Genomic DNA, 144,179 nt, shown 5'->3' with positions numbered 1-144,179 from the left:
ATTTTTTTAAGAAAGTGTCTCATATGCATTCATGGTAGGCCTGGAATTTCCTATGTATACCATGTTATCCCCAAATTCACAGATATGTCTGCTTCTCTCTCCAGAGTTCTGGGATTAAAGATTGTGCATGAATACACATCACTAACTAAATGTTCTAAACTTATATGCATTTTGTATATGTTATATGCATTATAATGTACATCAATATTAACCAAAATGAAATGTGCATGAGAAAGCTATATAGGCATATATGATCTTCCAAACCACCAAGGCATGCTCTATTAGAAGGTATCGAACACGGGTGAACTGAAAGGAGATGGGGATATATTTGGAGTTAAAAGTTTAAGTGAGGATAGGAAGATTTGGGGAAAGAGGAGATAGTTTGTAGATTAGCAAAACTAAGGATATATGAAAAAGCCTTGGGGACATCCAGTAGCTTGTAAACTAATTAAAAATAATATATATTATACTGTATTTTGTTTTGTTTTAGAGTGAATCTGAATAGAAGTACTCTTCATGGGTGGGCAATGCTGACCCCAGATGACATGAGTTATTAAATAAAAATCTCAATGCGAGTCACAGGATACCACTCTATGAGTTATCAGTCATGGAGGTTTCAGAGGCACACCCAAACAACACAAGCTTTTGTCATTGCTCTTGGTTGCTACCTTTAATTAGATGGCAAAGCCCTATTGCTGAAGGCAACAGTCACTTTGGATGAAGGACAAAGAGAAATCAACCTCAAACTCGCCAGGAAACTCTCCATCCTAGCAATCTTATATAGTTCCAGAAGGTACTATATAGGCTGATGCTCCTGCATGCTGTCGGCAAGATGTGCTCATGGGTACAATAGTGGAATGCTGATTTTGTGTAACCAACAACTTTGTGATTCTATGTGAGAACTCAGGAGAATGCCATGACTGGTGGTATAAATTTGGGAAAAGCCCAGAACTCAGGATATCATAAGCCCTAGGGGAGAGGACCTATTGTTTCTGTTTTGTTAAAAGCTGCCATACTGCATACTTAATATTCATGTTTATACTCATAGATTCATGCTACATTCAACTTTGGTCAGAGAAGATTTTTTTTTTGCAGTGAGTAGTGGTTATGCAGGCAACCATAACTAGTAAAATGACAGCTATAAGTAACTCTGGGTGGTCATCTGTGGATGTCTTGTCTGCACTAAAATTTCACCATCCAAATTTCAGGGACCTTCACAGAATAGGAAACATGGATAAGATCAATCAAGTAAAAATTGCAGCATGGAAATGGGCATGGTGGTTAACGAATTTAATCCCAGCATTCAGGAGGCAGACACAGATAGATCTCGCTATGAGTTTGAGGACAGCATGGTCTACATAATGAATTCCAGGCATTCCAAGCTAAGTAGAAAGACACTATTCTTTCTTACTTAGTTGCAAATTCTTCATGTTTCAGGGAAATAACATTACCTGATTTTGTGAAGCAAAAGTACTATATAAATACATTGTAATAAAAAATATTTGAATAGACAAAATAAGAGGTTGAAGCTCAAACCAAGATTACAGCTTGCCATCTCTTCCCATCTCAAGTATGCATTACCAAACTGAACAATTACAGACCAACTACAAATTGGTTTAGTTTGTCTCATAAATTTCTGCCTCCAACAAGCCATTAAATAAATGCTGTTTTCCTCAGGAGCAGTTTTGGATGTATTACTTTTGAAGGAATTCAATGAGCAATTTTTTTACATATGTTTATTCATGTATTTTTCTATCTTGCATTGGCTTACATTAGAACATTTTAGCTAAAATTTAACATTAATAAAGTAAATTAAAACAGCTACAGAGACTTATGTCATTAAAGATGGAAGAATGATAATAATCCATTAAAGATGGAAGAATGATAATAATCCAAATATCTAATTATCTTGTCATAGCTGTCATATGTCAGTAGTATAAAAACAAGATTTGTGAAATTCTTAAACATAATTGAACTCTTATCTTTATAAAGAATAAATCCATATTTAATTGTTTTATTAATCATCCATTAAGAAAACAAGTGAAATCAGGGAGAAAAATTACAGATGTAATTCTAAACAGTTTTATTAAATAAGAAACACAGAGCCAAATGCAGAGTTAGAAGCTCAGAGATCAGAGAGCAGTAGCCAAAAGCTAAGACCATTTTCTTACCACCCACTGCCGCTGCCGTCCTGCCCTGAGAAAAAGACTTATTTCCTGTGTGTCTGTGTTTTTATTGACTTTCTGTTCTGTCTTCTCATTAGTCGTAAACCAAACCACATGACCTCCTCAACATTGCCTGTCTATGGAGACCTCTGGGTCTCTATGGTTGGTATTGAGATTAAAGGCATGTGTCTCCAAACTGGCTATGTCCTTGAACACACAGACTCTGCCTGCCAAGTGATCAGATTAAGGGTGTATGTTACCACAGCCAGACTTCTGCTATGGCTTGCTATTAGCTCTGACCCCCAGGCAACTTTATTTATTAACATACAAATAAAATCACATTTCAGCACAAATAAAATATCACCATATTTCCTTTTTCAATTCTAATAAAAAGAAAAAGGAAAAAAGTTATAACTAATATAAGAAAAACTATATACAAAAAGTACAATAACTATATACAACATATACAAGCAATAAATACCTAAACAATGTCTAGTCCATTTGCATTTGACAAACTCAGACAAAATAACTCCATTATCTACCCTATTATGGTAAGTCTAAAATGTACCTGATTTACTTTCTATCCTAACTTATATTATTAACAGAACTATCTTATAATGTCTTTCAAATTTATACTCTTATACCTTTTTTTTTTCTTTTTGGTTTTTCGAGATAAGGTTTCTCTGTGTAGCTTTGGAGCCTGTTTAGTGAGTTTCTTTTCTAAAATTCTTAACAAGGAAAATTATAACTATCTAACTATAACTCTCTAATCTTCAACTCCCTTCAAGACCCAAGAAGGAAATATTATTACCAATAAAATAAAAACAGGAAGTGCACGCAAGCGTCTTCCAAAAAAATGTGAGTTGACAGAAACAGCCAGCTGCCTGGACAGTCACCCGAGGTTTCTCCGCAGTGTTGGGGCATCATCTTCAGCCTATAGGCTTAGAGTATCTGACATACTTATTTGTGAAGTAGGATGTACACAAGGCCTATAGTTTGACCTCACATTTGGTGAGAGTAGTTCATGTACCAGAAACACCTGAATTCCACAAGTGTCCTGCTATGATTCTGGAAATTGTTGATTTTTGTGAATTCAACTGTCTATTCTTCTTGGCTTGTGTGTGTGCTTCATCTCAGCATCCTGTTTTTCTCCACATCCCTCTATTAAATGCCAGTCTACCATTGAGAGGTTAAACTGTCAGCTTAGTTACTCTTTCAAGAATAACTGTTTCAGCTGCTGTTCCACTGAATATCAGAAGCCATTGGTCCACTGCCAGTTCAGCTGCCTTCCAAGAAAAGGGCACTGTACATTTTCTGGATTGTAAATGCCGCTTCAGGGATGGTGCCATATTGTCCTGGTCTCAGAAGATGCCTTTTGATAAAGCCACAACCACACCTGTTTTGGCAAGAATCAGTAGTCCTTTGTTTCGTGTCCTGTCTCTCCTGTTTGTCCTATTTGTCAGCAGTTGATTTGAGGATACTTTGTTGTCCAGTGGCTAACTTATGCCACAATGAAAATTAATTCCATATGCAGTTTCTTCAATGCCCATATTTTCTCTGAAGTAGATTGGTACTGCCAGGAGCCCACATGTCTCATAGTCATAAAAAAGGAAAAGATTTCTAAGTTATTAAAGCATTTTAAATGCCATATTCTATAGATCTCTGAAGGGTTTGAAGATGACCTGTCTATCTAAAATATATCTGCTTGATCTTGAAAATATACCTAATATGACTGCCAGTTCAATTGTAATGTCTAACTACTAACTTTCATTTCTTTATATCCTAATTGAAGGGTTCACAACACGCCCCCCCCCCACGGTCGCATTTACCAGGTGGACACTTCCGCCTAGCAAGTTCCGGCCAAGGCATCCTGCGTGACCAGAATCCGTGACGTTACATGGCCGCATAAGCGCGCAACGTGACCATGTGATCTACGCATACACGTGGAGTAGTGACGTGACCTGGCCATGCCCCCAGCCGGTTTTTAAAGTGGAACGCCATATTCCCGTTTCTCTCTCTCTTCTCTTCTCTCTCCTCTTCTCCACGCACGTGTCTCTCCCATAGGCCTGAGCACTCTCTGTCCCTTTATCTCTAATAAAACTCTTATAAGCGGATTCTGTTGTGTTTCGTGACACTTCCTTGCAGGGAAAGAACACAATGCAGCTAAATAACTAACACTAATAGTTCGTAATAATAACATTCAAGGATCAGCAAATTGCACTGCATTGTTAAATGAACAGCATAAGTATAATATCTTGAACAAGATTAGAAATATATGTATGGCATTTTCTAACAATATCAATCTCAATATATATAATTTGTATGCAATATAAAAAAATCCAGTCCAATGTAAAGTATTTAAAACTAGTAATTGTCTTTTAAAAGTAGATTTGATGATCTATCTTTTTATCTATACTGTATCTATATCTTTTCTTTATTTTTCAACTTGCTGAGAATTAGACTGATATGTCATTGGTAACTAGATATCAAAAATCTTAACAAGTGAGTTTTATTGTATCAAAATAACAAGTTAAACAATATGAGAGTCAAAGTATCTTAAATTTAAGTTTAGGCATGGCAGTACATGCCTTTAAAAAAGTAAATTAAATTAAATTGAACTGCACTAACATTTATGGGTGAGTTGTTTTTATTTGTTCATTTTTCATGGTTAATAGTTAAATTTTTTTATCAGTCAGTTCAGTCTGAGAATCAACAACTTCTTTTTTTTTTTTTTTTCGAGACAGGGTTTCTCTGTGTGGCTTTGTGCCTTTCCTGGATCTCACTCTGTAGACCAGGCTGGCCTCGAACTCACAGATATCCACCTGCTTCTGCCTCCCGAGTGCTGAGATTAAAGGCGTGCACCACCACCGCCCTGCAAATCAACTACTTCTAATAGATGTGATAAGACACTTGTGATACCATCCAGTGTGTTCAAACAGAATATTACATCTACTATAATTGCATTGTGGACTGAGTTCAGTAACAACAACTGAAATCTTCCTTACTGTATTCTCTATGGTTCACACATTATTTATTTATTTATTTATTTATTTATTTATTTATTTATTTATTGGTTTTTTGAGACAGGTTTCTCTGTGCAGCTTTGTGCCTTTCCTGGAGCTCACTTGGTAGCCCAGGCTGGCCTCAAACTCACAGAGATCCGCCTAGCTTTGCCTCCCGAGTGCTGGGATTAAAGGCGTGTGCCACCAATGCCCGGCCTCCACTCCAGGTCTTAATGACTTTCTATTCATTCTCTTCTTGTTACAGTCCTCACAATTTTTGTGTCATTGTAACTACAGTGGAACCATGAATTAGAATTTTATCTCATTTTGAAAACCTTCAATATCATGTTTGGATTGTGGTTTGAATGAGATGCCCCCCATATTCTTGGGTTACTGAATACTTGATCCCCAAGTTGGTAGCACTGTTTGGATAGGCTTAGGAGGTGTGACCTTGCTAGAGAAAATATATTACTGAGGGAAGGCTTTGAGGTTTAGAAAAGACTCCATCTAAAGAGCATACTCTCTGCTTCCTGGTTGTGGTTTTATATTTGACTATGAGCTGTGGCTCTTGCAACCTATTTGTTAACTGAGCTCTACAATCATGGAATATTATCCCTCTAAACATGCAAGCCAAACAAATCCTTTCTTTTATAAGTTGTCTCAGTTATAGTGTTTTATCACAGCAATAGAAAAGTAACTAATACATGGATAAAGTCAAAAATAAAATGAGAAAATAGAAAGTGTTGCAATTTAAGGATTTTGACTGTAAGAAATAGGCTGTTTGACATATTTTTCCCAAAAAACATTAAACATCTAAAACTAAGATATTGACACTAGACTCTCATCCTGGTCAAGTTAAATATCTTTTCTTATAATTTTCTTAACTTTTTTCTAAGAATCATAATAGTATTGCAATCATTATATATAAATTCTATATTCTCACTATGTAAAACTGTGGTCAAAGGCAGAAAATATATGGTATAAATCTGAATTCCTTTTCCCATTCTTATTTTGAAGCTGTGATGGGGGTGATCATTTGTCTGACTGCTACTTGCTTTAAAGGGGAATACTCAAATTTACTAGACAAAAATGTATCACATGCAAAACTGTAATATAAGAACAGGACACCTTTCCCTAAGATCTAGGTATTTTCACTTAATATATCTGAGAAGCAAGTAAGAGGATATTTGTTGGATAGACATCAAGCATCATCTTGCATGGAAGGACAGACGTTCAATGCCAATTCCTCAAAAGGTATTGTGTCTACTTAATTTATTATCTCCTTTCTATTCTTAAAAATTCTAAGCCTATTGGTTAATATGTGTGCTAAAAACAGGGAATTTAAGGAATTTAAGGAATTATATTAGGCAAGTCTGAAATAAGGTTGTGAATTTATCTACTTTGGGTTTCTTTCTAAAAGCTAATCATATGTTTTAAACATCTTCTCCAAACTTGATTTATTACTCAAGATTTAAATGTCATTGTGATAGCAAAGACATTCACTGATTCTTTTGATATCTACATGAATTTAGTCTTGAAAAAATTACTATGAATATAGATAAAGATAGAATGTGATGGCTTTATACAGATGCTGGAAATGAAAGTGTTGAGACAGGGTAATTTTGATGTTATATACAAAATCATCCTACTGGCATCAACATTTTGTTTTGTTATATTGTGTTTAGATAAATACTCAGATTTTTTCCCCATGTTGAAAAAGAAAAGTCTTACTGAGAGCTTACTGAGTCTTACTGAAGGGTTTGATTTGCACCACTTCTACAAGAGGACTAATTACTTACCAGTGCCATTAAAATAAAAATATGTGAGAATTTAAATGGTTGTATGTAAAAAGACTGATGCACATTATGAATACAGTTTAATAATTGGTTACTTCCTATAAAAAATGCATCCATAGTATCCTGCAGAAAGGCTTCAAATTTTGCATTTTTTGTACTGAACTGACTTTCTTCATGATTAGTATTTCCCTTTAGATACATTATGCCAGACACATCAATTGTGTTTCATCAATCATATTTGATTGCAATTCTTGATTCAACTAAAACTGTCACCCAGTCTGTCACTTGGGAAATTCATGAGGATTTTCTGTTATTGTTGGTATATATTTATTTCTTGCTCATACTATTTTTCATTCTTCACTTCTTGGAAGTTTTTCACAACAGTATTCTAGAAAATTTGAAGGAACTGTTACTGACTTTAATTCTGAATAGTGAATACTTAATTGTCATTGAATGGTTCATTAAGTTGTAGCATAGAATATTAAGTGATGCTGGAATAGTTTAATATTTTGGTATATTCCATGCATTTCTGTAAGGCAATTATCTTTGCTCATTATTAAAATGATAAATGGAAAAGCACTTTGCTGATAAGAACATATTCTTTTTTATCCCTGATTATGTGAATGCAGTTTGTATTTCTGAATCCAGTGATGTGGCAATAGACTTGTTCTTTCCAATAATGCACTGACATGAGCTATGGGATTTCAGGAGAATTTTTGACCTCCTGCTAAAACTGATTATACTAATAATTTTTATTGTGAACTTTTAAAGATTTTACAAGAACAATTAAATGTTTCTAAATAAAAATTTTAAAAAGTTATGTTGTTATTTTAAACTAAAAAAATACAATGGAAATAATGTAATCACTACAAATTCAGCTCAATCATAGATGTCCCATTATTCTTCAAATTAAGAATTTAAAAGCCATTTTTTTTAAATTTGTCATTGATATTAATCTGAGATGATAGTTAGGTCTTAAGGAATTACTTACAACTGCACTTATTGAATAAACACTGCATGACAATTCTTGACTTCTCAATAAACCAGTCTGTACTTTCCTGTCATTCAAGAGTAGTGGCTTATAACTCCTAAATGATGACTGATGTGAATATTGAATGTTACAATCCAAAATAATTGTATATTTTGTGATTCATATAGTAGAAATATGGTAAGCTTTTGGGTTTACCCTGGAGATTTCAGCATTGTGACAGTTTCAGTTAACTGAATAAGTCCCCAAATCTTAACAGTTGTAAGAATTGCCTCTTGTGCCCTGAGACAAACTTGTGAAAAGATGTCAAGGGAGATGTAAGTATTTTATATAGACTTCCAGGGAGATTAACCAACTGAAATTGTGTTTCAAAAATTTTAAATACTTTGCCATGTTAAATCATTTGAAAAACATAAAAATATACATACAATGAATCGGCTGAAATTGAATAATTACAAACACAGTTAATATGAATGTTTTACCTACAACTTGAATGTGGAATTTGAAATAAAATTAAAAGAGTGAAAAAATGTACTTCAATTTAGAAGAACATTATAAAGATTTATTGAAACTCTTAAAAACAAAAATATGATAAGTTATGTAGTCATGAAGATACCTATATTAAATATATTTATACTGTGGTTATCAGTTTTGCAAAACAATATGAAGCAGAAGGTTTATAATTTCCTGTGGGCTCATTGTACTTTTCTCATGAAGAATAGTCTTGTAATTAATCAATATAGGTTCATAACAATATAGATATCAGATAACTTAGTTTTCTCAATTACAATTTATCATTAATTTTATTAGTTTGCTACTAATGATAAGACCTGTGCTATGTTAGAGGACCTTTCTTTTCTAATTGACTAGATTGTAAACATAAACACTCAAAGAACATTAAAACAGGGAGACAACATGTGTAAAATAGGAAAAATAAAACTAAAAAGGTTTCAGAGTAGAAATGAGGTCATGTTGAAGTTAAACTATGCCTCAATTGTTTTAATAAGAAATCATTCAATATTAGTATTGATATCTTAGCTAGAAACTGGTATTGGTCTCAAAAACCTTCATTTGAAAATCTGTAATCGTAGAAGTAGTAACAGAAGTAAAAATCACCAGTTATGAATGAATAGGAACAAAAAATCCTTGTTTTGAATGACAAAAATAATTTTAAAATGAACACACTATTATATAGTAGATCCCATGATCAATATCCATGTTTTACAAATAAAGCTGAGATTTCTACTGTACCCAGAGAAGGGGCCACACCTTCTTCACTAAAGTCCCGGCAAGGGACCATAGCCACACTCTGCATACCTGCCAAGTTTTCTTTCCTCCATTTTAGTACTTCCTTTATTTATTAAACACTGAATTTCAGTTCAGTAGACCAGCCATCACTGTTTCATCTCTTTCTCCCTTTCTTTGGTTTTTCTTTTTCCTCATGGGCTTTCTCAAAGAACATAGATTATTGTGGAATGATGTGTCACCATGTCTCAGACTACCAATTGTTAGCAAGTTTGAAGTCCTAGCTGGAAAACAAGAGAGAGAAATAAAATGATTCAAGTAAAAGAAGAGCCCCATTATTGCCATTTGTTGATTATATGTATAATCACGTTCATAGGAGATCATGAAGATTTCACCATAAACTATTAGAACTGAAAAACTTTTTTTACATAGCAACAGGACACAAAATCAGCACACAAAGATCAGTAGCTTTCCACATACCAATAATTAAAAAACTGAGAAGAAAACAGGAAAATAATTCTTTTCATGATAGTTTCAAAATTATTTAGAACTAAACCCAATCAAGAAAGTGAAAGACATTTAACAACAAAACATACCTTTAAAACACTGATAACAGAAATTGAACAAGACGTTAGAAATTGGATCAACAAAATTAACATGCTGTGGGATGTCATTCTGTATGTTGTGAATATGTGTTGCTCTGATTGGTTGATAAATAAAAAGCTGATTGTCCAGTAGCCAGGCAGGAATGTGGTGGTATTCTAATTGTACTGAAATGGATTGTGGGACTGCAGGGCTTGGTGGAACCTGGAGAGAAGCTCTCCAGCAACACAGGAAGTATAGGCAGGGTAAGCAGATGAGGAGAATTCTGGGAAAGGAAGGGCTGAATCAGCGTCACCAGCCAGACACAGAGGAAGCAAGAAGACAAGGCAGAACTTAGAAAAAGTACCAAGCCACATGGCTAAACACAGATAAGAATTATGGATTAATTTAAGTATAAAAGCTAGTCAGTAATAAGCCTGAGCTATGGCCAAGCAGTTATAATTAATATAAGCCTATGTGTATTTACTTGGGGGATGTGAGGGTGAGATATTTATCCCAACCGCAGGCCAGGTAGGACACAGAAAAACTTCCAGATACATTAACATTTTGGAAATGGGCATATTTTTTTTCAGTGATCTACAGGACCAATGTAGTTCCAATTAAATTTTGAGCACATTATTCACAGAAATAGGAACAATAACAAAAAAATCCTAAAACACATATTGAAACCTAAACACCTTGGAAAATGAAAGGAATCCCATGTAAAAAGAAGCAATACTAAAATGTCATCATACATGATTTCTAGCTGTACTATAGAGCTCTTAATGTATTAATTACAAAAAGAATGAATGAAAGAAAAAATGAATGGACAAAAGAGAGAACAGACAAAAGGAGGAAGAATGCAGAGAGAGAGAGAGAGAGAGAGAGAGAGAGAGAGAGAGAGAGAGAGAGAGAGAGTCCAAGCAGGCAAGCAAAAATTGGAAGTGATGATATATGCCTATAATTTGGGCACTCAATGGAAAGGGCAAGTGAAGTGTTAGAAGTTCAAGGCCATCCTCTACTACATAGCAAGCCTGAGGCTATCCTGGGCTACATGATACCCTACCTCAAAAAATAAAATAATGCGGGGCAGTAGTGTCACATGCCTTTAATCCCAGCACTCGGGAGGCAGGGGCAGGTGAGTTTGAGATCAGCCTGGTCTGCAGAGCTAGTTCCAAGAAAGCCAAGGCTTCATGAAGAATCTCTGTCTTGAAAAAACAAAATAGATGGGGTGGATAGGGAGAGGAAGAGAGAGAGAGAGAGAGAGAGAGAGAGAGAGAGAGAGAGAGAGAGAGAGAAGGAGAGAAATCTAAGTGGTAGGATGATGGCTCAGTAGGGAAACTGCTTGCTAAGCCAACATAAGGGCCTAAATTTGAATTTCCCAGGTCTCAAATAAAAGTCAGGCATGACAATATATTCCTATCATCCAAAAGGTAGAAGATGAACACAGGAATATCTTGAAAGTTTACTGGTCAGATATTCTAGTCAAATTGGAGAGCTATTGTTTCTGGAGGAGGTGGTGGAGAGATACATCATATAATCTTAACACACACACACACACACACACACACACACACACACTTATGCACACACACATGCATATACACACAATGAAAAGTAGGGAGAAAAAAATATTAGTATGTAACTGGAACACAGATTGCTAAATGGTCTTATTAATAAAAAAGAAAAAAACCTGGAGCCAGATATTGGGGTGAAAACTGAGAGATCATAGAAATAGAACAAGCCACAGTCAATCTCACTTTGCCAACTCCTCAGCCGATCCTGTTTCCACAAATCATAAGACTGAAAGTCTCCTCACCCAGAAGGGATTTTAGCTAAACTGCTTCTGAAAACCTAAATGCTTAGAAGCCTCTATTTCCTGGTCCTCATGCCTTATATACCTTTCTGCTTCCTGCTATCACTTCCTGGGATTAAAGGCAAGCGTCTTTCCCAAGCAAGACATGAGATCTCAAGTCCTGGGATTAAAGGTGTGTGCCACCACTGTCTGGCCTCTATGTCTAATCTAGTGGCTGTTCTGTTCTCTGACCCCAGATAAGTTTTCTTAGTGTACACAATATATTGGGGGGGCACGTTATATCACCATATGTAACCACTTTAAGAGAAGTATTAAGTTTTAGAATCAATGTTCAATTTCTATTCCCCATGTAGAGAAATATGTTGCCATTACACTGTAATTAATGAGCTATGCTTTCCTTAAGTAATTAAATGCTAGTTTTCAGACTCATCCACTCATTAATTTATTTCATTTACTTGTTCTAACTCATTCATTTATTAATTTACTTAGCAAATCATTACTGAGTGGCAAATATTTTTTGCCTGGTACTAAATCTGTCTCAGTAAGATCCTGGATTTAGTATGCCAACTTGGTGAGCTAGGAAAACAGACTTATCCAGTTGCCTCCTGTAGGGAGCCGCTATTCAAAGATGGTGCTGGCTTCCTGGTAGCCTAGCTGTAAACAACTCCATATTTGGCTATGATGCACGAGTATGGTAATTGGCCTTATGTCCTCAGCCTATCCCGTGGCTCCCGGTGCTTGCATTCTGGCGGGACCCAATCACAGTACAGCAAGTTTGCCTGATTCCCTATATAAGCAGCGGGAGTTTAGTCCTCGGGGCCCCTCACCTCCCGCTCTCCCTTAACCAAGAGGCGCTCCAATAAAGTGTGATCTGAGAAGAATCCTCGAGTGGTGGTCGTTCTTCCTCACTGGCCAAGGAGCTCGCCGCAACTGGTGCCGAAACCCGGGAAGGACACTTCGGACACCAGGTGAGGGGTTGAAGAGGATTCAGAACTCAACACACGGAGCGGTGACGTCGGTAAGTTCACCAGGAACGGTGACGTCGGTAAGTTCTCCAGGAATGGCGACGACATCGGTAAGTTCTCCAGGTATGCTGATTGCTGGGATTAATCCGTTTGTGTTTGCTCTTGTGTTCATTCTTATGACAATTGTTGTTCTTCTTTGCTGTTTTTTACATGCATGTCTTAAGGAAGGACGCAATGTGGAAATCATTAGAGAGGGACGCAAAGCATTAATTAAACACCAGGATAGTCTATCAGAATCAGACTTTAAAGGGGAGAACTTGAGTAGGCCTGAAAAGAAGAAAGAAAAGGAAAATAAGCCAGAAAAGGAAGAAAATTCAGAGAAGAAAGGGAACCCTTTGTATCTAGTATTAGAGGAATTTGCAAAACTTGATTTATCTGATAATGAATTAGATTCAGATGAGGAGGAAAATTTAGAGAAAGCTGCAGCTGAATATGAGGAAGAGAGATATGGGCGGCGGCGACCCCCTCCTTATAATGTTTCCGCTGGGGTGAATGTGGAACCAACGGCGCCTTCGGGACCACATCCACCCTGGCAACACCTTCGTATCCACAAACAGGTGGAGGTTGTCATTTTATCAGGAGAGACACCTGGGCGCGGCTAGCGTCTGCGTTTCCAGTCTTTGAATATCCACAAACAAACAACAGATATCATGAACCTGTGCCTTATAAACAATTAAAAGACCTGGTAGAGGCTGCTCGAGCCTACGGAGTAACAGCCAGTTATACCTTAACATTATTGACTAGGCTCACTACTCAGGCTATGACACCAACAGATTGGTTCGAAATAGCCAGAGCATGTTTAACTACAGGACAGTATCTGGATTTCAAATCTATAGTTACAGATAGAGCCCAGGTACAAGCTAGAATTAATCTTCAGAATAATCGACCACAGTGGACGGCTAACATGCTACTGGGTCAAGGACAATGGACCGTAAATCAGACGGCATATCCTATTGAAGTTTATCAACAAATAAATGACATTTATTCTAAAGCTTGGAAATCATTACCAAATAAAGGAGAAGTATCAGGGAATTTAACTAAGATCATTCAGGGCCCGAACGAACCTTTTTCAGATTTCGTAGCTAGAATGATGTAGGCAGCAGGAAAGATATTTGATGATGTAGAAACAGCTATGCCTCTGGTTCAACAATTAGTATATGAGCAAAGCAGAAAAGAATGTCATAGTACCATTATCCCATGGAAAGGAAAGGGATTAGAAGCTTGGCTAAAAGCCTGTCGGGAAATTGGGGGACCGCTAAGTAATGCTGGCCTAGCAGCAGCAGTTCTCATAACCACAAGAGCTGCACAAATGGATGCTAGCTGCTCTGACGTAGCTCGTTTAATTATGCTCCAAGGAGGGAATTATGGCGTTCACACATTTACTTGTTATTCTAATTATTCTCAGAGAGGTTATGGGGAATCCTTGTGCTGGCTGGGGGCCAGGTGCTAGGCATCACCTTTGCAGTGGAGGTTCAAACTGCTACAGCCGGTCCCTGTCTCCAGAGATGCAGGCTTGGCCATTTCAGCCTCTTCAGGTGGAAGGAGTTAATGGCTCCAAACCATCCTTCATACCTCTACTTCTCTGAATGCACAGTTGAAAGGCGGCATTATGGTGCTTAACCAGCGCATTGACTTGGTACAAGAACAAGTTGACATCCTTTGGCAACTGGCCCAATTGGGCTGTGAGTGGAGGATGCCTGGTTTGTGTGTCACTAGTGTACAGTTCCAGAATGGTTCCCGAGCAGCGAATTTGTCTAAACAATTGTCCAGTTATCTTATAGGAAATTGGTCCAGAGAATTGGAAGAGACGCTGGAAAAACTGAGAGTGGCAGTGGTGACCATCAACTCCACACGAGTGGATAGCAGCCCGGCAGAGGGACTGTCCTCCTGGATTGCTTCTACCTTTTCTCTTTTTAAAGAATGGGTGTGGGTGGATATATTTTTGGCATGCTGCCTTGGAGGATGTGTGTTTTGTCTGTGGTTGGTCTGCCTTTTTTGAGCACGTACAAAAAAGGACAAGGTCATTATCACTCAAGCATTAGCGGCTTTGGAGTGTGGCTCCTCCCCCCAGATCTGGCTTTCTGCCTTAAAGAGCACATAATCATCCACATAGCCTTTGCACCCCTGGGACTGGCAGTCCATTGCACTCGGGAAGGTATGTGGACAGCTTTCACATATTACTTGTATTGAGCACAGGATGCCAGGCTCATGCACTGCACTTGAAGTGTAGGACATTTTCCTTCCTTCAAGGAGAGCAAGTCTGACTGCATATGGGTTCACATAGCCTTTGCACCCTTAGGACTGGTTAGTCCATTGCACTTGGGAAGGTATGTGGACAATTGTCACAGTTACTCACCTTCGATCGGTCAACACATCATGAGGTGGGGACCTGATTGGGTGAAATGGCTGTGTTATTCATCTTTGATCAGTCGACACATCATGAGGTAGGGACCTGATTGGATGAAATACTTGTGTTGCAGAAATCAGACCTATACTCTCTCCTGCTGCTTAATTAATAAAGAGGGGGGAGATGTAGGGAGCCGCTATTCAAAGATGGCGCTGGCTTCCTGGTAGCCTAGCTGTAAACAACTCCATATTTGGCTATGATGCACGAGTATGGTAATTGGCCTTATGTCCTCAGCCTATCCTGTGGCTCCCCATGCTTGCATTCTGGCGGGACCCAATCACAGTACAGCACGTTTGCCTGATTCCCTATATAAGCAGCTGCAGTTTAGTCCTCGGGGCCCCTCACCTCCCGTTCTCCCTTACCAAGAGGCGCTCCAATAAAGTGTGATCTGAGAAGAATCCTCGAGTGGTGGTCGTTCTTCCTCGCTGGCCGAGGAGCTCGCCACAGTCTCCATAGATGGAAATTTCTTTCTATAATTTTGGCAATTATGGAAGACTTCTACTTATAAACCAAACTCTGTTTTCTTCTTTATGATCCAGTTGTATGTATTTTTTTTGCTTTCCTTAAATTTGGATATGGTTGTATAACTGATCTTACTCTAGCAAAATGTCAGCAGATATCATTTATACTACAAGGCCCACTCCATTAAATTTCTCCTGTGCTAGGTTCTTTTAATTTCCTCTCTAGTAGATGCTATACTATATCCAGCATAGTCAGAATGACTTGTGGTACATTTGAAAAAGCTTCCTGCATGAAGGTCCCCTAAGTTGCTATCCAAAATAGCTTTCAAGACTGCTAACTGAAGAAAAATAAACTTCAAGTGTTCCATGTAGAAAAGCCATGAAGTTGAGTCCTCAAATCCTAGATTCATGATTATTTATTGATGGAACAATGTTATTAACCATGGAAAATGTGCTTTGTCAATTTGGAGGTGTCAAGCTGGCCCTGGATCATTGCTAAATGCACAGTTAATCCCATAATAAATATTTCACTGATGAATTTGTGCCACTATCAAACTCTACTTATTATCAATTCCACTCAACTTTATTTCTTCTTTCTGATCTTGTAGGATTTCTAAACAGGTGAAAAAGTATCCTCAAACTCATTTTTCCTTCTCTTAAGGTGGACTGATTTTTTGTTCTGGTTAAAATAATCCATGTTCTAGTCATATTATTATAGTAACAATGAATATTTATTACCAGAGGTTGCACTGAATGTGTCACATATATCATAACATTTCATCTTTGATGTAATTACTGTTGCAATAGCTGATATTACCAGTTACTGAGTGGAAGCTTAGATATATTCAACAACTTTGAAATGACCTTACTCCAAATATTGGAGTGATGAAATATAAATAAGAACTTGGCTTTTGTTGAATCTATATTAGAGGAGAAAAATCCTTATAGATTGAAGAAGACCTTGGTGAAATATTTTAATAGTTTTTTATAATGCCAGGAATGATCTTAGCAAATTTTCATTACTCTTATTATTAGTACTATTACTGAGATATAATTCTCATGTCATAAATTCAACACTACAATGCAAAAATTATTTGATATGAGTTACTTTCAAAAAGATTGTATAAGCAATACTAGTTTTAAATCTAAAATTTTGTCACCTATTTCAAAGAAAACCAATTCTTTTTTTAACTTTTTATTGATTCTTTGTGGATTTCACATCATATATCCAGATCCAACTCATCTTCCCAACCCCTCTCTTCTGCCCTCTGTCCTTGCAACCTCCTTCCTGCCAAAACAAAATTTAAAAGTAAAACAAAAAACAAATAAACAAAAAACAAGCATAAAACAACAAAACAACACAAATAGAAAAGACAGATTTAAAAAAAAATCTTGGTTGCCAGGCAGTAGTGGCACAAACCTTTAATCCCAGCACTTGGGAGGCAGAGGCAGGTGAACCTCTGTGAGTTCTAGGCCAGCCTAGGCTACAGAGTGAGTTCCAGGAAAGGTGCAAAGCTACACAGAAAAACCCTGTCTCAAAAAAAGAAAAATTAAAAAAATCTTGGCATGGAAGCTGTAGTGTGGCCCATTGAGTCACACAGTATACTCTTTAGTCCATACATCTTTACTTGCAAGTGTTCATTTCAATGCATCATTGGTCTGGTTTGAGACCCCTGGCTTCTGTTGTACCCTATATATTGGTTCTTCACTGGGACTCTTGGGCATCCTATTGTTGCCTTGAATCATGGAGATTGTGTAGCTTTGAATCTGCAGGTCTGGTCCCTTCAGGCACTCTAGCAGTTCATAGATGAGATGACTGATGGGATGTGCTGTGGGATGTCTTTCTGTATGCTGTGAATATGTGTTGCTCTGATTGGTTGATAAATAAAGCTGCACTGGCCTATGGCAGGGCAGGATGAAGCCAGTTGGAAAAATCCAGGAGAGATAGTGAGAGGAGAAATTAGAGTAAGGAGAGATGCTAGCCACTGCCCAAAGAGCAGCAAGATGCCAGCAGACTGATAATGCCACAGCCACATGGCAACTTATAGATTAATAGAAATGGGCTGTTATAAGAGATACTAGCAAGAAACTTGAGCCATAGGCCATCCAGTTCATAATTAATATAAAGCTCTGTGGGTTTACTTGGGTCTGACCAGATGAGGGACTGGGCAGGATACAGAAAAACTTCTGACAATGGGGATGAGTTACTTCACAGTCCTGTTTCAGGGCTTGGGTGGTAGCTGGGTTGGTCAGCCTGCCAGCTTTCCTTCATCAGTACCACCCAGACAAGCTGTCTGGTACTGTCTGGGCTAGCTTACCCAATACAGCAGATAGCAAGGAACTAGGCCAGTTCTTCTGCTCTTACACACTAGGGTCCAGCTCACTAACACTCAGAGCACCAGGGCCAGTCCTACTGTTTTGCCCAGGTGAGGTGCAGGGCCCACTTTCTGGATTGCAGCACTTGGTAAGGGGCAGGGTCACCTCTTCAGTTCTTATGTCCCCAAGGCTAGCTTTCCCACATCTTACAGGTGGCAAGGGTTGGGAGCATATTTCCCTTATACTTGCCACCCCATGGAATACTAGGGAGGGGGCAGAAACTGCTCACTTGATCTCATGCCCACAGGCCTGGCTCACCTGTGCCCATGACAACATGGTCAGCTCTAGTGTGGTGCCCAGGTAAGGTGCCATGCCCACTCTCCCATGTGCTGTAACTGGTGAAGGGCAGTGGCAGTTCTACTCTCAAGGCCCTAGGGCCATCTCTCTCACCTGCTTTGGGAGGCAAGAGGTGAGGGGAGGAGGGCATTTTTTCCTCTCCCATGCCACCACATGGCAGATGAGGGGGCTTAGTCCTCTTGCTTTCATGCCATCTGGGCCAGCTCACCTGTGCCCCATCAACAGTATCAGCTCTATTGTGCCACCCTGCTGGGGTGCAAGACGTCTCTCCCTAGTGCTGCTGTTGTTGGGGGCAATGTGAATTCTCTCATTCTCATGACATCAGGGCCAGTTCTACCACCTGCCACAGGCAGCAAATGGCAGGGGTAGAGGGAAGTCATCTCTCCTTCTCCTATTCTACCATATAGCAGGTGAAGTGAAGAGTGGGGTCAGTTCAGGCATGTGCTTTCTAGCACTAGATCACCTGTGCCCTTGTCAGTAGGGTCAACTATACTGTGCTATCTGGAATAGGTACACGTTCTACTCTCCCAAATGTTGCAGTCAGGCAATGAAGGACAGGATCAGCTTTCCCATTCTCATGACCCCTGGATCAGCTTTATCTGCCTGCAGTAGGTGGCTAGGGGTGCCACCAAGCAATAGACCATAGGGCTAGCTCTCATAGTCTTGAGTCTTCAGGACAGGCTCACTAGCACCCCAGCCAGCAGGGACAGTTCTACTGTGCTGCCCTGGGGTGGTACAGGGTTCACTCTCCCCAGTGTTGTAGTTGGTGAGGGGCAGACCCAGTTCTCCCTAGTGCTAAAGCCAGTGATGGGCGGGGCCACCTCTGGGTGGCCCTATCCTCACTGCTTTCTGTGGTTATAGGAAGAAGCATGGACATCAACACAGACCACTGCTGCAGCAGGGCTATAGATCCAGACCTGGCCCCTGTCAGCAGCCCAGGCATGAATGACACCAGGGCCCCAGGTGGCACAGGCTACTCAAATCTGCCTGGACCTAGCAGAGGCTCAAACCTTGGACACTAACCTAGCCCTATGTGGAGGGCCAGGCACCTGGCATCTACGTGGCCCTTAGTCTTACTACAGGCCATGGACATCAATACAGATCCCAGCTGTAGTTGGACCACAGACTCAGACATGGTCTTTGGCAGTAGCCTGGGCTTAGATGTCACCATGAACCCAGTTGGTAGTACAGATCACTTATATCACCATGGAGCCAATGGTGCTGTGGTCCTTGAATTCCCACATGGCCCCTTCTGTGGGCCCAGATTCTAGGCATCCACATGGCCTTCAATGGCAAACAGGAACCTCAGATATCCGTGTAAGCCCTGGCTGGGGCAGAGCCATGGACTCAAACATGTCCCTGGCTGTAGCTTAGTCCCATACAACACTCTGGCCCTGGGTGTCAGTACATGTCACTCAGATCTGTATGGGCCCTACAGCTGCACAGCCCTCCAGCATGAAAAAGGCCACAGGTGGAGGTCCAGTGTAGATGGATTTTGGGGGGAGGGTCTGACACCTCACAAAAAATGACATGGAGACATACTATTAATTGTGAAAGTCCTGTCTATAGCTTAGGCTTGTCCCACTAGCTGTTATAACTCAAATTAACCCATTTATGTTAATCTACATTTTGCCTCATTGTTTTTTACCTCCCTTCCATCTAGAACCTCCTGTTTCCTCTTCCTGTCCTCTGGCATCTCTCCTGTACCTAGATTCATCTCTCCTTCTTTCTGTGCCAGGAAATCCTGCCTATCCTCTTCCTGCTTAGTTATTGGCCATTCTGCTCTTTACTAAACCAATCAGAAGGCACTTTGGCAAAACACATTTCTCACAGTGTACAAAAGGATTATTACATAAGAGCCCAGATCCTAGGCATCAGTGTGGACTTTGGTGGCAATAAGGGTCACAGACATCAACACAGACTCAGGCAGTGGTAGAACCACGAACCCAGACATGGTCCTTGACAATATCCTGGGCCTAGACGTCATTGTGGCCTTAGGAAAATAAGAGTAACAGGTTCTATTCTAGGGTCTACAACCTCCCAAGCTAGAAGTTTTGACCTAGATTACAGTAACATGAATGTGATTCCCTCCTGGAATGCAGGCCTTAGATAAAATCAGAAATCAATTAGTTAGACCACATGGACTACTGTTACTGTTATTTCAGTGGGTACATCTTGTGTGACAAATCAATATTATAATTTGTAGGATTCAGTGCCAGGAGATACCATTGATATATCACATTTCTTCTCCAGAAGTTTTCATAGCCCCTTCTGGCACTATAAAAGGTAGCCAACAGGGGGGAAATTTCTCTTTTTGGTTGAGATTGATGTTTCTATGTACCACAGTGTGATGTTTTCAGCAATATGGTCTTACCATATAGCTATATTGGATAACCAAGGGCAATGGCAATTGTTTGTGTTATTTTGGAGCCTGGGTCTGAAGCTTGTGCTGCAAGTTGTGAAATTCACACCCACTATGTGCTGTACCCTGACAGCAGATCTGGTCTCCAACTTGGATTCACATTTTCTTCATCTCCTCTGTAGGTTGTGAAACTTCTCATGTGCCTGTAGGACTTATGTGGGTCAAATCCAATCCATGTCCCCATCTGTCATTTTATAATTTCTTATTAGATTCACATTCTTTTTAATTCTTTAGAATTTTCTGTAAACTATCATGTTATCTGAGAACAAGAATTTTATTTACTCTTTATCAAGATACATATGCATTTTCTTTCTTTTTACTGTGTTTTAAAATAATTGAATGTGCAAAGGCACCTGTGCAGAAGTCAGAAGACTGTTTTGGGGAGTCAGCTGATCAGTTGTTTCTCTTCTTCTACCTTTATATGTAGTCTAGAAATCAAACTCAAGTCACTAGGCTTTTGTCACAAACATGACTATTCATTGATCCATTTCATCTGCCTTACTTTTAGCATCTCATTGCATTAGTTAGGACTTCTTTTTTTCCCTTTTATTTCATTTTACAATACCATTCAGTTCTACATATCAGCCATGGATTCCCTTGTTCCCCCCTCCTGCCCCCTCCCCTTCTCCCCCAGCCCACCCCCATTCCCACCTCCTCCAGATCAAGGCCACCCCTGAGGACTGAGATCGACCTGGTAGACTCAGTCCAGGCAGGTCCAGTCTACTACTTCCAGACTGAGCCAAGCATCCCTGCATAAGCCCCAGGTTTCAAACAGCCAACTCATGCAATTAGTTAGGACTTCTAAATAATGTTTACTAAGAGTAGCAACTGGAAATATATGTTTGTCTCTTCATCTTACTGTATAGTTTTTTACCCTGCTCTTTAAAATGTGGAGTTTCCATCCTTTCCTAGTTTGCTATGAGTTATTGTTTGTTTGTTTTGTTCTGGTTTCTTTTGGAACATGGTCACTCTATGTAGCTCTGGCTGTCCTGGAATTCACTATGTAGACCAAGCTAGACTCAGACTCATAGAGATCTGCCAGCCTCTGTTTCCCAAAATGCTGAGATTAAAGGAGTGTGCCACCATGGACTGCATGCTGAGAATTTTTATTATGATTAATTTTGTATTTTCTCAAATGCATTTTGCTTGTCTATTAGTGTGGTCATATAGCTTTTCTTTATTATTCTTTTGCCATATATTACATCCTGATAACAGTTTCCCTTCCCTCCCCTTCACCCAGCTTCCCTCCAACCTTCTCTCTACTCCAGATCCATGCCCCTTCCATCTCCCCTCAGAAAAGAGCAGGCCTTTCAGGTACATCAACCAAACATGAGATAATATGCTACAATATGACCAGGCACATACCTTCATATCAAGGCTGGATTAGGCAACCCAGTAGGAGGAAGAGTCCCATAAATGGGCAAAAGAGTCTGTGACTGCTCCCACTTGCTCTGTTAGTTATCCCACAAGAACACCAAGCTACTCAGCCATAACATATATACAAAGGAGCTAGGTCAGACCCCACAGGCTTCCTGATTAATTCGAGTCCCCATGAGTCCCATTCAGTTAATTCTAGGGCCTTGTTCTTGTGATATCCCTGACCCCTGTGGATCCTCCAGCCCTCCCTCCCCTTCTTCCACAGTACTTTCCAAACTCTGCCCAATGTTTGGCTCTGGAGCACTGCATCTGCTCCCATTGGCTGCTAGATGAATTCTCTCTGGTCTCTTTGATGAGGATTCTACTAGGCTCCAGTCCCAGAATACTCTGCAGGCAGGACAAACTGTAGGTAGATGGTTTTGTGGCTGGGTTGGTACCTCAATCCTTACACTTGAGGTCTTGCCTGGTTATAGAAGAAAGCCAGTTCAGGCTTCAAGTCCCCCACTACTAGGACTCTTTGCTAGGGTTACTCACATAGATTCCATGGAGTTTCCATTATACTAGGTTTCCACTCCCCCACCCCAAGACCCACAGTTACATAACTTTTGTTTTTAACATATTAACAGAATGTTGAGTAACTGTGCCCATCTTTTTCCAGGGCTATTACAATTTCTATCATTCCAGCTCTAGTACTTATGATACCAAACAGACCAAAATTTGATTGTGTTTCACAAGCTTTCTTATTTTATTGATATTTTCTCTTTGGTGAGATACCATTATATCAATTCCTTTAGGTTTATTAGGCATGATTTCCTTTAACTATATGAGCTTGATTTCCAAAGCTAATTTAATAACTTGTCCAACTAGTCCAGTGTCTGAGATTCCTTAGGAAAATCTGTTGTTGTTTCCTTAGATGCAGGCCACACTTTATTTATTTTAATGACATATATTTTTTTTTTATTTAGTAAATGTTCAGAGCAAGAAGATAGTAGGCTAAATGCAGTAATTGTAGAAATCAAATTTTTCCCTCTGCCTAGGGTTTGTTCTTTCTGCTGCTTTTGGAGTTTACTAGTGACTTTCTGAAATCTTTTTGTAAGGTAGTACCACTTTGCTCTTCCTTGGCACTAGCATCTCAATTCAGTTGAACTAGTGCTCAGCTATTAATTCAATAGATTGCTATGAAACTAATAAATATTTAAATCTGTAATAGGGGATCTGTGTATATGGTGCCACAGCTTGTGTTGAGAGAATATATGCTGCCATAGAGTTTAGTAGCTGATTGTCTTCTTCTTCAAATTTTGAAGGTTGTCCAGAGGTGACATTTAGATCCTTTTCAGATCTCTTCTGATCAGGAGCATATCCTGACAGGTTCATTGCCTTTGAGATTCACAGAAATATTTGGAACATTAAAAATCTTCAGGACAGTTTATTCTTCAGAATCTCTTAAGTATTTTTTTAAATATATTTATTGTGTTTTTTATTTTTTTCATTTATTTTATTGAAAATTTGTACAATATATTCTATTTATTTATTTATTTATTTATTTATTTATTTATTTATTTTAGTTTTTGAGACAGATGTTCTCTATGTAGCTTTGGATCTTTTCCTGGAACTCAATCTGTAGCTCACGCTGGCCTCAAACTCACAGAGATCAGCCTGCCTCTGCCTTCCGAGTGCTGGGATTAAAGGCATGCACCACCACTGTCAGGCTTTGTACAATATATTCTAAGCATGGTTTCCTCTTCCCCAGATCCTCCTTGATATGCCCTGTCTCCCTACCCACCATACACTACAACTTATTTCCCTCTCTCTTTAGAAAACAGACAAAGCACAATACATTTTTACATATGAAAAGCATAAGATAGACACATACATACACACATACCATAAAAACACGTAACTGGAAACCATTATATACAACCAAAAGACAAGTAAGATTAAAAAAAAAAAAGTCCAGAAAAATCAATGAGACAAAATATATCTACCAGAACACCACTGATTTTTTTTTTATGTTGGCCATCAACATCTGGATATGGGAAGTAAATACCAAGTAAGTGGTTTAAAGACCAAGTAAGACTACATCAGAGAAAATTGATTTTTCATTTGTAACTTGTGGTGATATATTCTGTCCCCCAAAATATTGGGCACCCTAATAAAGCTTATTTGAGGATCAGAGGTAAAAGCCAGCCACTATATTAAATTAGAAATCAGGAGATTTTAGAACACACCTTTAATCCTAGCATTCAGGAGGCAGAGATCCATCTGTGTCTCTGTGAGTTAAAGGCCACACTGGGGAACAGAGCCAGGCATAGTGACACTCACCTTTAATCCCAGAACTAACCATAGAGAGCTGAAGTCTGTACATACAGACAGGAAGCGATGTAGCTGGCCAGAGAGAGGAAGTGAGATGCAGAACAGAAGGCATATAGGCATGGGTATACAGGAAGTAGTTCTCTTTGGCTGAGGATTTCCAAACAGTAAAAACGTGCCTAGCTTTTTCCTCTGATCATCAGATAAATTAATTAGGGTGCACAATATTTTGTGAGAAACAATATATCACCACAGTGATGTGGATATCGCTCTGTATAAATAAACACTGATTGGCCAGTGGCCAGGCAGGAAGTATAGGCGGGACTAACAGAGAGGAGAAAAGAGGAAACAGGAAGGCAGAGGAGACACTGCCTGGAGCCCCGGCCAGGACAATGAAGATGTAAAGTACCAGTAAACCACGAGCCACGTGGCAAAGTAAAGATTAATAGAAATGGGCTAAATATAAGAGTAAGAGCTAGACAATGATAGGCCTGAGCTAATGGCCAAGCAGTTTAAATAATGTAAGAATCTGTGTTTATTTATAAGTGTGCTCCAGGACTGCTAGGCCTTGGCGGGAGCTGGAGAGAAATTCCCCAGCTACACCACAGTAACTAGTTGTAAATTGGAGATAGTCTCTTTGTAACTAATGGGAGAATATGTTCACTTTACCATTTCAGCATGGAGAAACATACACAAACTTAGGGGACAAAATGATGACAGTTCTAAAAGGCAAGTTCATAACACTAAGTGCCTACATTTAAAAATATATATATATGTAAATCTCATATTAGGAACTCCATAGCACATCTGAAAGTTCTAGACCAAAAAGAAGAAATATATGTAAAAGGAGGAGACAGAAAGAAGTAATTAAACTTGGGTCTGAAATCAATAAAAGGAAACTATACAAGAAAAAACAGAAAGAAAAATTACTACAAAGGATCAATGAAATGAGGAGTTGTTTCTTTGAGAAAAGCAACAAAACTGAGAATCCCTTATCTAAATCAACCAAAGAAAAGAGAGAGAGAAGAACCAAATTAACAAAATTAGAGACAAAAAGAAGGACATCACGATAGACACATAGTAAATCCAGAAAATAAGGACAGACATATTTTAAAAATCTGGACCCCACTAATCCTAATACCTATTAGAAATGGATAAATTTCTTGATAAATATGACCTATCAAAGTCAAATCAAGATCATATAAGCAATTATATAAACAGACTCATAAGCTTTAGTGAAACAGAAGCAAAAATTAAAAGTTTCCCAAACAAAAAGTTCAGGGCCAGATAGATTAAGCACAGAATTTCAGTAGATCTTCAAAGAAGAGTTAATGCCAGTTCTCCTCAAATTATTCCACAAAATAGAAACTAAAAAGTATATTGCCCAATTTTTTTATGTGCTCAAAATTTCTCTGATACCTAAATCCCACAAACACACAAAAAGAAAGAAAATTATACATCAGTATCCTTTATCAACATAGATGCCAAAGTTCTTAATGAAATACAAGCAAATTTAATTCAAGAAAACATCAAATACATTATATACCATGATCAAGTAGACTTCATCCCAGAAATGCAGGATGTTTCATCATATATAAATTAATAAAAATAATCAACCATGCCAGGCAGTAGTGGCACACATCTTTAATCCCAGCACTCAGGAGGCAGAGTCAGGCAGATCTTTATGAGTTTGAGGCCAGTCTGGTCTACAGAGTGAGATCCAGGACAGGTACCAAAACTACACAGAGAAGCCCTGTCTCGAAAAACCAAATAATAATAATAATAATAATAATAATAATAATAATAATAATAATAAATTAATAAAATAGTCAATTACATAACCAGACTGAAAGACAAAGTGTACGTGGTCATTCCACTAGATGCAGAAAAAGGCCTTTGACAAAACCCAACATTCCTTCATGATAAAAATCCTGGAAATACTAGGGAGTCAAGAGACATATATCAATGTAAGAAAAGTTATTTACAGAAAGCCCACAACCAACATCAACTTAAACAGAAAGAAACTCAATGCATTCCCACTAAAATCAGGAAGAAGATAGGAATGTCCCCTCCATACCCATTTTATATAATTTCTTGGTTTCTTTTGCCCTGAGTGGATCTTAGTATAGTAGTGACTTTTTTCCCTGGTAGAGAGTACTCCTACATGTCAGTACGTAGCAGAGGAATAGATAGGAGCTATTAGAAAATAGAAAACACTGAGGAAGGTTTAGGGAAAGAGGTAAGGGTATTCTATTCACACCAAAAGGTAGGTTCCACAGGGATTTGGAGGTGTGACAAGAGGAGGGTCTCCTGCAAATAGATTGCAGGAAGACAAAGAATAAACTGGAGAGACAGGGACAAAGGGGCTAAGGTGACCCTGAGCCTCTTCCAAAAGTTATACTCCAGTGAATAGAATTAAGTTGGGAAGATTAGCACCTGCAACCCGACTCCTATAGGGCTGAGGTGAGACTGGAGCATAATGAAAACAAACCTGGAGCAAGGTATTGGGGTCAATGCTGGAAGAACAGAGAAGCAGAACAAGCCACAGCCACCTCAACTTGCCAATTTCTCAGCTGATCCTCTTTCCTCAGACTGGAAGTCTCTGTATCCTCATCCGAATGGATCTTAGCTGAACTGCTACTCAAAAGCCTAAAAGCTTAACCAGGCTGTAGTTCCTCATCCTCACACCTTAAATACCTTTCTGCTTCCTGCCATCACTTCCTGGGATTAAAGGCGTGTGTCAATATGCCTGGCTGTCTCCAGTGTGGCTTTGAACTCACATAGATCCAGACAGATCTCTGTCTTTTGAATGCTAGGATTAAAGGTGTGTGTGCCACCATCTCCTGGCCTCTATGTCTGTCTAGTGGCTGTTCTGTTCTCTGACCCCAGATAAATTTATTAAGGTGCACAATATATTGCGGAACACTATCACCACACTGGAGAGTTTCTAATGGAGGACAGGAAAGAGAATGAAAATCACCTACCCAAGTTTCAGCCACACAGGGCTTAGGTGGAGAATGTTTCTAGTTATTGGCTGCTGCTACAAAGGATTGTATGGCCTAAAAGGGAGTTCAAACCTAGTTTTGTTATTGTTCCTAAGAGAATAGAAATAGAGTGGAAGAAGAAGTCCCTGCAAGAAGACTACTATATGGCTATGGTGAGACTAGAGATGTCTTTTTTTCTTCTCTCATACAACCTCTCCCTGCCACCCCCTATCTTCCTCCCCTCAGACATAAGCCGGCCTCACAGGAACAAGAATCAAACAGAACATAAAAATCTACAATAAGGCTAGGCACATACCATCACATCAAGGCTGGATGGGACAACCCAATTTGAGGAAAAAGGTCCCACAAGCAGGCAAGAGAATCAGAGAAAGCCTCTGATCCCACTATTTGGAATCCCACAAGAAGACCAAGATACTCAGCTATAACATATATGCAGAAGAGCTAGGTCAAAAGCAATCTGCAGATTCAATGCAATTCCAATTAAAATTCCAAAACAATTCTTTTTTTTTGAGAAAGGTAGCTTTGGTGCCTTTCCTAGAACTCACTCTGTAGCCCAGGCTGGCCTCCAACTCATAGAGATCTGCCTGCCACTGCCTCCTGAGTGCTGGGATTAAAGGCATGCACCACCACCACCCGACTTCCAACACAATTTTTTACAGAACTTGAAAGAACAATACTCAACTTCATGTGGAAAAACAAAAAAATGCAGGATAGCTAAGACAATCCTTTACAGTGAAAGAATTTCAAGAGGTATCACCATCCCTGATTTCAAGCTGTACTACAGAGTTGTAGTAATAAAATCCACATGAAATTGTCATAAAAAACAGACATGTTGATCAATGGAATCAAGTCAATGATCCAGACATAGATCCATACCTATGGACACCTGATTTTAGATAAAGAAACCAGAAATATACAATGGCAAAAAAAGCATTTTTAATATAATGATGCTGATCTAACTGGTTGTCAGTACGCAGAAGAATGCAAATAGATCTGTATCTATGACCCTGCACAAAACTCAAGTCCAAATGGATCAAAGACCTCAACATAAAACAAGATATACTGAACCTGATAGAAGAGAAAGGGGGACTATCTTCAAACACATTGGTATAGAGACAACTTCCTGAACAGAACACCAATAACATAGGCACTAAGATTAATAATTAATAAATGGGACCTCATGAAACTGAAAAGCTTCTGTAAGGCAAAGGGCACCATCAATAGGACAAGGTAGCCTATAGAATGGGAAAAGATTTTCACCACCTTCTCATCTAAAAGAAGGTTAATATCGAAAATATATAAAGATGTTAAGAAACTAGATATTAAAAACTGAATAATCCAGTTAAAATGGGGAACATATCTAAACAGAGAATTCTCAACAGATGAATCTCAAATGGCTGAAAGACATTTAAGGAATAGCTCAACATCCTTAGCTATCAGGGAAATGCAAATCAAAACAACTCTGAGATACCATCTCACACCTGTCAGAATGGATAAGATCAAAAACACTGATGACAGCTCATGTTGGAGAAGATATGGAGCAAGGGGAACACTCCTGTTGGTGGAAGTACAAACTTGTACAGTCACGTTGGAAATCACTATGGCAGATTCTCAGAAAATTGGGAATCAATCTTCATCAAGTGGAGAGATCTTAATGGAGGATAGAAAGAGAGTAAAAAAAATATCATCTACCTCTATATGTTAGTTCTTAGTCACTGCTTAAGTAAGGTATACAGTTAAAACTCTTCTTTCTATTTTGCTTAACAGACACATCTCAAGGTCAATGTCTGCAAAGTAAGAAAGGTACTCGTTATATAAAAGGAAGATGTGCTTTTTGTGGAAGATTTACCAAGGTAGTTTGTGTATGTAGACGTGTGTGTGTGCAGTTGTGTGTCAAAATGTCATTCATGAGAATGAAGCTTATAAAAAAAATCTAGTGCTATTCTCACATTTATAATATGAATTATCCTATGTTTGGGATTGAATATACTGTGACTGTCACAAGACAAAATGTGTAAAGATAAAGACTTCTTGCTAACAAGACACTGTTTTTCAATACTTTCTGGGATGTCATAAGTTTTTGATTAATATTCAGAGCTCTAAAAAGTTGATTTTAATATTAATTTATTAAACATTTTCATCCACTGCTATCAATGGAGAAGCAAAGTTTTAAGGTCTTTATTTCACCATTTTGCATGACTATGATGGCATCAGTTTGAAGAATGTACAGTTCTCCCTGAGCTAACAAAATTCACATAACAATGTGTCTTACATAACCAGCAGATCAATGGCAATAATACAGAAAATATTTATAGAAAAAACTATTTTCTGAAATCCCCATTACTAGAAGTCAATTTTCAATAAATTGCACATTTCATTTTCAATGTTTGAAATTTTCAAAGTAAATGTGGTCTTTGCACATTGCAACACTTTCCTTCACAGACTGAGTTTTAAATGAAAAGTTGATCTCAAGTTAAAAACAAAAACGTAGGGAAAATATTACTGGAAATTATTTGGAAATCTCCTCCCTGAGAATGAACTCTCATGGTACACAAAGGTGCTATTTTGGCTTCCAAGGGTAAAAAGCAATTAATAATCCTACCGAACTGTAAAGCTAAAGAAGCACAACAATGACTGCCCTGGCAAGATATTCCCCATGGTGCAATAGTGACACTTTTATTTTGGGACTAAGCATCTATCTAATTGGAGTTAAGGGCTGCTGAATAGGAGGGTATTCATGTTTTGCACTGTAAACCTAGCCAACTTCCCATAGCTGGTGAGGTTATAGCACCTAAAGAAGAAGTTACTCTTACCACTTCACTAAACCAGTATAATTTCTAACTGCCTTCTAAAACCTTATGCTTATATCAACACCTAAGTGTAGCTATCACTACTCATCAATGTACTTGAAACAAACACAATTTATTACAGAGATCCACACTGTTCAAAATGCAGGAACCAAGTGATCATGGGGTATTCACCTCCAACTGATATACAATACCCCTGATACAACCTAGGCTCAGAACATTGCAGAAGACGTATGGAAAAGCCAGGGGATCATGATGCCTGCTGCTACTTAGTGTCTTTTAGATATGACATCAATAATGTGCACATGAAATCTCAAAACTATGATTGACAAAAAACATTACCTGAATAATGACAGCACCAGTATACATTCCATCATTGATGAGGGAAATTTCGCAAGGCTCCATTAGTAGAGCTACAGATAATAAATGGCTCTGAGAGTAAAAGAATAAGTTCTCTGAAGGAGCAAACTTCCTGAGAAGTTCTGCAATCCCAAGTGGTCAACTCCAAACACCTGACATCCTAGAAACAATAAATAGACTCAGTAGGTTGTATAACAGTCATAATTCAAAAAGAGGTCATGAATTTGAGAGAGGGGGGATATTGGAGGTGTTGAAGGGAGATATGGAGGGGTTTAACTGATTCAAACAAAAATTTCACTTAAAAAAGAAAGATTTAAAGCACAAAAATGTTTCTAGAATTTTATAATTTTAAGTGTTTTTATTATTCTATTTCTATGTAGCATTCATTAGCACAGAGAGCCCATTACTTGTGACAAGAGGAAAAAACAACAATCTTAACTGAAGAGAAATATGACCTGTTCATAACAAAAGTTCTAATAAGCCTTCTTAGCATGCCTATACTTTGTCAATGGATAGCATACAGTCATTAATATGTTTTCCTAATACATATGTTTACTGTATTATATGAGTAAAATCACAAAAACAAAAAGTTCACTTAAAGTTACAAAATATGGCATAAATGGTGGATACATCTTAGAAGACACTGATCAGCTTGAAACAACATATTTAATAGAAAGTAGAGTGGAAGGACCATATCAAATTAAGTGGAAAATTAGGAAAATAAAATAAAGTGATTAGATTATATTAATCATTTAGTCCTTCAACGAGTCTTTGAAAATGCTTTGATACAAAAAAATAAAGCTTATTGAAGGCAAATTAACTTGTATCTTGTTAGGAAATACTATCTCTATAGCGCAGGGTAGAACTAGAGATAATCGATTGTCATAAATATAACAAAATGGAGATGGACTAAACAGATAAGATGACAATTTTAAACTTGATGTGGTATATTTGTATGTCTGCTGAAATTGTGGAATTCTTTTGTCCCAGTAAAATGTACACAGGCACTATTTTCTTTGTCATGTTAGTGGATTCGTATTGCTATTAAATCTGACTAATAAATCTTAGGTCGACTGCTTCAAAAGAACCAATTCTAGAGGCCATATGTCAAATGACATGGTAAAGCCATAGTGCTAGACAATTTGAACACTGAAACTAAAGTTAATTTTGGTCCAAATATACTTACATTGACATTGTTTTTGTTGCTCTTTTTTTATTATTTTGTCATAAAAGACTAAGATATGTACTTAAAAATTCTGTTAAGTTCACGGCTAAAGCAGTGCTTTCATGTCCAGAAAGCACAATTTTACTGCATTCATCCACTATCTTTGTCTTTTATTTTCAATATTTTTGCCCACTTCTTACAAAATCATCTCTGAGTGCATGTGTGTCTAGGTGTGGTCATATGGTAGATCTGTTTTTACCAGGAGGAACCTCCACACTAATTTCCATTAATGGCTATACCAATTTCCTTTGCCACCAACAATGAATGAACGTTCCTCATTCTACATTATCACCAGTACTTATTGTCATTTTGTTTTGTTTTGTTTTTAATTGTAGCTATTCTGGCTGGGGTAAGATGAAATCTTAAAGGAATTTTAATTTGTATCTCTGCTGGGGGATATCTTTCTGTATGCTGTGAATATATGTTGTTCCCATTAGTTAATAAATAAGCTGCTTTGGCCTATTGCAAGGTAACTTAGAGGCAGGCAGGAAATCCAAGGAGAGAGACAGGAAAGAGAAAGGTGGAGTCTAGAGAGAGACTCCAGCCTGCTGCTCAAGGAACAACATGCTAGCAGACCAGTAAGCTATGGAAAACATGGTAAAACATAGATTCATAGAAATGGGTTAATTTAAGATATAAGAGCTATCTAGCAAGAGGCCTGCCATAATCCATACAGTTTGTAAATAATGTTAAGTTTCTGAGTGATTATTTTATAAGCAGCTGTGGGTAAGAGAGATTTGTTCTGACCACAAACTGGGCGAGACACAGGAAAACTTACCACTACACATCTCCTTGACAGCTGAGGATATTGAATATTTAAAAAAATATACATTTTAATTTTTTCTTTTGAGAACTCTTTAATTAGTTCTGTCACTCAATTTTTAAAAATAATATTTTAATTATTTTTTGAAAATTTCATACAAAATATTTTGGTCACATTTACTTCCCTTCCCCAAATCTTTCCTATCCATCCTCTCAACCACCATTAACCTAATTCCAAACTTTAAAGTTCTTATTATTTTTAAAAATTCAACCTAATTTTTAAATGGTTGGTTAGTTTTCTTGGTGTTTAGTATTTTGAGTTCATTGTAGACAAAGATGTATGCCTCCTAAATATTTATTTACCACTTACCATTCTGAAGGTTGTCTCTTCAGTCAAATGATGACATCCTTTCCTTTACAGAAGCTGTGGTGTTTTGAAAGAAAATGGTCCCCCTAGTCTCACAGAGAATGACACTATTGGGAAGTGTGGCCTTGTTGGCGTAGGTGTGGCCTTGGAGGAAGTTCGTTACTAGAGGTGTGTTTGCAGTCTCAGGTGCTCAAGCCTGGTCAGTGTCTCCTGCTGCCTGATGTAGAACTCTCAGCTCCTTCTTTAGTACTATGGTTGCCTGCATGTTGCTGTACTTCCTGCCATAATGACAATGGACTAAACCTCTGGAACTGTAAGCCTGCCCCAATTAAATGCTTTTCTTCATAAGTTGCCATGGTCATGGTGTCTCTTCACACAAATAAAACCCTAAATATGACAGAAGCTTTTTAGTTTCATGAGGTTCCATTTGTCAGTTTTCTTAATGCCTATGCTACTTGGATCCTATTCAGAAAGTCTTTCCCTGTGCCTTTAAGTTTAATTGATTGCATTCCTTCTTTTCTTCACTACCAGGTTCCCAGTATCAGATCTAGTCCAGATGTCCTTGATCCATTTGGAATTGAGTTTTGTAAAAAGAAAGATAAGTATCTAGTTTCGTTCCATTGTATATAGCTGTCCAGTTTGACCAGTACTATTTGCTGAAGAAACTATTTTTCATACAGTGTGTATTTCTGGCCTCTTTAGTAGCACAAACATGGTTGATTCTGACAGTTTTACCACTTTTACTTTTAATAAAATCAGAGAAGTACCTTGCAATTAGCAACATGTCTGTTTTTCTCTGATGTCACTGTTCATATTGATCTCCTTCTAAAGAGATACAAAATGTGTTCAATATAGGGAAGGAACTTTTTTTTACAAATAGTTTCAGAAGAAATTAATATTCATGAAAAGAAAATATCTGTGGTTCTAAACCCCTGACATATTAAAAAAACAATTTGTGATATAAACCTAACAGTAAATGCAAAATCCTGTTTTTGTATCAAAACATGTGAGAATATATCATGTGTGGACAGAGACTCACCATAGAAAAAAATAAATATATGAAATAAATAAGCTTAATTACAATGATTTTGTTTTAAAAAACTCTTTTGCTTATTTAAGATGCTTGTGCATTCAGTAATTTGTATCCATCACATAAAAAGAATTCTTAATACTAAATTATAACCAAAAGAAAAATACAATGATGATGAAAAAAATCTCTGTAAATATTTCAAAAGGAAATATAAAATTTGTCATTATAAACATGAAAATATGGCCTTAGAAAATAGCTGAATCCAAATTAAAATAAATGTGATACCATTTGATATTTCCCCAAATATATAAAATTTTATAAAGCTGACAAATACTGAATATTTATAAAGTTGTAGAATAAATGACATCATTATTATTACTGTAGTTTTTTTTTTAAACAAAAGCCTAAGGCCCAGCAGCTACATTTTTTTTTTAAAGGTTTTTTTTTTTTTTTGGTTTTTCGAGACAGGGTTTCTCTTTGTAGCTTTGCGCCTTTCCTGGAACTCACTTGGTAGCCCAGGCTGGCCTCGAACTCACAGAGATTCGCCTGCCTCTGCCTCCCAAGTGCTGGGATTAAAGGCGTGCGCCACCAACGCCCGGCAGCAGCTACATTGAGCTAGACTTTGTCTGTTCTTTTTTTTTTTTTTTTTAAGACAGGGTTTCTCTGTGTAGTTTTGGAGCCTGTACTGGAGCTTGCTCTGTAGACCAGGCTGGCCTCAAACTCACAGAGATCTGCCTACTTCTGCCTCCTGAGTGCGAGTGCTGGGATTAAAGCAAGTGCTGGGATTAAAGGTTCTACCACCACCCAGCTTACTTTGCCTATTCTTGATATGCCTAATAGAGAGACTGATTATAAACAGAAAAAAAGATTCCATTAGTCAGAATTCTTTAGAGAGAACAGAATTTATAGAATGAATCTCTCTCTCTCTCCCCAAACACACACACACACACACACACACACACACACACACACACACACACATACATATAAATATGTATATGGGACTTTTAAAAAGATTGACTTACAAGACATTGCTCAACTAATCCAACAACTACTGGCTATGTACAGAAAGTCCAAGAGTCCAGAAATTGCCCAGTCCATGAGGCTTGATGTCTCAGTTTATCTTCAGTAGACTCTGAAATCACAAAGAAGTAGGTTCTATGCCAGTGAAGGAATGCACTTAGTATCAAGGCAAGAGCAAACTGGCAAATAGGAAAGTCTTCCATCTTCCATGTTCTTACATAGGCTTCCAGCAGAAGATGTGGCCCAAATTAAATACGTGTATCTGCCTGCCTCAAAATTCGAATTAGAAGTGGATCTTCCTACTTAAATTAAGCAAAAATCCCCCACAACTGTGCCCTCCAGTTTTGGATATAGCTAATTACAGATGCAGTCAAGTTGACAACCAAGAATAGCCATCACACCATTCTTTAAGCCAGGAGCAAAATTATATACATTTCTGATTTCACTTCTAAAGATTTCAGGACAGGCAAACTTTAATTTTTAGTAAAAATAAGAATAGAGTTTGAGGGCTAGAGAAATTGGTCAGAAGTTAAGAGAATGTGCTGCTGCTCTTGTCAAGGACAAAATTCAGTTCCATGCACCCATATATAGTGGGTCACAAGCTCCTATAACTCCAGCCATAGTGAATTCAGTGCCCAGTGTACTGTCATTTTACACTCATGACCCACATATAATCAAACATGTATAACAATAAAATTAAAATTCATGTATATACATACATAAGAACAATAACAATAAAATTCTTTTAAAAATGCATCTGTACTGTGGTGCCAGGATTGAGTAGAAGCAGACTTATAGAAACATTGTGGTATAATTAAAATAAAATGTTGATATATTAATTAGAATTATGTCTATATAAGTATATCCTTTTAAAAGTAGTAATATGCATTCTCTGTGTTTATATTTTACCTAAGGAAAAAATAAATACATTGATTTTAAACAAATAAAAATTTATTTATTCACCATTTCAATGAGCTTTTTTTGAATTTACTTCTATAAAATGTCATTCTTCTCACTACTCTTAGGTTTATCACCTACTATTTTGCAGATAATTTGAAGTATTATGTATCCAAAGACTCTAAATCCCAAGGAAAACATATATATACTAAAAGAATCTCTACAGTAAATTAGAAAATTCCTACTGAATGGCTTGTAGGCTTCTGTATAAAGCGCCCCTTTTTATAGGCAATTGAAGTTTTAAAAACTTAATAAAAATTAAAACTTTTTACTTTGTCTGTCATGTGAATTCGGAGTAAATTTCCAAGAGATTTTTTTTTCCCTGGGTCACATTCAAGGCTAATTGACTAGGACACTGTTATTGAGACATCCTTGAGAAATCATGTCTAAGCTAGTGTCCCCTATGACTCAATATGTACACCCTTTCCTCTTGACAAAAACACTCAATCCATAAGAAAAGACTGGGTGATAATATTAGAGGGAAAAAAACATCATTGACATTTAGAGGTTTTATGTTTTACAGAAAGCATGTCTTCTTTAAAGTGGGATAGTTAGCAATAGCTTCAAATTGGTTTCGACAGTGGATAAAATCTTCTTTAGAAATTGCAGTCAGGTAACAAACAAGTTCATTGTGGCTAGAGTCATTCATTTTTGAAGAAGAAGGAAACTTTTGCTTCAGTGTTCCTTTCATACATTCTTTAGAGAATCTATTTTATTCAGTCACATTGAAGAAATCCTCTGGCTATTGATAAATTTTTGAGCATCTTCTAGCTATAAGAAGGCTCTTGTGACCTGATGCAATATAATATTCAGGAAGACTAGTAGCTTTCCACATGGATTAGAGTTTCTTTCTTTATCATCAGTTCACTTGTTAAATCAAATACAATAGCTATGTTAGAGCCATTGCATTCTATTGTAACCTGTCTTACCTTTTCAACACTGACATAGCCTGTAAAGATCTTAACACTTTATGTTATTGTTATGTCTACCCATCTTGGTTTTGGTGGATTTATGAAATTGTATTATAAAGAACTTAAAGATTCTCATATGAAAATCAACATATAATGTAAAATTCAGAGAGAGGGAGAGAGAAGGGTTTTAATGAGAATGAAAAAATATAGTTTTAATACTCTTGGGCTTAGATAATTTCCTTTTTCAAAAACCAGTAGTCCAAAATAAGCTTATTTATAATATTTTGAAACAATTTTTAGTTTTAAAATTTGACAGATTGCAATATTCCTATTTTTCTAACATATTCATATTTCATCTCATCTCTAGTTTCTATGTATTTGTATTTATTTCTTTGAATTGTCACATGCATCTCAGAAAATGAAGCTCTGTTCATTCATAAGAATTTCCTTGATTTTCATTTTTCGCAAATCTAATAGTCTCAAGAGTACTACCAAAGATATGAACATATGTATGTATACACACATACATATGATACTTCTGCTAAGTAATGGGAAACCTTCAGTTTAGTTCAATATAAAAGAATGGTACAATTTATTATGGATGTTATTTGCATTCTTGATAATTTGCTTTCATTAATTTCCAATTTTGTCACATCTTTTCTATAGGATCCATTTTAAACAAAATAACAACCAAAAAAAAAAAAAACAGACTCACTTCCTTATTACTTTGCTCCACATTTATTGTTTAGTATTGAATGCATAACAAATTTCTACTTATTTACTTGAAATCTTTAACTTCTACATAAACATTCAAAGATACACAGTACATAAACTTTTAAAAATATACATAAATGTATGCAGTAACAATTCATGTAAAAAGCGGCAATGAGTTTGAATGATTGTGTAACACTCTATTGTTTTGTCTGTGACAATGCCAGACATTAGTCCTCTAGTTTCTCATATTTAACCACATCAAGTTTACTTTTCCCCATCTACTAATGAGGACATAATGTCCAATAATGTGGCTTAACCAAATTTTAATCCGGTTTCATTCTTAACCTTAGCCTCCTGGCCATGATGCCTGGTTGAACCAGTATCTGAATAGAGAAGAGCACACATCTTTGACAAGATTAAGCTGACTACAAGGAAATCATCTCAGGTTTTTAACTCTCCAAACATACACTGTTTGCCCCTCTGTACCATTCTCAGGTGTTCCTTAGTCTTGTTTATCCCTTGCTATGATGAGCATTACATTCTAGTTTACCTTGCAAATCTCAGGCATGCACCTTTCACCCTGTTGCAAAAGCCAACCTCTTCTGGTAATATTCTTTTTAAATAATGCTCTACTATGTTCCATTGATTTTGATGTGGGCTCTTACTATATAGCCCAGACTGACAGCCTCCTTAGTACCAGTACCAGGATTATAGATATGACCCATGACACCTAGTCCAAAGTTGATTGTAATTTGACATAATTAAAATCACAAAAAATTGAATTTCAAAAGAAGTTAGAAATTTATGCATAAACTGTTCAATAAAAACTGCAATTTTTATAATGTTCAAATCTAATAATAATTTTATTAAGAATTTTGACTCATGGCAATTAAGAATACACATTCACCCTTACACACAGTTTAAAGAAAGCTCCAGCTTCAAAACTAATTATACCTTTGTATGTATATATCTGATTTTTAAAATGAAAATAAATTAGAAATGATAAAGCCATAAAAATTAATGAGAACAGACTAGCCAATAGGCTGGTGCTATATAAGACTTATTCAGCATAGAAACAGTCAAATCTTGTAGCTTTCCACAAAAAAAGGCTGATAATGTTCTGATTGTTTTCTCCTGTGATTGATGCTTTAATGAATATTGACTAAGGAAAATGTACTCTCTACATGCTGTGTGTGTGGTTGTTCATATGGAGTAGTACATTAGAAACAATAATAAAATATTTTGTATGGGGTGATAAGTAAGGGTAATGCCAAGATGAGATCTGATCCTAGAAAGTTTGTAGGAATTTTCCTTTGAAGAAATAAGTGAATATCTGAAATTATAGCTCACTGGTACAGTGCTTGCCTAGTGTGTATAATGTGCTAAATTTAATCTCTGGTTATGAAAAAATAATAATAATAAGTAACAAAGAATGAAAGGGGAAAATAGAAGTAAAATGAGATCAGAAGTGAAAAAATGAACAAAAAGGAATAATATTTGTCATTTTGCTACAGAAAGGTAATATGTGTTTTAAATATGAAAATTCATGAGTCATTCTTATCCCTGACTGACCTAAGCTGCATGACATTCATGCAACCAAAGCTCCACCATTTGTCAGCACTGAAGGATTCACAGTAGCCAAGGTGCTTTCTCTATATTTGACTTGATACTTGCGCTAATATGTGATAGATACTATCCTGAAACCCTTTCCTCAGATGAACACATTGAAACACAGAGGGGTTGAGTGACTTCCTAAAGCTATGCAATCAGACAAATGAAGTGCTAGAATTTTAAGCCAGGCTGTCTTACTCTGTAGTTCAAACATACAAATTATACTACACAAGCAATAAGATACTCACCACATTTTGTGCATGTATTTGTATGACTCTACTGGACTTACTACACTCCACAGAAATAGAAGCAATCTTCTTTGAAATTAAATTTAAATAAGTAACAGAGTTGAAGAGAATTCCCAAAATCAAAGATTTGAGAATAATATGAATCACAATTTGAAGAACAGTTGTCTTTAGCGGGAGGTAGTATTCGTGTTTAATTTCCTCTTGATGAATTTTTAATTTTTTCTATAATGAAAGTGGATTGCTTTCAGAAGAGGAAAATATTTTCAAATTATTGCTTATGGAAAAGAAGGCTTTATTTTCAATATGCTGTTTGCCAAAAGACTAAAACAGTTCTCTTGTGCACATCCCATAGGGCTTCTGTCTCTGATCATACAGGTTTCCTCTCACTACCAAAGTGCCTTGGAATATTTAGTATGATTAATATTTTTTTTATAAAAGCAGATTCAAGACCACTCCCAAAGAGCCTCGTGTTTAAAAAAAAACAAAAAAACAAAAAACTCTGTGTTTTGCTTTACAAAGGTGGTTCCAGTGACTATCATGCTTCTGGTCAATGAATACAGTAAACATAAGATTTAATCTCCAAGTCTAAACTATAGTACTTTACAGAGGGAAAAGGAATGTCAAAACAAATATAATTGTCTATTTAAAACCATGTATGTATTATCTTCAAAATTACTTTAACTACATTGATAGAATAGTAAATTAGTTTGCATTTGGGTAGGAGGGAATGGAGTAACAGCAGAATGAATTTAGGGAATATCATAAGCTTGGTTATTGTTCTAACCCTGGCACTAGATTATAAACTGGTTAGTTTATTTTATTGATTTACTTACTATATTTTTAGAATTTTTATTTTGATAAAAATATAATTACATCATTTTCCCTGTCCTTCCCTCCCTCCAGCCCCTCCCATGTTCCCCTCCTCACTCTCTCTCAATTTTATGCCTCTTTCTCATTATTGTTACAAACACCAATAAACAAATGCATAAATATGTTTTAAAGAATTATTTAGTAAATCTTTTCAATGTATTCTCAATGTCAATTATTGCAGATTTTGAACCAGTGTAAATGGCATATTCATGCTCTGACATATTGCAGGCGACCTACTAGTGCATGAAAGATGTGGAGTTACCATTAGCCTTTATGTATCTTAAATTTTCTGTTTGTGGGCTTTTTTCTTGCTAACAGAAGTGGATACTGGGGTACTTTTTACTTTCCTATGAATCTTCATAATCATTTTAGCTGAAAATAACATCGAATGACATATAGAATAATCAAAATTAACACTCCATAATACTTACATAGAGACCACTGAAAATTACCATATGCTCCAAAGATTGTAGGGATGGGTTCATAAGGATATTTGTTGTTTTAGTTTTCAACTCCATTCTGGGAGAGAGAACTAAATGGTTCTTTTTCACTCTTTCTCTTGGTGTTTTGAATGTGATCAATTCCATCATTTTTCTAAGATTTGATGTGACACAGGCCTCCTACTCTTAGATCAATATTTTATTTACTGAAATATTCTTCAAAGTTACATTTTATATTTCATAAGTTTGAAATGATATATACCCTATATTTATTCATTTAGTCTCTTCAGTCTCTAAATCCTGAGGCACCTAGAAAACTAAAGAAAATTCTGTTCAATACACTATATTCTCAATTCTATTGATTACAATAAAAGGTGGGCATATGTTTAGATGCATTGTTTTCAACCTTTGTTCAGAGCATGTTCCATCAATACATGTGTTTTATACTACAAAATAACTGATGTTATCTCATTGTGAAATACCTGAATATTTATGCACGGAAAAATCAAAGACTTTTAATTTTTTCCATCCTATTATGAAAATGATAATTCAACTGAATTAAAACTAAATTTAGAACACTTGTTCTTTGAAAAGCTCACAAGTCAAGGTATTCAAAAATGAAGTATAAGATTATAAGTTTCCAGTTTCTAACACAATTTAAGCTATGATCATTTTATTCTCATCTCCTTTTCCTGTTCTGCTTCATTTTATTTTAGTACTGTGTACTGAACTCATGGACTTTTGTATGCAAGGAAAGTTTCCTAGTATTGAGCTATACATGTATGCTTCCATTTTCAATGGAGACAAGGTCATGTATATTCTCCAGGTTCATCATGAGTTTATTCTCTGGCCTCATTTTCCTGAGTAGCCATGGCTTGCCCTTTGCTGGTATAATACCAAATTTTATTTTCAATGCTAGGAATCACTAAAAGTCAAGAAAAGTGAGGAAAAATATTTCATTCTTAGCGAATTAAAGAGTAGCTGATTCTGAAAAAATTCAACAAAAAATAAAGTACTCATTTGCTAAAAATACTTTATTACAGTTGTATAATAGGTTAATTAAAGTAGTTATAAAGGGGGCTTTGTTTTTGGAATGACAGCTTTGGAAATATATCTGAATTCTAACTGGGGATTGGCAGCAAATATGAAAGGAGGTATTTATATTTAGAAGACTCTCTAAAATATTATTACTCAATAGAAACTTCACAACAATTAAGAGTTCTATTAATTACTTTTTGTCAACAAAAATGCTCTTTGTATACATTTAGTAGATTTTTTATACTAAATGACAGAATATTACGGTATTTTGGGATGATGTAGTTAGAAAATATTTCTGCTATCAACAATCCCAAAAGCATTTTGCAAAAAATTATATTACAAAGAAAACATTATCATTCATTATTCCACCAATATTTGTGTTCATACTGTTACTGTAAACTAATTTTTCTATAGATTAAATGTTTCAACTGAATTGTCTTAATTTGATATTGTAAGAGCATGGGCTACAAAATACAGTTTATAAAATCAACCAAGATATATCCCATTTCTTATATAATAAGTTTAAATTAGGATTCATATGCTATTAGGTCGTTTATTTACTTATTTTCATTTTACTGACAGAAAAAAAGTCTTTGATCAATCTTGAAGTTTTTCAGTTCTCTAGTGTCAATTTTGTTTGGTCTCCAAAAATCAAATGGCATCAACACAGTTATGAAGCAACCAGTTACAGGGCTATAATGACATTGTTTTTTTTTTTTTTTCATTTTTGATGTGGGTTTGTATCTGAGGACATCCAACTTTTAGTCCTTATAGAAGTATTGCTTAGATCTACTTCACAGAACACATCATTTCATATTTTTAAGCTTTTTCCAACTTCTCTCAGAATATGAGATATGTCTGTCACAAGGTTAACATTTATCTTATTTTTTAAAAACAAGCAATGACAGCTTATTGGTGTTGGTGATAATTACATGCATTTTCACATTTGGAAGCATCAATATTAACACTGGGAAATCACAGTGTTTAAAATTCTGAGTCTGAAGTATTTTAAACACTATCACAACAATGTCTCTTCCAAAAGAAGACTTTGGCATTGGATCAAGTAAGGGATTTGCTCCAATTCTTTATATGTGATACATTTAAATTCCATTTTAGCCCACACAGTCTATTGTTCTGTTATTTGTTCTTGCCATTTTACTGATATATGCGCACACTATGTATTATCAAAAGTGCTTTGGTTCAGATTTCAGATTCTTCCATGGGTGCCTGTCCTTCTCTAGGATTTATAAGCCATGCTTGCTTCCCTTTATCTTAGTTACCTTTTCTGTATCTCACTTGAGGGGACACACTTAAACTTAACTATGTCTTTATCAGGACTCTCCTAGAAAATGACTATGTAGTAAGAATAAAGTGGGCAGAATTCACAAAAAGGCCAAAAGGACATCTGGTAGAATAGAATTTTCTCCAAAGAGACACTTGGTCCTGCTATAGACAGTCAGGCACTGGAAAACTCTCAGAATGGTGCCCTGAGAAAGACACACAGTAAACGGGACCTTAATGACCTCCCCTGGAACCCTATCAGGGGCAAGAGTTTGTAGGCATTCCTCAAGGAGAGACTTTGAAAGAAAATTGCAGAAAAGATAAAAAGAGCTGGAATAGTGAAATTTTCTAGAAGCTGATAAAACTGCCTGTCCAAAATAGCTCTTCATCTATCCTAGAAGGTGATGACAGTAATTGGGGCACTGTTTGTATTGGGATCACTTAAGATGCTCTAAGTGGAGCTCTCACTTCTAAGTTACAGTATCTCACAAGTTCAGAGTGAGAAGTCAATGACCATAAGTAACCCAGAGTTAGTCCTTGTGGATTTAATGATTTTACTAATTGCATTGAATTCTAAAAATACTGTTCCTTTGTTACCTTAAATTTATTTCTTTAAAATACATCTGTTTGCTAATTCACAATTTGTTTTTCAACAGTGGATTTTTTAAAGTAGAAAAATAACAATTTATTTGTTTTGTATTATATCAATCCTCTTTTCAACCTTAGTGACTACTCATTATTTATCATCATTGTGGGGATTCCTTTTCTTTGATTAGGCCACATTTTATACGTGTGTGTGTGTGTACATATATATATGTACATATATATAATGTACATATATATATGTACATATATATAATGTGTATGTATACGCATACATTATATGTGTGTGTGTGCAGCATAATTTTAGGTAAATACACAACATATAATAAATATATAATTCACTCAGTCTTTATAAATAGCCTTATTATTTGTCCCTCATCTCTTCATCTCCTTCTGCATTAACCTCTTTACACTCCGCCTGCTTGGAAACCCCTCCTGTTTTTCCTTTCCCTTTTAATATCACCTCTACCCAATATTTTCCTCTCAAGCCACCACTCAGTTGTCCCCTCATACTCTCTTAGTTTCTGAAGTTTCTCCATGTTGTATACTCACATCTGAAATTTGGAGCTAGAAACTGCAAAGGAGAAAATACATGAGGCAGTTGTCTTTCTGGGTCTGGGTTACCTTACTCAATATGAATGAATAGTGCTCCATAGTTTATATGTATCCTATTTTCATTATCCATTCATCTATTGAGAGAAATTGAGGTTCCTTTTGTTTCCTAGTTATTGTAGATAGAGGCCCTCTGCTTTGACATGTAGACTCCAACAACTATTTGAGAAGATTTTGAGTGGGCTATAATTTATTCTCATAGATCAGCTTTCCCTGGTTTTGACATTATGGTCATTCTGAATGGATAGATCTTTGTTACATGGAGTTATATTCAATTTAACATATTTAGTCACAATTTAACATACTTATTTGCAATTCTGATCTCTATTTAAAAAATGATTTGTGAGTCTATCAGTTGTGCAATATCTGCAAATATTGCCAAATATTACTTGGATGAAGAAAATTGATTCCTGTTGAGAAATCTTATTGTAGGCTGTGAAGATAGAGAAAGAGAGCCCTGATTCATGATTATGGCTAAAATCTGTTTTCCCCTAAATAGGAGAGCCCAAGAAACCACAATTACCTGTACAAATGAAGATATACCTAGCCTCTTTAATATGTGTTCAATTTGTTCACAAGTCCCATATAGGGCTCTCCAGAGAAACAGAACCAGCAGCGAGTTATTTTAAGACACTGGCAAACGTGTTGTGGGAGCTAGCAAGTGTGAATTTTGTAGGGCAGACTGGCAGGGTGGGAACTCTAAAGGAAGAATTATTGCCATTTTGAAGCAGATTTTCTTTTTTCTATGGAGAAATTTCAATTTTTCTCCTAAGGCTTTTAATCTGGTTGAATGAAGCACACCAATACAATCAAGGTAATCCTAAAATTGAATTCTATTGATTTTAAGATTAGTCATATTTACAAACTGTGTCCAAAATAATATAGGCTTTCATATTTGATTAACTGGCCACTGTGGTCTAGTCAAGTGACATACAAAGTTACCATACTATCTACAATTTTTAATTTCCTAAGCAATTATCTTTGAACATACATGTTGTCATATTGGTTGTGAATTACAGTAATTTTGAAAATCAAAATTTATAACTATTGCTGCTTAAAATTATAAAAACCTATATAGTTTGCCCCTAACATCACACACATGAGCTCAGAAAGGAGTGATCACAGCAGCAGAAGCATGTATTCTGGAGTGAGGCAAGCCTGAGCCTGATTCTAAACCAGACCCTCTTCACCACTTCCTATGTTATATGTAGGGTTACTGAAAATTTAAACTTTATCCTATTTCCTACTATCTTTTATACCAGAGGAGAGCTATGCTCCTTCATTAATATATTTTCTATACCTGTTTTTATGTAAATAAACTGAAAGGAAAAGCTACTACTGAGACTTTATAGTTGTAAAAGACCCCAAATACTGGCTATATGATTTTTACAGAAAAAATTTGCCATCCTGATCTCTACACTGCTATAAACTTGGCCTACAATCCATTCTCTATCTCTCTCTTCTACGTGTGTGTGTGTGTGTGTGTGTGTATGTGTGTCTGTCTGTCTGTCTGTCTTACTTAAGATTGTAGCATTATATGAGTCTAGAGAGATGTAAATTTGTGAAAGAGTGAAATTCATATGGAGAACCTGCCACCTAGTTGATGCTGATAACAGTATTCATGTGATGATGGAAATGAAGAGAAAAATGGTTATATACCACCATCTACTGAAAAAATCTGAGATTACAGAAGATGGGACTAAAATAAATTTCATTCAGTTTCAATTTTTGTATCCATCAGCATCGTCTGGTTTCTTAGTATGAAATAGCAATTTCTGGATCATATTCTTCATTGACTTTAATAAAACATTCAAGGGAAACAAAATCCATACCTGTTTACATTTCCAATTATTTTATTTCTTTTGCGAACACAGGAACATATCACTTTCTAGAGCAAGTCATGAATTTGGGTTCCAAAAAAGTCAGTAAATTTCCAAGGCAGAGTCCTAGGCATATTGAGTTGTAGTGGCAGAGATCATTCTGAGACAGATGTCTTCAGAAAATCAGATCATTTTAGTTAGCTGTGCTAAGTTAGAAACTATTGGACTTAGCAGGTTATTCTGGATGAAATTTCAGGGTTGCTTTGGTGTGAAAAAGAACGAAATCTGATGAACTTCTCAAACAGGGAACCTATTACTAATTTTGTCAGATATTATTCTATAAAGAGTACAGAACTGTGCTCTGAATGCATCAAAAAGATATAAAATTTCTGATAGCAATCACTAGGTATAACACTTTCATCTTCAGCATCTTATACACTGTACAGGCTATAAAGCTTCATTGGTGTATATATGTATCCACATTCTTCCACAGCAACTCTGAGGCAAAATTATAAAATATTATCCTTTTTAGTCTAGATTTATTCATCTTATTCAGAGTCATACCAGGAGATACAATTATGTGTTAGTCAAAGTTCCTAGAAAAATAAAATTGATAGAATGAAAATATATGAATACATATGAATATTTATTTATATGTGGCATTTTATAGTGGTTTATGAGTTATGGTCAGATGATTCCAGCAATGACTCTCTCTGTAGGAGGGTCCCTGCAGGCTCTATAGCAAGAAAAAAAACCAATAAGGGTAATGTAAGAATGAAAGTCAGATCAGCACAGTGTTGGTAACTGGTGATGGCCAGAACTTCTAGAGTCTGACTCAGATCATTTTACTTTAACCATATTCAGCAAAGTACAGTTTGGGGGGGAAAAGTTTTCTGATAACAATTAACTCACTCCTGAGTACACAACAATTTTAAGACATGTTACATTGAGATTCTTTACAAAGTACATCTGGCTTCTTTCACAAAAATGGGTACTATTGGCTTAGAGATAACTGAGGTAAACATAATGCCTGTGGGTGCCAGGACTGCCCTGGCCCTAAGATAATATAGAAGTCACTTAGCCTATGATAAAGTACAAGTGATAGCTCTCATATGGATGAATTTTATGGCTGAAATGCAATTCTAAGAATTAGAAGAAAGGGTCTAGGGTATGTAAAACATAAATTCTGGAAGATATGGGTGGGGCTAGCTCAATATGTGCCAAAGGATTACCCAGCTACAAACTACAGCTAAGCACCTCATACCATTGAAGAGATAAGCTGTGCATTTAACTTCCCTGGATTCTTCAGTGCTTAATTGTGTACACAAGGACTTTCCTGCCCTCTACATGTCTCCCAATGGAAAGTCCAAGAATACAGTAGTTGTTGAGTCTCACAAGGCTGGTTGTCTCTGCTGGTTTTCAGTATACATAAGAATCTGGAAGGTTCTAATGCCAGTGAAAAAGTAAATGAGCCAGCAAGGACGAGGGCAAGAAGTCAAACAGCACAATCTTTCTTCCTTGTCCTTTACAAAGGCAACTGTAGTAGGACAGGCCCATAGGGTCGAGGAAATTAGCTCAAACCAATTGCCAAGGTGTGCACATAATGTACTCCCTCATGAGCCAACCTGAAATCTGCCTGAGGGCCTAGCAACAGGTGCTGTCAGAGTTCTTAGTCACTGACAAGAGTTTCTGATCATGTGGAGTCTGCCTGAGGTCCTAGTAACAGGCACTTTCAGAATTCCTGGTCACTGTCAGAGTTCCTGATCATGCCCAGCCAATGAGGGATAAACATTCAATGCCACCAGATTCTGACACAGCTTGGGTGCTGGGAGGAGGATATATTAGGCCTTCCCCTTATTGAATAAAGGAGTCTATGTTTGCCTTCAACTGACTCCCGAGGTCTGTGTCCTTGATGCTGCACCTTCTCACACCATCCCTTGAGGGAGCCATTAGGATCCAGCAATGGGCAGTTACCAGAAGATGTGGTCCAGATGATCCAGATTTAAGGTTGGTCTTCTGACCTCAAGTGTTCCAATTAGCTAAAAATCACTTGCTTGTGGGTCCATAGGCTTGGGTTTTAATTAATTCCACATGTAGTCAAACAAGAATAGCCATTACAAGTCCATCCCTTGTCAACTTGATACAAAATCATATGTCTTTATATCATGCTTAATTTCTAAGTAAAAACAATAATCATATCATAATTACTTCTAATATGATATAACTATCCCACATACAACTGCAACACATTATATATTTTAGAATTGGTGGCAATGTCCCTTGAAGGATTTTTTTTAGTGTCTCAAAGCTTAAATATGGAAATCACTAAGATTATCTCAATTGATTTTATATGAAATTATACAAAATTTGGGGAAAGAAATTTCAAATATTGGTACAAACAGATTATTAACAAAATATAACAGAAGCAATCATATGTCATATGGTCTTAGCTGGTCTTTATAACTATCTTCCTCTACTATTTATTCTGTATTTCCTCCACCCTCAAAAGCACCTCAGGAGACCATTATTCTTTCCCTGGAGGACTTAACCATACCTTTATTCCTAAAGGGTCTGTGCCCTCTATCATCCTGCCCAGATTGAGTTTTTGTAGTTTCCCATTGACTTTAACTACAGGACACAGTAACACCAGGAGAAACCCTAAAATAAGCCCTGTAGTCCAGACATAATCTTACTCCCCTCTACTGTGAAGAAGCAATCCCATTTCCCTTCAGTAATCTGGAACAATTATCACTCCTAATACTGTTAATCCTTTGTTAGCCTGTCAGCTTAAGGGCATCAGAAGACCAAAGTGGCCAGGAAGTAGTCTGAGACTCTAGTTCAGTGGAATATTTGTTGTGTCTCCTAGCAGGAGTCTTCTCCTCTCTGGAACCAAAATTCTAGGCCAGTAGAACTTAAGGTTGTTGGAACAGAAAGAAATTCTTTTGTCCTAGTGGTCACTAGGGATGAGACAGTGAGTGGAACCATTCCCTTTTCCACTTCTTGATTCCTGGACTTATAGATCCTGGCTATGGGAAAGATCATATCATATGGTATGATTCAAAGTTTATACCATCCTCTGGAGAACCCTGATGCAACCATCTAGGACACTGCAATATAAATGATGCTTTAACTGTGTCTACAAAAGGCCATTGCAAGATTCTATAAGGCAAATTGCTTCTGTATGGTGGGGAATACAGTAAGATGAGTGGATTTCATGACTGTGTTCCCATTGATGCAGTTCTCTGGCTGTGAAATGAGTTCCTTCATCAGAAACAATATGGTATAGAATATAATGACAGTTGAATATGGATGGTAGTCTTGGGAGAAGCATTATGTACAAGAAATACAAATACATAACCAGCATAAATATGTACTAAAGTAAATACAAAGCATTGTCATTTTCATGAAGGATGTAATCCATTGTATTAAACCTACCACCAGGTCACTAGCTGTTTACCTCATAGAATGGTGACATATCAGAGTCTCAGTGTTGCTCTCTTATTGGCAGATCTGTCACTCAGCAGCAACTGTAGCCTGGTCAGCCTTGGTGAGTGGACATTCATGTTGTAGAGCCTACATACATCCCCCATCCTGCCACCTTTGCCGCTTTGTTCAATGGCCCACTGAGTGATGACAAGGATGACAGAAGAAAGAGGCTGACTATCCACAGAATGGGGCATCCTATCTACATGACTGCTGAGCTCCTTCTCCATTAAAGTCACCTTTTGATGAGGATTTTGATGGGATACAAGTATCTTCACACCCTCCCCCCATTTTAAGAAATACATTCACATAATTCTTCCCCTGATGTCTTTCTTACCAAATTTCCAATCATGTTCTTTCTACTTCCCTCATCATCCAGCCAATCTATTGGCTAGAGCCCACGAAGTAGTGAACAATACCTCATCTTGTCATTTCTCCTTCCAAACAAAATGTATGACCACATGTACTGCCTAAATTTCTGCCCCCTGTGTAAATTTCCCTTTGCCTGTGTTGTTTCGAGTTGCCTAAGAAAGGGATTGTAAGGCAACAGCTGTGTGCTTCTGGGGGTTGCTTTCATAATGTGAAGAACCATCAGTAAACCAGGCCCTATTCTTTTCTTCCTTAGTCAACTAATAATAGAGGACACACCATGAGACCATAGGTGCATATTGAAAACAGTCAACATTGTAACAGCAGTAGAAGTCATAGGAAGTTGGGCAAATTCTTCATGTAACTTGCTTGTGCCTTCAGGACCTGATTGGACCCACTCAGTTTATACACACACACACACACACACACACACACACACACACACACACACACACACACATATATATATATATATATATGCATATGTATATATGTATATATCTTCCATTAGCTAATGTATTGCTGCTATGTACGATCTATTTTATGACTCTGTAGGTCAGACAATACCCAGAACATGATAAGAAGCTTAGCTCACATGGTAACTTGGCGGCTCATTGTCAAGCATTCAGTTTCCAATAATGTCCAATAGTAGGGCAAGAGTTGTCCCTTAAAGAGAGAATAGTTGTTTGCAGACTACAAACAGTAGAGCCTTGCTCAAAAATGTCAAAGGTCGCCTCCTCTGGTTTACCTCTAGGAGGCTGCCAAAGGCTCCAAACAGCATCCCTATCTGCCACTGACACTTCAAGTACCGTCAGGTCTGCTGGATCATATGGTCCAAATGGCAGAGCAGCTTACACAGCAGCCTTGACCTGTTGAAGATCCTTCTGTTCCAGGCCCCACTCAAAGCTAGCACCTTTCGAGTCACTTGGTATATAGGCTATAGTAACACACCCAAGTGAAGAATATGTTGTCTCTAGAATCCAAAATGGACCACTGACCATTGTGTTTATTTTTGGGTGATGGGAGAGGCCAGGTGTTATAGACGATCCTTCACTTTAGAAGGAATATCTCTGCATACCCCCACACCAATGTACTCCTAAAATTTCATTGTTGTAGAGGTTCTTTGAATTTCGTTTGGCTTCATTTTCCATCCTCTGACATGGATAAGTCTTACCAAGTACAAAGTGTTTGCAACCTCCTGCTCACTTGGTCCAATTAAGATAAAGTCATCAATATAGTGGACCAATTTTGTATTTTGTAGAAGATATAATCAGAATCTCTTCAAAATAAATTATGACATAGGACTGGAGAATTAATATGTCCTTGAGGTAACTGTAAAGATATATTGCTGACCTTTCTACTGAAAGCAAATTGCTTCAGGTGGTCCTTTTCTAAACACCTAGACAAAGGCATGTGCTAGATCAATAAGTGCATACCATCTACAATAGATGTGTTAATAAGCTCAAGAAAGGACACCACATCTGGTACAGTAGCTGCAATCAAACTCAATATTTGATTAAGCTTTTAATAGTTAACTGACATTTTCAATAATACATCTGTCTTCTGTATAGGCCAGATAGAAGAGTGAAAGGGAAATGTGGTGGGAATCAATACCTACATCTTTCAAGTCCTTGATGGTGACACAAATTTCTACAATTCCTTCTGAGATGCCACATTGTGTTTGCTTTGGTATTTTGCCTTACAGAATCAACTTCAATGGTTTCTATTTGACCTTTCCAACCATAATGGCCCTCACCACACATGTCAGGGAACCAATGTGAGAATTATACTAATATATATATATATTTCTGGAACTGGAACAGGTTGAGTTCTCGGACCCACTAGACCTACTATGTGTTGGACTTTAGACAAAAATCCAGTGATAATCTGGCCACCAAAAGCCCTTGCTTTAACAAGAGGGCCACAATGCTTCTTGTGGTTTCCTGGAATCAGTATCAAAATTACAAAAGTACAATGTGAAGAAAAATGAGCTCTGAAGGCATAAGAAAGTTAAGATGAAATTTCTGGTAACAATCACCAGGTCAACTCCTTTATCTTCAGCTGCTAGTATAGGCTATAAAGCTTCAAAGGTTTATAAATGCATCTGCATTCTTCCACAGTAATTCTCAGGCAGAATTATTAAACATTCTTTTTCACCCAGACTCATCCATTTCATTCCAAGTCTAATCAAGAGCTACAGCTAGCAGTAAATGTCCATAAATATGTACATCTAATGAAAATTTAATGAATGATAACAAATATAAATGATTTCTGGTTTTTGTTGTTGTTTTGTTTTGTTTTATTTTGTTTGTATTTAGAAGCCTATTTCTTTACTTCACAGAAACCATTAAGTCAATGTCCCTCTTCTTCATGGTCTATCAGATCCTAGAATGGATTTCAGATCAAACCTTAAGGTAATTTCAATCCAAGATTACAGTTTGACTATAGCATAAAGACTCTGAACTACAACCAACCACTTAAGTTTCTGCTGTATATGTTATTCTCAAAAAGTGGTATGTAGTTAATATTTGTTGTAATAAAATTTTCAGATACTTTATTATACAACAGTGACACAGAATGTATATGATTATTCAATAATATTTTTGGTTTTGTTGAGAATCCATGTATGATTTTCCAATAATATTTTGCTTATTTTTGAGAATGTATTTTGATCACACAAACCACCACAACTTCAATTTTCCCCAAACATGTTTTCTTCCCAACTTCATGTTTTATTAATTTTTTGTATTGATTTTTATATCTCCCTGAATCCACAAAGTGTTCTACACAATATGGACATAGCAAATGATTATGGGGTCATGGACTGGAACATAAGCAACACACAAGGACATCTGTATGAGCTATACTCTTATAAAGAAGAAAATGGCTCATCATCTACTTGTAGCCACTAAATAACAGTAGCTCTTCATCAAGGGCTATGACTTCTGTACCCTTCCCCATACATGTTGGAAATTTGCCTGATTAAACTTTAATAATCTTGTGCAGGTAGCAAAAGTTGCTGTGAACTCATGAGTGAAAAAACCCTGTCATGTACAGAATACAATGTATTTCACAGCCCTCTTCCCCATTTTCTGGAACTTATTTTAATGTCCTTTTCCAAGGTAATGTTTCCTGAGCCCCCAAGAAAGGGAGTTGAAAATACATACACACATTTACAAACACACACACACACACACACACACACACACACACACACACACACACACACATCAACATTACTTATTTTGGCTGTTCAAACTATGTGATGGGGTTAAAGTTGAGTTATCTCTAATTTTGCATGTATTTGATTAAAATAATGTTGTTTTAAAACATATACCCCTCGTTCCGGGCGATGTCGGACGCCTTTAATCCCAGCACTCGGGAGGCAGAAGCAGGCGGATCTCTGTGAGTTCGAGGCCAGCCTGGGCTACCAAGTGAGTTCCAGGAAAGGCACAAAGCTACACAGAGAAACCCTGTCTCAAAAAAACAAACAAACAAAAAAGACATATACCCTTCATATACACTACTGTAAACAGCACTAATGGAACTCATTTGGTTGCAAAAGCAACACAAAACACACGAAAGTAGGAACAGCTAGATTAGAAGAGGGAGGATATTAGTAGGAGTGAGGGAGAAAAAAAGAAGGTTAAAAAAGGGTGAGTATTATCAACATATATGGTGTACATGTAGGAAATGTTACAATGCAACTCATTATTATGGATAATTAATATATGATAATTAAAACTCAAGTAAGGTCTTCTATGTCTTATGTGTGTATAATAGCCTCTCTACATCTCTCTATCTCACTTCAAGATGTGGAAACATCTACAGTTCTCTCTGTTGAGTATTTTAGACAAAATAAGAAAAAATTATAGACAAAAACCCAAATAGAATATTAGCATTCAAATATTTTAGCTATTGAGGCACTACAGTCTCAGAACGATCATTCAACATGCACTCAGTATATTCTAAAAGCACAGTCTTTAGAACCAGAGGGTAAAGATTTTACTTAAATTCAAGTTTTTCAAAGTACAAATACCTTTGTGCCATTTATACTGTGCATTAAAAAATAGTAGATAGTAGGAGGAGGAAGAATACATTTTATAAGCATATCTTTGGATTTTTTAATTGCAAAAAAGAGCAGTAATTTGGATGAGAAAAAAATTTTTAAAATGATCAGAGCATTAAATTTTTCTAGCATTCTGAAATATAGTGTGTAACTGTTGTGTATAGTCAATATAATTCTAAACGGCACACCAGAACTTCATACATTCTATTTGCTGTGGGATTCTTAATTTTAAGTGAGGGGTCTTTTTGCTCATAAGACACAAAGGAGTTGAGAATGTGACAAGATCTTCCTGTGACTAGCACACAGACACAGACACAGACACACAGACATGCAGACAGACAGACAGACAGACAGACACACACACACACACACACACACACACACACACACACACACACTTAGACTATTTTGTTTTATCAGCAATCTTCTTCTCATGATGTTTTCTTTCTAAGTCCATGGTATCTTTACCAACTTAACTGGGGGCCTAGGAAAACCTACTTGTAATTTAACATGTCGTCTTATTGAATCTCTTTTTCTTATATATACATCTACCAATATTTTAATGTGAATTATATTATTCTGATAATTTCAGACTGGGAGTATAATTTAGATTGTTACATAAGAAAAGCCAGAAATAGTGCCTTGAACAAGATTGGTGAGTGTTTGGCACTGATATCTCTGTAACCACTCAGCTAAATGAGAGATGTCAGCAACTTGTGTTTCAGCCTGATTCTCTCAAACAATAAGAAACAGAACATCATAATACTATTTTAATGATTTTATAATGTTTTATTTAGAATTAAATGTACAGACTAAGACAATAATCATTTAAATGACAGAACTTGTGTTTGTAAAATGTTATTTGTAGTTACCTTACCACAACCAAAATGGAACTGTAGATCTGTGTAATTTTGCAAAAAAAAAAAAATTCAAACACATTCTTTTATATCCTGTATTTTAGCCAGTCTTTACCTCCAGCCCAATTTATCATTGATTTTTCACTTATAAACACTTAATATAAATGGAATTACATGATGTAGGTCCCTACCACAAAATCTGTAAAGACAGAACTACAGGTTTCAGAAGGTGAGAAATCTAATACAATATGTCTGAAGGATGTAACTACTACTCTCAATAGTTATGGAAGGTTATCAATCTCTTGCACTCTGTGTCTTTTGTGAAACCTCTAGACTTATGGCCTAGAGGTGAAAGCATCTCAATGAAAATGTTTGTAGATGGCACTAAAGTTATAATGTTTTGATTGATATCTGTTTTTTATTGATTGATGGTATAAAACTAACATGCATAAAGTGGAATCCATACTTTAAGTTTTAGGCTATTGTCTGTTTCCAGCCTATATAAACATATTAGGCATATATATTTCTAATATCTGAAAGGCAGGATAGCAGCAGAGAACTGCAACTTCCAGGCAGCTACATGATCACAAATATAAGTAGTTGATATTCTATTATTCATTGTGTTAATGTTTTGATATTTAGTAGGTTATGGGCATTAAATGTATTTGTACCTTGGATGTTTTCAATTTATGATGAATTAGTAAGAAATAATACTGTCATAAATTGTGAAATATTTGTACTCTGAACTTCAAGATCCAATGTAGTTTTTTGTTTGTTTGTTTGTTTTGTTTTTCAAGACAGGGTTTCTCTGTGTAGCTTTGGTGCCTGTCCTGGGTCTCAGTTTGTTGCCAAAACTGGCCTCAAATGCACTGAGATCTGCCTGGCTCTGCCTCCTGAGTACTGGGATTAAAGGCGTGTGCCATCGCCACCTGGCTTGTTTTGTTTTTTTTATAATTGGTACTTGGAATCTGTCACTTCTCTCATTTTTGCTACTTCTATTTGAGAAGGGATTGTCTCTCATATACCTGTCCATCATATATATATATATATATGTATATATATGTATATATATAATATAAACATATGTGTATATTTGAAAATGAATAAATAAATATAAAAATTTTTCAAACATTGTATTCTGAATCCCTTCCCCCTCCTCTAAGTCTTCCCAGAATCCCCACCATCACTATCCATCTCCAGGCCTTTTCTTTCTTTCTCGTTTAGAAAACCAACAGATAGATAAACAAAACAAAATAAAAATAACAAAAACACCAAGAAAAAGCACAGGAAAGTATGTGTATGTAGACACACACACACACACACACACACACACACACACAATTCATTAAAAGCACAAAACTGGAAACTATAATATATAAGCAAATGGCCAGTAAGACAAAATTTGTCCCAGCACTGCTGTATGAGACAAAAAGTCTGCAAAAAAATGCCACTGAGTTCTGTAAATATCTGTCCATTTGAATTATGATGTTACTTAAGTCCAGCATTTCTCTGCTTAGTTTTTGACTGATGTCCTATTTATTGAAGAGAGTAAAGTATTGAAGTCTCCCACAATTAATGTGTGAGGATCAATATGTGATTTAAGCTACAGTAGTGTGGCTTTTACAAATTTGCATGTCATTGTGCTTGGTGCATAAATATTTAAAATTGCAATATCTTCTTGGTGGATTTTTCCTGTGTTGATTATGTAGTGTCCTTCTCTATCTCTTCTGATTAATTTTGAAATCTATTTCATCTGATATTAAAATGGCTCCACTAGCTTGTTTCTTGTATCTGTTTGCTTGGAATATTTTTGCCAATATTTTACCCTGAGGTGATGTCTATCGTTTTTCTGTTAAGGTGTGTTTCTTGGAAGCAGTCTAATCCAGTCTGTTCTTCTGTGTCTTTTTTTTTTTTTTTTTTTTTTTTTTTTGGTTTTTCGAGACAGGGTTTCTCTGTGTAGCTTTGCGCCTTTCCTGGAGCTCACTTGGTAGCCCAGGCTGGCCTCGAACTCACAGAGATCCGCCTGGCTCTGCCTCCCGAGTGCTGGGATTAAAGGCGTGCGCCACCACCGCCCGGCCTCTTCTGTGTCTTTTTAGCGGGAAAGTGAGACTGTTAATATTTAAAGTTGTCCGTGAGCACTGTTCATTGATTCCTGTTATCTTGTTCTTATGGTCTGAGTTTTCCTTCCTCTTTGGATTAACCAGTCTGTAATCCTATATTTCTTGTATTTTTATGTGTGTGGTTAACCTCTTTGCACTGAAGTTTTCCTTCTAGCACTTTTGGTAAAGCTCAAATTGCAGATACAAATGTGATTTTTATTGTGGAATGATTTTCTTTCTCCTTATTTTGTGATTTATAGTTTTGCTGGGTATAGTAGTATAGACTGTAGTCTTAAAGAGTTTGAAGAATGTCTGTTCAGGCCCTTCTGGCTTTTAGAGTCTCAGTTGAGAAGTCAGATGTCATTCTAATTATCCTGCTTTTAGATGTTACTTGATCTTTCCACTTTGCTTAGTCTAATAATTTTTACTTTGTTCTGTATTTATTTATTTATTCATTTATTTATTTAACATCCCTGCCACAGTTTTCCCTTAATTCTCTCCTCCTTTGCCTTCCCCTCCCCACCCCTTCTGTGCCCATTCCCCAATCCACTCCTCCTCTGTTTCTCTTCAGGAAACTACAGGTCTCCCATGGATATCAACAAAATGTGGCATATCAAGTTGCAGTAAGACTTGGTACCTCCCCTTATATTAAGTCTTGGCAAGGCAATGCAGTGTGAAGAATAGTGTCCCAAATGCCAGTAATAGAGTCAGAGAGAGCCCCTGCTCCCACTGTTAGGACTCCCACAAGGGAACCAAGCTACACAACTATAACACATGCAGAGGGCCTATGTCAGTCCTATGCAGGTTCCCTGATTGGTGAGTCAGTCTCTATGAGCCCCTGTGAGCCCTGGTTATGTGGACAATTTTCTTGTACTGTCCTTGACCCCTATGGCTCCCACAATCTTTTGTCCACCTCTTCCGCAGGATTCCCTGAGCTCCACCTAATGTTTAGTTGTGTATAGGCAGAGTTTTAAGTCAGGACTGCTGACTCCCCAAATAACCACACAGAGATTTGTTATTAATTATAAATACTCAGCCAATAGCTTATCCTTGTTACTATCTCTTTCAACTTAAATTAACCAATATACCTTATCTCCGCTCTACCATGTGTCAGTATGTTTTTCTGCCTAGCTAATGGCCAGTTGGCTCTTTATTAAACCAATGAGAGCAAAACATCTTCACAGTTTACAAAAGCATTATTCTACAGCAGCTGTATATTGGCATCTGTTTCCATCAGTTATTGGATGAAGCCTCTATGATGATAATTAATCTAGGCACCAATCTATGATTATAGCAGAATATTGTTAGGCAACATTATAGTGACATTATTTTTTTTTTCTCCAGTGATGTTTAGTTCTATCCTAGGTCTTTGGGTCATTATTATTATTATGTGTCATGGGGAATTTCCTTTTTTGTCCAGTCTATTTGATGTTTTGTAAGCTCTTCTACCTTGACTCTCACCTCCTTGCTTAGGTTGGGGAATTTTTATTCATTAATTTTGTTGAAAATATTTTCTGTGCCATTGGCCTCAGTCTTTCCACTGACTTGGGTCTCTTCTTCCTCTACAGCTATTATTGTAGATTTGATCTTTACATTGTGTCACAGGTTTTCTGGAATATTTGTGCCTGACTTTATTTTAGAGTTAACATTTTATGTGATTAAAGTATTCATTTCATCTATCTCATTTTCAATATGTGTGGTTCTCACTTCCATTTCTTGTACTCTCTTTGTGAGTTATACCTATGAAATCTTTGTTTGCCTTTCTAAATTTTTCATTTCTACTTTTATTTCAGTTTGGAGTTTCTTTAGTGGTTCTATTTTTGTGATAAACTCTACTCTCACGTCATAAATGGGTTTTATTATTTTCTTCAATTGATTGCGTTCTCACAGATTTCATTGACTGATTTATTCATACCTTATTTAAGGCCTTCAAACATACTTATAATTGCTGTTTGTGGTTCTTGTCTTGTGCTTCATCTATGTTATGTTTCCCAGAGGCAACTCTCATAGGTTTACTTGGTTCTGATTGAGGCATATTGTCTTGGCTGTTACTGTTTTTGCATTGGTATCTAGTCTTCTGGAGTTATGGTGATTGAGGTGATAATAGGTGTTGGAATCTGGTTTTATCTTTGTTGGGTGGCTGTTCCATTGATTTATGTTTCCTGCTCTGGATCTTAGGAAAGTGGGTTTGTTGTAGATTCCCTGGTACAGATTGCTTCTACCGGTTGGTGGGTGGCAGAGATGAATGGAAATGGTATAAGAGAGAAGGGTAAGAAGGACTGCAGGAAAGATCTAAGGTAATGCTGTCCATATCAAGGGGCAGGGTCCCCTGGGAGTTGACAGGGTGGTGGGAGGAGGAGCTTCTGAATGTAGACTACAGTAAAAAAGGAATAATATGGAAAGACAGGAATGAAAGAGAGAGAGAGAGGAAGACACTGTGTCTGCATTGAGAGTTGGATTCTCCAGTGAATGGAGGAGGGACAAGGGGAAACTGCAAGCTGGTTTTTAAAGGGCTGAGGGAGAGGATAGAGAGATTGTAATGGAGGACAGGAAGTATAGTGTGAATCAATTGCTTGGCATGGCCATTGAAGGTCCCAGGTAGAAAGTGATTTGAGGTATAGAGGGATGACACAAATAAATAGGAATGGACTAGAAAAGAGGATAGGAGCAAAGCTGAGTTGCTCCATGGGTAGGAGCAAAACTGAGTTCTTACCAAGTTTTGGTTCCAGAGAATGGAGGTAGGTTGGGAGGAATGATATCTACTAGACAGAAGAGATTATAATGGAGTACAGAAAGAAGAGTAAATATTTCCTACTGAGTCCCAGCTGGATGTGGCTAGTGGGGTGTCCCAGTTAGGATGGGTTTCTAGTTATCTGGGGCTGATGCAAAGGAATAGGAATAGGCTAGAAGGAAGGACTGAGAAGGTCCACAGGTAAAACCAGTGCTGGTTCAGCATCAAGGTTTATCAGGAGTCCTCAGGAAATGGAGGTAGGGGGAGAGGAGAGACACATGTTAACAGGCTGCTACAGGCCTGGGGATGAGACTGGAGAGGTTGTAATGAAGATAGGAAGGAGAGTAATAACCTATTACCTCAGTCCCAGCCAGATGTGGCACATGGGTATTCCAGGTAAAAAGTATTTTTAAGTATAAGCAGCTGAACCAAAGGAAACTTATTACAATTTATATCCACACTAATGTGGTTGGTTACATAGATTCATTGATGAAAATGAATTTTTTTCTTAGGATAAAGCATATCTTGATTCTCCCCCATATCTGATTTTAATATTTAGATAAAATGTTAGACTTCAGAATTTCAAAATGAATCTACAAAGTATTAAGTGTCTGTGGCGGTTTTAATGGAATAACCATTTCACATGTGACATTGGCATATGTCCTAGAGAATCAGGACTTAAATATGTAAGTAGAGTATATATACCTCTTATCTAAATACACATTGAAGTCCTATTTCCTATTTGTAATGATATTAGGAAGGGAGGTGTTTTAAAAACAAGTGTGATCTCATGAGGATACAGCCGTATTTAATGGAATGAATGTTCTTATAAGAACTCTGAAAAAAACATGTTTCTCTCTATTTTCCATTTTGTTAGGATTTAGGGAGAAATTGTCAGTCTTAAAGCAGAAAAGGAGCCCTCACCAAAATTATATCATGCTGGCACCCTAACCAAGGCATCTTATTATCAATCAGTATAACAAATAAATATCTTATTTTGATAAACCACTCTGTTTATGGTATTCACAAGCTAAGAAAACAATTATTTTTATCATTGTTGATTTTAAGGGTTATTTGTATATTTTGGATAATTATCTTTTCCAGATGTTTTTTGAAAATATTTACTTCCACCCTGTAGCTTTTGTTTTCATTCTCTTTATAATATCTTCTACAGAGAAGTATTTTTTAATCCAATAAAATACAACTTTTATTTCATGGATTATATGTTTGGTGTTATACATAAAATAAATTATTTTAGTTCGATCTTCTATTCATCAAAATGTTTTAAAATTACATTATTTATTGTGTTGCATGCTCCTGTATGCATGTAAAAGTTAGAAGGCAACTGGAAAGAGTTAGTTCTCTAATTATACCATATAGTTCTCAAAGACTTAAATTATGTCATCAAATTTGATTATACATTATTTTAGTCATGGAGTCATCTTATTTGCTGTCTGAACATTTTTATATTTACAATTTTAATCTTCAGTCCTATAGTCTGGGGAATGTACTTAGGTCTCTTACTAGCTCTACCTCATTTATTAGTTCACCTTTTCAGTGAATTTTCACTTTTAGTATTTAATGTTTCCCTTTCTGAAAACATACTTTATTCATCTAGCAACTCTCTCCAGATTTTATGACCCAAATGTGCACGGGCACTAAGAACCCATGTGCTCAGAATGTGTGACTGAGTTCATTAATTGCAAGATTAACGCTAATACCATGTGAATGTACTTTTCTTCATCTTCCAAGTGGTTTGATTTTACTTTTCTAGAGCTTAGCTATGTATCTAATATTTTTACTTTTCATCTTATATTACTGTATTTTTTGTGTTTCAGATTTTAATTTTAATTTTATTAAAATATCTTCAAAAGACCTGTATTCATCTGAGAGAAACTTTTGGGTAACATTTGATATCAGGCTTCACTAAAAATTTAAATTTTAGTTTGAAATTAAATTGCTTTTGATGTAATATTAAACTGAATTTTTAACTCATTCAGGCACTCTATAATTAGATATCCACAATAAGTTCATTCCTCAAAGTATATTTATAAGTAAACTTCTTGGAACCTTCAGGGTTCAAAGAGATAAAATAAATTCAGAGACAATTCTTCAAATCTGGTCAATATGCCATTTCAGTTTGTCTTCTCAAGTATGTTTTTCCTTTCCTGTTTTCACAACTTTATACATGTTTAAAATATACTGTGATCATATTCACAACTAAAGTCTCTTTTTATACCCCACCTACTTGTGGTGATACTTTATTTGTGCTGAAATGTGATATTTTAATTGTATATTAATAAATAAAGTTTGCCTGGAGATCAGCGGTCAGGAAGCCATTAACAGAAGTCAGGCGGTGGTAGCCCATGCCCTTAATCTGATCACATGGCAGGCAGAGTCTCTGTGTGGTCAAGGACACAGCCAAGTGTGGTGACATGAGCCTTTAATCTCAATACCAAACATAGCGACTTGGAGGTCCATGTAGACAGGCAGTGATGAGGAAGCCATGTGGCTGGGCTTAGAGCCAATGAGAAGGCAGAACAGAAAGGCAATAAAAGCACAGGTCAGACAGGAAGAAAATCTCTCTCTGTGGAAGCTACTGCTGGTGGTAAGCTAAGGCTAGTCTTGGCTATTTGCTCTGATCTCTTCAGCTATTACCTCTGTATTTGTGTTTCTTATATAATAAGACTGTTTAGAAATTCATCTACACCTACTTCTGCTGATTCTCTTCTACTTCCCAACTAATACCTTTCCTATCTTTGTGAACTCTTGTGCAATAAACCAGAGCTACTGTGTGTTCATGATTGCAAATCATATCCAGAAGGCAAAATTTTACATTCTTCTACATTCCAAAACCCTTACACTGTTCACATCCATTTCTCCATGTTTAATTTGGATGTGTATTATAGGATGTGACACTTCTATCTACATATTCTTTCAGTGCTATTAATTGGATCCAATCTTCATAAAATACAAGGCCTGTGATACAATTACAAGATGTATTTATTTATTGAGTTGAATAGCTGTTTATTGAAAACCATTTTTATACTAGAAACTATGACATGCTTTGGATATATTACAATAAATAAAACCAAGAGCCATCTTGTGATTAGAGGAAAAGAATTATCTGTTTCTCACTGACTTTGACATTTGCTCAGTCAAGCAAATTAATGTGCATTGGGCTGGCCAGAAGTGTCATATAGGATCAGATAGACTTTCTGAACCACATTTTGTTAGTGTAGAATTGGAAGAACTAAGACAAATGGAATTGTGAAGATTTGTGAAGGTATGGCTTCCAAAGATCTCCATCTGATTTTCTTATTTCAGGCTTATTTTAAATTAAGACTAGTCTCACTTCAGTACCCTCCACTGTGGTTCAAGATAATTCTTCCTGACTATAGAAACCTTTTAAATATTTTCTATCATTTAAACTTGCTTTCAGATAGTTTTGCCTGTGTGTTATGCACATTTAAGACTCTCACCTCTACCTCCCTGCCACGCCTGTGGGTGAATCTCCTCCCCCCCAATTTCTCTCACCGATTCATACTATTCCTCTTGTTTTGTGACTAACTATAGGCCATATAACTCCTCCCAGATCCACCCATACCTCTCTACCTACACAACTTCATATTCTTTTTGTTTCTTCCAAACCTAGTGAATAGAAAGCACTGTACTAGGTTTGGGGCTACCTCCTATAGTGCAGTAAATCTACCAGGAGTCACAACCCTAAAGAAAACTGACTCTCCTTATTTCAGAAGTCATCAATGGCCAATTTTCCTTGGCTAGGGACTTTGTCTCCACTTTTGCCCTCCATGATCAGATTTTGTTGACTTGAGCTTGTGAAGTTCTTGAGCATGCTGTCACAAACACTGGGAGATAATAAGTGTAACTCTCTTATTGGTTCAGAAAACACCATTTCATTGCAGTCATCCACCACCTCTGTCTCTTGCATATCTGTCTCCTCTTCTTCCAATTGTCTTGAGACTTGGGAGGATGGTGTAGGATGTAAATTTACTATCTATGGCTAAGCGTTCAACAGTTTCTAATTTTCCACATGTGGATATGTTACAGGTCTTACTGCATATCAGTATCTCTTGCAAAAAGAAGCTTCTCTATGAGGATTGAGAGATATACCAGTCTGTAGTTAAAGTCAGAAGTCATTAGGAGTCCATTTAGTAGCATAGTAATAGTAAGTTCTCTCATAGAGCCTAAGATTTTCTAGCTAGAGGTTTTTGGTCGCATTATCAGTAACAATATGGGGTCCATCTTGTGGATTGGGCAATAATCCAATCAGAAAGTGTTTGCTTATTCTCTGTAACATGTGACACTATTTCACCAATGGGTTTATCTTGCTATGCAAGTCATTATGATATCCTGCAGGGTTCACAGCTGGGTAAGACAGCAGATGCTTTTCTCTTCTGATAACTTGAATAGAACCTCTCAGCAATATGAATGCTAGAGAATAGAAATGAAGCTTCTAGGTCAATACCAGATTGATTTCTCTAAATTTTATGACTTATATATGTGATACCATTAGCAATAGAATCTTATTGTCTATTCTAGGATAAGGTCTATAGGATCCCATAGGCAAACAATTCCAAAAGAGGTAACCCATTTCTGGCCCTGGATTTTGTATTTTCTAGCCTGTGTTGTAGTGGAATTGTCACCTGTGGAAGCCCATTTTCAGGTTCCTCGTGGCTTTACCCAGCAGGTCTGTGTAGAGAGGATGATTAGGACCACGGGCCTGAGTGCAGGTGTCTGAGATGGTCTGCACTTGGCTGTGCTGGGGGGAGGTCTTTTGCTCCACCCCCTTGGCATCTCTATAGATACCTTAGGGCAGATACAATCAGGGCCCATTGGAATAGGTTCCAGGCCCTCTTGAGGCTATCCTGTATTTTCTATCTGTTTATATCCACATTCTAAATCTTTCTATCTAGTATTTCCTGCTGTTCTCACTAAAAATAAAAAAAAACCCTCTGGGGAACTGTAGGGTTGGTGGGTAAATGCCCCACAGTCACCCATTATAATGTAATAATACAACTATCTATCAGTCTATTTGTCTATCTATCTATCTATCTATCTATCTATCTATCTATGTGTGTGTGTATAGAGATGCAATATTTGTGTCTACAAGTTGTAGTGTTTAAATGTATGCATTCATATACTTGTTGAAAGAATATATTAATTAATAAAACATTTCCTGTAGTGGTTTGGATGAAAATGATCCCCAAAGATTCATATATGTGTATATTTAATACCCAGTTGGTGAACAGTTTGGATAGAATTAGGAGGTGTGGCCTTGTTGGAGTAGTTATGTCTTTATTGTAGCAGATGTGTCTTTGGAAGTGGGCTTTGAGGTTTTAAAAGCCCATGCCAGGCCCAGTCTCTCTCTTTCTCCCTCTCCCTCTCCCCAACCCATGCCTGCTGCCTGTGGATCAGGATAAAAACCTCTTAGCAGCTTCTCCAGCACCATGTCTGTCTGTTCCCTCCTCATGACAAAAATGGACTAACCCTCTGAGACTGTAAGCAAACACCAAATTAAATATATTCTTTTTTATGAATTACCTTGATCATGGTGTCTCTTCACAGCAATAGAACAGTAACTAAGACATGTCTCTACCTAAGTCTGCCTAAATTATACTGATAGATGATCTCCATGAATACCTGGAAAGAAGGAACTGCCTTCACTCCATTTCCCAGCTATGTTTTCACTGAGACAACTAGAGCTATGTTTTTCTTGTTCTAGGCCACTGTAAGGTCTCTATACATATTGGTTACATCTGCTCAGATTTTTGGATTTCATTTTGAGTTCATTCTAGGATAGAGTGGCCAAGCATAATTTTCATATGCAGCTGTGAAATGGTAGCCCTAGGCGTCATGTGCATTTCTCCTTGAAGTCAATAAGTATTTAAACAGAATATCAAGCTGGAAAAAAAACAACATGGTATTCTTTGTCTGTTTGTTTGATTAGGCATTAGTATGGGCACAGTTAGTTTGTTGATACCATGTAATCATTACAGTAACGTTGACAATTTGTGCTAAACAACAGGCCATTTAACATGTAGCTTACCAAATTGTAATTCACTACCTTACTTAAGTGGGCGCCTTAAACTGCAAGATGGGGTTAAAGGCTGAGATATTTGTACTTTCACATTGATTTGATAAAAAAAAAAAGAAATGTTAATTTAAAACATCTAACCAACCTCTCACCCATGCTACTGTAAACAGCACTAATTGAACTCATTTGGTCACAATGAGATATAAAAGACAAATACCAAAGTCATGAAAGGAAGACTTGGCTAAGGAGAGAGACGAGATTAGTATTAGTGAAAGAAGAAAGGAGATGGTAGCTCAAGGATGAATATTATCAATATACATTATGTAAGTGTAGGAAATGTCACAAGGCAACTCATTATTTTGGATAATTAAAATATGCTAATAGTAAACAGTAAAAATCCAGCAAGGTCTTATGTGTTTTAATTCTGTATGATAGCCTCTCTGTCTCACCTCTAGACATAGAAATATCTGTAGCTCTCTGTTGAGAATTAGAGACAAAATATGAAACAAAGGAGGGGAACTGTACATTAATGTTCAAATATTTTAGCTATTGAGGCACTACAGCCTCAGAAGGATCATTCAACATGCATTCGGCGTATTCTAAAGCCACAGTCTTTAGAACCAGAGGGGAAAGATTTTATTTAAATTCAATTTGTCAAAGTACAAATACCTTTGTGCAACTTAGGCTGTGATTTAAAAAGAATTAGTAGGTAGGAGTAGTACGTTTTATAAGCATCTCTCTGGATTTTGTTGGTTGCTTTGATATTCTACAATACAAAGTTCATTTAAGAGAAGATATTATAGAAATTCTAAAATGGAACATTTACTTGAAAAGTTAACTTCATAAACATGAGTTTTCAATATTTCACCATATTGTTTAATCATTAGGTAGAATAAATGAAAATGCAGTTAAAAGCTAAAATACTACTCAAAAAGTTTTTTTTTATTTTTTACTTTCAAAGTGTAGATTTATAGTACATGTGTCCTTATCATTTACTACTGGGTAAACATGATTATGAAATTGAAAGAAAATCAGGTATTGATAGGTAAAGAGAAGTTATAGAATTGACTGTACTTATTAGACATTTTGGTGTTCCCAAGTGTTAACACTGTGCATCATATTCTCAACTATAATCTTTAGAATTGTTTAGATCAACTTTTAACTTAATGGAAGGTGTTTATAGAGAACACATTAAATGCGTGAGAAGAGAATTAATTTCTGTACAAGTGAGGCCCTCACATTCTGAAGCTCAGGCACAGTTTGTATCAATATGATATTCACTGTTACAGAATATAGATTGTATAGGCGACATTATGATATTCTACTGCAAATGAATCTACTAACACACCACGGCATGGAATAGAAAATCTATACACATGTTTTGGCAGATAGTTAGCTAAGAATAATAGCCTGTGAAAAGTTTGACAGTGTGATTAGTATAGCAAATTATATCAATGAATAGTCTATTTCATCTTTGACACAGAAAACCCCTTCTTCTTGGCAAATGTGAGGTATTATTATGTAGGTGAGCTATTGTTTGAAACCACACATGATGCTTCAAGGCTTGTCATTATTTTATATTAAGTTATTTCAGACAGTATAGTACCTTTAATAAGAAATGTTTTGCTTCTTAGATCCCTACATGAAAATTGTTAATGCATTCATCACCTTCAAATACTGCCCACTGCCAAATTTTTGTTAGGTACTTTAACATTTTATGGTAATGAGGTTAAACATAACCTATTGGATTTCTCATTAGATTATAATCTGAGACAGCACATAACACTCAAAACTAACATGTAATCCACATTTTTCAGCCTTACGAATGTTAACAATTTCAAATATACATAAAAATGACACAACAGAATTTGAATGTTATCAGCTTCATAAAAGATCATATTTTTTCTTCATTCTTGAAATAAATCCATTTCATTACATTAGCCAATGAGAGTTTCAATGTAGCTTCACAACCACAACACATGCCCCAGCTCGTCCAATGTTGACAGGGACTTCCTAAAACACAAATTAAAAAAAAAAAGAAAAGAAACACTGTCTTTAGCATAACTGAGAATGTTGACCTTCAGAGAGTCTTTACATGTTTTGGCCCAACTTTTGCCTTGTCCTAAAATAAGAAAACAGCAGCTCAGATCATTATAGACTGCAGAATGCTAATAGATCTCAGCTGAAAGTTCAGTTGCTTTGGGATAACTTTTTACATTGGTGACAATCTTCTCAGGGTTTTTTTTCCAACGGTGAACGGCTTTGTAAAGATTAAATGAAATAATCGATCACAAGAATTTGGCATATATAATTATATTACCATTCTCTGTTAGTGTTCTTTTATGCTTTGAGTAAACAAACAATGAGACAGTGATAGGGCCAAAGTCAGAACTTAGGACTCTTGGGTACCTGTCTACTAAGAAAAAATCTGGTCTGGCTGTACAGAGGAATAATGTGAAATTAATTCCAAAATTAAACTTTAAAAACTCCTTAAATTCTGAAATATACTAATTTGAAGAAATTACATGAATACCTCTTTCCATTCATCTTTCTGAGCATCATATGATTCAACAGTATTCAAATAAGTATGACCATCATATCCGCCAACCACATAGAGTTTGTCTCCAAGGGGGCATACAGCAACAGCATCACGAGGAACACTCAAAGGTGCCACGGTTGACCACGAGTCACTTTTTGGGTCATATCTTAAGAGATTTAGGAAGAAAATTGAGAGGCAAAATCCAGTTAAGTTATAATGAAAATCAATAGGCATTAATAAAATGTGTTATTGTGTAAAACACATAATTAGAAACATTGAAAAGCAATATCAAGTGTAGGTTTGCTATACAAGACAAAAGAATTTTCCTCTAAGAACATGTACAGGACATAACTCGCTTTAGTCACTAGATGGCGTGGAAAGCATAGAGAAAGAAGTATTTCCTTTCCTAGTACCATGTATTTCTTCAACTCAATTCATATGTTATACAAATTCAGTATTAAAACATTTTAATAGAAAACTTTTCTGTAATTTTGAAGTGTACGCTAAAACTATATAATGTTGAATCTGAGAAGTGTGAAAAGTTAAGCAAATTCATGTAAGTATACAGGAAATGCTCTCTAATCACATTGACCTATTTGTAAAAGCACATTTAAAGTATTTTTTCATATATCACCTTTTACTAATTATGTTAGGATTACAACCTTTAATCTAAAAATTTTTCAATAGATATCCAAAATATCCCATTTTAACTTGTATCTGAATTGATATCAATTAAATACTATTTTAATACTATCAGAAAGCTATAAATTATCAAGACAACCTCTATGTATCTTGTATATTATTGAATTCCCTTACTGTGTCACCTTAAATTGTTATGATATGTTGAGACCTAGATCAAGAAAATCTACAGTTGATCTTCTATGTGTTGTATTTTCCAAGTAATACTGCAATTGAGGCTGCTGTGAGTTAAAGTAGTTACATGTACAACAGTTGAGTGAGAATTTGCAGAAGGGTTTCCTTACATATTTACATAAAATCTCAATGATTTTCTATTCATTCATAAATAAATCTCAAAATATTAATATTATCAGGTTATTACCTAGTGAAGAAAATGTTGAATTGTTATGGTTCTGGTTTATTTCTTCATTATTGGCATTCTTGAGGATTGAATGAATCTAGGTTCTTAACATGGTTGACAAGTGTGCTGGCTAAGCCACTTAGCTATACCCCAAGCCCAGGAAATATGAAATTTTAAGAAGGAAATAAAATTATTGAGATTTTTTTACAGTCTGTAAAAACATGGAGTAGTAGTTATCAAGCAACATTTATCTCCATTTCTCCATCTTTTCAGTCTATATAGACAAATACATTAAATATATATTAATTATAATGGAAATTTCTAGTGATCTTGTAAACAAGAGACTTAATCATGGGCTCATTGCACATATAATAGAATAATTGGGAAAATTTCTTTGACTTCTTGAACTTCATTTTCTAATTAACATTATAGAAAAAAATGAACACTGATGGTTTGGGAACCATCTGAGTTAAATGCTTCTGTATTAAATAATGGTTAAGAGAAATCCAGGATAATGGGCACGTTAACCATTTTTTCAACAAATAACAATGTTGTAAAAATAAAGCACCTTTTTTTTCTGTTGTGCTGGTTAGTTTTTGTCAATTTAACAAACTGGAATCACTGGAAAAATGGGACCCTCGGTTAAGGAATTGTCTCCATCAGATTGGCCTGAAGGCATTTCTGTGGGCACTTTTTTCTTGATTAATGACTAATGTGGGGTATTGCACACCAATATTGGCAGTGTCATCCCAGGACAGATGCACCTGGGCTGTATAAGAAAACCAGCTTAGTGAACCATGGGGAACAATACAATTAGTGTTCCTCCATAGTCTCTGCTTCACTTCTGACTGCACATTTTCATCTATGAACTGAAATAAGTCCCTTCCTCCACTAAGTTAGGATTGGTCAGCAGAGAAGCAAACCAGCCAACTAGAAAACCTTTCTTTCTTTTTCTGTAATGGCTTTAATCATATGTGACGTGTGTGTGGAGGTGGTGTATGTGTGTGCATTAGCAAGGACATTTCAACAGAAATTTATGTCCACAAAGTACAAATTCTACCTGTTTCATGAATTTCATTAAGGTCATATTCCCTAAATCATCTGTGTCCTCTGAGATCCAACTGAAAATTTATGATTTGATGATAAATTAACACTATTTTAACTGTTTTTGTGCCCACACATGCTGTCAACTTTGAAAGAGAATACAGACAGATGATCTTTATTTTAGCAACATATCATGTTATTTATCTGAATCAATGTTTTCCACTCAAAGAGCTTATGTTGCAGAATATTATTTTAAGATGTGTTACATTCATTCATGCTGTGGAGTATTTGTTTAATGATGCAAAGTTGTGTTGCATTATTTATGTTGCATTTGTTTAACTCTGTAAAGCTGTATTATTTTCCTGCCTAAAACACAAGATTGGTCTAATAGAGAGCTGAATGCCCAAGAGAGAGGCAGGAGAGAGAAAAAGGAGAGGCTAGCAGGTAGAGAGAATAAGAGGATCAAGAAAAGGAGAAGAGGAGGACGCTAGGGGCCAGCCACTCTGCCATCCAGTCAGCCAACAGAATAAGAAGGAAAGAAAGACATAGAATAGAGAAAGGTAAAATGCCAGAGGCAAAACACATTGAAAGAAAAATGGGATAATTTAAGTTAGAAAAGCTGGCTAAAAATAAGCCAAGCTAAGGCTAGGCATTCATAAGCAAGAATAAGTCTTCATGTATTCACTTGGGTGGTGGGTGGGCCCCCAAAGAGCAAAGTGTAAAAACAATCATCTACAAACTTAGCTTTGAGCAAGGAAATACTTGTTGCAATAAGTAAGGTTGGTGTTCAGTACATTAATTTTATTTGGAAATTCTGCCTTTTGTGTGTGTGTGTGTGTGTGTGTGTGTGTGTGTGTGTGTGTGTGTGTGTATTTTTTTTGCACTTTGGAGACTGAGTTGAGTTTAGAAACAGTAAACTTAATTTGATTTGAATTGCATTAGTTGATTGATACCTTTTCATAAAATGTCCTTACTCTTTTAGCTCTTTTGTGTCACCACTTTATAATAACTAAACAAATATATTTCATAAAGTTTGATAATAAATTTTAAGGGCTTTTTAAAAAATACTTTGTGTTTAACCATAGGTGTAGAATGTTACAAAGAACAAATCTATTTAAAAGACTAACATATCAGATCACATACTGGTAGTTTCTATTTTTTCTTATTAAAGAAAGGTCCAGATAAGCACATGTATAAGACTTACCTTTCTACACAGTCAGAAAGCCTGGAGCAATGGTTAGGAGCAGGGGCATCGTGTCCCCCTACAACATACAAGTATCCATTGTGTGTTGCTACACCTACACCTCCACGTCTTTTGGACATCGGAGCACACAGACTCCACTTGTTAGTGTGTGGGTCAAAGTACTCCATTGACTTGAGGCAGGAACTTCCATCACGCCCACCAATAGCATACAGTCTAGAAAAATAGAGACATTTAAATATGTGTGTGTGTGTGTGTGTGCGTGCGCATGTGTATGTGTGTGTTCACATATTCACACAAAATTCATTTATAGAAATGAAAATGAAGGCATTTCTATTTTCTCATGCTTCATAATGTATATTCTAATCCATCACTATTTGCAACAGAAAAGCTAGGTTTATGTATGGGTGTTTATATGTGGCTCTTGGTAAAACTTAGTCTATTCCAAATATTCCTCTTTGATTTTTGTTAAAGTAAATCTAACTTAACACTAAAAGGTCTGGAAAATAATTATGGGCAGAAAGCCAGAAGATATACAATGTTTTATTTTTGTATATGGTCCCAACAATCAATTTCAGTGCCGTTGCAGTTATAGAAGTCCAACTGCTCCACTTGACACTTTCTGTCATGGATAAACTGCTTAGTATGAAATATTTTTCCTGAAAGATATTTATATAAACATTCTAAAGAAATAGAATAGAATTGAGAAGGTGGATTATTCTTAGGAAGAAAATGTAGCTATTAAACTTTCCTTAGTGGCTTATAACTGTCAGTTATTTTAATATATAATATTTGAACTTAAATTTTATACTATAATAATAAAGATGATAAACATTTATTAAACCATATGCTTGTAAATATCTTTCACACTGAATTGCAAACAACAGAAACTCAGTAAAACAAAATGAAATAAATTCCAAGTTGTTGATTTGAGTCTGGTGTGATGTATAGAGGTGATTATGGAACTGGATCACTTGATATCACCAGGTTAGATTTGTCAGTTTAAGATTATGTGAAACTTCAAAATATTATGGATAGGGACCTATTTCTCTTTTAAATATTTCCTATTTCTTTTTGTGTTGAGTTCTAAAATATATCTGTGCTGATTTTCTACTGAACTTGTTTATATGTTTTATGCATAGTAGTATAGAATTACATAGATCTTGTTGACACTGGTTACTCTAGTGTCTGAAATTCCTATCATGTAAGCTATCCTATATGCTACCTTGAGAGGTTCCATGTCTATGAAAACAAACATGTAAGTAGCATTATACAGGTTATATTTAGTAATATATATATATATGTATATATATGTATACATATACATATATGAATGTGAAAATAATGAATGAAAAATAGGCCATAAATTTGAAAGAAAGAAATGAAAATTATCTGAGACAGTTTAGTGGAAGGAAAGAGGAGGGAGAAATGATGTAATTATAATATAATCTTAATGATAGAAGAAAAAAATTAAAAACTAAAGAAAACCATTAAAATTAAGTGGTACTAATTCAATGCTTGGCAACATCATTAGACATTATTAGCTTGTTTTCACAATATCAGGAAAAAGTAAATCTTCAGAATGGGAAAACCAGATGGAATTTAATACTTATGAACCTTAAACTCTCAGAGGAGAGATTACTAAACAAAAAAGTTACCTTATTCATAAATATGGGCAGACAAATGATTTTATATATTTAGGGTAAATAGAAATGCAAAATGTACCATTCATTTAGGGTAAATTGGAAATGGTTATCTTCAATAGTATTTCTCAAATTCATATGTATATACTTTTCTTCATTAAAATCTCATTAAAATGAAGATTCTAAGTATTTTGAGACAAGGTTGAGATGCAATATTTGTCCCAAAGAATGCTCATATTTCTGGTTCCAGGACCAAATTTTGAACAGGAAAAGTCTATAAAATGCTTAACAAAGTATTTATTGTAGACAACTATTTCCATCATAAAGAATGGAAGTTTCCACTAAATGACTTTTATAATCGCTAATAAGGATGTTCTGATAGTGTAGAATGTTTATTGATTGATGATCATAATACTGAAACTCTATACTGCATGGTCTGGTAGCAAAAATAGTTTTTATGTTTAAGCTTACTTGTTGTTTAATGCAACAACTCCAACTGTGCTTCTAGGCGTTGACATGCTGGCCACATAATTCCACTGACGTCCATCAGGATCCCATCTTTCTACAGTATTTAGATAACTCCATCCATCATGACCTCCAACAGCATACATTGGTCCTTCAAGTGTGGCTACACCTAAAAGATAACATAGCATAAGGGATCACCTACGTATGTCTTATGCAATACATGTATTTTCACTTTAGAACCAACTAACTGCTTTAAAAAAGCTGTATTTTGTATCTGAAATAGTTTTCTGCCCATGTGAATAATTAATTGCTTCTCATATGAGGCTAAATACGGTCTTATTATCATAGAAAAACTTCCACTGATCACTATATACCATGGAAAACTATCATTCTTGTATAACTAAAAATCAACAGAAGTAGAGAGCATAATACTAGGAAAGCAATTAAAATGGAAACTAACATTTCTCTGGGATCATTTCAGCACTTTTTAAAAATGAAAACACATATAGTATAGGATGCTTAACATAGGATGAACTACTACTTTTAGGCTTAATGTGGAATGTTTTGTTCAATTCTTATTTGAATACAGGGTTAAAATTATTTCCTTCAGATAATTCACTAGGCCTTCATTTTTGAAGTTTACCTGGAAGTTTTTGTTAGAAATTATAAATGATCTCTTTTTCACTTACATCTTAATCAGACTCTCATTGTGTTTTGAACATCCATTTCACATCTGTGATTACTAACATTTTTTAGGTTGTATTTTTAAAAGCTTGCTTTTATTTCTTTGCAGGACATGCACATGTGTAAGTATTACATTGATATAACAGATAATAACTACATTGTGTATGATTTAGCAGAAACAACCTATTAAATAAATGGTGAGAAAATTCCAGTCTAGGAGCTGACATTTAGTAGCCATATAAATGTTTATTGTGCTAATTAGAGAAATAACTCAGTGTTCAAAAGTGGGTTCTGATCTTGCCAAGGACTGGATGAGTTAAGTTCTGGCACTCATGTTTGCCAGCTCACAATTGTCTGTAACTCCAGCTCCAAGAAATCTGACACCTTATTCTGATCTCGAAGGCACCATTTTCATGTTCATAAACCCACACATAGACACATTTGCCTACAACTAATTTTAAAAATGAACTTTAAAAGCATATTGTGTAAACAAAATGTCAAATACTCTGTTTTTCAAGTACCATAATATTTTAAGCACATGGAACATAGTATAAAGAAAGTACCTTGAAAAATACCCAGGAGAACTAGAGTTCCCCACTATTCTAAATAACCTTACTCACTCTTAAACTGCTTAGAAACTGCTGACTTAATTATACTTTAGAGCTCTGTGTTAATCATAAATATATTTATCCTGGACCTGAATCCAAAATCTTTCAGTGAATGCAAATTTGGTTGTTGTGGCAGAGGCATAATTTTCTAACTAGAACTTATAATACTTTACCATTATCAAAACTTTTACACTCTCAACTGAGCTTAGAGAAAGTGTTCTATTGCCTTTTATAATCTCCATAAAATATCCTTTCTGAAAAATAGTATCTTCTCTGAAATGGAACCCTTTCAAAGTTGGTGGAAGGGACATAGAATTAAAATATACCATTATGTTACAATTGAAAATTTCCATGGGCTCTTCAGGTTTGCTTAACCTTCACAGGACTTTTAAGCCACTATAATTCTTGGAATAAGTCCTAGTAAAGTGCTGCTATATCTAATTTGAAAAGCTTTCCTGTATATTTTTGAGAAATTATATAACATTAAATATTTTACCTAGCCCATGCCTATGTGTTGACATAGGAGGCATCACAACCCAGGTTTTGGTAACTGGATTAAAACATTCCACAGTATTCAAAGTTTTTAAACCATCTCTTCCTCCCACGACGTAAAGTTTATTATCAACAACTGCAACTCCAAACTGAAGTCTACGACCACTCATAGTGCCAATATGGATCCAACTGTTGGTTCTGAGGTCATACTTCTCAATTGTAGTAGTACCTGTTAAAGATGTAATTAGCAATGACAAAATCATGTTAAAAATCTAAGGGTTATTTCACATTATTTGTTTTAATTGACAGCTTAGCACCAGGAAAAAGAGCTCAAATTAAATTAACTAGCTCAGATGACAGTACTAACTGAAGAATAAGGCAATGAGTGATAACTCCACCACTTTTGAATTGAACTGGAATAGTGAGAAGAAAATAGTATAATATATGTGGCTTATGTCATCAAAGTATGATTTTGGTGCTAATATTAAATATAACATGAAATATAATTGTGGCTAAATTACTGGTCATACCAATACAGGTCTTGAATATCGTATACATAATGAAAAAGCCCATAGCTTGGATTCTGTTATTAGATATTTATGTAAAGTGTCGGTTGAATTAATATTCACTCCTATCTATAGTTCACTGAATCCAGTGAATTGAAGTTTTAATTATGATAATCATTCTTTATTTGTATTTTTCTACAGTTTAAGAATTTCTTTGTTCTATGTATATAGATGTGTGCATGTGTGTGTGTTTAAAATTATTTAAAACAAAGTAAATATTAGATGGATGATTAAATAATCAGGAATTAAAATTCCTTTCATGTAGGTTTTTGGCATTGTTTCTCAAACTTTTCCATGGTGGTTATGTGAAAAATTGCAGCTAAAGTTACAGAATTCTTAAGAATTACCTCAATGATGAATGTTTTAATTTAAACTTCTGAAATATCAATTTAGTGATGTAGTATACTCTCATCAGTGCAATAGTAAATTCTAATTATTATTGCAATGAATGTTTTAATTCTGAAAACAATGCACTTTGTCATTCACTAAAAGTTGTTATTGAGTGTTTTCAGTTAAAGCTGGTTTTGCACAATGGCTAGGCTTCTAATGAAAAGATTCAAGTTGATTGAATTAGTATTCACTCCTACAGTTTATCACATGGATAAGCAAAACATTTCCCACATATTCTTAACTGGTAGATTTGTGGGAAAATACTTCATTGAAATAAAAATAACAATGAAAATGAAGTTAACATCTGCAGTGCTGTCACTGATAGCTGTAAGACTATTGTCTGGAGCATATAAAGGCAGAATAGGCAGAACATATATTGTATCTATAGCTAATTTATCTTGATTTAGGTCATCTTTTCTGCACTATAAATATTTAGATGACACTGTTAAAAGTGAAATACATACAAATTCCTATATGATTTCAAATCCAGTTTTCTGTGAATGTTATTATGTTTCTGTTTAATTATTACGATTTTCAAAAATCTTTCTTTTCATTCTTCTGATTTGTTTTATTATTGTTTTAATCAGTGAAAACTATAGTCAATTTAGATTAGAATTAAAAATTAAGCTATGCTAATTATTAAGAAAATATAGAGAGCAATGGAAAGGTAAATAGGTTAAGAAATTACACAAGGCTGCATTAGTTTCCTATCACATAAATATTGAGCTTGAAATATTTAGCTATCTGCTTTATGTCAGATCAGTTTTCCAGGGCATTAGTCTAGTTACAGAAGGTAAGTTTTTTTTTTTAACTTCTTTATTACAATCACAAAAGTTTTGATTAGTGGTTCTTTCATGATATACTCTAGTCATTAATGTTAGCATTAGACATTTGTGTGATATCTGTATTTAATTGTAGTTCTGTATCTATTATATGATACAGAACCAAAACTAAACAACAGAGTACTATATTCCTAGACATTAATAGGTGAAATTTCAAAAGGCATCCTTAAGGTAACTGAAAAAATATACTATAAGGAAAGGCATATATAGCACTGTGAAAAAAATGTACCGATAAGTGTTTTTTCAATATAATACTGATTTATAAAAGCAGATACTACCCATTACATGTTTTTGTGCTTACTACTTAGATTTTGTATCAAATTCTTTACTGTTTTATTGTTGTTCTTAAGTGCTCACTCTGGTTTTTCAAGAACCTGAAACCACAAAGTGTAGGGGGGGGGGTGTTGCTGCTATACATTCTAGAATAGGGAAAATAGAGATAAAGGAACATGACTTTTAGTAAGAATTCATTCAATAGAATTTCAAGATTATATAATCTTATATTGCCCCTAGTAGAAGTAATAGAAGCTCTCTTCCAGTATTATGGTCAGACATGAAGTGTTTTCAAAAAGGTACTTGAAACTTCTAGGTCTTACTATTTTCCTAATAGTTGGCAACTTCCAATAGAGCTTTATATGGTGTCTCAATATACAAAGAACTCAGAGACCCTCAAAATGAAAGGCTTACTTGCCTTCCAAACAAAACTGTGGTAACAGAGTTCAGATATAAAAATTTTATATTTTGCTTATCTTTAGAATCAGACATCAAACTTTATATACTTAAAATCATTTTATTGTTTAAAAAATCCCTTCATTTAAAGATAATATAGACAAATGCTTGAAAATGACAAAATAGAAGCAAATGTAACACACACACACACACACACACACACACACACACACACACACACACACACAATGGTTTTTCTACTGTACCAGAGAAGTGTCTCAGTGGGTCAAAGTGCCAGTAGTCAAATCTGATGGTTTGCATCTGATCTCAAGGTGACAACTGATGCCTGTAAATCGTCTCCATGTACACACTGTGACACACATGTGCTCACACATACAATTAATAAATAAAATGAACAAAAGTCTCAACACTTAAAAATGATTCTATAGTGCAGATTGTTTCTTTAAAGATATCACAAACTAGAACCAGAATTTATAGCTCGAAGATAGAGCATTAGTCTAGCATGTGTTAAACCCTGGACTGATTCCCAGCACAGAAAGAAAAAAATCACAACGAATGATAACTGCATTCAGGTTTTGCACTTAGTACCTTTAGCTTTTATTTTAAGTACCAAGAAGATGTTAATGTTATTCTATTCAATGCACTAAAGTAAGGTTTAGTTGCTCATGTCCATAATACCAAAGCTCAGGAGACTGATTCAGGAGGGTTGCCATTATCTTTTAGGTCAGCCTAGGCAACAGAAGCAAAAGGTAAACCAAAATGTGAAAAATAAAACAATAAAATACCAAATTATCAAACCTGAAATTAATTATGGCATCCTATAAGATTTGTTATTTTCTGAAGAACAGTAGTTATATGAAGTAGTTCCAAATTTTGCAAATAATTCCATCTACAATCTCATTTTCAGAAGTGTTAAATTTTATATATATTTTCTAGAGTTTATATACTGAAATTTAGTGCAAAGTATGGCAAATTTTAGAGGTGTTTGCATTAGAAGAACTGATAAGATGAGGAATAGTTACTCTCCCAAACGGATTAATTCTGCTATCACAATACTCAGTTATTATAAAACCTGACTATTTCCAAGCAAAAATCAGACAGGAGATAAGAAATGATAATGGAGGGAGTGAATAGTAATAAAAAATTCTATGTTATATGTACATATATGAAAATGTCATAACAATACTACTGTATTCTACAATTAATGGACACTAATAAAATTCAAAGTTGTTCCTCTATATGCTCTTTACTATTTTCACTTTCTTTCTTTTCTGTCATTCCAGCTCATATATTTTTTTATTATTTTAAATTTCTGAGACTCAGATACTGTTATAGTAACAGAAAATTCATTAAATGTAAAAATTTTGTAATTAATTGACATATTTTTTTATGTCCTATTCCAATTTCCAATGGAAATAATGGATTGTTCCTAGGATAAACCTTCAAGTTATAAGTTGTTTTGCCAATCTATCAAAAGTAAATTTCACTGGGCTGTGGTGGTGCACGGCTTTGATCCCAGCACTCAGGAGGTAGAGCCAGGTGGATCTCTGTGAGTTCAAGGACATCCTGGTCTACAGAGCTAGATCCAGGACAGGCACCAAAACTACACAGAGAAACCCTATCTCAAAAAACCAAATAAATAAGCCAGGTGGTGGTGGCGCATGCCTTTAATCCCAGCACTCGGGAGGCAGAGCCAGGCGGATCTCTGTGAGTTCGAGGCCAGCCTGGGCTACCAAGTGAGTCCCAGGAAAGGCGCAAAGCTACACAGAGAAACCCTGTCTCGAAAAACCAAAATAAATAAATAAATAAATAAATAAATAAATAAATAAATAAATAAATAAATAAATTTCATTTTATGATTTACCAGTGTGCTTACTTTCTTCACAATAAACTTTATAAAATCTTTGCTTCAGTTTGGAGAGATGATTCAATTGGCAAGAGCTACAACTTCCCTTTCATAGGATACAGGTTCCATTTCCAACACCCACTTGATGGCTCAAAATCACCTGTAACTCCTTTCTAAGGGATCTGATATCTATCTCTTCTAGTCTTCTTGAGACTTTGCTTGTGGCCACCAAACATGTGTATGATTCACAGACATGTATGAAAAAAAAAACACCCTTGCATATAAAATAAAATAATAAAAAATAAATCCTTGCTTTGTTATTTTATCCAAAAGCAGCATAAGAAGGCAAAAAAAAAATCACATGCAAATAGCAAAGCCATAGGCAAAAAAAAAATATTCAAGAAAGGGAAGGATAATGGCTTTAGAAACTGCTTCTTTAATTTCCTGGAATTCTTATTTATATAAAATTAAGCTTTTATTGCAATTTTGAATTGATGGTCTTACTGTCAGCACTTCAGTATTTTTTTGTTTGTTTGATTTTCTTTTTTTATTTTATAATTTAATTTAATTTTACATATCAGCCACGGATTCCCCTGTCCTCCCTCCTCCACCTCCCCACTCTCCCCCTAATCCATCCCCCATTCCCATTTCCTCCAGGGCAAGGACTCCCCTGGGGATCAGCTCAGCCTGGTAGATTCAGTGGAGGCAGTTTCAGTCCCCTCCTCCCTTTACCCAGGCTGAGCAAAGTGTCCCTGCATAGGCCCCAGGTTCCAAACAGCCAGCTCATGCTCTAAGGACAGGTCTTGGTCCCACTGACTGGGGACCTCCCAAACAGTTCAAGCTAATCAACTGTCTCAATTATCCAAAGGGCCTGAGGAGGCCCCAACTGAATCATTATTTTTTATAATTAGTCTTTAAGCATGTAGCTGAGTTGAGAGCAAAAGTACATTTGGATGCATTTATCTCTTTCAAAAATAGATAGACATACAGATAGATAAATAGATGGATGGATGGATGGATGGATGGATGGATGGATGGATGGATGGATGGATGGATGGATGAATGGGCGGGACGGTAGGCAGACAAACAGACAGACAGACTGATAGGTAGGTAGATAGATAAATTTTCCCTGAAATGATTTGACAGGGAAAACTGAATGTTCAAAACTAGAATTGTGTTCATAAAGTAAAATCCCTATTAAGAATTTAGCCAGTCATAATTCATGGTGTACAATCCATACGATGAGGAGGAAAATGAGGTCACAGAATCACATATGCTACCCTAATTATGAAAATCAGCTTCAGATACACTTACTTAACAAGGATTTAATAGCATCCTTATAACGTGGAGGCTTTTAGAAATAGCTCTTCTTTTTCAAATGGAGATATTTTCCCAATCAATTAATGTGTTGCTTTTACCTTTAGCAGCATCCATACCTCCCACAGCATAAAGTGCCCCCACAGTTGATTTTCTAGGTTTTGTACGAGGGCTTTGCAACATGGATCTTCTCTCAGGCAAGAGATGATACTTCATAGCTTCCATTAACAGCTTCTGACACTCCAGGTCATCCGTAAACATTGAACTGTTTTCCAGATCTGCAAGTAACTGGAAAGTAATGATGCACAGCACATATATAAGGAGTCCAACATCAGAAAGAGCATGGTTTATTTCTATATCATGAAAGTATAAGTATGGCAAAAGACACAAAAAGAATTTTCAAAAGTAATCAAATAGACTAGCTATAGCAACACAAAATTGGATATCTTCATCTACTACTTGTAGCTAATGCAAGCAGTACATATTTTTGTATATTTTAGCTATCACAGATGTCATGAAAACATCATCTGTTAAGATATTATTCCCTGTGTTTGTACTGTATCTTTATCATTACATCACAGCATTGCTCTGAAAGTGTATACTTTTTAAGGTGAAATAATGTACATATGTGAGTAATTACTAGTCAAGACCAGCAAAAGTGGGTGATAGATATTGTCATTACCTGATACAATATAGGATCCTAAATAACAATGATGAAATATAGGTAAAAGATTGCTCCCAATATTAACTGGGGAAAATTCAAAGACATATTTCAGATTGGTGACATCTATTATACTCTATTCATTTCTTTGAAGTTTTTGATCCACAGTGGTATAGTATATCAAAAGAAATAACAAACACAGTTGCTGGAGTAAAATTGTTAATCTCATCCCATAAGATTTCTATGACATTTACTTCTTTTCTGGTTAACTTTAGATCTCTTTTATTTCAAGTTGTAATTCTCTGGTGAATCACGATTTTGTTTGCCTGATAAAACTGTAGGCATTTCTTTAATGTGGTATTTGAAGTAGGTTTGAAGACTAAGTTACACAACTTTCCTCTTAAAAACACTTTATAGATTTATCATCTTCATATATTCTATTTTCATAGTGTTCGTTTAGAATTTATTAACTTGTCTTAGAAAGCCTAAATGCTCATATCATTGCCTACTACTAACAGTATCAGGAAGTTTTCACATAAAACATATTTTAGTAATAAAGCATTATTAAAGTTGAGAGAACAAGATTTGTATGATTAGGCATGACACATCCCTTCATTCTAATACAGAAAAGTATAAACTGATACATGCTGAGAAATACCAAATCTACACAAAGAACGGTAAATTTAAGAGCTTCAGATACAGAAGTGTTTCTCAGGATTTTGTATGCCTAAAAATACCTGATACACATGTTAAGAGATATATTATTAAGTCTGATTATAGACAGTGATTTGGCTGGTCAGAGTAGGGCCTAAGAACATAGAGTCTAAAAAGGTCATAGATGATATCTTGTTGCTGCTCTGAGGACATTTCATACATCATTGAATTACAGAGTCTAATAAGTTGTCTAGAAACTCATGTTCACACAAATAAATTTTCTACAAATTCTGAATTTCAGCTATCTGGTCTTTGTTTAGTATCTTGAGAGCAACATTATATATGCATATATATTGAAGTAGTTATCTTTTAGGTATTACTATTGTCTATTCTTTTGTATAAACAATATGCTCAAGAATGCAGTCGATATCATGTCATTGAATACACACACACACACACACACACACACACACACACATATATATATATATTCAAAGGACATATGAAGTTTCATAGTTTAATTAACAAAAGAGCTTATTAGGAACTATATGATAGCAAAAGCAGTTCTAAGAGGATGTTAATGCTTTCATTAAAAAAAAACAAAATCCAAACAATGTAACAATGCACTTTGATACCATAATTATATTAATAACAATCTATACTCAAAGTCAATAGATAGAAAGAAATACCAAAAGTCATTGCAGAAAATAATGGAATGGAGAATAGAAGAACATTAAAAAGAATCAATGAAATAAACAAAGATAAGGGCCCAATTTACCAAGATGATAGCTGAAAAAAGAAACACTAAAATAGAGACGAATTCATTCCAAAGAATCATTAGTGAATACTTTCAAAATTTTTATTTCAAAGCTTCTGGAAAGTCTATGATAAGGGGTAAATTCATAGGCAGATACGTCCTACTAAAATTTAATTCAGAGGTTATAAAAGTGTTAATAATAGTATAAAAATAGTGAGCTAAAAGATTCAATCTTTATCAAAGTATCCCAACAAAGAAAAGGACAAGACTGGACAAATCCATTGATGAATTCTACCAGATATTTAAAGAAGAATTAACATAAATGTGTCTTAGACCATTCAATAAAGGAGAAAGAGATGGAATTCTATAAAAAAAACTTTACTAAAACGAGCTATGATTATCCTGAACCTTTGTGTATATGAGAAGGACACACACACAAAATAGAAAAATTTAGACCAATTTCCCTAGTAAAATTAGACACAAAATATATCAATAAAATATTTGAGAATGGAGTTGAATAATATATAAAAACTGTCATACAATATTATTAAATACACTTCACTTATGGTATATGAAGGAGCTACTACAAATGTATATCAACAAATGTAAAACAGTAAGTTAATAGACTCAGGTAAAGAAACCACAAGATAAATTTAATAAATGTAAAACAATATCAACAACAAGAAAAGCCTTCAGTGAATTTCAACATACCTTCAGGATAAAAAGCTCTGAAGAAATTGTTACTAGAAGAAAAACACCTCAATATAATAAAGAGTATATAAGGGAAATTCATATTCTGCTTAAGGTATCATGATATTCAATTTCATATAGTACAACAGAACCATTGTAACAAAATAAGCATGGCATTGTCATAACAACTTGTCCATATAAACACACACACACTCACATATATACATATAGATCACTGAAACAGGCAAAAGACTGTGAAAGAAACTGCATTACTCAGGCAGTTATTAAAAGGGAAGAAACTGAAAGAATTTCCCTTTAAAGCACAGAGTATACAAGAGTGGCCACTCTTTCTATTCAATAGAATTATTTGAATAATAATAATATTTCAATTATTATTCAATAAATTGTTTGAATTATTAGCTAAATCTATGAGGGAAACTATAATAGTGATTCAAATAGGAAAAGAACTTCAATTATTTGGATAAATACTTATGATTATATATGTAAAAGGCTCTAAGGACTTGACTACAAGAGTCTTAGATGGGCTAAACACTTTCAGAAAAGTAACAAGATACAAACTTGATAAACAAAAATTAGTAGATTTTTTTGAATGCTAGTGAAAATTTTGCTGAGGAAAACATTCCATTCATAATAGCAGCAAAAAGTAAAATACCTAAGAATAAACCTATTTAAGGAGGCCAAAGAGTTCTACCAGGAAAACTCTAAAAGACTGAAGAAGGTCATGGAAACTATTAAGAAAGGTTACATTAATGAAAGCAATGTATAGATTCACAGCCATCCCAAACAAAATGACAATAGTGTTCTTCATGCAAATGGATGGACACACACACACACACACACACACACACACACACACACACATGCAAGAGGCAGGGTCACAGAGAGATAGAGTAGTGGAACAACATAGAGAACTTAGAAATAAACTATACTCCTACAGCCTAACTTTTGACAAAGACTATCTGTAGCAAAGATTTTCTCTTTAGCACATGGAGGGAGATATCCACATGCTTAAGAGTAAGTATAAGTTTCTACCTATTACACTACACCTATCAATTCTAAATGGATCAAGGAACAGGATGAAGATTGCATAAAATAAATAAAAAACTTCACAGAAAACAAGTATAACAGACCTCTTCAGAATGCAAGAAATTTCTATAAACTCTACATTTAACAAAGGCTAATATCTAGAATCCACAAAACACTCTGAACTTTAAATACCAATGCACAATTTATCCAATAAATAAAAGGACAAATGAACTGAACAGAACAGATAATCCTCAAACTAAAAAACACAAATGACCATTCAACAAACGAAAACAAGTTTCAACATCCTTAGCCATCAGGAAAACACAAACCATACTGACATTCCATCTCACACCAGTCCAAATGGACATCATCAATATATACCTGTAAGAATTTTTTTTTTTACAGATTTAAAATTCAAAATTTAAAAACTCTAATAAATGACATATTTGGCTGATGTAAACACAAAGAAACCCTTGTACATTGATGTTGCAAATGTAATCTGGTTAAAAGAAAATTAGTATGAAGTTTCCTCAAAAATCTAGAATAGAGCTACTATATAGTCTAGCTACATTATCCCAGAAATATATCCAAAGAAATCTAATTCAACACTCTATGTAGACAGTTACCTACTCACCCATGATTATTGCAACACTATTCACAGAATCTAAGATATGGAATAAACCTAAATGCCCACCAACAGATGACTGGATGAAAGAAAATTTACAAGATAATGGAGGGAACTGAGGACCATTCTCAGCAAAATAAGCTAGTTTCAAAGAGAAATATCACCTTTTCCACTCAAGTACAAAATCTATTTTTAGTTATATGTGTGTGTACTCAAGGGTGTGTCCCTTATACTTTCATGCCATGTTTATTTGTGGGGGAATAAAAGAAAAGCAGAAAAGGGACATGGAAGGTGACAATAAGCTGAATATCAACAAACTATAATTGATGCATATGAAATGTCATTAGGAGAGCCTTAATTGCACTGTATGCAAATTAAAAAAAATAAAAATGTCAGGCAACTATTCTTCACTCCACTAGAATGTGAGTAACAACCACCTTAGAAAACAAATTTGGCCTATTGCTTGGTTTTATAATGTTTTATATAAACACATACAAATAAGTAACAACTGAAAATGAAGAGAGAAATTATCAATACAGTAACATTTGTTTTTCACTATTAAAATTTAATTGAGGAATATGTTATAAAATGTATGAATTTTATATTAATTTTACAAGACATCTTTTCATTCCAAAGTAAATTATTTGGGGCACTTTAGCCAGATCCAATAAATATGAAATTCATATTAGCAATGTGTTTTTCCATATTGTACCAACTATATTTACTATAGATCATTTTACAACTGATAAATGGTTGTTAATGCAAATGTTGCAATTATACAATGGGCCTGCACTGCATTTGAGTGAAAATTCATGTTAAAATTGAACAACATATGAGCCAATCCTACGTCTTAAGTAAGGACATTTATTTTTAGAATCATCTTTACTACAATCCTTTAATTTAATTCAGTATGTATAATGAGAATACCATTATAATGAGTGCATATGAAAAGACAGGAGCTTGCTTTCAATTACAGCAGATAATTGTCCATGTTTATAGGTATTATCCTGTATCTGACTCCTCCTAAAGCTCCTTACACAAAGCTGCTATCTTGATTATTACCACTTTGCTTAGAAGGTGAGTGGAAACAGAAAAGGATCCCCAGTCATTTTCTTTGCTTGTTATAATGCTCTTTGGCAAGGGAGGAAACTGAAACTGATGGATATCACAATGTTCAGGATCATCTGTAGGTTACTCTTTTAAGCTGCATTTCCTTTGCTCCATTATAATATCTTTAATTGAAGAATATGTTGTTCTATGAAATGAATTCTTTATACACCATTACTATATATATATATAATGACTGGCCTGCTGCCTAGCTGTAATTTAGAAATCTAATTTACATTACCTTAATAAAGTTCCATACCTGTGGCGAAAGTAATGGCAGTCTGATGTAAGAAAGCAGCTTCGCCAGATCTCGTTGCCTAGTCTGGGCATCATGACCTACCCACTGCATAAGAGCATGGAAAATTGTTTCTTCATCAGGCACATTAATGTCATCACTACAGAGAAGTTTTGAAATTTCATTAGCTGGAAGCAGAAGGAATTCTTGGTTCTTTACTACATCAATGAAATGTTCCTACAAAAGAAACAACATCTTTTGATATAGTAGTTGATAATCTGCTTAATAAAAGTAAGAATACACAGTTTTTTATTTTGTTAACTTCCACAAAGATTAGAAAACACATTTTAATGTATTTTATTTCATGTTTTCATGTTTATAATTGCCATATATTTCATCTGGTATCAAAGTACAAGCAGCTATATTTCAATTTTTCATCAAAGCACCACCATAATTTCTAGTTCTTAAATACTTATTATTAGAACAGGTTACTCACCAATAATGCATTGGTGTCTCATTAAGGAAAGAAATGAAAGCACTTCCCTTTGGAGTAATTTGACCAAGATTGAGGCTAGATTTGACTTCTCTACTTTATACTCCCTGTGTGCTCTGATCTCCTTTGTCTGTTGTATGAGTCTGAATCTGTTCCTGAATATGTATCTGTAACTGTCCTTCTGTATTTGTCTATGTGAGTCTCTGTGTCTCCCACTGACCAAGAACTTTGTATTTATTGAGCAGCACAGAAAACATCACATGGAGAAGGAATGGGGTACTTTACAGAAATAGTTAACAGAGTTTTATAAGATATTAAGTCACTGGCTCCAACTGATTCCTACTGATCCAGGCAACAAACATCAACCAATATCCACTGCTTTCAGTTTTTATGTTAGATTTTAGGAAGTTGTTTTCAACTTCTGTGTTTGCTGCTTTCACCATATTATACACATGAATAGTCTAGGTCAGGGTCTTGGAAGAGTATATAATTTCAAATTGTAGGTACGCATTCCTTATCTTAGGCTGTGAAACTTGGTTATGTGGTAAATCCAAAGGAAGTAAGCTTGTTTGTCAAATTATTCTCTTAAAAGTAGGCTAAATGGACAATTTGAGTACACAATAGGGCAACAGATTTAAATTTTAAGTGATTTCAAGGTGTACTATTAAGTGGCTGTGAGGTCTAGTAAAGCTACAGTCTTTCAGAATGTAAGAGATATTTTAACAATATTACATAGCTGCAATAATTTAATACTTATTTTCTCTAACATTATTCTTAGGATGTAATTATTTATGTTCTTATCCTATCAATATAGAATTGTAAAAATATTATAAGAAGTATTTCTAACTTTATTGTAATCAGAATAGATAATAATATTATTGGAATGGATGTTAAGGGACAAAGCTCTATTGCATTTTTATGGACATCCTGCTTTGACACTCAGTTTGGAGAGTACAATGCAAAGAGGAAGACAAGTTCATTTTGAGCAACAAAAATAATTCAAGTTGTTTATCAAAGTGTATTTTGTCTGCAAGAGTAAGATACCAGACAGGAAACTGATAATACTTAGTTCAAGAATTTAAGCAATTTAACAGGAAGTTTTCATGTTTGGCTTTTATGGTAAGATTAACCTTTGAACTACATAACTGCTGTTCTTTTAGATTATATGGCATCTGTATTTAGGACACAGGAATATAAATAGCATGACTAAATAACACATTGTAAAATGTCAATCTATGATAATGTGATTCTTCACATACTGGCATTGTTTCAAGATTGTATCTGAAACTTCAAATTCTGAGCAATGAGCTGGTGGGGGTGAGGGAAAAAAGAAGAAGAAAATTTACAAAAAAAAACTTACACAGCTCAAATTTGATGTGCTAAGCTTTAGAAAAGTATTTGTGTGTGTGTGTGTGTGTGTGTGTGTGTGTGTGTATTTGTCATACAGTCTGTTACTTGTTTTGAATAATTTTACATTCAGTTTTATGTTGTTCATTAGTATGCAATTAGCTCTTTTTAAAAACTCAAATGAATTGAGCAATTTAATTTGTTCAAAGTATTTATCTTTTGATGAAGTTTCAAAGCGATCCATCTCTCTTTCAAGCTACTGTTTCAGAGGTTAGTTTGTTTTCATTTTATCAGACAAGTATTAATAATCACAGTAAAGATTTTACTTTATATCGAATGTCCAGTTTTCCTTGCCCCTTTATATTCTGTATTTCATTTGATTGTTTCAATTAAATAAAGATGGTTTTATTCTGAACAAATTCTAAATAAGTATGATCTACTGATATATTCACTTGCTTCATTATAATTGGTAGGGGTAAGAGGGATTTTTAAAATTCAATGAATGAACTAAACTCTCTTTTTAACCAAACTACAAGGTTTTTCTAATACATAAAGCAATTAAAAAAAACATTTGAGTTACTAATCTTAATGATCTGTTACTATTTATACTTTGCTTTGCTTTTCTGAGACAGTCTCATGTATCCCAGCCTGGCCTCAGACTCTTTATGGAGTTGAAGATGACCTAGAACTCCTGATCCTCCTGCCATCTAGAATATAGGCTAGAATGCAGATATTAGCCACCATGCCCAGTTTATGAAAGGCCTATGAATAGCACCCATGATGATGTGCATGCTAGGTAAACAATCTAAAAACTGAGCTGTATCCACAGTCCTAGCAGTTTTTAAAGTTGAGAAATATATAATTTCAGTAGAAATCCTAATTTGTACAATTTTACAAAAATTGCTAATTATGCAAAAACTCATAGAGGTAATGTTTTCAATGCTGTAGATTCAATTACAAATACAGAGTTGTTCAGTTTAATAATAACCAATATTTTAATTTTCTGGAGTTTAGAGATTTAGTGAAACTTTAGTTCTAAAGAGAAACTTTTGAGTATTATTCAAATTAACAAAACATTTTAAGAATATGTATTATGTACAAGTCACCTGAAAACTATTGTGAGTTCATATAGGCTTTCAGTTTTATCAGAGAAAGTATATATTATTACAATAAGTTAATTTGAAACAAATGATTTTACCATAGTGTACTTATGTGCCACGTTCTGGAGCTCCACACAGCCCTGGGCATCTCCAAATGAGCGAATCCCTAGGCAGTTTGAAGGATGTAGTTGCTTTATGAGGAAATTGCAGCAGACATCAATGACCTGCGTCAGCTGTAGGAGACATGCAGCAGCCAGCAAATTTTCAATGGTGTCTTCTCTCAGTTGCAGCACACCTAAATGGTTTAAGTTAGTAAAAGAAAAATGATTGTATATCACATAAAATAAGACACAGATATTTTAGGTCACATTTTTGTTGCTCTTTATAGGGGCATCTATGCCTTTTAGTGTTCAGTAGCTTCTCTAAGAATATGGTTTTAAGATAGAAACACAAAGAAGTCTTTGTGTACATACAAATAAGGAGGGAAAAGGCTGTCCAGCAAGATTATACAAAATGACTGTAGTAAATGAATAGTGAATATTACAAAGAATGGTACCAGTATTCTCTTAACAACTTTTAAGAAAAGCTTGCATTTCAATTTTATACTAATCATTTTATATTCTATACATATATAAGAATACCACCTTAAATTTATACAATTTAAATTTTAATAATATATAAATGAAGCTAGAAACGAGTTAAGGAAATACTATGTCATATTTTCTAAGGATAATAACATTGGTCATAAGTACAGTGACCATTTTTGTAAGGGTATAGATCTTTATAAACAAGAAGACATAAGAATGTTTTTTTCTGCTTTTTAGATGTAAATTTATCAGGTAAGGTTATCTTTGTCCAAACATTAGGCTCAGAATTACCTCTGACTCTTTCTGAAAATGAGGAGAATATTGCAGAGTTCACAGTGAAAAACTGCTCATTTGAATTAACATTTTATTATGAAGTTATCAGAAGCAATTTAAATCATGTGTTTATAATGCTCTGTTATGTTTTAAGAAGAATTATTGATGATTTGTTGCGAAAATTTGTAAACAAAATATACCCCTATGTTTTGTCATTTTAGCCAAGTTACAGAAGTTATAAACATTGTTTCCAATGGTTTACACAAAGAATATTACTCTTTTTTGGTTTGTGAACAGAGAGTTTCTCTTTCTAACAGCCTTGGCTGTCCTGGAACTTACTATGCAGACCAGGCTGGCATCAAACTCACAGAAATCTGCCTGTCTCTGCCTCCCAATTGCTGGGATTAGGTACATGTGCCACCATGCCTAGCCTCAAATGATTTATATAAATAATATTATTCTTAAAAGTTTTGTTTTTCATTCTAAGAAATCTTATTAAAATGGGTTAATTTAAGATATAAGAACAGTTAGCAAGAAGCCTGCCACAGCCATACGGTTTATAAATAATATAAGCGTCTGAGTGATTATTTTATACGTGGATTGTGGGACTGCGGGGCTTGGTGAGATCTGGAGAGAAGCTCTCCAGAAACAATAAGTTTTTCACAATCATAAATAAAAGTAATATGTACTGTCATTTGCTTTATTTATTTCAAACTCTCAATGTGGGTGACAGTGGTGTAGATTGATCTGTTTGTAGGGCCCATGGAAGAGGAACCAGGCCTTATCCCAGGTGCATGAATTGCCTTTTTAGAGTGCATTCCCTATAGTGGGATGCCTTGCTCAGCCAGGATCCAGGTGACAGGGCTTAGGTCTTGCCCTTACTTGGTAAACCAGCCTGTATTGACTACCCAAGTGAGACCTTATCCCCTATGAGGAGTGATTGGGAAGTGAGGTGGGGAATAAGTCGGGGGGAGGGGGGAGTGGCAAAAGGGCAGGGAGGGAGAAATGTGGTTGGTATATAAAAATGAAAAGAAAATTTTAAAATTTTAAATATAATAAAATATTAAAAATGGACCACATGTGCTATGAGAAGCTATTAAACAATTCTTAGTTTATCAAGATTTAAAATTGACATGATCATGTTAAATTTTGCTGTAGTCAATGAAGAATGCACTGAATTAAGCAACACTTAAAAAATAAAAACAAACAAAAAGATTAAAAAATACTTTCCAAGGTGTGCAGTAAATCTACATATTTAATGTGTTTAAGAGGAGAGAACTGTTAATATCACATAAAATAAGAAATATAATCATATCCTGTATTTTTAAACCTCCAATTTCTCTTACATCCTTGCAACTATGGAATCATATGATAAATAGTCTTCACAGTAGGATTCCTTCAAACTAGCATGGTGTTTAAAAATTCATTCCTATCAGAGAATCTATCAGTGTTTCCTTCATGTTTCATTGCCTATTAACAGTGCATATTATGCATCTAACTAATCTATACTTTTCATCAGGTTATAAATACTCTGATTTTTCATTCTTTATAATTATGACTGACATTAATATGTCATTTGTGGACACACTTTTGTATGCCATATTCTACTTCTCTTGGGTCAACTTGATCCTGACAATGACAATTAATTTTTTTTTTTTTTTTTTTTTTTTTTTGGTTTTTCGAGACAGGGTTTCTCTGCGTAGCTTTGCACCTTTCCTGGAACTCACTTGGTAGCCCAGGCTGGCCTCGAACTCACAGAGATCCGCCTGGCTCTGCCTCCCGAGTGCTGGGATTAAAGGCGTGCGCCACCACCGCCCGGCCGACAATTAATATTTTTATCTGTTGTTGAACTTGAAAATTTATCAAGACTGTCTGCAGCCATATTCATCATGGAGTTTGACCTGTAACTGCATTTTTGTTGTTTACTCATTTTGCTATTTATTTGTGTAAGACTCTTTTCATAAAATGAGTTTAGAAGCATGCCTTTCCTTTCTATTTTGTGGAATTATGCAAGAAGTATTCATATTAGTCCTTTAAATGTCTGGTAAAATTCAAAAGTGAATGAAGTTGGGTTTGAGCTATTTAAATTGCATTGCTGGAACTTTTAAACTGCCTTATCAATTTCATTATTTGTTTTAGATTTACTGAAGCTTTTTTTACATTATCTTAATTTAATGTTGGTAATTCATATGTGTTTATAATTTAGTCATTTTCTTTAGATTTTCTAATATATTGAAATACATATTTTCAAAGTATACTCAAATGATTCTCTGAGTTTAATTAGTATCTTCTGTGATGTTTCCCGTTTCCTCTCTAATTTTATTAAACTTGATTTTTTTAAAGACCCAATTCTTTGTTTCATTGATCCTTTGTATTGTGTTATTCTCAACTATTTAATTAATGTATGCCCTGATCTTAGTTATTGTTTTCTGATTACTAATATTGAAATTACATTGTTGTGATACCCATAATGTCCATTAAGTTGCTTATTTGAGATATCCCTAACTTTTTAATGTAGACATTTATAGCTATAAATTTTGCTCTTTGAAATACTTCCATTTTATCCCACTGTTTCTAGTATGCTATTCTCATTTTTCCTTTGAATGTAGGAATATTTAATTTCCTTCCTTGTGTCTATGATGATACATTAATCATTTAATAATATATGGTAAATTTCCATGAGTTTCTATAGTTTCTGTGTTTTTTTTTTTATTGATTTCTGGTTTTACTCACTTGCAATCAGATAGATGCTGTATTGATTTTATAACTGTTCTTTCTTTTGGATGAATTATTCATTTCAAGAGTTTACAACTGCCCTTAACTCCAGCTCGATAATCCAATAATCCATTGTATCCCTGATGGCACTTACAATCAGTTGCACATTGCCTCCCCACCAAGTACACATATTTAAAATTAATATAGATTAATTACTCCATACATTGGGGGGGGCAGGTTAGACACAGGGTTTCTCTGTATAGCTTTGCACCTTTCCTGGATCTCCCTCTGTATACCACACTGGCCTTGAACTCACAAAGATCCGCCTGCATCTGCCTCCTGAGTGCTGGGATTAAAGGCATGCGCCACCACCAGCCCGGCTTACACCATACTTTTAACCCAGACAAGACACATTCTTATATAATTATGCTAAAATACCCCGATCCTTTCATGGTAGTAATATTTAACAACACTTTCTTTATATTTTATATTATGGTAATTAATTTATTATTTTGTCTTTTTTTATTTTACCAGTTTTAGAAAGTGATTTTAACTGCTAAATGTTATATTTTCATACTTGCAGAGCATAAATAATTATAATACATGATGTATAATTGTAGATGAATTTCTAAATGGCCTTACTAAAATAACAGCCAAATATAGGGGTGAAAGCCTTAGAGAGTTCAGGGAAATAGGGAAAGCCACCAACCAACCTTACCTCACCAACTCTGAAGCTTCCAAATGTGAGTTACTTCCTGTCTACCCACACATTTATTCCCTTGCTGTTCTGCCCGCTCATTGGCTCTCTTAGCCCAGCTACCTCATTTCCTCTTCCTACACAGATCTGTCACTTTCTGTCTGTCTGTACAGACCTCTAGGCCTCTATAGTTGGTACTGGGATTAAAGGTGTGTGTCACCAAACTTTGCTCTGTTCCCTATTGTGGCCTTGAACACAAAGAGATCCTACATGCTAAGGGATAGGATTAAAGGCGTGTGCTACCACTGCCTGACTTCTTTGTTTACTTAAAATGGCTTGTTATTTCCTCTGATCTCCAGGAAAACTTTATTTTTTTATTAATCACAAATAAAATATCCCAATATATAATGCAGAGATAATGTTAGTTAATGAACAATGAGAGTTTACCTGTATAAGCATACTGCACCAAAGAATTAAGTGCATTTGGATCTACACCTTCCATCCTGACCTCTTCTTGTCTGGCTTCAAGCACATCATTAGTAAACATTGCAGCAAAATAGTCAGACACAGCACTGAGAACCAATCTAGAAACAGAAATGTTCAATCAATACTTTTTTCAGTCAACAGTATCAAAAATAATCATGCAATACTTTCAATAAGTTTGTGAAACTTGTCAGTATGCTTTCTTCATTAAAAGTTCACAGTTACCAGGCATGGTTGCAAATGCTTTTAATCTCAGAGAGGCAGAGCCAGGCCAATTCTGTGAGTTCTAGGTCAGTCTGGTCTACATAGCAAGTTCCAAGCCAGACTGGAATGCACAGTGAAAGTCTGTCTCAAAACAAACATACAAAATATCACAATTTGTTAAATTGTACTGTTGTTAGAAAGGGCAATTAAGTAGACTGATCTTTTTAGAGTTTATGTTGTTTCATTTGCATCATCAAAATATCAGTCTTTGCCTGTATTAAATATTAGACAAAAATATTTGTTCAATATTTCAAAGTGAAAATGATTTTCACATTGTCCAATTTATAATTAGTTTACAAACTCCTCCTCATTCATACTTGTATCCTTTGGATGTTCTGTCTGCATAATGATACCTACCTGTGAGCTGGGATTTTGAGAGGTCCAGCGATAAGTAGCACATCACACAATTTTTTCTCTTTCAAATAGTTCTCCATTTTACAGAGAGTATGATCTGCATGGTTTTGAGAACGGAAGTGATCCTCAGAAATGATATTCATTTCTTCAGGTTCTTCAGCATATAGTCTGAAAGTTAAGTGAAAATGAATATGATTTATCATATCACTATTTTTCACATTTCCATCTTCTAATATATGTATATATGTATATATGTATATATACATATACATATATATGTCTAGTGGAAATCTAGTTACAAATTCTATATACAACATATTTGAGTAAATTACATTAAAATTTTCTAATAAATATTTCACTATGATTACTGCTTAAACTTCCATTCAAATGATGAGTCATAGTATTTTTATTCAGAACAACACTACAACTAGTATTTTTATATGTATAAATATAATCAACAAAATATCACCCTATTTTTGTGCTATTTCTTTAATTCTTATAGTTATCACGATTATGTTTAAACTTAATTCAAAATAATATTTTAAATCATATAAAAAAAATAAACATATAGACAGCAGCAGATCAAACTACACAACTTTCTTGCCTATGCCGAGGGCCCATGCAGTCTCCACAGCTGTTAATCTAAATTTCATGAGTTCCCACTAGTTTGGTTTGGTTGTCTCTGTAGGTTTCCCCATCATGATCTTGATGCCATTGCTCATAGAATCCCTCTTTTTTCTCTTCACCTTACTCAGTTTTTCATAATTTCAATAATCCCATCTATCTTTTGCCTCCGGGCTTTTTCCTTTTCTTACTTCAATAATCTTACTTTCTCTCTTACTCTTCCAGATTTCTCCTTCTATTTCTTCTCTCTGGCTGCCAGCTATGCCTATCCTTTCTCCTGCCTTGCTCTTGGCTGTTCAGCTCTTTATTAGACTATCAGGAGTTTTAAACAGGCACAGTACCACAGCTTCACAGAGTTAAACAAATGTAACATAAACAAAAGTAACACACCTTAAATAATATTCTGCATGTACTTGTATTTAAATTAAAATATTTAAAATACAATAAAATTGAAACTAAAAATAGACTATTCTGTTTTCTATGAATGTGCTGTACCACTTTTTGAAAGACAAGTCCTTCATTGAATGGACCTTTTAAAAATATAGTATCTTTTCTCACCCTCACTGCCTTTACTTAGCCCATCCCCAATATCATGCTCAATCACTTCTCATCTAGCTCTCTTCCTACTTTCACTAATTTGGGCTCAAGATGTTTGTACCTAACTCACCATCTCCTCTGATGATTTAATTTACATTAATATGTCAATCAAGTATTCAGTGTCTATTAGTTTTAGTTATTACCAGTAGTTACTAAAATAGTGGAATATATTCTCAATAGAGAGGACTGGATAATTGGAATTTTGTGACCAGAAATGATTTTTTGTGATATTTCTTTGGAACAATTTGGTTAACAACATAGTAATTTCTTTAAATACCAACTAATTCAGATTTTTACTCAGATATAATGACTGATTAGATATTTTAAGTGTGTTTATTTTTATCATGCATATATTTAGACCCTAAACATCCTGCAAAGATGACCCTAAATAAGCTCACAAAATGTTATGTAAGTACCACAAGACTTATAAGCAGTTGTACCACTGGAACACCAAGTTTTCAATATTTCAAAACAAAGACATAAGTCTGTGTTTGGTCAGTTCAAGAAATAAGAAATGAGTACTTGAAGATGTGTAGATGAAAATGCAAATGCAATATATATATATAATATATTATAAATATCATACATATCTATCTTAATTTATAATATGAAATAAAAATAAAATATCTTGTTATTATTTAAAGAGAGAGTAATGAAACAAATAATCAAACCACTACTACCATAAACAAAGCCAGTCCATTTTCCTAAATTGATTTTAATAATTTTGTAGAGTTCATAAGTTTTTCACCTTCCATATTTTTAATACTATACTGTTAGGTCAGATATTACAATGAAAACCACAGCATTGGACTCTCTGTCCTTCATGATTTTCTAACCACAGTTTGTAACATGGGGGATGGGGAGTATAAGATATCAAGAAAAGCATAGTCTATGGGGTTAAAATGCTTACATTAAATTCAACCATAGCTATGTATTAGATAAATTATATTGAACAAATATTTCATCTTTCCAAATATTAATTGTATCTTACAAAATTTAGATAAAGGGAATATTAATGCTTCCTTCCTTTACTGGTGACTCCACTGGCTCTTGGTGCATACTCAGTTTTGCTCCTCCTTGTGGACCCTCTCAGCTTCCTTTCTAGCCTATTCCCATTCATTTGACTCAGCAACTGGGATCCAAAACACCTTCTACCATGGACCCCCATTGGCCACACCAAGCTGGGACTCAAGGAGGTGATTTTCATTACCCTTCTTTTTCTCAAATATGCTGATTCTCACTCACAGTCCTGTGACAGCCTGTATGCAGATGTTCCTTGTGTCACTGTACCTCCATTCCCTGGATAATCTGCATTTTAGTGGAGACTAAGCTTGACTATTCTGTGCAGACATTTTAGCCCTACATTCTAGCCTATCCCCATTGCTTTATGCCAGCTGCTGATAACTAGAAACATTTTCTACCAGTGGCCATTTCCAGCAGTGGCCACAGCTGGCTGGGACCCAGGCAGGCAATCCATTGTCCTTTTTGTCATCCATCTCACTCTCAGCACTCTAAGAACCTGCTTGCAGATGATCCTCCTCCAAACTTTAGAGAAAAGGACAATCTGCTTAATAAATGCTCCCCCCAAAAAACCTGGATAATCCCCTGCAGAAGAATAATATTAGATACAGATCTCTCAGTCTGCACAAAAATCAATTCGAAGTGAATCAAAAACCTTAGCACAAAGCCTGAAATACTAAAACTGCTGGAGAAAAATATTCAATATATATATATATATATATATATATATATATATATATATATATATATTTAAGTAAGAAAGTTCTGAATAGAATGCTAATAAAACAGAAAATGTCCCTAATAATTAACAAACATGACAACATGAAATTATAAAGCTTCTGCACAGCAAAATAAACTACTTCCTGAATGAATAGACAGAATACATAATAGGAGATAATCTTTGCCATCCATACTTCAAATAAGGGTTTACTATGTAGAATTCATAGTGAGTTGTGAAAAATATTAAGAGATTTTTCTATTCATTTTACATATAAACCTCAGATTCCCCTGTCCTCCCTCCTCCCACCCCCAGCCTTTCCCCCAACCCATCCCCCATTCGCACCTCCTCCAAGGCAAAGTCTCCCATGGGGAGTCAGCAGAGCCTGGTACATTCAGTTCAGACAGGTCCAGTCCTCTCCTCCCTGCACCAAGGCTGTGCAAAGTGTCTCACCATAGGCACTAAGTTCCAAAAAGCCAGCTCATGCACTAAGGACAGGTCCTGGTCCCACTGTCTGGGGACTCCCTAAACAGTTCAAATTAGGCAACTGAGAACTTATCCAGAGGGCCTAGTTCAGTACCATGGGGGCTCTTCAGTTTTGGGTCCACAGTTCATGTATATCCACTAGTTTGGCCAGTTGTCTCTGTACTTTTTCCACTCATAGTCTGCATATCTCTTGCTCTTAGAATCCCTCCTCTCTAGAGTTGTGGAAAATAAATCTAGGCCCTCTGCATGGCGAGACAATTGTGTAGCTTGATCTGCTTGGGGGGGCCCCTGGCGGTAGGATCAGAATCCATCCCTGGTGCATGAGGGGGCTTTTTGGAGCCCACTACCTATGATGGGACACCTTGTGCAGCCTTGAGGCAGGGTGAAGGGCTGAGAATTACCTCTACTGGATGTGCCTCTCCATGGGAGGCCTTGCCTTCTTGTGGGGAGAAGTGGGGGATGGGTTGGGAGGGGCAGGCTGAGGGGTGGGAGGAGGGAAGAGGCGGATCTTTAATTGGTGTGTAAAATGAATGAAACATTTTTTCTCAACCAAAAAGAAAAATAAATGTACCTGCTAATCAACTCTACTAAATAAAAGATAGTTTTCAAAAGAAGAAGTACAATAAATATTCCTAGAAGTGTTTAATATCCTTAGCCATTAGCAAAATTCAAATCAAAACTAATTTGTAATCCCATACTATCCCAACCAGAATGGCTATCATCATAAAAAATAAATAAAACAACCAAACATATGACAAAAATGCTAGTGAAAATAGCTGAATGATAAGCATTTATTCAATGCTGATGGGACTGTAAAATGGTACAGTTACTACAGATATCACAATATGTTTCTGGGGGAGAATTTTCAACAACACTATTGGATATCACCTACTACACTTCTGACCTACCAGAGAAAATATGACCATTGGTGCTATGGTGTTATGACTTATAGATGGGTAGCCAACCACTTTCTGATCGAATGACAGGCCTCCTCTACAGGAAAGAACTCAAATCTGGTGCTGTAAGCCTGGTCAAATGCACATGCCTAGGCAGACAAAAGCCCTGCTGAGGTTAGGGAAGTAATATAAATAATAATAATAGCAACAACAACAGTAAACAACCTAAAATAAGGCTGCCTTATGACTCAGTTATATCTCTTCTTCTGGGTATAAACCCAAATAACTTTATATCTTACCATACTTGCTAATCCATATTTATTGCTGCTCTATTCATAATAGCAAGGAAATGGATTCAAACTATATGCCTAGCAACAGATGAATGGATAATTTTATCCATGTGGTAATTTTATGCAAGAAATTTTATTCATCCATAGAGAAAGATGTTTCCAAAAAATAGATATGAAGTAGATAAGCTTTGGAAATAGCTTAACAACCTGGAATTCCACTTGGCTTAGGTTATACATACACACCTAATAATGCACTTGACAACCTGAGAGCCTCATCCTGTTCTAAAAGTATACCTGTTGGTAACCTAGGACCTCTCCTGTACTGAGGTTCAAGCACACTACCCTCTGAACAATGGAACAAGTTTTTTCTCCACTTATGACAATCACAATTGGGCAATTTCTCTTATAATGCATCCCTAATACTTGTGGTTAAAAATGTAAGGGAGAAAGAAAGAAAGAAAGAAAGAAAGAAAGAAAGAAAGAAAGAAAGAAAGAAAGAAAGAAAGAAAGAAAGAAAAAAAGAAAGAAAGAAAGAAAGAAACGAAATGGGCAACATGGTCTGAAATAGTCTGGGGTACATGTATAATAAGAGTCTCTGTCCTGCAAGGGAACACTTTAAGTATCTCTTCATTGCCATATTATGTCTATGGACATTTGGGCACACATAAGTTAAAAATTGAAACATCATGGGAAAGGATAGATACATTAGTCAAAGGTTACATAATCCAAAACAAAGAACCATCCACAATATATCTCTTAGCAACCAAAGTCCTCCTTCTCTTTAATTCCACCAAAGAAAACCACTAGTGAAAATGGTAGCCTACGATTACCCTCATTTATGTAGATTGTTGTTAATTTTGACAGCATATTTCTTTCTGATACAAACTGTTGATTTGTTTCCTATATTGTTTTCTCATTATTTTTTAAATCCCTATCAGCCATTATTTCAAATTCAAGGTCAAGAAAAGCCAGCCCAGATACTATAATGCAGTAATAGATGGGACTGGAAAATATTATATTTAAGTGAGGCCAGTCAGGCTCAGAAAGAGCAATAGTTCATGATATTTAATTCTTTATTTAATACGTGGATACTACCTTTTAAACTGTGTATGTATATGTATGTGTGTGTGCAGTCCTGAGTGTGGATAGATCCTCAGATATTAGAAATTATTCCATGAGATAGATAAAATGAGGCATCAAAGGAGGACCAAAGTGGTTAACAATATATGTGATATGAAAGTAAAAAGGAGAATACTTGTATTAGAACATAAATGGTGGCAGGTGAAAGAGAGATAGAAGAGCATGTGGTGGAAGAGTATGAACTTAAGCTAATTATGTATGTAAACATCACCAAACTAATATTTTCTGTGTTATGTGAAAAATTAAAGTAACAAAAATATAGAAAAAACACAAAAATAAAAAACAATTATTTCATGAATACAAACACAAAATAATCATCAACACAATTCCAAAAACCCAATATCAGCAGATTAAAAGAATACATGCAGTGACTAAGTGAAATTTATCTCATGAAAGTTGATTCAATATTCAAAAATTAGCCAATATTTAAAACCAATTAAAATAATCAAAAGTAAAAGAATGTGTCAACCAATAAAACAACACATTGATACAATTTAGTATCTATTCCTGATGAAATCAACAAATTAGGAATAGAAATTATCTTACTCACTTGATAGGTGATTATGAAAATCAGAAGATCTTAACTTATTTAATCAGCATTGTTTGTAATAGCCAGAACCTGGAAACAACCTAGATGCCCTTCAAATGAAGAATGGATAAAAATGTGGTACATATACACAATGGAATACTACTCAGCAGAGAAAAAAAATGACATCATGAGGTTTGCAGGCAAATGAATGGATCTAGAAAAAATCATTCTGAGTGAGGTAACCCAGACTCAGAAAGACAAACATGATATGTACTCACTCATAGAAGGATACTAGATGTAAAACAAAGATGACTAGACTGCTACTCACAACTCCAGGGAGGCTACTTAGAAAACAGGACCCCAAGAAAGACACAAGGATCGCCCAATGACAAAGAAATTGATGAGATCTACATGAACAACATGGACATGAGTGGGGGTAATGTAGGGCAAGGGTCAAGAGAAAGAGAGCTTAGGGGAGTGGGAGATCCCAGCTAGATTAAGAACAGAGAGGGAGAACAAGGAATAAAAGACCATGATAAATGAAGACCACATGAGAATAGGAAGAAACAAAGTGCTAGAGAGACCCACAGAAATCCACAAAGATACCTCCACTATAGACTACTGGCAATGGTCAAGAGAAAGCCCGAACTGACCTACTCTGATGATCAGACGGCCGAACACACTAACTGTCATGCTAGAACTCTCATCCAATGACTGATGGAAGCAGATGCAGAGATCCATGGCCAGGCCCCAGGTGGAGCTCCAGGAGTCCAATTGGCAAGAAAGAAGAGGGTTTGTATGAGCGAGAATTGTTGAGACCAAGGTTGGATAAAGCACAGGGACAAATAGCCAAACGAATGGAAACACATGAACTATGAACCAATAGCTGAGGAGCCCCCAACTGGATCAGGCCCTCTGAATAAGTGAGACAGTTGTTTGGCTTGATCTGTTTGGGAGGCATCCAGGCAGTGGGACCAGGTCCTGTACTCAGTGCATGAGTTGGCTCTTTGAAACCTGGGACTTATACCGGGACACTTGGCTCAGTCTGGGAGGAGGGACTGGACCTGCCTAGACTGAATCTATCAGGTTGAACTCAATCCTCAGGGGAGTCTTTGCCCTGGAGGAGGTGGGAATGGGAGGTGGGCTGGGGGAGAAGGCAGGTGGGGGGGCAGGAGGGGGGAGAACAAGGGAATCCATCGCTGATATGCAAAACTAAATTAAATTATAAAATACAAAATAAAGATATGCAAAATCATAACAAGATACCACCACATATCTTTGATAATGTCTATTATCAAAAACAAAAATACCCCTCAAAAAAAGAAAAGAGTAAGTATTCACAGGGAATTAGAGAAATGAGAACTCTTGTACATTTTGAGTAGTCCTGTAAAATGTGACCTTTCTGGGAAAACAAGTTAACTTCTCAGATGAGTATGCAGATTAAGCGGTAATCATAGTGAACTATTCCAGATATATAAGCACAGCAACACAGTTTTCTTCATTTTTGTCTGCCTTATTTTTTGTCAAGTTATATTTCAAAATACATCCATGTTGTAGAGTGTATTAAGATTTTAATCATTTTAAGGTGAGGATGACTCATCGCATGAATATATTACTTTGTTTACAAGTAAATATGTACATACATTGTTTATGTCTTATATATTTTATATTTAATGATTCTATGAAAATTGCTGTAAATATTTACTTGAGCCTCTGTTTTTAATTTTTTAAGTTAATAATTTTGCCTGATCTTGGGACTCTTTTCCTCTTACTGGATTGCATTGCCCAGCCTTGATGTGAAGTCTTTTGCCTTGTCTTAATTGTATCTTGTTTTGTCCTGTTAGGCTGTCATCTCTTGGAGGTTGCCTCTTTTATGAAGAGGAAATAGAGGGGGAGTTCATCTGGGGAAGAGGAGAAGTAGGGGGAAAGTAGGGGGAGCTGGTAGGTATGGAGGGTGGGGAAACTGTGGTCAGAATGTGTGTGTGTGTGTGTGTGTGTGTGTGTGTGTGTGTGTGTTCAATAAAAATATAAAAAAGAAGAGTAAATAAGGAAAGTGCAAGGATAAATAAAAATTGTCCAGCTCAGGCTGGCCTTGAACTCATGATCCTCCTGCCTCTGCCTCCTTCAGCAAATCCTACTGCCATGAGCCACCACAACTGGTTCACAATGGAGAAACCTACAGAGACAACCAAACCAAACTAATGGGAACTCATGGAATTTAGACTACCACCTGTAGAGCATTCACAGAGTAGGCCCTCTGCATAGCAAGACAGATGCTTAGCTTGATCTGCTTGGGGGGTGGGGGTGGAGTCCTTGGAAGTAGAATCAGAATACATCCCTGGTGCATGAGCAGTCTTTTTGGAGCCCACTACCTATGACAGGACACCTTGCACAGCCTTGAGGCAGGGGGGGTGGGGGCTTGGACCTGCCTCTACTAAATGTATCAGGCTCTGTTGACTCCCCATGGGAGGCCATACCTTCTTGTAGGAAGAAATTCGGGGCTGGATTGGGAAGAATGCTGGAGGGATGGGAGGAGGGAAGAGGATAATCTGTACTTAGTATGTAAAATGAACAAAAAAAAATTCTTAGTAAAAAATAAATCTGATTACAAATCTTAAAAAAAAAAGTTATCCAGGAAACTCTCACTCTTTGACAATTTAAGCATCAGGAATAATGTTTTTTTCCCACAACTGATAAAAACTCAAATGTTGTCCAGACCACAAAACAACTCAAATTTGTTTATCAAATATAGAAAAGATCAAATCTGTGTTTTCACAGTCTGCTAATGACTAAATTATTTAACAATATCAAGAAAGATGTGGTCCCAGTAGTATGAAAAAATGTAGTGGTTTCTTCATTTGATTTAAAATAAATCACTACACAAAATAAGATCATGAAAATAGAAAAACAAATGTTTCCTCTAATTTTAGCTATGCTTAAATACTTTAAAAACATTTTCTTTAGTGTTATATAGCATTTAAATTTTATTCATTCATAGTAGTCTTATATTTTCTCTTAAACTGCAGTATACACATTCTTTATAAAATAGATATTTTCTAAGACAATTTTATAATTTTTTTCTGAAGAATATCTTTTTGCCTGGTAGAACTCCATATTTATTTTTCTTTTTTCTGTGTGATATATATATTGGTTATTTCTTATGACATCATTGAGAACTGTATGTTCACTACATTTAAAATTAAAAATAAAAGAATATTGAGAAAAACAGAATATAATGTCTAGTGTTTGGCTTTAAGAAGAAGTTGATGCACTAGCTAAAAGAATAAACTCTTATTACTATGAGAAATAAGGAATAACATTTAGGCAATAACTTGAAATTTTATTTGTACTTCTATTTCTTAAAATAGCTGTATTAAGGTGAACATTTTTGTCTCTTAGTAAACACAATGTGCTTTCATAACTTCAATTTCACAGCACAGCACAGTAGCATTCAAAAGCTCACATCCACACACTTCTCAATGAATCATATTACTTTAAGTGCTATTGGGAACTAAAGTACATAGAGAACTGATTCTCAAATTGTCTACTTACCTTTCTCTCCTCTGGCATGAACAAAAATTTGGTGTTTGGTCTACAAGTATAGCCCTTCACTCCACAAAATCAATAACAAAGTTCCAAGAAAATGATTATAAAAGAAGGGTGGATTATAATATCTGGCCTGAGGAGTTCCTTTACCAAGAGAAAGAGTTCCCACTTTTAGGATGACTAATACTCATGTACATCTGTGTACCCAAATAAAGATACAGTCCAATTTTTATGTAAAAATTCTGTTTTTGTAATATATTCTCTACTTTTTACTAGATAGGTTGTCTGTTATCTGAAAATATTAAAATATGCATGAGAGAACAATTATAATCAAAATGAATATTTTAAAAGAAAGCTCTAGTCACAAATTAATATTTCAAATAAGAGTCAGTTACTGGGTATATAGAGCAAATTAGTTTTTACAGTAGAACATTAAAGTTTATTGTGCACTTGACATAAACCAATACAAAAGGAAAGCATGTTGTCATAAATTTTATAAAACCTTAAATGTACAAGTTCATTGTGAGGGAGACTATTTCTTGCTGAATCATTGAAATAATAAATATTATTTTACTCAAAGAGAATTTCTTTGACTAGAGTCGTATAAGTCAGCAAGATTTTCATATAAAAGTTTCTCAGTGGCCAACAATGAAATATGAAGGCAATAAATTATAAATTCAACAGAGGTATTACTTTTAATTACCACATTGTAAAATTCATTTATTAATGCATTTTGATGATATAACAGAGACAGAATTATATAAATCCCCTACGTAGAAAATTACAATTTTCCATAGCTCATTGGCTTTCAAACATTGACCAGCTCTATCTATTGAAGTGATTATATTAGTAAAATACTGGCAAAATGTTTAAACAACACCAGATCCTTCAGCCAAAACGCAGAATTCTTCTAGTAAGCCTAGTACCCAGGTTAGAATCTTTTATAAAAATAAATCCATCCCTGGTGCATAAGCAGGCATTTTGGAGTCCACTACCATGATGGAACACTTCACACAGCCTTGAAGCAGGGGGGAGAGCCTTGCACCTGCCTCTACTAAATATACCAAGTTCTGCTGTCTCCTCATGGGAGGCCTTACCTTCTTGTAGGAGGGAATGGGGGGTACGTTAAGGGGGGGGGCTGGAAGGGTGGGAAGAGGGAAGAGGGGGATCTTTGATTGGTATGTAAAATAAATAAAAAAATTTAATAAAAATTAATAACAAAAATAAAGCCATATCTGCTTGATTTTGATATAATACTTTTTATTGTTTGTCTTACTTAGGGCTTCTATTGTGACAAAACACCATGACAAAAAAGAACTTGTGGAGGAAAGGGTCTATTTGGCTTAAACTTCAGCATTGCTCTTCATCATCACAGGAAGTCAACACAGGAACTCAAACAGGACAAGATCCCTGAGGGAGGAGCTGACGCGGAGGCCAGGGAGGGGAGCTTCTTATTGGCTTGCTTCCCAGGGCTTGCTCAGCCTGCTTTCTTATAGAAGCCAGGAACATCAGCCCAGGGATGAGACTACCCACCATGAGCTGGACCCTCCCTCATCGATCACTATTTGAGAAAATACATTACAGCTGGAACTCAAGGAGGCATTTCCTCAGCTGAGGCTCCTTCCTTTGATGACTCTAGCTTGTGTCAAGTTGACACACAAAACCAAGTACAACTGACAACTTGTCAACTTGACATACAAACAAATCACTATTAAGTCACAACCCTTCCTTTTTTATTCGTCCCCAAGACCTTAAATAACTTAGAGTCAGACAGTCTACAAATTCAAACACATTTAAAATTTCAGTTACTTTAAAACAGCTAACTCAGAAAAAATCCTAAGTCTTTTAAAATTCAAGTCTCTCAACTGTGGGCTCCAGTGAAATTCTCTTACTTCAAAAGAAAAGGAAAAAAAAAAAAACAAAAAAAAAACAGGGCACAGTCATAGTCAAATCAAAGCAAAACAAAATTCTAACTGACCAATATCTGGGATCCACTCACAACCTTCTGGATTCCTCCTGCAAAGGACTTGAATAACTTCTCCAGCTCTGCCCTCTGTAGCATATACAGCTTGTCTTCTAGGCTCAGGCTGGCTCCACTCAACTGCTGCAGCTCAGCTGTTCTTGGTGGTCATCTGGCATCTCCAAAATGCTGGGGTCCCTTGCTGCAACTGGGCTGCACTTTCACCAAAAGCCTTTCATAGGCTCTCTTCATGTTGCCAGTCCTTAACTTCTTCCTTCAGTCCTGGGCCTTCAACTGCTACTGAGGCTGCAACTTCACCAATTGACTTTCCTGGACCTTCACAGTGTGAACCCTCCACTTCTCTCCATGACCTCTTCACACCTTCAAAACCAGTACCACCTGGGTGACACTTGCACATTATCAAGTCCAGCTACTAGCATGAGTTACAACCACAACCACCTCTGGAACATGCTCAGGTCTGTCACAGCAACATCCCACTATGCTGGTACCAATTTCTATTAGGATTTCTATTACTGTGATGAAACACTATGACCAAAAAGCAAGTTGGGAAATAAAGGGTTTACTTGGCTTTAGCATTGCTCTTCATCACAGAAGGGAGTCAGGACAGGAACTGAAACAGAGCAGAATCCTGGAGTCAGGAGCTAATGCAGAGGTTATGGAGGGGAGTTGCTTACTGGCTTGCTTCCCATGAGCTCAGTCCACCTTCTTATAGAACCCAGGACCACCAGCCCAAGAATGTCAACACCCACATGGTCTAGTCCACCCCCCATTGATCACTAATTGAGAAAATACATTACAGCTGAAACTCAAGGAGGCATTTCCTCAGCTGAGACTCCTTCTGATGACTTTAGCATGTGTCAAGTTGACACACAAAACCACCCATTACTTTGTGCCTTTCAAATATTAATTACTTATACTTTCAAGCATTTATTACTTAAACTTGTGGTGATTGGTAATGGATTCACTGTTGAATTCTCTAATAAGTCACAACTTTAAACTATTTACTGAGGGATGGAAAGAGTATAAGAGACAAAAGGGAATGTAGGACACTGGGAGAAAAAGTCCCTCCAAATCAACATGACCAAAGCTCATATGAACTCATGGAGACTAAAGCAGCATACACAGGGATGCACAAGTCTGTACCAGGCCATCTGCATGTATATTATGGCTTTCAGTTTAGTGTTTTTGTGGTACTTCTGAGTGTGTGAATGAATAAGTCTGATTCTTATGATTTCTCTTGTGGATTTTTTTCTTCTGTAGGTTTGCCTTGTTCAACTTCAATATTATGGTTTTTATTTTATCATACAATATTCTATTTTGTTAAACAAAACCAAACCAGAAAAGATTTACTAAGAATATTCTATGTACCAAAAAAATGGGACATACAAGATTTTACTTCTTTTGGTGCTTTTACTGTGGAATGAAGAGAGGCAGAGACACATGTAAATAAGTAAATATGTAAGATAATTTCAGCAGTGACTAGTGCTGTGAATACATTAGAGAAACACTATAGTATGGAGAAAAATTAGAAAAATCATTCTTGAATTAGTTGAAGGGGAAGGATAGAACATGGCATATTAATAGTCCATGTTGTTGATGAAATTATAAATGATAATCCTGGGATTCATTTCCATGATGAATGGTGAGACAATTTATTGAGAACAATACTAGTTTTGTATAAAAGCAGAGCATAGAATCATCTGATATGTAGGCGTTATAAAAATTTAATGTTCAATGCTGAACCTCTCTTAGAGATGGTATTTTAAGAGATGAACTATGTAATAGGTTATCCACACCTAAGTCGTAAGCCCTAAACATGTGTAAATGAGCAATATTAAATGAACTCAGCATGTGGTATTTAAATTTACATATGTACATACAATAAAATGGTAGCAATTAAATGAGAAAATTCCATGAATTCATGAGGAAGTGTGGGACAGACACAGGAAGAAGGGGGAAAGGGTGGAATGAAAGTGACATAATTATAACACACATGTATGAAATTTCAATTTTAAATTGAAAAAAAAATAGTCTAAACCCCCAATGCGCTAAAACTAAATGTATAATACCTTGCCCAAAAATGTAAAAGAAATTCATCACATAATCCCAATGTTCTTTCAATATTTTGGACATTACATAGGATATTAACAGTAAGAGACCAAATAATGTGAAAAATTAGATGAGGTAATTTAATGTTGTCTATTAAAGAAAAAATGACAGTAAGTAAAATAATGAGATCTTAGTGCTCAGACCTAAACAGGATATTCATACCACCTCATCTAAGGCTCACAGAACATTTCAGAATAGAATAGGAAGAATGTAAGAGCTAGAAGGTAGAACAGATGTAAGATACTATCTTCAGGGCATGACATCACCACTACAAATGTAGTCATACAACAGGCCCTTGGCATGGAGGCTACTATGAGACTGTGTCGGTCAAACGTCAATCATAGATCAATGGGAGATTCAGGAAGCATTTTCTCTCTCTGTAAATTTGGCAACTGATGGACTCACCAAGCTCTAGTATACATTTCTACCCATCAGACTCCAGTAGATAATTCCAAACAAGTGGCCATAAGGAAAGTACATGTTAAAATCAGAGGTCATACACTCAAAAACAAAAGAGGATAGATTTGGGAAAGGGGCTTGTACTGAGTAGGAAGATAATAGGGGCAGGAGCAAGAAAAGAAAGTCAGGGAGGGGAGGGAGCTAGGGTATCCAGAATACATTACATACATGTTTGAAATTGCCAAAGGACACACAAGTTAACTGAATGAAAAAATTAAAAATTAGAGTTGTGGGCTGACTAGTCTTAGATCAGCTTGACACACAAACTAGTTTTATCTTAATGGAAGGGATATCAAATGAGAAGATGCCTTCATAAGATCCAGATATAGGGCATTTTCTTAATTAGTGATTGATTAGGGAAGACCTAGTCCACTGTAGGTGGTTCCATCCCTTGGGAGGTGGTCCTGGGTTCCATAAGAAAGCAGGCTGAACAAGCCAGGGGAAGCAAGCCAGTAAGCAACAACTCTCCATGGTCTCTGCATCAGTTCCTGTCTCCAGGATCCTTCCCTGTTTGAGTTCCTGTCCTGACTTCCTTCAGTGATGAACAGTGCTGTGGAAATTTAAGTCAATAAACCTTTTCCTCCCCAACTTTCTTTTTGGTCATTTTTTTTTGTTGCAGCAATAGAAACCCTAACTAAGGTAAGTGATAGAAAGTTCTTAGTGACTGTGGTGGTTTAAATGAAAATGGCCCCCATCGGCTCAAAGGGAGTGGTACTATTTGAAAGAATTAGGACTTGTGGCCTTGTTGGAGTAAATGTGGCCTTGTTGGAGGAACTGAGGTTTCAGAAGCTCAAGCCAGGCCCAATGACTCTTTTTCTTTTCCTGCTGCCTTCTGACCCAGATATCGAGTTCTGAGCGCCTTCTCTAGCATATGTCTGCTTGTGCACCTTTGAGTTCCTGCCATGATGATAATGGACTAAACTTCTGAACTTGTAAGCCAGCCTCAATTAAATGTTTTCCTTATTAAGAGTCACCATGGTCAGGTGTCTCTTCACTGCAATAGAAACTTTGACTAAGACAATGACAACCAGTAACAGATTAATTAATTAATTCAATTTTAAGATCTTCTCACAATTAAGACATCTTATTATGTGAATGAATGATAGTAAATATGCTTGTGACATACAGTGAATAAAGTGTGAATTTATAAGAGAGAAATAATTATTGAATAACATATATTCAAATATAAATGTGATGGCAACAAATAATAACCCCAATTATAATGATCTTAGAATATTATTTTATTCTAAAACAAAGAATTACAAATACCCATGTATCTTGAGAAGATATAGTGGGCACATGACTAATTCTAAACCATGACATCTAAAGCTAACTAGTGTGACACAGTTTTGTAAAAGTCAAATATTGTTCTTAACTATTTTAATGGAACAACCTCATTGTCCACAACTAATGTTTTTTCAATATGTATTATATTATGAGAACTATTACAGAAACTTATTAAAATATATATATATGTGTGTGTATGTGTGTGTGTGTTTGAGAGAGAGAGAGAGAGAGAGAGAGAGAGAGAGAGAGAGAAACAGAGAGAGGAGAGAGAGTTTAAATGGAATTACCCTATAATGGGGATACAGTGATATATATATATATATATATATATATATATATATATATATATATATATATATGTTAACTCTTTTTAAGTTTTTTGATTAATGAGTTCCTACAGACACAATCCCAATCATGACAGCCTATTCTCATTGCTCCTGGTTTCCCTCTAGAATTTGATTATAAGACCATATTGCTGAACATACCACATATCTGTGTCATAGAGTATGAAGAAATCAAGTTGGTAATGATCTGTAAGCTTCATTCCTACTCAATATCTTTCATAGCACTGGAGTGTTCTATGCATGCTACCAGGGAGGTAAGAGTAACCAGTTGTCTTACCTTGTTGCAATCTACAGTAATAGCTGAGCTAGCGAGATATTTCCATTGGTATAATAGTGTCATAAAAATTATGAGAATAACAAATCACTTTCTAGTTGGATTTAAATCCAGATCCATGAGCTAGAACACATGTCTAGTACTATTAACTGGTCCAAAAGTTCCGTGCTGTTTAGGTCATAGACCTTAGAGGAAAACCTAGGACTACTATCCTGCTAAGTGGACATAAAATAATCTCTCTCCTATGCTGTTAACTTTATACACACAGATTATTGGCTCTCTCTATCCTCATTGGAGAAGATTCATTTGGGTAGTCAAAATCTCAGCATGAATGGAGAAGAGGATCATCAATTCCCACCCTTATCTGAGAAACATTTTGCAATTGATGGCTTTTGGGGGAGGGACATTCCATTTTCTTTAGATACTGGGCCCTGAGAGGCTACAGTATATGGTACCACACTCATGTCCATAAAGACAGCACTGAATGGGAATCATTGAGTACTAAACAAAAGAGAAAACATGACGTTCAGAGGTAAAAGAGAAGGGGGGATATAGGAGAGGGATTGGAGTGAAAAAGGAGAGCAAATTTGATTCAAAATTATATCATATATAAATATTAAATAAAATATTTTTAAAATAAAGCTTAAAATGGTCTTTCCTAAATGTCTACATTGAACAATAATTAAACTTACCTACCTAATATCTGCCTTTCAGTTTGCAAATTTCAACCCTCTTTTGCAATAAGGCAGAATATAAAGAAATGGATTTATGAATAAGGGGACTGAAATTTGTGGAAACAGCAAAATTAATACATGTGTGCATATATGTAATTATCAGCAACATCTTGAGAGGGTTTATAGTATGGAAGGAGGATACTAGATTTGGTAATATGACAAATGAGTGAGAGTATATGATATATATTTATAACTCACAAATTTAAAAATTGGTGACAATCATAACTTGTTTTATAGTGCTGAGTATAAAATTGAACAGTAAGTTTGTCACTGTTCTTTGAACTGTAAAGCTATCTCATCCATTGAGTTATACTTGTCCTAGAATTTGTTCATAAACTATAATGTAATGTTATTTTTTAACATGATAGATTATTCTAAAACAATTGCTATATATAATAAGTTCAAATATATGAAATGGGGTAATATGCTTGCTATGAACAGTTCACAGTATAGTATGGAATACAAGTGACAAAAAGACTATTACAATAATTAGATACTTAGCATGATTTCTCTACTGTAGTGTACAGACTATGGAGTATTGCTGATAACAGACCCTTATGATTCTCTACTGGTTAGGTTTAATTGCACCCTCATTATATATATATATATATTATATAGATTATATATATTATATTATATAGATTATTATATTATTATCTATATATTATATAGATTATATATTATTATTATATATTATATATATAATATATAATATATATTATTATATATTATATAATATATAATATATAATATATATATTGTTATATTATTATCTATATATATTATATAGATTATATATATATATAGATTATATATAATATAATCTCTAGCTCACATGCAATTACTTTGCACTTTCAAGAAATAATATTGATGCACATGTATAAAATAACATAAAGAGGTGATTGAGGCTCTCCATCCATTCAGCTGACTATTTATGAAGTACAGTGTAAACAAGGTTAGTGTCACTAGCCTGTAAAGATACAAATATGTTAAAGAAGAAAATAGAAAGGTGACTAAATGTATTTCATGTTCTGTGCCAGCCTTTGCTTAGAACACTTGTATTTTTATGGTATCTAGAAAGTTCCTGAATATTTATTATGTCTGGTTATAATTCTGAATGTTTATATGGATTGTCATGTAGTCTTTGAAACTGACACATTTGGTATCATGTTTCTCCTTTGGTTCAGATCAGGAAATCTCAGCAAAGATTAACAACTTACTAACTACCTCAGAGTTAAGAGTTTCAAGAGTTATATATATATATATATATATATATATATATATATATATATATATATGTAATTTATTATAAATGAGTGATATCAAATTCAGAATAAATCTAAAATAAAATATCCAAGAAGAAAAGAAGTATGAACAAATAGTATAAATTTAAATATCTGAAGGATGTAAGGCGTATGGGTTTTTAAATTTTGCAAATAGCCAGAAAAAAAAAACAATGAATAGATAATACAACTGTGTGTTAGAGAGGAATAGGTTTATGGAAGAAGTAGAATCTATTCTGGCTGAAAGCACATGACATGGCTGATTCATACATGAACTCTCATTAGCTGTAGCTGACTTCATAATTTCTGCATCAGATCACACCATTCAAATTTCCAACGTGAACTAGGGGAAGGGCTCAGCAGTCTTCTCCCCTAGCTGAGGAACTAGTGGAACTTGATGTCTGCTCAGGGAAGTAGAATCAGCTTTCTTTGAGGCTGCAGCTGCCAGTAGGTTTTCTATGCCCTGGTGGGTAGTCCCACAGTCACTAATATATGGGAAGCAATAGTTGGAGTAAGTGGATAATTATATAACTAGATATCTAGATACTCCACATAGGCACTCCCAGAGGTTGTTTGCTGGAAGATTCTAGACCCTATGAAGATGATACTAAATATAATCATGTATTAATTGCAGCATTATCCACAAATAGGGAAACACCTAAATTAACAAAGATGGTTTAATGGATAAATCATGGTTTATTCATCCAATGGAATATTATTCAGTGCTGAGAATCCTGTGATGTGAAATATGCATAAATTTGAATTATTTTTGTACTAGATAGAATTATGCAACAACAGCAGAACAAATACTACATTATTCAACTAATATGGTATATCCTCAAGAGACAATCTCATAGAAAGATGGAGTGAAACATTAGTTGCTAGGAGGTTATGGGCAATGGCAACATGGAATTGTTCCAGATTGGGTGTAAAGTTTCAGTAATACAGAAAGAATAAATTACAGAGATCTGCTATATAATATCATTCTATAGTTAATATAGTATTGTACATTTACATTTGTTAAGCATTTAGAAATAATTTTAAGAATACTTGCCACAATACAACAATGAACCAGTAACATATGGAAAAGTGTATTTGTTGTTTACAAATGAACATGTTCCTATTGAAAGTAGTAACAGAAAGGCCATGGCTATTTACAGCTAAACAAAAGACAATGACAGCCTTGAAAGAGAGGAAGTAATCTCCAAAAATAAATGCGGGAAATCAGCTAGATGTATGAGGGCAGAATATCTGGGCTGTGAAATGTTTTTCTACTAGTCTTTAAGTAATTCTTTGCTAACCTAACTTTATGTTATGAGGAATCTTAAAGGAAGAATGAAGTGATATTGTGATAGGATTCTAAAAATAAGTGCTTGTTGGCAATATTACCATTAAGTAGTGTGATTTTATTTTTATACAAATGCATTCCCTGTATACATAAAAGAGCTAGTCATTTATGAAAGTAGTAGGTACCTAAATTATATACTTCAAATGAGAAGTATATATTCACACACACACACACACACACACACACACACACACTCATTAGTAGATAACATACTGGGATTAAAAGTTTAGCTCTTGCAAGCTTTTTTTCCTAATTTAGTTAAACATGTTATTTATGACTTTTGGGATACACTGTTATTTAGAACTTACTACTGTATTATTATAGTTATTGGTATACACCATTTGTTCTTCCCTAGAATGGAAACAAATAGAAAGCAAGTTTTTAAGATGTATTTTCCATTTTGACCTTTCACACATTTATTATACATTGTACAAATATCTATTGAACTTAAGTATCATGTATGGAAATACTTTCTGCATGCTCTTTTACTGTTTTATATCAGTGTAAAACAACTTGCAGGCAGCTTATTTTAGTTTAACAGTGTTCAGAGCATCCTGACATAACAAAGTGAGTCTAAATGCAGTGTGAAATTGAAACACTTCTAAAAGAGTAAGCAAGAGTCATCTACTGAGAATTTTAAGAAAGTTCAAAGCTCTAAGGAACTCAGAGAGAAGTCTGCCAACTTGAGAGTACTTTTCGTGTCTTTCTATTCTGGCAATATTAATTTTGCATGCTAGAATAGTTACAGTTTGTGGGCTAAATAAGACAAGCTAGCTATTTTTCATGAAGCATGAATTACGATTCTATTTTATAATTTTGAAATGGACTATAGAAAATTTGAAATTCAACTTATGTAAATATAGTTTTATTGAAATTAATTCATGTACAATTGGCAAAGTTGAACAGATGACCACAAAACCTTAATATTTATTTTGTGTTTTTATAGAAAAAAATAAATTTACCTGTTTTCTAAAACATTTGCTAAATTCATTTTTTCAGGATGTGCTTCTAGAACACATAGAAAAGACTAAAATAACATTTATTATCATGTCTTATGCATTTGATAATTTCATTTAATATAATATAAACAAGGCAATGATGGAATAAGATAATAATTCAATTTCTTTTTTTTAATGCTTTTTTTGAGACATCATGAAAACCCTTTAAGGAACATATATATAAGATAAACATGACCACAGAATGAAAATAACATAATTGGAGGCATTTATGCTTGTCAGCTAATGTTGAAGGTGAAGTTCTGGGAATCTGACTCACTATGGGGCTAAAAGGAATGGTAAGTATTCCTCTCCTTGTTCCCCACCCTCTCCTTCAAGAGAATCCACACCAACCTCCTGATAAACTTTTCTAGGGCAGCCATGTCATTAAGAATCTCAGCAAATTCCTCTTCCTCTGCGCCCTTGCCAACATATCAGTGCACAAGGGCTGATCATCGGCATACATCAGGTCGAGCTTGTGGTCGAGGTAAGCCTAGGCCTCAGCACTTGCTGTGGTGTTGCTCAACATGCACATAGCTCTCTGCACCTTGGCCATCTCCCCACCGTGTACCATAGTGGGAGGTTGATAATTCATGCCAATTCTTAAGCCAGTGGGGTACAAGTCTACAAACTAGATGCTGCTGCACTAGCTCTTGATGGTGGCAGTGGCAGCAGTGACATCTGTGGGAACCATATCACCACTGCACAGGAGGTAGCTGATAGAAAGGGTCACATTTCACCATCTGGCTAGCTGGCTCAAAGTAGGCATTGATGATCTCTGCTACAGAAAGCTGCCCTGGTTAGACTTTCTCAGCTTAGATAACAGGAGCATATGTGGCCAGCAGGAAGTGGATTCAATGGTAGGGCACCAGATTGGTCTGGCATTCTGTCAGACCATAATTCAGGGACCCATCAGATAGGAAGGAAGTTGTGATGGAAGACACAATCTAGCTAAAAAGGCAGTTAAGGTTAATGTATGTTGAACCCTTAATATTGAGGTTTCTAAGACAGATATCATAGATGGCATCTTTGTCTACTATGAAGGCAAAATCAGAATGCTACCAGGTGGTATGGGTGATGAGTATGGAATTGCAGGGCTCAAAATAGCAGTGGAATCCTAGGTGTTGGGTAAATGGAGAACTTCATCTTGAACTACTTTCCATCTTCAACAGAGAGCCACTCCATCATCAGGGAGGTTGAACCCAGAGACAGTTCCCCTCCCAAAGCTATGGAAAACTAGGAAGCCCTGAATACCTATGCACTAGTCTCTCAGCCTGAGAATTTGGTCCAAGACAAGGTTAATGATCTTTTTACCAGTGGTGTAGTGGCCACAGGCATAGTTATTTGCAACATCTTCCTTGCTGGTAATGAGCCACGTGGGGTGGAAGAGCTGGTGGTAGATACCAGTATGAACTTCATCAATAACTGTGGGATCCATGTCTACAAATACTACCCTGAGCATATGCCTACCTGTGCCTGGCTCACTGAAGAAGGTGTTGAAGGAGTCATCTCCTCCCCCAATGGTCTTGTCATTTGGCAACTTGCCATCAGCTGGATGATATGTTCCAGGTATTACAGCTATGAGCAGGCATTGTTTGTCTGGACACCAGCCTTGCCAACATATATGGAGATTCACTCATGCGTGGTAGTTACAGGTTAAGAGGCCAGGGTGACAGATGTGGATACTGTGTCCAGTTACACTCCCCAACAAGCTAAGAGTACAGTTAAGTAACATAAGAAATTGTTGAATTATTTTGTTTTTTTTATGACAGCTGAAATTCAAGTTATCTTTATTTGGGAGTAAAACTTACATAATAAATTTATAGTTTTTCTTTTGATTTAGAAACATTTAAGTTTATACATATTTTATATGCGATTTTCAAAGAATTCCCCAAACTTTGGCATTTCATTATTTTTAATCAATCAATTAATTTATTCATTTTACATCCTGACTACAGCCTCCCTTCCCTCCTCTCCTCCCACTTACTCCTACCTTTCCTCACCCTCCCAATTCACCCCTCCTCCATATTCACTCAGAAAGGGGCAGGCCTCCCATGGACACCAGCAAAGCATGGTGTATCAAGCTACCATAAGACCAAGCATCTTCCCCTGTATTCAGGTTGAATTTCTTATATTCCATTCACTGCTTGGATTAATAGAAAATATTAGTTTTTAAACATTATTATTCCAGAAATTAATTTTAGCAAATGGTGTTTATAATAGACTAGATTATAGAAATCTCTCCAAATGAGAAATGAAAGGCTTTATAATAATAACAATTACTTATCACTCTATAGAATAACTCAGTGAATCAGAAATGACTAGGAGGAATTTTTTCTCACTCCAAAGCAATGCTGGCTAAATTTCCTTAATTATTTTAATTTTCATAAAATACAAATGAGGCATTCTAAAATTATTCAGACATGTGAACTCATAATGCTAACATTTACTGAGCACTTGTGGATAGGGAAATACTCCAAAATTTCTCAATTTATTGTCTCAGCAAATACTCCACATAGTCATATGAAATATTTATAGTTGCACTTCATTTCATAGATGAGAGAAATTGAGGCTCAAGGAGATTAAACAGTTCAATGGAGTTCATAACAACACTTGGAATTAGATACTTTGCAAAGGCACTCAATCATACCTTTCTATATAGAGTTTGCAAGAAGCACACATTTCATTTGGAGGGCAATAGCTTTTATGTTACCTATAATAAACATTTTTGGAAGTTGGTTTCCTTAATTTAAAAATAAATTCCATTGCTTGTGTTGACTAATTATTTATTCATTTAGCATATTAGACATCTGATCGAAGTGTTTTCTTCTTCATTCTGGTAGCTTTATAAAAGCAGTGATGACTACAAACTGACACAGACTAGGAAATCAAACAACTAACTACAATGTCACACTTTGTCTGTTATCCATAAAAATTACTCATTAATCTCTACATTTGGAGCCAGTAGCAAAGTGAAAAAAATCCGAAGATGGGAGGAAAACTGGCTTGGATCTGCTTAGCGACAATAGATATTTATAAGTCAGCTAAGAATTGACTATGGTAAAGCTGTCTTGAAATTCTGAGATATTGATTCAAGAAGCTAAACTTAACAAATTCCCATTTTGACTTTTTAAATGACAGATCATAGTGAAAATTAGAGATGTATTTATATAATTGTATATGATTTCAGTATTGTTTTAGGTAAAGATCACTTCACCATTGTTTATTCCTTGTTATTAGGTAATCTGCACATATGGAATCTCAAATAACTGGTTTCACATATTAGAAAATATCCTGAGATAATTTTCAGTTACAATAAAAGTCTGTTAATTTGCTAGAATTATCTATATTTCAGTATATCTATACTTTAAAATTTGAGAATTATTTCCATTTTTCCTGGAAAAATTAAAGTAATTGAACTTCAAATATGTACATACCAAGTCTTTGCTCTCCAAATGTCTGCAAATTTTACCTTGCAATGGCTTTCCCCTCCATAGTTTCTAACTGCATCATAGAAACCAAAACTAAGTAGTAAATGGTAATGAAATGCCACTTGATTGATAGAAATATACCAAGAGAAGACTGACTAATAAACTACTTAGTAAGAAACTTTATTTCATCTATAATGGCAGATATGAAGATTCTAGCCACCACCAGAATCTGATTAACACAGTGACACATGTGAATTTTTGATGTGAAAAACTGTGTATATGATAATAGTATCATAGTAATGGAGAGAGCTGTAAAAGACAACAAATCAGGATTTATATTATTGTTAGCAGCCATAAAGTGTAAATATGTATATTAGCTATATCAAACACACAAGATTATGGAGAAATTAGAAAACCATGTTGTGCCGGGCGGTGGTGGCACACGGCTTTTAATCCCAGCACTCGGGAGGCAGAGGCAGGAGGATCTCTGTGAGTTCAAGGCCAGCCTGAACTATAAAGTGAGTTCCAGGAAAGGTGCAAAGCTACACAGAGAAACCCTGTCTTGAAAAACCAAAAGAAAAAAAGAAAACCGTAATGTACTAAAAAAGAGATTTATTTATTTTAGTATAGAGAAGAGATATTGAAACAATAATATTCTCTGGGCAAAAACTGGATATATATATATATATATATATATATATATATATATATATATATATGCCATTTATTAGAAATGATTGACCTGGGTGTGGTGGTGTATGCCTTTAATCCCACTCAGAAGACAGAGGCAGACAGATCTTTGTGGGCTCAAGGTCTGGCTGATCTACCTAGTAAGATCCACTAAATAGTAAAATTCCACTACAGGCACAGCCAAAGTACATAAAAAGACACAAACAAACAAGCAAAAATGAAAATAAAAGAAAAGAGTGAAAAGGACACTGAATTTAGAAGAAACTATTATGCCCTCTTTATTTCTCTTTATGGAATGCAGTAGATGATATATAATGCTGAGAATCCTCACGAGTTGCAAATTACTGAGATAATAGCATCAAAATAATCTAAACACAAAATGATTAGAATGTCCAACCATTACCACATATGAGCATTCCTATTTATCAATATTTATACAAAATAGACAGAATACAATTTTTGTATTCTTAATTATTTTAATATTTGTTAATCTCATGAAATTATTACAAGCAGTTATATCTATTTTAGGTACACTCTTTTAAGTTATTTTTCATTTGTTTTGTTTTATCTTTTTAACTTTTATTCTTCTCTCATACATTACATCCCAACTGAAGGTTTCCCTCTCCCTCCACTCTTCCCAGTCCCTCCCCCCACATCCCTTCTTCCCCAGATCAACTCCTCCTCTATTTCCCTTCAAAAAAGAAATAAAAAGAAAAAGCAGGACTCCCAGGGATATCAAGGTCCAGTTACATCACTCTTGTGCGTATACTCAAAGGACTCTACATCTTACTACAGATGTATTTGGTCATCCATGGTCATTGCTGTTTTATTCATAATAGCTAGAAATTGGAAACAGCCTAGATATCCATCAACGAATGAACAGCTAATGAAAATGTGGCACATTTCTGTACAGAGATATTATTCATATGTTAAGAAAAATGAAATTATGAAATTTGCAGATAAACAGATGGAAAGATACTCAACCATCCTGAGTGAGGTAGCCCAGACCCAAGAAACACATATTCCTTTTTCCTCTTATTTGCAGATTTTAAGCTTTAGGCATGTATGTTTCAAGCATTTTAACCACAGAGTTTAGGTGGTTAAGGAGCACTTTCAAAAAAGGGAAATAGAATATAGCCCCATAAAGAGATAAAGGAGAAAGGAGAATAAGGTGGTTAAATGTGGAGCAGGATGGGAAGGTAGGATAAAAGAGAATAAAAGGAAAAGACAAAATACTAAAGGTCTTTTGAAAAGCCATATGAAAGCAAACTATTTTAGAAGATTCCTAAAACACACACACACACACACACACACACACACACACACACACACACACACACATGTATATGTGAGTTTTAAATTGGGTCAACACATAATAGGGGATACAATGCTCCAATCAGATATCTCATGCTACCAAGTAAAACCCACCATGCCAAAAATGGGTTACATATTATTCAGCTGTTGGCCAAAGGGAACCCATATATCACCCTATCATTATAGGCTATTGCCAACACTATTGACTACCATCTATAACTTGATGGTACATCTCTGTTACTGATGACTAACACTTACATATGCTGTCCAATATGGAAATATTTAGCTGTACCCAACTAGAAACTTCCTGCCTACTGACTAGAGTTCATGGTGCTGGAAGGTACTTTCTACACTACCAGAGGAGAAAAGTAATCGTGAGTACCACCCAGCTACAAAGTCTGTGACCTACATCAACAACCTGCCTGCAAAATGTACTGATGCAATAATGATACAAATTTGATTGGAATAAACAGCTACTGCTTTATTGTATTAGAGACACTCCACGGTATGGAACCTAAATAAAGGACTGCTAATGAGGCCAAGAACAGACTAAATGGGTCATAGACTTAGGGAAAAATCTTACTACTATTATCCTGCTATAGGAACTTAGTAATAAAATGACTCCTTATGACCTATTGCTATACCTGTATATTACTGTGTCACTCAAGCCTCTTTAGAGAAGCTTCTTTTTGCAATAGATGGTAACTAACTGAGACATTGTGCAGATGACAGTGAGTGGGAGCAAACAGCACTAAATGGGATGTCTTCATCAAATAAGGACCTATGTAGAAGAGGAGGTGGAAAGATTGTAAGAACCAGATACATGGTGAATGGATCCAAAGAAACTGTGTCTTTCTGAAGCAGCCAGACTGGTGCAGTTATGAACTGACAGAGACTGTGGCAGCAAGTACAGGACTTACACAGGTTCAAGCAAGACAGAATCCTAGCACTGAGAAGGGGTAGTTGACACAAATTCTCACCACTGATCATGAAGGCATTTGCAATTGGTACCTGCTGGAAAAAGGAAAAAGAAGTATTCTACAATAGAGTGTCACTGTGTATATCAACCACATTCCAGGGCAGGGATAATGCCCAGGAGTAGTTGGCCTACACAAAAATAGACCCAATTTATGTTTGTTGTATTTTGTTTCATTTTTTTTTGTCTTACTGTCTCTTTGATTGTTAGGATGTTTTTAGTGCTTGATAGAGAAAGAACATGAAATTGGGAGCATAGAGAAATGGAGAGGATCTGGGAGGAGTTGGGAAAGGGACAGAAAATGACTAAATTTATTGTATGAAAAAAATACTGAAAGGTAGTTCAGCCACAGCTACTCCTTAAAAGGAAAATAAAATATTACATATCATATGGTTTCTTTCATTTAGTATGTAAAGGACCTACCATCTTGACTGTAATATGAGAAATATTAAAGGATTTTTGCATAACTGTCCAGAATTAGAAGCAATTGAAAAACAATAAGAGGTGCATCATGGGGTCTGTATTATCTTCTTAACTGGAGGAGAACAATAGAATGGAGAGTGGGTGATGGTAAAAACTCATTCATATCATGAGTACTATCTAGTAGTGGAATTGAGGACCTCTTTATACTTCCCTGTAGCATTCTACCAAACTGTAACAAAATAGAATTCTTCATTTAAAGGAACATTTAAAAAAGTTGTGAGTCTAGCCTTTAACGGCTGAGTCATCTCTCCATTCACCTACAAACCCTTTGATTTACAAGAATAACTAACACACATGCAATATATACTGGTGCAATAGTGGCACAAAGACTGTGGAAGTAGCCAACTAATATCTTATTTGAGTTAAGGCTCACTCCATGAGATGGAACCCATACGTAACACTGTTTGGGAGGCCATGAATCTGAGACTAGAAAGACCAGGAACCTAGGAAATGCCAAATATTATTGCTTTGATAAAGGAGCATAGCAATAAAATGACTCCTAACAACATTCTGCTATGCTCATAAATTTGTTCATTATTCAGTTATCATCAAAGAAGCTTCCTCCTGCAGCAGATGAAAACAAATACAGAGACCCACAGTCAGAAAATTTGCAAAGAGTGAGAGACCTCAGAATACTCAGCCCTAAAAGGGATATCCGCATCAAGTCACTACCTGAGGGCCCAGGAAATTCTGCAAAAGAAAAGGCAGAAAAAGTGTAAGAGCTACAAGGGATAGATGATGACAAGGAATCAAGACTTTCTAGACACAACAGAGTTGATGCGCATATGAATTCACAGAGACTGTGCCTCGTGCACAGGGACTACATGGTTCTGCCTCAGACAGGGTCCTAGAGCTGAGAGGAGACATGGAAACATGTCCCCCTCCCTAACCTACACGCTATCTCCAATTGATATCCACTTGCAAATAAAAAGATAGTTTTCTCCAAGGGAGTCTCACTGGTGAAACAAACCGCTTGTAAGGATAGGCTCCATGCTTACTAGATGGCAAACAAAAAATGAATTCAACACAATTTTTGGAGGTTCTTTGTCTAATAATGTCAATTCAGGGCTTGAAAAAAATTTACCTTACAAGTCCTTTGTGCATGTATATCTTACACAAACACACACACACACACACACACACACACACACACACACACATTCTGTATACATTTTTAACTGAATTCCTGTGTGTGTACACATGTGTGTCTCGGTGTCTATAAGCATTTCATATGCTTTACTTTGGTTATTATTCTTGTTTTTGTTCTTGTTTCATCCTATTTTGATTCATTTGCTTTATTTTATTTTATTTTTATTCCTTGGACATATGTTTGTCTTCTAATAAGTGACAGAAAGGGTGTGGATCAGTATTGGAGAGGAGATGGAGAGGAGCTAGAAGTAGTAAGGGGAGGGGAAACCATAATCAGAATATATTGTATGAAATAAACCTTGTCTTAAATTCAAACCAACCAAAACCAAACACAATAGTCAAAAACATCCCAAATAGCAACTCATTTAGTTCTTTGCTCTCTATATTACTAACAGGCGGAAGCCAAACAAACAATAGGCCTTATTCTCCTGACTTTCAAATTCCACAGAATCTGCAAAGCTCTTTTTTGTAATATACAACTTATAGAGACTAATACCTACTTACAAATTCACTACCTAGAATAGGTATCTTTTTCTAAATAGTGAGCAAGGTACTTTAAACATGTCCATTCTCTAAAGGTTTGTGAAGTATTTTTATGTGAATATTTGATATGACAATATTCCATTTTAAAATGGCACAGTTACTTCAAATACTTAATTCCACAGGATTCTCTGTACAACTTAATCTTGATACTTTCTAATTTCAACTATAATGCTAACTTCAAGCACAAAATTCTTCAGAATAAAGAAGCCAAACAAGAAACTGAGGAAGGAAAATGGTAAGCATCCAGTCATTAGAAAAATGTGTTTACAGTTTGACTTTTTTTCCCTTGAATTAGCTGTGGTCATTTTATAGTTGTGTTTTAGTTTGTAAATCTGTATAGTTCTTTAAAACCTTTTAAGCTCAGAAACATCATGATATTTTAGAGTGAGATTATCATGGGCAGCTCAGTGGTAATAAAATGATCAAAATTCTGTACAGCAGTATTGCTTATCCTTAGATATACAATATCTATGAAAATTTGTTGGGGGGCCTGGGGAAGGTGAGGAGAAATCTTTGAGCTCTGTGACAGAATATGATTGGCAGAAGAAATATTTGCAGCATATATAGGATTGTATTAGAAATCTTCCAAACTGCTCATCAGAGAGTTGAGTGGAACCCTAGTGATAATCGTACATTATTGGTTATTTTGGTTTTGATGCTGGAAAATGGAAACCAAATAAAAAATTTCACATGGTCGAATTTGTTTCTCTTCTTGAATTGAGCCTTTCCCTGTTTGTATTGTGAATCATTAGACTTCCTTCCATCTTCACTCTCCTACACTAAAACAAGTTTCTGCTGTTGTAATTGCATTTAAGGTTTTTATGGGGGAAGTGTATCTCCTCTTTCCATTTTTTTTTAACCATTCAGACGACACTGTAAACTTCTTAAGAGCATGATCTTTAACTATTTGCTATTCTATGGTAGAATTTAATAAAGCCCATTAAATATCAAAGTGGCACAAGGCTTGAGTAATGCTGAGGACTCTTTGTCAAGACTTTTCCTTTAGAAATACTATGAGTAATTGTGACTATAAATCCCAGAATTTCTCCAGGGAGCAGCTGATTGTAGTATGTTCTCTGTTTCGGGCTACTTTGCTGCACTCTTTATAGCTGTCGAGACTTACTAAGGGTGCTTTATTCTTTATATTCCTGTTGAGCCTTAAAGGTTAGCTTTACAATATTGGTGCCTTTTCTGCTTCTTTAACTCCAGAGTCAGACTTCCAGCTTTATAAAAATAAATTTACAGGTAAAAAACTTCTGATTTTTGCCAAATAAAATGAGTATTAGTTCTATTCAACTTTCTTTACTTAATCATACTTCTTGCACTACACTTATTCTTGCTAATAAAATTTAGATGCAAAAATAAAAAAAATTGAGCCAACAAACTAAATTTTAGCATCTAAATCACATCTCAGTTTCAAGAGATGAATTCTAACACACCAGGCCTGCTATTTTAAGCATTATTTGCTTCTTCTCGTTAAAACTTCACATTGTATACTAATGGACTAATAAACTTGAAACAGGAAGTACCTGAGATTTAAGATAGCTAATTATCAACTAGAGATTTATAATTAAGCAATGTAGTTAAATTTTATGATAGGAAATAGAGCCATCTATTGTCTTATGGTGTCTCTCATTTTTCTATTATTGGCTTCATCTTCATTCAGAGTGGGATTAAAAGCACATGGCTTTTAGTCTCTAAGTTAGCTCTAAGATTATTTATTTTATAAAAGTTTTTTAAACTTTTTTACTAATAAGAACAAAGTAAGTTTATTCATTGACAATGGTACAATTTAGAAGTATAACACACCATGAACTTTCTCAGTGTTTTCAAATCCTGGCATGTTACTCTTTGAGATTCAGGGACGATAAATCTGTATTTACAAGTATTAAAGAACTTAAAAAGTTATGATATTTTAAATATGCTAAATTGTCAGTTACCTTATTAGAATCCTGCATTTTGAATTGGTTTTCATTAAATGTTCCTGTAGGATGTGATTGTTTGTAAGTACTACTAAACTTTGGCTATTGAGGATCCAATAGAAATAGGAAGATAAAAGGGTGTGAGGTACATTTCTTACAACATTTGAAAGTAAATAAAGGTTAAGTCACTGTGACCAATACAGGACAGGTTAATAAAATGAGAATTACTAGAGGATTAACGATGCATTTCTAGAAGTTGCATAAAAATGATCATCGATATTTCTCTCTTCCAATGTAAATAATAATGCTGTCTAAAGTATTGTGTCTATTTGTTGACTTGAAAAACTCATATGTTATACTGTTTCCAGAACACGCACATATATAATGCTTTTTGTTTAAAATGCCAACAATTGCTCTTCCAGCCTTACAGTTAGATGACTAGAAACAATTTGATTTAAATTATTTTACTTCCAACTTACTTGCCTTAAGTAGTTGTTTTTTAAATATACAATTAAAAAATATTATCTCACCCACTATGCCTAAGTATTTGACATTCTCTTTAGTGAAAACATCTGAATTGAATAGAATAAACACAAATAAAATATACTCAATGACAATATGATCCATTTATCATTGGAAGGTAAAGATTTTATATAATGATTATTGTTTCATCTGTATCAATATTTTCTTCCAAAGGAGAAGTAATAGACAAAAATGAAAATGCATTTTAAAATTAGATGTGATTTTTATTTCAAGCATTGATAAATATTTACTTGTTCACTAGTCTCCATGGTATACTTAGTGATTAAAATGTGTAAAAAAAAATGTGGCTTTTTGTAATGGGAAACTGTAATTCTGTGCATTCTGTAACCCTCAAACAGATACACATTAAATGATAATCATGAATAATTTTATCTGGATAAAACTACTTCTTGTTATTTATTATTAGAGCTTCAGTTCCCTCCACTAGAATATTATCTTTAGTATATTATCTTGTCACAAAATATGACATATTCATTAGAAAAGGTGAATCAACAGCATTATCGTTTTAATGGTTATGGAAGAATACAAACAAATTAAGAAACAGCAAATACTCACTTTTTATAATTTTGTGGTCCACTAGTGTTGACTTAGAAACTCTATTTAACATGAGGACCACAGGATTTAATTGTCAGAAGGAAGCTATTGGTAAAAAGAGTGTAAATCTCTTTAACATGAGAACCACAGTATTTAATTTTTGCAGAAAAGACACTATGGGTAAAATGAGTTTAAAAATTGGAAACAGGGTTCCATCTCTAAAATGTCTAAAATTACTTCATTGAATTTAAATTATGTGTTAAAATGTTTTATATTCAGTAAAACACTTTGGGAACTCATATACTTCTGTATAGTTTGTTTCAAATCAGATTTAAGAAAATTTAGCCTCAACTCTTTTATTTAAAAAAATGTAGTTTATTCCTAATTGTTCAATATGAAATCGGTTTTTGTTGAATAATGCAGTGTAAAGTTAAATAATGCAGGCCTTCTTCCTTAGAAAAACACAAACTTTTTGCATAACAATATGCAAAAATATATCCAGAAAAGCAATTCCCAGAGAAATACCAATTATCCATGTGAATGTGAACTTTACAATGAAATTTTTTTCTTTAAAAGAATGAGAGAGAAAAAAATCATGTAAAAATTCTGTGTGTGTGTGTGTGTGAGAGTGTACCTGGAATACAGTAAATGTTGAAATAAGGTACCATTCAGGTATGCCACATCAAAACCAGCTACTACTCTGTCCCTTTGCTATAAATCACTACACTTCATTATGGACTAGCTGATTATTTGCAAGTATTTATTGTTAATATACAAAAATACTTTTTTAACAAAACATTTTATTAATGGCAAAGTAAAAACTGAATTTTTAGGATCACGGTCACTTTAAGAGTTGTCATTGCTAATTAAAGCAACACTGACCAAATCCACAAGGTTTTTAACCCTAAATTATCCATATGTTATATATTATTAATTCTTTGAATACCTTAGAATAAGCTTATGTGTGCAAAGGATGAGAAAGAAAACAGTGAGGCACTTGTGACTGTACTAGATAGATTTTAGTATTGATTTTTTATAAAAAATCAATGCATTTTTGTATGTTTGGGAAAGCATGCACTATGCATATTACTCCAGATAACAGATACATTTGTATTTTGCTTGTATGAGAACACAAATGCAAGCGTACAACTTTTTATTATGGAAATCAGAGAGTCTATTGTAGGAGAAAATTGCACTGATCAATTCACTCTCACCATATTTTTAGGTACTGAGCCTAGCATTCAAAATAAACTATGATAATATTCATTGTAAAATGAGAAATGGTAAACATTATTTTGCCTATCAGTTTTTAAAAGAGTACTATTTTTTTTAAAAAGTACTATTTTTTCTTTTTGTTTCTTCATTTGTGCTTGCAAATCCTTCAGTTTTCAAATTGTCATTTACTTAAGATGAAAATTTGTTTCTAATACATATAAAAGTGTATAATTTATACCTTAAAATAGCTTTTTAACAAATAAAAGATAAATTTATTTTTTCTCCCAGATACTTATCAGGCTTTCTGTATACCCTAACTGTAACCATCAGTGTTGTACTGGTGATGTTTTATACACACATCATCCTATCGTGCAACGTACATTCATTTTGAAGAAACCTTACACTAATGAGGAATCAAAAGACATATTTTACACTTTTTGATATAACACTCACTTGGACATCTAAAACTGTTTTCTTAAAACATGTTTCATACCTAGAAATAAAGATAACAATGATATTTTTAAGTCAGTCTCATTTTAGCATTACTTTTATCTTATTAATATTACCTGTCAAAACATCTCTTCTCTCACTGTTTCTGTTGAGCACTCTACTAGAAGATGAATTGGTATTTGAATGTACCTAGTACATTTCAGGCATAGGGTCATTGAAATCACTGTTTTACTTTCTTGGAACCTGCCTACCAATACTATACAGCTGCCTCTTTGTTGTATTAGAAAGAATATTAGAATAGGTTTCATCATTTTCAATTCAGGTTTCTCCTTATGCTTAAATATTATCTAAGTAGAATCCATATTACAGGTGGGTTTGGACAGAGAATAAAAGCCCATACTGAATTTGTCTCTACATGAATATTTTGTGAAAAAAATCTTGTACACTATCATGTTTATGTTTCCTACAAAGGGCATATGCCTCTGTGCATGAGGCATATTGTATGGGAGCAGGGTATCCAGTTTCCTAGATAGCACAATGTCACCATCCTTACAGGATGACTGAAAAGTCACCTCTGTGTCCAAGGGCAATGAATGTAATCATAAAAACACCACAATGAACAAAGCAATGTGAAATTTGTAGTTCACCATTTAATCTGAGGACGTTTTGTACTTGAATCAGTTTGTTATGTGGGGACTTGTAGTACTGATTTGCACAGAAAAATGATGTATAGTAGTTAAGGGCTCTTCTGTGGAACAGGGGCAGTGACCTCTCACTTGCCTCGTATTTGTTAATCAGAAGCTTGGCTTCTTTCGTTGTACTTGAATCTCTGCTCAACTCTCATTGCTTCAGAAAACCTGTCACTATCTGAAGTAAAACCTCATTTTCTACTCTTTCCCCTTTAATTTTCTTTAAGACCACTTACAACCATTTAAATTTTATATTTTGGCTTGTTTATTCCCTCTCTTTCTGTCTATGAATATAAGTTCATAATATGTATATGTAATGAAAATGGGTTATTTCTTTTGATTCCATTTTATTTCTAACACCTAGAAGAATTCCTGAACACAATGGATATTCAATATTTGTGGATTTACTTCCTGAAAAATTCTGTTAATACAGTTCCAATTTCCTATTCTATATTGATATTTACAATTACAATTTTTCAAGGCAAATTTCACTTGTAAAATAGAAAGTGTTCAGCAAAGACAATTTTGAATTTCATTTTACACTCCCAAACTAGAAATATATACAGGTTAATTTATCTGTAGAGTGCTCACTTTTTCAAAACCTTGTAAGTCCAACAGGACAGCAGCATGATCCCCATTCCTTTTGATGTCTTTAAACTAAATAGCTCTTTAACTGGAAGCTTTCTACTAAGGTGTGTGTTGCTACCATAAATGTGTGTGTTGATACCATAAACATGTCACATTCATTTTATTCAATAACTGTTGTTTAGTATAATGTGGATTAATGTTAACACTGTAATTTCCACCTAAACATTAATACAATTATTTATTTAGGAGTAATTAACTATGGCTATTGTTTAGCACAGTCATAATATAATATTAAAATGTTTATTATTGGAACTTTATGATTGAAACAAAGAAGAGAAAATCTTTTCTTGAACCAGGTAGTTACACAAAAGTAAAGATGCAGAGTTGGCAGATAACTATCATAAAAATCAAATGACAAAAGAATTCAGAACTCTGATGATGGGAATAGTGATATATGCATCCTCAGAGTGATTAAACATATGACAGCCATTCTTAAATATACTACATACTTGTGATTCAAGCTTGTAGGTATATTTTTGAATTTTTAAATTTATTATATCAACATATTAATAAAACTAGCACAAGGATTTTAATATCTTTGGGGAATTAATTTGACTTATTTTGTTGTACTAGACACTTATAAATCAGCTCATTACGGATTCAATTTTTATAATATTTACAGAAAGTGGAATGTCATAGAAAGCATTCTTTGCTGTGATATCAGAGCTCACCCATAGTAGTTTAATGATTTCTCCGTACTGATTGTTGTTTTTATTTTATTTCATTTTAGTCAAAATAATTGTATCAAGGATATGGCAGGCTGCTACCAATTTAGCACAGTCTTTTCCTCCAGTTCTGCTGTCATGCTACAGAAGAGAGAATTAAAGGAGCAAAAAATCCAAAAGCTTTTCTTTGAACTCTCTTGAAACAAAACATAGAAATTTATAATAGGCAGTAAGAAGATAATAGGACATAATGTTTTAACTAATAAGCTCCTCAATTTAGTCCTCCCCTTCTGCCTTGATAGTACTGGCACACCTATAAGTACTTCCTGTGTTTATTTTAAGAAATACTAACTTTCCTATGAAAATTTAATATCAGTAAAATTCTTTGGAACATAAGGAATGTCAAAATCATAAGTAAAATCATCTGGTGATGCTTTAGACTCGACAACTACCTGTCATTTTATTCTAGCATCTAATTTATTAGACTCATCTTTATTCTTTTCATTTTATTCCCAGATACCCCAGAATTTTCTTAGGAAATGACAGTGGACTTTTAAAGTTTGTATATAGCAGAGTTAAAATGTATGAGAACAGCTTACAGAAAAATGCTCTGAATTGAAAAACACTAATTGCATATTCCTCTGAAAGTCCTTTAGTTGTGCTAAATTCAGTTTTCAATCTTAATAGTTATATTGTTTTCTTTAGGTAAAGAAAAAATACATATGCTCTCAAAGAAACACTTTGATATCTTAAAAGATCTATATTACAGGAGAGCTAATATTGTGCCTAAAATCATTTCACAATTTTTTACATTTGCATTTCATTAAGACAAAGTTCCTATATAACTGTCATTTTGCATATGTGATTTTTCTCTATCATAATGTTGATACACTTCATTTTCTTTTGATATTCTGATTTGAACTCATGGAAATAAGATAGCATTTTCTAAATATACTGAATAAGCCCACATGATGAGGAAAATATCCCATTCCTTAACAGGAACATACTGTCAGGCATTTAGATTTCCAAGGAAGTTTATATAGAATCATTGTAGATTAGCATGTGATTTTTCAACACATCAAAGTAGGTTCTTTATTCTCCATCACTTCCAAAACTAAATTTCAATTCAAAACTCAATTATGACTTAACCAAATTAACAATACAAAACTGGTAATGGCAGTACAAAAAAAAATGGGCAATGTACTAGGTTTACTTATACTTGACAATACTAGAGGATATAATAAACATTTCTTGCATTCAAACCTTACTGATGAAATCAAGTTAGGATAAAATGTCATAAGAATTCACATGTCATAAGAATTCTAATCCAAAATACACATTTCATTTTCTTAACTCATTTTAATGTCTTGAGAAACTTGTCATTTCCTATTTTAAAATCCTCCTAATGTGAGCAGCTTTTTATTACTTGCCTAATGAACATTTCTGTTTACAAACAGGCTGTGAAAGTAATGCCACTTGAAATGACTGACTCTCAAATGCTAAGGAATTTTACATATTCTTATTTAAAGAGACACACAATTTTCAAACTATTACTATGTCCTAATCTGTAAACAACAATATGCTCAGCAGTTCAAGCTTGGATTTATTTTTGTCGAAGTTAGCTCTGTTCACAAAATCAGCAAGAGTTCTGATTTAATGCACTTGTTTAACAATCCTCACTGTTGGAACATCTAAGCTGCTTAAGATATCTACAGAAGTTAGTCATTTAAAGGAACGTCTCTTAAAACCGAAAGAGAATTCTGAATGGATTGAGAATGTAAAGGAAGTAAACCTACCATAGGGAAAATAACTTTCCACTAATTATCCAAACAAATTCGTGATTACAGTGTTCTTTCATAGACTAGAGACGGGTGGTTTTCTTGAAGACCCTGATTGGCTGCTCACAAACTCAGAGATACTGTAACACTTCTATTTAGCACGAAATGAGAGTCTTGTAGAATAAGTTAATCTAGGCTAAAGCTTTCACTTACATAACCAAAAACTCCTACCGTGCTCTAGAATCTTCTATATTGTCATCACCCATCATCTCCAAATCTCGTGAGCGCTTCTCACAAGCTTCTCTGAGCAAATTCTCCTCTGGAACAGCTTTAGGAGTATCTTCATTTGCTTGAAGATGTACTATCACGTTTTGTTGGTGCCAATTCTGGAGGACTCTTTGATGGGTAGGGGCTGGTCCTGGCACCGGCGTCAGTATATTGTGGTGGACAGGACTATTGCCTTTCTTCAGTCCGTTTCTGTCCCGTGAGTGGTTCTTCAACCTGCCCTGAACCGGGGTCCCTCTATGCTCATATCCTTCCTGCTGAAGGCAGCTTCCAGTGTTAGGCGATCCTTGAGAAGGATGACTAAACCATCTCCAGCGAAGCCTCAGGATCTGTTTCACATCAAACTCTTTCTTGCCGGACACTGACATTGTTGCCGGAGGAAAGACAAAAGCCTTCTCTAACAGAAAGGAAATGGAGCCTTTGTTATCTCTTGTTTCTCTGCCTCTTGTGTAGAACTAACAAAAGCACAAGTGCTGAGAGAGAGAGAGCAGTCTTTCTTGCTTTCTCTCCCCTCCCCCTCTGCCTGTGATACACTGTGAATACTTCCAGCCTAGCTCAAGCAGAAAGCTGCCGCTAACAGTGTAGGTGGGAACCCATACTGACAGGATGATGAGGTCAGACCTTAAACAAGTAAATCAGCTTAGCACAGGAAAGCAGCTACCACAAACACACTCCAGCTGCTGGATTTGCAAACTCACAGCCCTCACGCCTGAACTCGTAAATATCTAACCCAGCTTCTTTGATGCCATGCCTAGCTGCTACATAAACCCAGGCATGTGAGTAAAAGCAACCTGTTTAAAGTCACTTCTACATCCCTCCTGCTCTAGCCCACTGTCATACTCACTCCTCAGTAGCCCACTTCCAAAACTGTGCCAATTTGTCCCAGGAGAGTTTGTCATAGTGAATTCATTATGATCTATTTTGGATTCTTATGTAAAATTTGAATATAGCTCATTAAGGAAAAGCGACGTATCCTCAGTCCCCTTATGCAGATCTGCAGTTATTATATGCAAAGCTTTTCTAAAAATGTGAACGCCTCTGGATAAACATTCTACTTGAAAATAGAAGCTATGAAAATTGTAAAATCATGTTGATTAGCCATGACTACACCCCCACACCCCTACACACACACACACACACACACACACACACACACACACACCACTAAGTGCTGTAGGAATAGTAACTAACTTACGCTAACATATGGAGAAACAGTGCTTTTCTAAGTTAGGTTGAAATAGATGTTTTCTCTCGTTGTCCATAGCTTGAAAATGAACACATCATTCTGGCCTCTTGCCTATATAAACACTTCTTTATCATGCCCTGTACTTTCACAGGCAGTGATAAGGCTTATTTTCTTTGTTCAGAAGTCTTTATAAAAGGATGCAGCAGGGCATGTTTTAAATTCACTCAAAATCACCACTCTTTAGTAGTATCCAAAATACTTTGACATCTGATTCAGAATGACTATTTTATGCCAAGGCAAGTATTTCTAATTCAAACAAGCATATATCAATAGCATAACACTAACATCATAGTGCAATTTATTTTGAAGTACACCCAGATCTTGTGGTTTACACTCATATTAATAAAATGGAACTTATTTTAGCACATCCTTAAAATCAATATTGAATTTGTAAGCTTTTGAATTTCAATTTTGTAGTTAGTAAGTTGTGTGACCCTGGTAACGTCACTATAATATGGAGAAGTTGAAATGATTTCTAAGCATCTACCAACACCAATGCAAAATGGCTTTAAGAAGAAATTAGAGTAGGAAATTTATTCTTCTAAGTTTAAGGTTAATCTCCAGTTGTGTATAAATCTAATTGCAACTTTCCCTTTTCCATCTTGCTTTAGTAAGCATGACTTATTTTACGGGAAATTGACTGGGCTATAAAATGCCCAGATATTTGATTAGACATTCATTTGGCTGTTGCTGTGAGGATGTCAGTGTAAGTTTAATATTTACATTAACAGAGTGAGTAAAAGAGATTGGCATAATTCAGTGTGACACATCTAACCAGTTGAATGCATGAATCGTCCAGATTTAAACTAATGTTGCCTTTTCCTGGGACTCATGCCTGAAATCATTCAAACTAGAACTACAGCACCAGATCCCATGCTTCTCCAGCTTCCTTGTTGCAGATCTGGAAACTCTAGCCTCTTCGCTCCCACCATGTACTCTATTAGCTATCTTCTCTAGAGAACTCTTGCTAATTCCGGTTTGCCTGATATTCAAAAGTCATTAAATACATATTGATCAGATATAGAGCTCATTTTATGAGTTATGGGCAATTTATTCTCATCTCCAAAATTTTAAACTATTTTCCCATAGATTCTTTAATCCTAGTGTTAACATCTGTAGTCATACATTTTCAACAGTTTGTGAAGAGTACTCATCACGCAAACTCTCAATAACCAAATAAAATCCCAAATAGTACTTTTTATGTGGCCAATGTGTGCAGACAGCTATATCTGGAATCCTTTCTCATTATCTAAGTATGTAAGATTCTAAGTAAACATCTAGGACTTGTGGTATATGTTTTAAACCCACTATACATAAAATACATTGCTGCACAAAGAAAAATTAAATTGTATATACTAGATAGAATGACTGAAGAGTTTTAATAGATGCGTACATGATGTGTAACAGGAATAAGTACTGAATTCCAATCAATTTGGTTCAAACGATGCTAAGGTTTGAAGGTAGGTTCTCCCATTAGAGTTCATGTACTGGAAGCTTCTTCTGCTATGTAGCCATGAGGGCAATAGTAGAAATCTGACTGAATGGGAACTATGGGAGTAAAGTGATTAGAGAACCCATAATTAGAAAAAAATAACATAGTTGCCATAGGATCCAACAGTTTATGAAATAGAAAAACACAAAATGTCAAGATTGATTCTCTAACCATTCTCTGGCTTCCTGTGTCATGTGATTTTTCTCCCCTCTTGCCCTCTTGCATGTGCTCTTACCTCTATGGTGAAATTAAGCATAAGATTATTCTTACCTAGAAGCAAGTTGCCAAAGGTGCTATAGCTTTGATACTCTAAACAAAAATTCATATTTTTAGTTAAATTCAGTTCCAAGATAATATCACGCAGAATGAAGGAACATATTATAGAAGCATTAGCAATATTCTATGGAAGAAAGAATACATAATAATGCAAAATTGGTTACTGTTGTCATTTAATTTTAAAAACTAAAGATATGTATTGTATATAGCCATAAATAATAAAAGTAGACTGTCTTCTTTTTAATTTGCAGTCTATTTCCTTATTTTATATGAAAATATGAAAAAGGAGACTTTAAAATAAAGTACCTCTAAGTGTGTGTGGTGGTACCCATGTGTGTTTTACAGTATTTTCAATGGAATCCCTTTCTTCTAAAACAATTTTCCACTTTTGAGTGCCTTGCTTTCAAAGCAAGAAGAATATTGGGTTTGAATTGTATACAGTAATTTGGGCAAATATATCTAAGTTTCATATAACTTAATGTCTAAATTTTTAAAGAGGTATAGTTAAATTTAATTTCTTCTTTTTTGCCTTTGCATAATTTATTTTTCTTAAGACCAAGATGTCTTTGAACTAGAGGGACACACTCTTGAAAACCAGGAAATTTGATACCAGATTATTGTATACATTAATTTGGATTAATATATCTAATGTTTTATGTAAGTTAATGTCTACATTTTAAAGGAGTGTGATTAAATTTAATTTCTAACACTCTGGAAATAGGAAAGCCAGAAGGAACTTGGAAGTGAATTTAAAAGTTTCATTGTAACAGAAAAATCTAATCCCAAGTTTTTGGGTACAGATTCAGTATAACATTTCATAAATACATATCTTATAATGTAGATTGTATACATGTATTTGTTAAAATGCACAAAGCTATACATACATTGACATAGGATGAAACAAATTATCTCTTATAGATAAACATTAAAAAAAACTTAAAATAAAAAATCCTCTACAAAACAATATTCATTTTCCACCACTACAAAAATACACTGATAAGCACATGAAACCTAGCAGAGACATGTAGCATATTAATAAGTGTACACACATATAAATTCATAGTTATTTTAAGTAAGTATAAATTTAAGAAGGTTAAGAAAGTACAGACTGTACTTAAACCTATTCTCTCAATTTTATAAATCTACCAGTTTGGTTTATCACAGTTATCTACTTACCAGTGAAATTTGCTGCTAGTTAAGACATTTATTCAAAATTTATTCAAGAAGGTGAAAACATTTTTTGCCCTCCACAGCAGAGATTGATGAAAAAAATAAAAACTACAAAAATAGTAAAATATTATTAAGTAGAACGAAAGTATAGCTACTCTGAATTGATAAATTCAATTTGAAATCAATATTTTAGTTTCTTAGAGAAATATTGGCATGAATAGCTTCAACTGTACTTTGAATATTTATACCTCTAGTTCAATGCTGATCAAGTTTGGAAATAAAGATCTGAGATTTTTTTTTTATTTTTTGCCACTGTAAGATTTAAGAATTTTGAACAAAAAGTTGCCAGCAGATGTATGTGAAAACGTTCAACATCTTCAATAAGAAATTTACATTAAATATACAATAAAATATCACTTTGCATCTGTTGGCTACTGCTAAAAAGATCCTGCACCTAAGGCTCAGGAAACATTACAGAGAAGGAGACACAAAGATTTTAAGTGCCAGAGGAACAGGAAGTTGGCTATGAGACTGTGTATTTTAGAAACGGCTGCCTAATCAATATTAATAGACAGACTGATACAGATGGAGTCCCATCCCCTAGACAGAGAATTACAAGCAACCAATAACTGCTGAGAGTGGGAGAATTAACCTCACCCAGGGACAAACCGTCTAACTAGTTATTCATTACAAAGTGGTAATAATCAAAGAAAAAGAGGTTATCAATTTGAGAGAGAGATGGGGGCATGGGAGAGACTGGAGAGAGGATGTATTAAAGGATGAAGGAGAAGGGGGAAATGTTATGGGTATGGTTATATTTTAACTTAAAAGATATTAAATAAATAAAACAAGGGTCCAGAGAATGTTCAAGTAAAGGAAATGTTATACATTTGATAGGATGATAAATCAGTACAGTCATTGTAGACAACAGTATGAAAGCTTCTGAAAAATTAAAAGTAAATCTGTCATATAAATCAACACTCTTATTATTGGGAATATACACAAAATAATTAATATCTGTGCATTGAACAGACATCAATACTACTATGTTAATTGAAACATTATTCACAGTCATGAAAATATGGAAATATCTTAGATGTTCATCTGTGAGTGGACGTATTAAAATTCTCACATAACTACACAAATCAATACTCTTTGAACTTTGAAAACACAAATTATGTCACTTTTGACAAAATGATTGAATCTAGGGAACATTATGTTTGGGAGAAAAAGCAAGTACTAGCTAATCTATATATGGAATCAAAAAGGAATTGAACTCACAATTACAAAATAAAAAGATGATTATCAAGGTTGGGAAAAGGTTTCAAATAAAAAGTGGAAAAACTAGTCAAGGAGTACAAAGTTACAGTCAGATGTCAGAAGTGAATCCCATTGTTCTATTCACAATAAGATGGCTATAATTAATGATTGATTGCATATTCCAAAACATTTAGGGATTATTTATAATATTCTTACCATAAAGAAATGATAATTTTTTAAATCAAATGATGCTAATCACATTAGTCTGAATTGTTCTTTTTCCAATGTAAACATATATCAAAATATCACTGTTTACAATTTAATATGTATATAATTATTTGCCAATTAAAATAAATAAATTTATGTACCAAATTATACAGAGATGGCTGTTAAAATGGAGAAGGAGGATACAAAAAAGAATCATGGAGATTCAGAGGTTAGGAAATACTTTTCTTAAAATTAATCTTTTTCACGCAATATATTTTGATTATGTTCTTCCCCTCCATCAACTCTTCCCAAATCTTATCCATATCCTTACCCACCCAACCAATCATGTTACACCCAACTTCATGATTTCCCTCCCACTCAATATAGTCATTAAATGAAAATAAAATATAGAAAAAATTAGATTCATGCTGAGTTACTCAAATCACACAAATTAGGCACAGTAGAACAAAGCTAAAAGTTGACTTATTTATATTATATATTCATATACTATAATTCCAATTTTTTAGAATAATTATAATTATTTAGAAGTATAATGTTGTTTAGAAGTGAACACTGAGCTCATGGTCACAAAAATTCTATTTAGTATTTGCTTATATAGCACATTGTTTCATGTAAAGAATAATAGACAGGCATATTTCATGATTCATTCTTTATATTAATTACCTATCAAATTGAAAGGCATTCACATGAGCATTATATAACCAGCATTTTCAACAGTCTTGTAAATATGAATTGTGAACATACATGAAAATGCACACAACTATCAGTTCTTACTATAAGCATTCCAGGTAATTAGAAATCGCAATTAATATCAAGGCTGAGTGAATGCATTTATATAGCTGATAGTAATAATCTAAGAGCTAAATTTACAATTTTACTTCATTCAAATATGATTTGTGCTCATTTAGTCATGTAGAAATGAAGAGCTCTATAGAAGACTCATAGTGCATATTTGAGATATTCTGAGTAAAATTACATTTAAAAGAAGATTCTAGATTTTTAAGACAATTCATATTTCAATATTTCTCAAATAAATAATAACATACAATGAAATAATTAGAGTTACTTAAAGGGGAAATAATTGAAGTATAGTGTTCACAGCTTCCTTACCAACTGCACCTCTGAGAAAAATTATGAAAAAAAAATTGTCCCATGCTTCATGTTGTCTATATAAAAGAAAGTAAATAAATACAGTTTTCTAGTGTATAAAATTTTTGAAGAAAGGCAAATTAAACTATAAAGTGTTTATAGATATCTACAAATAAGCAATGTAGAAAAATTCCATTACATTGGTATTATTTTAGAGTACTTTTACTGTTAGTAAAATGTATTTGCATGCATCTTTTTGTCTAACAACTGCCATGACAAAACAATTTATAGTCTTTAATTCTCAGTCCTAAATAAAATAATGTGTAATAGAATGGTGTCTGAGTTTGGGTTTCTATTGCTATTTAGAGACACCATGACCCATGGCAACTCTTATGAAGGAAAACATTTAATTGGGGCTGGCTTACAGTTTCAGAGGTTTAGCTCATTATTGCCATGGCAGAAATCAAGGCAAAGTGTAGGCAGACATTGTACTGGAGAGGTAGCTGAGAGTTTTACATCTTGATCCACAGGCAATAGGAAGTGAACTGAGACATACTTCCTCTAACAATGTGACACCTACTCCAACAAGGCCACACCTCCTAATAGTGCCACTCCCTATGAGCCTATGGGTGTCAATTACATTCAAACCAACACATATGGGCAGACACACTGGAATTATTAGAATTGAGGTTAATAGTGTTATATATAAATGAAATTGCAGTTCTTTTAGTGAAAGGTAAATAAAACACATTCAGAGAGCTAACTGTTCACCTAAATAATGCATTTATCCCTTGTGAATGCATGGGTAGACCTGCCAGTTTAGAGTGATCAAAGCAATATAACAAGAAAATACATTAAAGTGTGCTGCCGTCAGTGCTGTCAGAGAAAAAAAAAATGCTACTGAATTAAAATCAGAAATATGAAGGTGCTTTGATTTTCCTGTTTTTCAATTTTTTTCAAAATCAATGTTTATAGTTTTTATAGTAAAAAATATATATTTTCTCACTGATAAACTTGATTAAATTTGTTTTAATGTGAGTATATTATTTTAACAAAAGTTTTTTTCTAATTCTGACTATATCTTTCTGCCTGTTTTTCTCTTTCTCTATGTGTGTATGTGAAATGTCTGTGTGTTCAAATATATGTATACATTATATATAATATGTATTTATTATTAGAGTATTGATTATATGTATGTCTATGTGTAAGGTATGTGTATTAGGAATCTATATTATTTATAATTGTATTTAAAATATGTGTATTTAAGCAAATAATTTTTATATGTACATTTTTTCTTTGAAATTATAATTAGAACATTTCTCCTTTTCCTTTCCTCTCTCTAAATCCTCCCATATATTCCTCGCTATACCATTTACAATTCATGGCCTCTGTTTCCATTTGCATAAATATATATTTAAATATTTAAATATAATCTGTTTTGTCCATATAATGCTAAGTGCTATATGTTTTCAGGGCTGACCAGTCTTCATTGTAACAATTGTTGTATTCATCTCTAGAGGAATACCTCTCATGCTCCCAGCTATCCTCAAGTTCCCTATATTTCTTTGTGTAGAATGGAGAGCTTTCCCCTATCCATTTTGGAATGTCCCTTGGTGCCATTCTTGTCCAGCTCATGTTTGGGGAGTCATGTTGGCGAGACGTTATGGGTATAGCTTCTGACATTCCAGGGATATACCATCTCACAGCAAAGTTTTTGATCCTTAGATACATTATGCCTTCTCTTTCACAATATTCCCTGAGCCTTAGGAGTGGGGTTGTTTTGTAGATATATCCACTGGGACTGAGCTCCAAAAGTCTTCATTTTAATTAGCTGTGATTTTCTGTAATGGTCTCCCTGAAAATAATCAATTTTAAAAGCAGCACAGTACATAAGACAACTCAAAAAATAGGAAAACAAAAGGCTCCTACATGAAAAAAATATCATTAATATTAATAACAAAATGAAAAAAATAATAATTATTTAATAGCATCAAAATATCAATCATTGACTAGAATATTAAGTAATGCAACAGGAAACCATTCTCAGTTCTAGTACAGTAATACATTATCAAAATACTTGTGATATAACTCCACAAAATTGAAGTTGCACAATACTCAGATACCAGGCAGGTGTTTCACCCCCAAATATATGACTGTGATAAATTTTCATATATATCCAAGAAATGAAGATACATGTACAAAAAATCATTTTGGAAGTGTTATTTTTAAAGATATAAAAACCGCCGTGGTGTAAGAGTTTGTGACTAGGTTTATTATATCTTATGCCATGTTCAGTTGATATCCCTGGGAAGACTGTTCTTTTCTGAACAGAATCAGAAGAGGAGTGGATCTTGAGGAGACAACTGGGAAGAGCAGAGAGGAAACTGAAGTCAGGTTGTAATATATGAGAGAAGAATAAATTTAAAAATAATTGTGTTCATGTTTTGCTTACATGCACGAATGTATACCACTTCCTTGCCTAATGCTCATGAAAGCCAGAATAGGGTGTTTCATCCCCTGAAACAGGACATGCATGTTGTTGTGAGCCACCAATGCTGCTACTGGGAACTAAAACCGGGTCCTAGGCAAGACCAAAATTGCTTTAAAATCACGGAGCCACCTGTACAGCCCTCTGGATATGTTTGTAATAAAGTAAAACTAGAATAAAAAGCAAATTATACATATATATGTATATATCCTATCATATAATAAATATATTTTATGTATGTGGCACCCAACTTGTTGGGTACAAATTCTCGAAAAAGCTAGTTGCCTGTGGACTTGCACACAGCCAGTTGTGGTGGCACATGCTGGTAGGATTTGCTGAAGGAGGCAGAGGCAGGAGGATCCCGAGTTCGATGCCAGCCTGAGAGGCTTGCTGAGGAGTAGCTGCGGCTGGGCCAAACCACAAACTGTGTGCAGTGGGACCAAGGAGGTGGCAGCTGCTGCTCCACATTGCCAGCTGCTTCTCATCATGTTGGTGGCAGCCACGGTGCTACTACTGAGAATGAAGCATGTAGATGTAACCAACCATCTTATTAAATAAGAAACACAGAACCAATGTAAAAGAGAAAGCCAAGAGGTCAGAGCTCAGAGCTAAAATCTCACCCTTCCTCCTGCAGTGGTCCTAGCTCTCCGAAAAGGAGCTACTTCCTGTGTGTACGTCTTTTCATAGTCTTTTTGTTCTGCCTTCTCATTGGTTGTAAACCCAAACATGTGACTGCCTGGCCACTGTCTGTATGTACAGCCCCCCAAGTCTTAAAAGCATATGTCTCCAATGCTGGCTGTATCCTTGAACACACAGAGATCTACCTAGCTCTTCTACCAAGTGCTGGGATTAAAGGCGTGTGCCACCACCGCCATACTCTTGCTATGGCTCTAATATCTCTGACCCCCGGGGAACTTTATTTATTAACATACAATCAAAATCACATTTCAGTACAATTAGAATACCACCACAGAAGCATTTACCATTGCTTGTTCAGAGAACAGTTGCCAGGACCATCGTGTTACAAGAAAGCATCAGCAAAGGTCAGTTTGGACAAGTTGGTGGGGCAAGTGGCAGAGAGAAGTTGCTATAAAGATGTTTGCTTGTAGTAAGGAACATTTGTGGTTCCAAGAGGCACCACATCAGACTGTGATTGCTTTAAACCACAGAGGAGGCACAAAAACTAAAAAATAAAAATAAATAGACAAATATACAAATAAATAAATTCTGCAGGGAACTATGACCACACCTCACAGTGACTTAGAAATCTTCAAAAAGATGACAGGACCCCACAACAATTGACAATTACACATGGACTATGATAATACCATTAGACTGTTTAACACCACCAAAAGATCGGCTTTGAACTACAAACTACTCAGGACAATTTTGAGGTGGCTAGCTAAGATGATCCAGCTTCATCCAGCTTCGCAGACTATTTGAGCAAGGGCGTAAATAAGCCCTGCATTTTTTCCATTGTACAGAGACTGGACAAAAAATGATATAGCTGCCTCTCCCAGGACTTGACTATTAACCCCAAATTTTTCTTTTCAGCATCCCCTAAAGATGCCTTCACCCACAAACAGCAGGAAGTAATTTTAAGACCACGATGCCCACATTCCTAAGAGGTGGGGTGGGTGGTTTTTGGTCTTTCAATGTTTTATCATTGTTTAATGAGTTATGGATATTGTCATTTTTCATGATGGTTGGTTACAAGTTGTTAATTGTTAATAGTCAGGGAAAAAGGGTAAACAAAGGAGATTGGAGCCAGGGTTCTTGTTTAAAAAACAGAGGATATAGAGATATAGATAAGAGGTCTATAATTGAATCTACTGTGGGAAAAAAGATATAAATAATGGATAAAAGGATAGATAATTGAAT

At 35.1% G+C, this 144,179-nt stretch overlaps 1 protein-coding gene and 1 pseudogene across 2 annotated transcripts; both read right to left on the bottom strand.

Annotated features, from left to right (window-relative positions):
• Nucleotides 1–66,232: 66,232 nt before the first annotated feature.
• Klhl4 (kelch like family member 4) lies at nucleotides 66,233–133,853 on the bottom strand. 2 transcript variants are annotated; one of them, XM_028874765.2, is made up of 11 exons: nucleotides 132,996–133,853; nucleotides 95,078–95,242; nucleotides 94,421–94,557; nucleotides 89,800–89,996; nucleotides 86,786–86,998; nucleotides 81,087–81,273; nucleotides 75,339–75,563; nucleotides 73,557–73,719; nucleotides 71,446–71,658; nucleotides 68,153–68,324; nucleotides 66,233–67,632 (listed from the first exon to the last, which is right to left on the bottom strand). In XM_028874765.2, exons 1-11 carry the CDS (start codon nucleotides 133,415–133,417, stop codon nucleotides 67,573–67,575), a joined length of 2,154 nt encoding a protein of 717 aa, XP_028730598.1. In that variant the 5' UTR covers nucleotides 133,418–133,853; the 3' UTR covers nucleotides 66,233–67,572. The 2 variants fall into 2 exon arrangements, with proteins under 2 accessions (XP_028730598.1, XP_028730599.1); XM_028874766.2 differs by having other exon boundaries at nucleotides 81,105–81,273; nucleotides 132,996–133,852.
• LOC114696814 lies at nucleotides 115,966–117,512 on the bottom strand (annotated as a pseudogene).
• Nucleotides 133,854–144,179: the final 10,326 nt, after the last annotated feature.

This window comes from Peromyscus leucopus, chromosome X, assembly GCF_004664715.2.
Source record: "Peromyscus leucopus breed LL Stock chromosome X, UCI_PerLeu_2.1, whole genome shotgun sequence".
In the NCBI taxonomy this organism is placed as follows: domain Eukaryota; kingdom Metazoa; phylum Chordata; class Mammalia; order Rodentia; family Cricetidae; genus Peromyscus; species Peromyscus leucopus.
This window is presented reverse-complemented; position numbering and strand designations above follow the sequence as displayed.

Excerpts from the sequence above, each read along its gene's own strand:
- Klhl4 (XM_028874765.2), bottom strand. The coding sequence starts at position 133,417 with ATGTCAGTGTCCGGCAAGAAAGAGTTTGATGTGAAACAGATCCTGAGG. Across the intron at positions 86,999-89,799 it reads TGGCACATAAGTACACTATG|GAACATTTCATTGATGTAGT; the intron begins GTAAAATCATTT and ends TTTCTTTTGTAG. Across the intron at positions 81,274-86,785 it reads TGCCATTACTTTCGCCACAG|TTACTTGCAGATCTGGAAAA; the intron begins GTATGGAACTTT and ends ATTACTTTCCAG.